Source organism: Phyllobates terribilis, unplaced genomic scaffold, assembly GCF_046119375.1.
Source record: "Phyllobates terribilis strain yellow unplaced genomic scaffold, ASM4611937v1 Scaffold_5__5_contigs__length_657084704, whole genome shotgun sequence".
Classification (NCBI taxonomy): Eukaryota; Metazoa; Chordata; class Amphibia; order Anura; family Dendrobatidae; genus Phyllobates; species Phyllobates terribilis.
In genome coordinates, this window is record NW_027362765.1 from 506,639,875 (window position 1) to 506,756,061 (window position 116,187).

Below are 116,187 nucleotides of genomic sequence, written 5' to 3' on the forward strand. Positions count from 1 at the left end.
TCAAACAGTCGTAAATCATGCACACGGAGAGACTTAAAGAGAATCTGTCACCACTTTGGAGTTATCAGACCTCTACTATGGGCATACAGGTTATAGAAAAGTAAATCTATACTTACCTGTATGACCCATGGTAGAGGTCTGATTGCAGAGAAAAGTAGTTTTATCTTTTTGGTTTTCAACAGGCTTGGCGTTCGGGGGACGCCAAGCAATACCCGCTTATATGGTTATTATTCCCCTAAATCGCCGCCTATCAGCCTAGTTACCGTTTTTCGTCCCTCCCCCGCACGTCACAGGGCGCTGTGACGTGTGCTTTCCTTCCTCACCTCCCAGCGCATGCGCAAAGCGCAGCTCTTATAGACCACGCTTTGTTTCCTCCCGGCCGGGTTTGTATGAGCACAGTGCCTCAGAAAACCTTCTTGTTATGTACCAGGAGTCACTGGAGCGGAAGTCACAGTGACTCCCCAGCTCCTGCACAATAGAGCACTGCGGTACTGTGCTCATACAAACCCTATCTTTTTATTTTGGGGGCAGATAAGCCATTGCTGGAGGTGTCTGGCATTTTCTTTCTCCTCTTTCGCTACACTCATGTGTATGGAGATAGGCATCTGCCGAATGAACGAGGACTTGCACTCATTCCCTACATATGGATCTAATAGCAGAGTGCTATATTTTTAAGATTTTTTTTCAGTTTCAAAAGTGCTATTCAGCAGAGATTACAGTTGACTGCAACAAAAGAACAAAAATTGAAGGATACTGTGGAATCTCCTGGACCCTGCAGACCATATAATTTATCACAAAAGCAAAAACAATAGATGAAATTAAAGTTTATGCTGGAGGGGAATCAGTAATGAGTACTTCTACATTTTGTCCACAATGATGGATTGTACACAAGTTACTTGCAGTGACTATGGCTAACCTATTCTGAACTGGTCAAAGATACGTGTATTTCATGGTGATCATTTATCCCATGACAGCTTCTTCTCTTTAGCAGAGTGGGACAGGCACCTATAAGAATATTGAACTACTCAGCCATCATAATACCTGTAGGCAGTAGATAAGGAGATAAGGCGAGAGTTAAACTGTTTCCCGGGATATAATACCATTGTCCTGGTTTTTAGATTAGTAGATCAGCAGTGTATATTTGGTGGGTCTCTCTGTGAATGGACCACAGTGATCCAGGGAGTACCATAGTCTTCTGCTGGTCAGTGGGATCAAGGACTTGGATCACACTAAGATCAATCAAATTAACTGTCGATGGTCGTAGCTAGAAGTCAGTGGTGCTCTGTAGTTGAGGATGTCCCTCCAAACAATATTGCAAAATACTACAGCACTTAAATATGTAATATACGTTTTATTAATAAGTCAGCCCATGTATCTGCTATGAACTATAGGACATAGGCCATAATCAAGTTCTAGGACAGACCGAAATGTTGGCCGTCCTTTCTATTTCCACATGCTGACTTATCAATAAAACTTAAATTGGATCACACTAATCACACATAAATGTTTCATCCTGGAAAGCTCCTTTTGGAAAGAGTCGCACAAGCAGTGGTAATTTTTTCCCTCTGATTGTTCCACTCCTGGTTGTGGCTTACAAATACTGAGGTAAAATACTGACCAAATACTGGACATGTACACATGGCCTGAACGTAATGTCAAGCTCAAAGAAAGGGAGGCCATACCCTTACCTGCACTAAGTGCAGAAACATGAAACTTAACCGAAAAAATGAACTGGAGTATAAGTTGGTATGCATGCAAAATAGGAGCATGTTCACACTGGCAATTAAACATACAACACCTAAGACAGAAACAAAATGAACATAGACCCTGCTGTACGTAAATAAGTAAAAGCAATAGTGCATATAAATAACATAAGGTACTTAGTAAGCACAGTTTTTGATAAAAAAAAAGCGTAAAAGCCATCCGACCAGTGTCAATGTGTACCCAAATCGGGATGGTCCTAACCTCTAGTATTAAAACCTTACCATGAGTCATAGTGACGTCAATGTGAGTAAGGGCCGAGCACCCTAAAACTGTCTGTCACACTTCCTAAATCACTTCAGAATATGTGATATGGGTGCCAATAACACTGAGTAAATTAAGGTGCCGCGCTGCCTTATTGGTTGAGAGGAATTATAAGATAAAGCTGTGACTTATTTTGGCACCAAGAGGTTTCTCAACTGAAAAGTCATGGAAGCATCTTCCTTGCAGTATGTTGCAATGATCCAAAAGAATGAGCCCTTTTAACAAGCAGAGTAGATTAATGTAACAGTAGAAAAATTACATATTATCTATTGCTTCTCAGCCCATTAGCAAACACAGATTGTTTATGGCAGACGTTTCCCCTTCTAATACGTATCATTTTTGGTCTAATACCTATCATGGAGGAGAAGTTGTTTTAAAAACTATTCTGCACAAGAACTTACAGGGCAGACATAAAGAATTTGATTTCTTTACTCTCATGCATAGAGGTACAGTAATGTGCAAAAGTTTTAGGCAAGTGTTGAAAAAATGCTACAATATAAATAAATGCTTTCACATATGGAAGTGTTAATAGTTTATTTTTATCGATTAACAAAACACAAAATGAACGAACAAAAGAGAAATCTAAATCACATCAATATTTGGTGTGATCCCCCTTTGCCTTCAAAACAGCATCAATTTTTCTAGGTACATTTGCACAGTTTTTAAATGAACTCAGCGGCTAGGTTGTTCCAAACATCTTAGAGAAGTAAGATATCGGCCTACGCAAATCCTTCTGTCTCTTCATGTAATCCCACACAGACTTGATGATGATCAGGGCTCTGTGAGGCCATATCATCACTTCCAGGACTCCTTGTTCATTTTACCTTCAAAATAATTCAGTAACGTCTGCCTGAGGCCACAGGCTCAAAAGGCTGCCTCGGACAGACTTGGCACAAACCACTCCATCTGGCAGACTCCAGAGAATTCCCAATACCCTTTAACCCCTGTACAGGGATCTGGTTTTACAATAGGACCCAGTGCAATGCTTCCATGGAAGGGCTGCTGTCCAGAGGGAGGTAGCAATGTTCGCCAAGCAGGGTCAGAGCCAAGAGGTCACATCAAGGGCAAAATCAAGATTTGTAAGAATAGTCAGAAACAAGTCGGGGTCAAAACAGGAATACACTAAACCAAACGGGCAGCAGACACACGCCTAGCCAGGGAAACACTAAGCTATATCTGGCAGCTTCCAGCAGCAAGCTGGAAACCTTAGTAGGGTGTGGTGCTCTCCAGTTGGCTGGAGCAGGGAGCGGATACCTTCAGTTGGAAGCATACACCCATAGTGGCAGACTGACGGCACTACAGGTCCCAGACACTCTAACCTTAGTGGCTGACTATAGCCCACCATCCAGAGCTTCTGGTTCTGACATCTCTATCACCTGAGTGAATACGACAATGCCTGGGGGCAAAAGTCGCAGGAGCAGGTTCTGATGGAGATGTGACAAGTACTTAATGACATTGGTTGTATGTTTAGGGCCATTGTCCTGTAAGAAGGAAAATGGGTAGGCACAGTTAAAGACAATTTTATAAAGGGGTGCTACAGTACACCCCACAGGAAGTTATAGCATGAATCAAAAGGGAGTTCAGACACAGGGTAGAAAAACTGTGCACACCCAGAATGAAAATGTATCAAATCTTTATTATAGCATTGTACAAACATCCACAGACACAAAGCATAAAAACATTTAAAATAGGCAAAACATTTGCACTAGAGCATCAAGATTACAGGTTCAGGTATGGTAACCAAGATAGAATAACCCCTTAAGAACCATTCAGGTAAGTCAGTCAATATATCTTCTATGTGCCAGACACACAGGAAAATCAAGCAGGCTATTATTCATGATGTAAAAACACCAAGGTTCAGAATACAGAGGAATAAAAGGTTCCCTTTTGCTATAAATGTATAGCCTGAGTAAACACTGGGATTGGGTTCCCAGCACCATCAGGTAAATATAATATTACAATCCCAGTGTTTACTCAGGCTATACATTTATAGCAAAAGGGAACCTTTTATTCCTCTGTATTCTGAACCTTGGTGTTTTTACATCATGAATAATAGCCTGCTTGATTTTCCTGTGTGTCTGGCACATAGAAGATATATTGACTGACTTACCTGAATGGTTCTTAAGGGGTTATTCTATCTTGGTTACCATACCTGAACCTGTAATCTTGATGCTCTAGTGCAAATGTTTTGCCTATTTTAAATGTTTTTATGCTTTGTGTCTGTGGATGTTTGTACAATGCTATAATAAAGATTTGATAAATTTTCATTCTGGGTGTGCACAGTTTTTCTACCCTGGGTCTGCTCTCCCTTTTGATTCATGCTTTAGGGCCACTGTCCTGCTGCAGAATACATTTGGAGCCAGTCAGATTCTTCCCTGATGGTATTGCATGATGGATATTGTATATCTCAGCATTGAGGACACCAAGAAATTGGCAACAATGTGGACCATAGACGCAGTAGTTGGCCAAGGAAACTCAGTTGTTATGCACCTACCTCGGCTCGGCAGGGCTTCACCACCTTCCCCTATTCCCGCTGCCCTTTGCTGTGCTCCACGTCAGGTTTTACAAGTGGTTCAGCGAGCATCCATGACATGATCTGCCTAGGCCTATTTAAGGCCCTCTAAGACACACACCTGTGTCCTGGTATTAAGACACCTAGTCCTATGTTTAGTTTGTTTTGTTTGCTCCACCTTCATTTCCTAGTCTGCATCTACTTTGGTGACCCAAAACCATTTGCCTTGTTGGTTTACCTTCTGCAATCGTCCTCCTGCATTGACCTCTCTGTTGTAATAAGCCATATTTAATTGTTGGAGTCTGTTCATATTGTACATTCCTTACTGCACTTCGCCTGTTGTTCCTCTGCTTCTCTGGGAGCTACTTAGAACTTGCTGTGTCTCCCTTCAACTGCTATCATCCTCCTGTAGTCTCCAGTGTGCCAAATCCTCTCTCCACACGTGCCTTCGTGCCTGCTACACCAATGCCAGGGGTCCATGTGCCCACCCAGACCTGTGGCTGAGTGGCTCCACCTCACTAGGTGAGCCTAATAACAGTACAGGAGATAGAAGATATATCATACTTAGTTCCCTTTGAAATTGAAGAATAAGTCCAGCAGTGCCATCAGTTCAGACCTGGCAGCAACCAGTGGAACCCAGCTCTACCAATCTACTGTTCAGAGAAGTCTGGCCAGAAATGGTGTTCTTGGAAGAATTGCTGCCATACCTTTGACATGGAAACAAGGCTAACAGTGAAGCATAATGGAGGTTCCTTGCAAGTTTGGGGCTACATTTCAGCAAATAGAGTTGGGAATTTGGTCAGGATTAATAGTGTCCTCCAAGCTGAGAAATACAGGTCGATACTTATCCAAAGTGTAATACCATCAGGGAGGCGTATGATTTGCTCTAAACTTATTTTGCAGCAGGACAACGACCCCAAACATCCAGCTATACAGTGTTTAATCCTCCAAGATGTTTGGAACAACCTCCCTGCTGAGTTTCTTTAAAAATAGTGTGCAAGTGTACCATGATGAACAATTGATGGTGTTTTGAAGGCAAAGTCCAGTCACACCAAATATGGATTTGATGTAGATTTCTATTTTGATCATTCACTTTGCTTTTTGATAAATTTATAAAAATAAACTAAAACACTTCTTACTCTGCAACATTTTTTTCTGCACCTGCCTAAAAATTTTACACAGCGCTGTATATTAGGAAATTTCCAAATATCCAACTATGTGCAGTGAAGATTCACCAAAGCATTACACGGCTGCCTACCTTCAGTCATGGCCAAAAGTATTGAGAATGAGACAAATAGTAATTTTTCCAAAGTTTACTGCTTAATTTTTTGTAATGGCAATTTGCATATACTCCTGAATGTCAAAGAGTGATAAGCTTAACAGCAATTACTGTACTTGCAAAGTCAATATTTGCCCAGAAAATGAACTTTAACCCCCAAAACACATTTCAACATCATTGCAGTCCTGCCTTAAAAGGAGCAGCTAACATCGTTTTAGTGATTGATCCATTGACACAGGTGTGGGTGTTGATAAGGACAGGGCTGGCGATCAATCAGTCATGATTAAGTAAGAATGACATCACTGGACACTTTAAAAGGAGGCTGGTTCTTGGTATCATTGTTTCTCTTCAGTTAACCATGGTTATCTCTAAAGAAACACGTGCAGCCATCATTGCACTGCACAAAAATGGCCTAACAGGGAAGAGTATCGCAGCTACAAAGATTGCACCTCAGTCAACAATCTATCGCATCATCAAGAACTTCAAGGAGAGAGCTTCCATTGTTGTCAAAAAGGCTCCAGGGCGCCCAAGAAAGACCAGCAAGCGCCAGGACCGTATCTTAAAACTGTTTCAGCTGCGATATCGGACTACCAGCAGTGCCGAGCTTGCTCAGGAATGGCAGCAGGCTGGTGTGAGTGCTTCTGCACGCACTGTGAGGCGGAGACTCTTTGAGCAAGGGCTGGTTTCAAGGAGGGCAGCAAAGAAGCCACTTCTCTCCAGAAAAAAACATCAGGGACCGACTGATATTCTGCAAAAGGTACAGGGAGTGGACTGCTGAGGACTGGGGCAAAGTCATTTTCTCTGATGAATCCCCTTTTCGATTGTTTGGGACATCTGGAAAACAGCTTATTCGGAGAAGAAGAGGTGAGCGCTACCACCAGTCTTGTCTCATGCCAACTGTAAAGCATCCTGAAACCATTCATGTGTGGGGTTGCTTCTCAGCCAAGGGAATCGGCTCACTCACAGTCTTGCCTAAAAACACAGCCATGAATAAAGAATGGTACCAGAATGTCCTCCAAGAGCAACTTCTCCCAACCGTCCAAGAGCAGTTTGGCACCCAACAATGCCTTTTCCAGCATGATGGAGCACCTTGCCATAAAGCAAAGGTGATAACTAAATGGCTCATGGAACAAAACATAGAGATTTTGGGTCCATGGCCTGGAAACTCCCCAGATCTTAATCCCATTGAGAACTTGTGGTCAATCATCAAGAGACGGGTGGACAAACAAAAACCAACAAATTCTGGCAAAATGCAAGCATTGATTATGCAAGAATGGACTGCTATCAGTCAGGATTTGGTCCAAAAGTTGATTGAGAGCATGCCAGGGAGAATTACAGAGGTTTTGAAGAAGGGGCAACACTGCAAATATTGACTTGCTGCATTAACTCATTCAATATAACCTATTGGTACTCATAATATGATTGCAATTATATTTCTGTATGTGATATAAACATCAGACAAACACTAATAAAAACCAGAGGCCAGCAGATCATGTGAAAATATAATTTTGGTGTCATTCTCAATACTTTTGGCCATGACTGTACATGTCTATTGTTTACAGTAGATATCACACATAATGCCGATCTCAGTTTCAGCCAATGGATGGGATCCTTAACATATAGTCCTCAGGTTGCTAAACAGGCATTTAAAAGTGATTGTCAAGAATAGGCAATAGCAAAAATTCCCTAAAAAATGACACTAACACTTTTTTCTACAATGCTGTTTTCCAGCAGCTACAGAACTTACTGTGACTCAGGAGAAGTGACAGTTTTGATGATACTGCACTAGTCTCAAACAAACATTAGATTACAGCAGAGCTGATAGTGGAAATCACGCTTAGTAAATACGTTTGACAAAATCAGACAGCTGAAAAGTGTAAACCCTTTCCCACGGGTAGTTCACACTAGTATTTTAATTTATTAATAGTAATTATTTAATAGTTGTTATAGAATTTATTAAGTCATCATATTCTATGGATCAGTAAGCATCTTTATTTATTCAGATCTACTCATAAATGTTTTTTTCCCATGTTTGCCTTTTCAGACTCATGGTTCCCTGCTTGTCAGGGGCCAGTTTGCTCCTGCTAGATTGGATTTCGGAGAGGCGGCAACATTGCACCACTGCCCTCATCTGTGTGATCTCTGATAGTACTCTTAAGAGCTTTTTCACATTGTGTTCTTCCCCACATTGGGGCTTACATGCAAATCCCCTGCAAAACGGGATTTGGGCATATGTGCCGACGGGACCCTTGACTATAATGATGCAGACGGAATCACCGTGTGCTCTGTTCTGTATCATTTTCATCCGTATACTCCTATTGGAGGCGGACAGCTAGACGTAGTCTAGTACATCTTGGTGTTTGCCTCCAATAAACGTATACTGCCGAAAATGATGCATGACAGAGGACATGGTGACTCCGTCTGCATCATTATAGTCAATGGTCCCGTCGGCACATGTGCCCGAATACGGTTTTGCGGGAGATTAGGATGTAAGCCTTACCCAAGCATTTCACTCGAGCATGCCGGCTCCTTTTTCTGAACTCGAGCACGCTCGAATAACTCCATATCCGAGCATGCTCGCTCATCCTTATTCCAGACCTTTTAGTGCACATCTGAAGCGCGGCCTGTCTGTGTAAATAGTCTATTAAATGACCACCGATCAGCAACCAAGTAGCTGATCAGTAGTCACTTAGTGCAGCCAGTGCGCTGTTGTAAATGGATCCCTACTCTCAGCTCCCAATTCAGAACACATACACACTTGGATGAGCGACACACTCATGTGTATTGATGGCAGGGCCGGCGTCAGCACCCGGCGCACCCGGGCAAATGCCGGGGCCCTGAGCAGGCAGAGGGGCCCACTGGCGGTCGCGCACCCCGCTGGGCTATGGGCGGAGGAGAGCGGTGTCAGCGCCCGCCCTTCTCCGCCGCTTGCTCAGGGCCCCGGCAGGCGGATACTTACCTCTCCCCGTGCCTCCGCAGATCCGCTGTCTTCCTGCTCTGCGCTCCCTGTGACGTCTCAGGTCAGAGGGCGCGGTCAGGGCCGGCTCCAGGTTTTTCTGGGCCCCGGGCGAAAGAGTCTCAGTGGGCCCCTTTAACACATACCACGATTCATGAAGCAGAGATACAGCGGAGAAATATATATATATATATATATATATATATATATATAGTACAATGCAAAGATTTCACTTCTTACATTACATGAGTGATATCTATTGTAAATTCCACAATAGCTCAGAAACCGGTGAATCGCTCCACACAGAATACTGGCCCCCATATAAGGCTCCATACGGAATACTGGCCCCCATATAACGCTTCATACAGGATACTGGCCCCCATATAACGCTCCACACAGAATACTGGCCCCCATATAACGCTCCATACAGGATACTGGCCCCCATATAACGCTCCACACAGAATACTGGCCCCCATATAAGGCTCCATACGGAATACTGGCCCCCATATAATGCTTCATACGGAATACTGGCCCCCATATAAGGCTCCATACGGAATACTGGCCTCCATATAAGGCTCCATATGGAATACTGGCCCCCATATAAGGCTCCATACAGAATACTGGCCCCCATATAACGCTCCATACAGGATACTGGTCCCCTTATAAAGCTCCATACAGGATACTGGCCCCCATATAACGCTCCATACAGGATACTGGTCACCTTATAAAACTCCATACAGGATACTGGCCCCCATATAACGCTCCATACTGGATACCGGTCACCTTATAACGCTCCATACAGGATACCGGTCCCCTTATAACGCTCCATACAGGATACTGGCCCCCATATAATGCTGCATGCAGGCTGTTACCCCCCACATAATGCCCCATACAGGCTGTCCCCCCTTATAATGCTCCATGCAGGCTGTTACCCCCCACATAATGCCCCATACAGCCCCCCCCCTTTTAATGCTCCATGCAGGCTGTTACCCCCCACATAATGCCCCATACAGGCCCCCCCCCTTTTAATGCTCCATGCAGGCTGTTACCCTCCACATAATGCCCCATACAGGCTGCCCCCCCTTATAATGCTCCATGCAGGCTGTTCCCCCCCACATAATGCACTATGCAGGCTGCCCCCCCCTTTATAATGCCCCATGCAGGATGTCCCCCCCCTTTATAATGCCCCATGCAGGATGCCCCCCCCTTCTCTTTATAATGCCCCATGCAGGATGCCCCCCCCCTTCTCTTTATAATGCCCCATGCAGGCTGTCCCCCCCCCCTCTATATAATGCTCCATGCAGGATGTCCCCCCCCTTTATAATGCCCCATGCAGGATGCCCCCCCCTCTCTTTATAATGCCCGATGCAGGATGTCCCCCCCCTTTATAATGCCCCATGCAGGATTCCCCCCTCCTCTCTTTATAATGCCCCATGCAGGATGTCCCGCCCCTTTGTAATGCCCCATGCAGGATGTCCCCCCCCCTTTATAATGCCCCATGCAGGATGCCCCCCCCCTTCTCTTTATAATGCCCCATGCAGGCTGTTCCCCCCCCCTCTATATAATGCCCCATGCAGGATGTCCCCCCCCTTCATAATGCCCCATGCAGGATGCCCCCCCCTCTCTTTATAATGCCCCATGCAGGATGTCCCCCCCCCCTTCATAATGCCCCATGCAGGATGCCCCCCCCTTCTCTTTATAATGCCCCATGCAGGCTGTCCCCCCCCCTCTATATAATGCCCCATGCAGGATGTCCCCCCCCTCTTTATAATGCCCCATGCAGGATGCCCCCCCCTTCTCTTTATAATGCCCCATGCAGGATGTCCCCCCCCCTCTTTATAATGCCCCATGCAGGATGCCCCCCCCTTCTCTTTATAATGCCCCATGCAGGATGTCCCCCCCCTCTTTATAATGCCCCATGCAGGATGCCCCACCCTTCTCTTTATAATGCCCCATGCAGGATGTCACCCCCCCTCTTTATAATGCTCCATGGAGGATGCCCCCCCCTTCTCTTTATACTGCCCCATGCCTCCATACATTAAAAAAAAAAAATCAAATACTCACCTCCCTTCTCCTCACCTGCTACCTGCTGCCCGATGCCCGCCGCTCGCTGCTCGGCTCCGAACTCCAGCGTTGTCGGTGTCTTCCCGCTCAGCGCTCCCTGTGACGGCTCAGGGGAGGGCGCGGTGAAAATACGTCACCGTGCCCTCTGACCTGAGACGTCACAGGGAGCGCAGAGCAGGAAGACAGCTGATCTGCGGAGGCACGGGGAGAGGTAAGTATCCGCTTGCCGGGGCCCTGAGCAAGCGGGGGAGAAGGGCGGGCGCTGACACCGCTCTCCTCCGCCCATAGCCCAGCGGGGTGCGCGACCGCCAGTGGGCCCCTCTGCCTGCTCAGGGCCCCGGCATTTGCCCGGGTGTGCCGGGTGCTGACGCCGGCCCTGGGCGCGGTGACGTATTTTCACCGCGCCCTCCCCTGAGCCGTCACAGGGAGCACTGAGCGGGAAGACACCGACAACGCTGGAGTTCGGAGCCGAGCAGCGAGCGGCGGGCAGCGGGCAGCAGGTAGCAGGTGAGGAGAAGGGAGGTGAGTATTTGATTTTTTTTTTTAATGTATGGAGGCATGGGGCAGTATAAAGAGGGAGGGGGCATCCTCCATGGAGCATTATAAAGAGGGGGGGTGACATCCTGCATGGGGCATTATAAAGAGAAGGGGGGGGGCATCCTGCATGGGGCATTATAAAGAGGGGGGGGGACATCCTGCATGGGGAATTATAAAGAGAAGGTGGGGCATCCTGCATGGGGCATTATAAAGAGGGGGGGGGACATCCTGCATGGGGCATTATAAAGAGGGGGGGGCATCCTGCATGGGGCATTATAAAGAGAAGGGGGGGCATCCTGCATGGGGCATTATAAAGAGGGGGGGGCATCCTGCATGGGGCATTATAAAGAGAAGGGGGGGCATCCTGCATGGGGCATTATATAGAGGGGGGGGGGACAGCCTGCATGGGGCATTATAAAGAGAAGGGGGGGGCATCCTGCATGGGGCATTATAAAGGGGGGGGGACATCCTGCATGGGGCATTATAAAGAGAGGGGGGGGGCATCCTGCATGGGGCATTATGAAGGGGGGACGACATCCTGCATGGGGCATTATATAGAGGGGGGGGGGAACAGCCTGCATGGGGCATTATAAAGAGAAGGGGGGGGGGCATCCTGCATGGGGCATTATAAAGGGGGGGGGGACATCCTGCATGGGGCATTATAAAGGGGGGGGACATCCTGCATGGGGCATTATAAAGAGAGGGGGGGGGCATCCTGCATGGGGCATTATAAAGGGGGGGGGACATCCTGCATGGGGCATTATAAAGGGGGGGGGCAGCCTGCATAGTGCATTATGTGGGGGGGAACAGCCTGCATGGAGCATTATAAGGGGGGGCAGCCTGTATGGGGCATTATGTGGGGGGTAACAGCCTGCATGGAGCATTAAAAGGGGGGGCCTGTATGGGGCATTATGTGGGGGATAACAGCCTGCATGGAGCATTAAAAGGGGGGGGGCTGTATGGGGCATTATGTGGGGGGTAACAGCCTGCATGGAGCATTATAAGGGGGGGACAGCCTGTATGGGGCATTATGTGGGGGGTAACAGCCTGCATGCAGCATTATATGGGGGCCAGTATCCTGTATGGAGAGTTATAAGGGGACCGGTATCCTGTATGGAGCGTTATAAGGGGACCGGTATCCTGTATGGAGCGTTATATGGGGGCCAGTATCCTGTATGGAGTTTTATAAGGTGACCAGTATCCTGTATGGAGCGTTATATGGGGGCCAGTATTCCGTATGGAGCCTTATATGGGGGCCAGTATTCTGTGTGGAGCGTTATATGGGGGCCAGTATCCTGTATGGAGCGTTATATGGGGGCCAGTATTCTGTGTGGAGCGTTATATGGGGGCCAGTATCCTGTATGAAGCGTTATATGGGGGCCAGTATTCCGTATGGAGCCTTATATGGGGGCCAGTATTCTGTGTGGAGCGATTCACCGGTTTCTGAGCTATTGTGGAATTTACAATAGATATCACTCATGTAATGTAAGAAGTGAAATCTTTGCATTGTACTATATATATATATATATATATATATATATATATATTTCTCCGCTGTATCTCTGCTTCATGAATCGTGGTATGTGTTAAAGGGGCCCACTGAGACTCTTTCGCCCGGGGCCCAGAAAAACCTGGAGCCGGCCCTGATTGATGGGTTGGGAAAAACAGCTGTTTCCTGAGAATTTGGCCAACAGCCATCTGAAATGTATGGCCAGCTTTGGCTCTTGAGGAAAAAAGATGTAAAAAGATGCACTAAAATGTATCTGTAGACATTTGCGGAGGTTGTCAGAGCCAAAGATATTCGAGATAGACTAGTGTGAACATGGAGCAGACATTTTGCCTTGGTTATCAGTAATCTAGCTAAAATCGGTGCAAGGCAATCTCTGATCTCTCTGAGATGACTGATAACAGACAGCAAACAGATTGCATTCAGATTACACAGAAAAAGTAGATTAATATCAGCCATGTCCAAGGGTTGGCAAGGTTTTTGGATTTGAGTCGCTCTCAGACTAAAATACTTACAAACACTGTAAAAACTTCTGCAAAGACTTCTTGGAACTCAGTTCAGTATTTTGCTCTGAACAGCTTCGTTCAATGTATAGCGGACGCTGCCAAGTGCTGCAGACCACCTTCTATTTTAAAGATTAGGAGCTGACCTGCAGTACCCGGCAGCGGCTTCTACACACTGAATAGGGCTGAGTATGTGCAGTTCCATTGATTGTTTACATCTAGCTGCTGCCGGAGCCGCTGATCGGTGGTGGTGCCAGGTGTCTTACCCCCACCAATCCAAGAATAGATCATCAGTATAATAAAATATTAGTATTAATATTCTAAATTCTGAAGTGAGCTCTGTAGCTTCTCCTATCAACCCTTATCAAAATGGTCAGCACTCGAATGACATAATTTCATCTGAATGCTATCCGTTTGCTTTTTTCACAGGCCCATTCACTTGAAATATGATAAAAACAATACATGTCTGGCTTCATTTTTGGGGGACCATTGGTTCACGAAAAAAACTACGGCAAAATGTGAATATACCTATTAGAATTAATGCCTGTGTTCTGTCCATTACAAATATGGAGAAGTGTGACAAAAATTGATGTGTGCCCTTGTAAAGCAAATCTTTACTAAGAAAAAATATTCAATATTGCCCAAGAAACCAATTATATTAGCTCTGGGAAGCTGGGATCTGATTAGTTGTTCTGAGAAATGCTAATCTTTTTCTTATAATGGATTTTTACATCTGAGGTCTGTTGTCACCTGCCTGATTTTGTGGTCACGCTTCAATCTTACGAACAGGTAGCCCACATGGTCCAGTAAAGTAACAAAATGTCATCTTTGCACACTATGGGACCGTTTGGATAAGTCAACCAAGGCTGTTAAATCACCTCCAATCAGCTGATCGGTGGTCATTTAATGGTCTGTTCAGACAGTCTGGCCGCACTACCATGTGCACAGAACAATCAATAATATGGTTAATGTTATTGATAAGCTTCAAAGTAATCCTACACAACGAATGAACAATTTGCTTTTTTGTCAACCTGTGTGGACACTCATGCCCATTTATCCTCCCATCTACATGGGACCTACCGTATGTCCATGCAAAGGTATGATAGCGATCAAATCTTGGTTCAAGCGAGGGTATGTGCATATATTGCATTTTTGTCTTGTTTTTTTCTGCGCAGTTTTGTCACGAAACCTGAAGGATTTCCTAATACCAGCAGAGTGAACGAGATTTCTGAAGTCTCATGCACACTTTGCATATTTTTTTTCCTTGCAGATTTGCAGCAGATTTAAATCTGCAGAATGTCAATTTTTTCAGCGTTTTGTTGCAGACTTCGAAATTTACAACAAAAACGCATGTAGAAAAAACGCAACAAAAACGCAGAAGAAATAATTTTCTGCTGCAAATTCTGAACCTGTGCACATACCCTATGGGAAATGCTGAAGGGTTTCCTATGTCTGGAGTGCGACTGTTATATAGTATCACTGATCCAGGAAAGTATAATCAGAAGCTGATCTTAGTAAGTCTATATTTTGAAGCCAAATTATTGCAACGAGGAGCTTTTCTCTTATCTTTGGCAGATAACGTTGTCTGTTAATTATCTAAAGCCAGGTATTCCTGCAGGTTTCTTTTTAATTATGCAGGGATTTACAAGTTTTTTCCTGTACATAGAAATCTCCACTAGCAGGACTGCCACCAGGAATTTCAGGGTCCCATACTGGCAAAATTTTCAGGTCCCCTTGAGACTCCACCCAGGCTCTACCCCAGCTCCACATCCACCCCTCAAATCTTCCACAGTGCCACCTCCCACTCTTGGAAAAACTCCACTTCTGCACCATATCCTCACCAAAATTGTCCCATATGTTGTGTATAGAAGATAAGTATTAGGTTACTAGAATATCCCTTTTAAGACAGGCAACTGTACCTTATTGCAGGCAGGCAGTAGTCAGTAGGGGTGAAATTAATAGTTTGCAGGCAGGCAGCAGACAGAGACGGTCTCCAACTTCGCACTGCACGAGCAGGGAGAGGGGCACAAGAAGAGTAGCGGGTGGGTGGAGAATGGGAGATCGGATGGGGGAATAGGAGGTCAGACGGCAAGTGGATAGGCAAGTGGGCAGGCACACGCACCTCATCACTTTCAGGCCCTCAACTCCTGCATATAATGTACCGCAATGGCCCGGAGTGTGTCGGCAGTTTAGGAACACAGGATCACTGATGTCAGATACGGCCGGCCCCCTCTGCTGCAGCCTTACAATGTAAGTAGCTGTGACTGTGAGTGACTGGGGCCCCGAGGCTTAATAAAGTAATTAGCCCGGCCCCAGCATGCCATGCAGTCTGCTACTCCGTTTATACAGCGGCTCGGCTGTGCCGCCTCAGCACAGGCTACGCAGCGTATCTCACTCAATCCGGCCCGCCCCTCTTTGCTTCCGCTCACTGGGCCCCATATACCAGTAATGGCAGTAAAGCCATGATGGCGGCCCTGTCCATTTGTATAGCCAAAACAACATAGTCACCCACAAACGGGCAACTGTGAGGTGACCGGATACATTTAGAGTACTTTGTTTGATTTGGATTTTTTTAAAAGCCACATAAAACTATGGTATCTGGAAAAAGATTTAGTAAGGGTTTTATATCGCATAAAGAATAGTGCAGACTCAAGAAGGATGTCCAATGAAATACAGTATATTGGTACATCCACACAATGGGTGGGAAATTCCTACAACAAATCTGAAACGGGTGAATGTGCCCAAAGGTGTTCACACATTGGGGATTTGATGAGGAAGTCCTCATCACATCATCTAACAGTCCACACCCAATGCATGTGAATGCACTGCTGGCCGACTATTGTGCTGTCTTTACTGTAGTCCTGTGATCTGATCCAGAAACATTACACTCCAGCTTGTGTTCATGGTTATTTACGTTGGCAGAGAGTATAAGCCAGCCATCATTACATTAAGGGGAACCTGACATCAGAAAGTTGCCTATGACATGATGATAACAATTGAGTGTGTAGGCAAGATATATATTTTGTGGTTTTGCCATAGTTTTAAAATAAAAACTTACCTTCGTGTGTGTGATACCGTTACCCCGAGTCATAGGAGCAGTACAGTATTCCATGTCATCTTTTAAAAACACGCCCATTCCCTTTGATTGATTGCGCCAGCCTGGTGACACCAGCACAGACAGTTTCAGGATCTGGGCTTAGAATGTCACTGTCATGGTGCAGTGAACCGAGGTGTGTACAGCTCATCCTTACCAAGCTCATTGTGGGGGATTTCAAAGACATCAGGCAATTTTCTGATCTTAGATTCCCTTTAACATACAATATATAACTACTTAGATAACAATTCCCAATTCATTAAAATGTTAATGAAGTAGTTTCTTCTTTTACTTTCCGGAATGATTTGGAAATGGACAGCAGTCTGAAATATTAACATTGTTGATCAAGTTGAGTAAAAAGCTGGCCACAGGCTGCAATAATTTTAAAATAGTGAAAGAATATATACTTATCATGCTTTCCAGCCCTGGATCCCTGCTGATATACTACTTATATTGGCTGCAGAAGTCACAGCCCGAATACACCATTTGATATCTACAACCCCTGGCAAAAATTATGGAATCACCGGGCTCGGAGGATGTTCATTTAGTTGTTTAATGTTGTTGAAAAAAAGCAGATCACAGACATGGCACAAAATTAAAGTCATTTCAAATGGCAACTTTAGGGCTTTAAGAAACACTAAAAGAAATCAAGATTAAAAATGTGGTACTCAGTAAGGGTAATTTTTTTCAGACCAAGCAGAGGGAAAAAATTATGGAATCACTCAATTCTGAGGAAAAAATTATGGAATCACGCTGTAAATTTTCATTTCCAAAACGAACACTTGCATCAAATTAAATCTAAAAAGGAGTGATCACACCTTGGAGAGCTGTTGCACCAAGTGGACTGACATGAATCATGGATCCAACACAAGAGATGTCAATTGAAACAAAGGAGAGGATTATCAAACTCTTAAAGGAAGGTAAATCATCACTCAATGTTGCAAAATATGTTGGTTAACCCCTTACTTACCGGGGACGTATTAGTGCGCATATTTGCGTACTGCCCGTTCAGTGAGGGCTGCTGCGCTGAGCCCTCACTGAACGGAGCACATGTCAGCTGATTCTTACAGCTGACATGTGCCCGCAAAAGCCGCTGGTGGAATCGCGATCCACCCGCGGCTGTTAACATGTTAAATGCCGCTGTCAATCTCCGACAGCAGCATTTAACGCGCGCTTCCGGGTAGCGCGTCATAAGCCCCGCCCACCGGCGACCTCGTCACGTGATCGCGGGTCGCCGATGGGCGTGCATGACAACCCAGGGTCTGCAGCAGACGCCTGTGGTTGTCATGATCTTGTCGCTATGAGCGCCACCTAGTGGTCGGCGCTCATAGCACAGGACCATTTCTGCTGCATGCAGGGGACCTGCTCGTCCCCTGTATGTAGCAGAGGCGATCGGATAGTTGCTGCTTCTAGTCTCCTATGGAGACTATAGAAGCATGCAAAAAGTAAAAAAAAAAAGTTTTTAAAAATATATATAAAAAAAAAATATATAAAAGTTTAAATCACCCCCCTTTCGCCCCATTCAAAATAAAATATATATATAAAAAAAAAAACACATACACATATTTGGTATCGCCGCGTTCAGAATCGCCTGATCTATCAATATAAAAAAGAATTAATCCGATCGGTAAACGGCGTAACGAGAAAAAAATTCTAAACGCCAGAATTACGTTTTTTGGTCGCCGCAAAATTGCAATAAAATGCAATAACGGGCGATCAAAACATCGGATCTACCCCAAATGTTATCAATAAAAACGTTTGCCCGGTGCGCAAAAAATAAGCCATCAACCAACCCCAGATCACGAAAAATGGAGACGCTACGGGTCTTAGAAAATGGCGCTATTTTTTTTTTTACCAAATTTTGGAATTTTTTTTCACCACTTAAATATAAAAGAACCTATACATGTTTGGTGTCTATGAACTCGTAATGACCTGTAGAATAAGAAGGGCAGGTCAGTTTTAGCATTCAGTGAACGTGGTAAAAAAAATAAATAAAAAACAACTGTGGTATTGCACTTTTTTTGCAATTTTACTGCACTTGGAATTTTTTTCCCGTTTTCCCGTACAGGATATGGTAAAACTAGTAATGGCGTTGAAAAGTACAACTCGTCCCGCAAAAAATAAGCCCTCACATGGCCATATTGACCAAAAAATAAAAACGCTATGGCTCTGGGAACAAGGGGAACAAAAACGAAAATGCAAAAACGGAAAATGCTCCGGGGCTTAAGGGGTTAAAAAGCCCTAAAGTTGCCATTTGAAATTACTTTAGTTTTGTGCCATGTCTGTGATCTGCTTTTTTCAACAACATTAAACAACTGAATGAACCTCCTCCGAGCCCGGTGATTCCATAATTTTTGCCAGGGGTTGTATAGCCAATCAATAGCTTTAGTAGTCTTAGGCCGTATACCACTGAGGCCACTGATTGGCTGCAGCTGTCACAGGCGACGTATGTGATCATATTAAACACACAGCACTGGGATGACGGGTGAGTGTATATTATTTATTTTGGTAGTATTAGGGATGCTATTTACCTAGCTTGGACAATCCCTTTAAGGTCTATGATATAATCTTTCACAGTGCAAGAATGGTGAGAATGACAGTGACAGCTTTATGTGTTCTTACAGCTAAGAGTGAATCAGAAGAAATTAGCACAACTGACAAAAGAATGTGTTCCTCCAGGCCTCCCTTCTCAGATGTGGCTAGACAGCAGTTGTGGTGCGCTCTTCTTCCTACATGACTCAGGACAGTTTACACAACTCTTTTCTTTCAAACTGATGAGAGTGCACAAAATTATATAGATTTCTTTTAGTTTTTCAGTCACTTTTCTGTTTTCATCCAGCGTTTTGTATGCTTTATTCTCATTTGCACATAGAAAGACTAGAAGCAATGGGATGAAACTGAATGGGAGAAGATACAGATTAGATATTAGAAAAACCTTTTTGACAGTGAGGGTGATCAATGAGTGGAACAGGCTGCCACAAAAGGTGGTGAGTTCTCCTTCAATGGAAGTCTTCACATAGAGGCTGGACAGACATCTGTCTGAGATGGTTTAGTGAATCCTGCTTTGAGCAGGGGGTTGGACACGATGACCCTGGAGGTCCCTTTCAACTCTAACATTCTATGATTCTTATACTGAACAAAGAAACAGAAGACCAGGCTATAAGGCGCTTCCACTCAGATACATTGAGGATCCAGAGGTATAGATGGATTGAGATTTTTAATTTAGAAAACCTAGCAAAAGGTTGCTAGATAAAATATGACAAATTTAAAAAACGTAATAAAACATACACCGCGTTTCGGCTGACTAGCCTTCATCAGGTGTTTTCACCAGGAATTTTTATTATGATTCTTATACTGTATAGAGGACTATGGGGGTGCATTATACTGTATGGAGAACTATGGGGGGTGCATTATACTACATGGAGGACTATGGGGAGTGCATTATACTACATGGAGGACTATGGGGAGTGCATAATACTATATGGATGACTATGGGGAGTGCATTATACTATATGGATGACTATGGGGAGTGCATTATACTATATGGAGGACTATGGGGAGTGCATTATACTATATGGAGGACTATGGGGAGTGCATTATACTATATGGAAGACTATGGGGTGCATTATACTATATAGAGGACTATGGGGAGTGCATTATACTATATAGAGGATTATGGGAGTGCATTATACTATATAGTGGATTATGGTCGGTGTATTATACTGTATGGAGGTCTATGAGGGGTGCATTATACTGTATAATACTGTGTGGAGGACTATAGGGCGTTCAGAATACTATATGGAGAACTATAGGGCCCATTATACTATATGGATGGCCAGGGTCGGGACAAGGGATAGGCGGGGTAGGCACTTGCCTAGGGCGCTAGCTCCTGCCTTCTGAATGGGGGCGCACTTTGGAAAAAAAAAACTGAAACTGCTGACAGCACAGTGACGGCCGGGGCTCAGGCACACAGGCGAGCAGTGTCAGTCACTGACACCGCTCAACCCTCTCTCTGCTTGCGCCCCGGCCGTCGCTTACTTCCAGCACTCAATAGTATTTGCGTCTGTCAGACGTCGGATGGCGCAATAGTGACGTCATTGCGCCACTGCTGTACTTCATGGAAGATGAGATGAGCAGTGGGGAGAGGACAGGGAGCCTGGATTAGGTAAGTATAAGCTTTTTTTAATTTTTCTTATAATACTTTGCCAGTAAATGGTGGCTATAACAATATGGGCTGACTGTGGGGACATTGAGGGATTGGGTGTGGGGACATTGAGGGGCTGGACATGGGGACATTAAGGGGCTGGATGTGGGGCAATATGGGGGAGCTGGCTGTGGGGACAATGAGGGGCTGGGTGTGGGGACAATATAAGGGGCTGGATTTGGGGATAGTATGGGGGAGCTGGCTGTGGGGACATTGAGGGGCTGCTGGATGTGGGGACAATGAGGGGCTGGCTATGTGGACATTAAGGGGCTGGATGTGGGGCAATATGGGGGAGCTGGCTGTGGGGACAATGAGGGGCTGGGTGTGGGGACAATATGAGGGGTTGGATTTGGGGATAGTATGGGGGAGCTGGCTGTGGGGACATTGAGGGGCTGCTGGATGTGGGGACAATGAGGGGCTGGCTATGTGGACATTAAGGGGCTGGATGTGGGGACAATATAGGGGAGATGGTTGTGGGGACAATGAGAGGCTGGGTGTGGGGACATTGAGGGGCTGGCTGTGGGGACAATATGAGGGGCTGGCTATGTGGACATTGAGGGGCTGGCTATGTGGACATTGAGGGGCTGGCTGTCTCTCAAGTGACTTCTCGGGAAAATGTATCACCCATCCCGGTCTAATGTGAATGGCGGGGGCCTTAATCCTTCTCTGGTCCTGACAGTGATAGACACCTCCCAGTCTTACAGGGAATTGGAGCCATAACCACAGCAGCCCCACTGTAATTAGCCATAGTGGTGCCCACACAAGCATTTTTAGATAACTACAGTAGACTATCAGGATGAGGATATTCTATAGTCGAGGGTGGGGGACATTGTTCTGCCTGTCCCTGCATTACTGCAGTTTTGCACTGATACAGTGAGTTACTATAGTGTAGTGTACAGATAATCCATAATGTTGGGGGCAAACACCCCAGACTCGGGCTACACCAGAGCCTGCAGCCAGCACACAGCAGAAGGGGACACACACCGTCTCCTCTCCCGCCACTGACTGCACCTCACCACATTACTAGACTCCCCCAGCCCAAGGTGCACAGCAGCGCCCCGCCCCCAGCCTGCGCAGCTCCTGATTGGTTATGGCGGGGGTGATCGGCACTCTGGCCCCGCCCCGCAGCACTGCTCGCAGTAACCAGGCAGCGGTGTGTAATTGATGAGTTGCATGCAGGGTCCGGTGTATGTGAGCGCAGCGCACGGAGCTCAGCATGTCCCGGGACAGAGTGGTCCAGCTGGCCCCGTCCTCCCTCTCCTTGGTTCTGTGTAGACTCGATGGCACGGGGTCGGACGAGAAGGGCAGCCAGGTCTTTCAGGACTTCCAGGCTGCAAATGCGAGGTGCTTCTGGAACAGGAGGCTGGTCCGGGCCGTGGCGGAGGTGTCCTTCCAGGGCTGGCTGGAGAGCTGGGTGCTGCTGCTCCAGGGCCAGAGTGCCAACCTGGAGGTGCTGCGAGATGCCTGGGTCAGGAGGGCACTGAGACCCCCCAAGGGCTTCATCATCACTGCGCTAGGTGAGTAGTGGTCCTGTGCAAGTGGTGGTCCTAGGGAAGGCTGATGGACCCGTGCCAGTGGTAGTCCTAGAGAAGGCTGGTGGACCCGTGCCAGTGGTGGTCCTAGGGAAGGCTGGTAGACCCGTGCCAGTGGTGGTCCTAGAGAAGGCTGATGGACCCGTGCCAGTGGTGGTCCTAGAGAAGGCTGGTGGACCCGTGCCAGTGGTGGTCCTAGAGAAGGCTGGTGGACCCGTGCCAGTGGTGGTCCTAGAGAAGGCTGGTGGACCCGTGCCAGTGGTGGTCCTAGGGAAGGCTGGTGGACCCGTGCCAGCGGTGGTCCTAGGGAAGGCTGGTAGACCCGTGCCAGTGGTGGTCCTAGAGAAGGCTGATGGACCCGTGCCAGTGGTGGTCCTAGGGAAGGCTGGTGGACCCGTGCCAGTGGTGGTCCTAGGGAAGGCTGGTGGACCCGTGCCAGTGGTGGTCCTAGGGAAGGCTGGTGGACCCGTGCCAGTGGTGGTCCTAGGGACGGCTGGTGGACCCGTGCCAGTGGTAGTCCTAGGGACGGCTGGTGGACCCGTGCCAGTGGTGGTCCTAGGGAAGGCTGGTGGACCCGTGCCAGTGGTGGTCCTAGGGAAGGCTGGTGGACCCGTGCCAGTGGTGGTCCTAGGGAAGGATGATGGTGCTGTGGGCAGTCCTGACCTCCCCAGTCTTTGTAGATGGAGCCATGGATGATCCAATAGCCCATGATAACAAGTAGTAATGCTGCACATTAACTTTACCTACCGTCTAGGTTGTTGTCATGGTTTTCATCACTGGGCTCGATCTTTCTTCTGGCAGATCCAATTGGTGATCAACACTGAAATGATGGGATTGATTAAGATTTCATCAGTTTCCATCGTTTTGCCATCAGCACTATCGCGGCACGCTACAGCACTACATGTACCAGAAATGCTGCAAATTTTCAATGCGGATTTGTCATCAATCAGAACATTTGAAGCTGATTATAGTACCAGCAATGGGGATGTGAACAAAACTCTTCCACATACTGATGCAAATTCCATATTTTGATTGTGGATTTCACCCCTTTTCACGCGTATGTGAAGCGGCTTTCCTGCAGCTTAGTAGTAGCATAATCCACACTTGTTACATGCACATTTTGATGCTTATTTGCCTCTGATTTCTCTTCAGACTTTTGTGCTATTTCACCCTCGTATATTCAAAGCCACTTTGAAAATCCACAACAGAATTTGATATGTTGTAAATGTAGAAAATTCCAAAGCAGGAGGAGTAAGAGATTTGTAGGGAAATCATCCACATGGCTGGTACTTTAATTTGTTACAGGTTTTCTGTGGAAGAATCTGTAGCCTAATTAACCAGCACATCTGGAGCTGTAGATTGGCTGCCGTACATCTCCGGCGGAGCAGAAGCGCCCTGTATGGAGAGCTGATGGCTCCGTAGACTGCAGTCTAATGTTTATGATGGAGTCAGTTTGTCAATATTCTCAGGAAACTTCAGTGAAGAACCAAATATTCATGAAGGCTCTTATACAATAATGTACACCAGTGCCAGCCAGGTCCTGGATGAGTTTGGGAAGTAACTGCACCCAAAGGTTCGCAGACCGGATGTCCTTGTGGCGCCACTTGTGGTTATCCTCTCTCCAGCAGAGATATCACTGCAGATTTCTTATTGGCAGAGAAGATCGCTGCCTGGCTCTTGTGATATACAGTAGAAGGGACAATTTACTTTTGGAAATGCTCAATATATATACATTTTTTTTTTATAAAAGACATAATGGGGTTGATTCTAAATGTAATTTATTTAGGGCCACCTGTCATAACTTTTATTTGGATCCGTAACTTCTATTAAAATTATGTACTTCTCCCCAGATTCAGATCTGATAGCATCTTCTTAATAATTGGCCATTGTTTTAGTTTAAGGCAATTTATGCTGTGGCCATGTGAGATGTCTTTAAATTATTGTCCACAGGATAGGTGATAACTTGTTGATTGGTGCGGGTCAGACCGCTGGGACCCACTCTGATTGGCAGAACAAGGCAACTCTTATCCCCATTAGAATGGGGTGCCCTCCGCTCCATTCATTCATGGAGCTGCCGAGCGCTGTGCTTGGCTTTTCCCAGCAGTTGCACGTGTAATCGGCCATGGCATTTTGTAACAGAGGTAAAAGTTCTCAGTTGGGGATAAAAGTTTTCTTTTCTGCCGGTCAGTATGGATCTCAGTGGACAGACCCCACTGATCAGAAAGTTGTCACCTGTTACGAGGTTTTGTTGAACAGACAACTCTGTTAAGGGGCCACCTGACATTTCTAAATTCCATAGGGGCTGTTTTAACCTGCCAGAGGTTTTCTTTCATTGAATCTAGCCGATAATGTCTTTTCACAGCCCTATTGTAATTGTTCCAGCACCTTTTTTCCCCTCTGTCCTTGTGAAAATCCGCACTTGTGAATTTGTATTTGATTTTCACGCCTTGGTTCTTGGCTATGTATTACAGATTGTATAGTAGTGTCCAATTTTTTTGCACAGTTGTCCATCATCCCTTCCAAGAAAATATCATGCTGCATTTAAAAACGTTATTTATTCCAGTATGATAGTAAAAACATGGTAGATGGGTACAAAATAATTCCCAGGAATTGGCCTACATGTTTCGAACTGAAAAGTTCCTAGTCGTAGCACTATCCCTCATTTAGAGACTTTATTTTATAAAACTAGATGGGAAGTGATATAAAGAACTTTGTTTTTTAAGTTTTTGGCGTGGAAACTTAGCTGAAACTCTCAATATTCTCCTGAAAACACAAAATTCCTCAAAAAGTTGAAGTTTCTGCTCAGATTCTTATCCAAAAACTTAGAAAAAAGCACTCCATGTGCACATAGCCACGCGCATAGAACTATAGTGTCCCTGCTTAGCTCAGGGCTACACATATGACTGATGCCTCTGTGCGTTAAATGCACATTTTGCCTGTTTGTTCTGTACTCTATTATTGTACTTTTATTATACGTCCGGTGAAACTCTGCCCACAGCCCAGTCACTCAATTAGACTGGGTTACGCCTTGGTGATGCCGGATCAGCTTCCAATTCTGGGAGTTGACGTGATATCACCGGATATCAGAGGCAGCTGCATCCGGGGGTCACGTGATGGGGATGAGCGGACAGCGATAGCGCCATGAGTGAGCTAACACAGTACGGAAGTGAACATTGTGATATTAAAAACACATTTGCACTTGTCCTCCCCCAGTGCTGTCAGCTCTGCTGTACTGCTCTTCCCCCACCCTGGCTGCCTGTGAGAGGATTGCAGCTGCAAATATGTTTGTAATGAGACAGAGCTCAGCTCTGCTATACCGTGTCAGTTCTAATCCCACACAGCTCTGCAGTGAGATCAGAGAACGACCATTACACATCACACTGGTAATTCCCCCTTTCGTTAATTAGCTCTGGAGGCATTTTCTCGGGAGATCGATGTCAGACCCATAGATTTTAACAATTCATTTACATATTAAGAAAAAAACATGGACTTCGCTGGAATAAGACATTTGATCACAGATATCAAGGTATCATTTTATTCAGCCCTACTGATGGATTCCCTTTAAATAGAGAATCTATGTTTATATAATTTTGATCACATTTGTAAAACAAAGCGTAATACAATAATACTAAACAATACTGAGAAATTTATTCATGTTCACATCCTGCTGAAGGTATGGCAAAAAGTCATTACATGAACCAATGGATGTCTTTCTTTTTATAATACTTTGCAGTGTAGTAGAGCACATCCAGTGTTCACACTTTCTGAGAAGCTAACCTGAGGACTGTGGCTGCCTGTGAAGGGAGGAGGAAGGGGATTGTTTGCACAGTCTCAAAGGCTTTTGTATTGGACAAGCTGTGGCCCAGAGATCAGCATTCGACACTGAATCGGATTATGGGAATTTTGCGGTGTTTTAATGCTGTGTTTTGCATGGTCTTTTGAAGGTACAGTCATGGCCAAAAGTTTTGAGAATGACACCAAAATTATATTTTCACATGATCTGCTGGCCTCTGGTTTTAATTAGTGTTTATCTGATGTTTATATCACATAGAGAAATATAATTGCAATCATATTATGAGTACCAATAGGTTATATTGACAGTTAGAATGAGTTAATGCAGCAAGTCAATATTTGCAGTGTTGCCCCTTCTTCTTCAAGACCTCTGTAATTCTCCCTGGCATGCTCTCAATCAACTTTTGAACCAAATCCTGACTGATAGCAGTCCATTCTTGCATAATCAATGCTTGCATTTTGCCAGAATTTGTTGGTTTTTGTTTGTCCACCCGTCTCTTGATGATTGACCACAAGTTCTCAATGGGATTAAGATCTGGGGAGTTTCCAGGCCATGGACCCAAAATCTCTGTTTTGTTCCATGAGCCATTTAGATATCACCTTTGCTTTATGGCAAGGTGCTCCATCATGCTGGAAAAGGCATTGTTGAGCGCCAAACTGCTCTTGGACGGTTGGGAGAAGTTGCTCTTGGAGGACATTCTGGTACCATTCTTTATTCATGGCTGTGTTTTTAGGCAAGACTGTGAGTGAGCCGATTCCCTTGGCTGAGAAGCAACCCCACACATGAATGGTTTCAGGATGCTTTACAGTTGGCATGAGACAAGACTGGTGGTAGCGCTCACCTCTTCTTCTCCGAATAAGCTGTTTTCCAGAAGTCCCAAACAATTGAAAAGGGGATTCATCAGAGAAAATGACTTTGCCCCAGTCCTCAGCAGTCCACTCCCTGTACCTTTTGCAGAATATCAGTCGGTCCCTGATGTTTTTTCTGGAGAGAAGTGGCTTCTTTGCTGCCCTCCTTGAAACCAGCCCTTGCTCAAAGAGTCTCCGCCTCACAGTGCGTGCAGAAGCGCTCACACCAGCCTGCTGCCATTCCTGAGCAAGCTCGGCACTGCTGGTAGTCCGATCCCGCAGCTGAAACAGTTTTAAGATACGGTCCTGGCGCTTGCTGGTCTTTCTTGGGCGCCCTGGAGCCTTTTTGACAACAATGGAAGATCTCTCCTTGAAGTTCTTGATGATGCGATAGATTGTTGACTGAGGTGCAATCTTTGTAGCTGCGATACTCTTCCCTGTTAGGCCATTTTTGTGCAGTGCAATCATGGCTGCACGTGTTTCTTTAGAGATAACCATGGTTAACTGAAGAGAAACAATGAAACCAAGAACCAGCCTCCTTTTAAAGTGTCCAGTGATGTCATTCTTACTTAATCATGACTGATCGCCAGCCCTGTCCTCATCAACACCCACACCTGTGTTAATGGATCAATCACTAAACCGATGTTAGCTGCTCCTTTTAAGGCAGGACTGCAATGATGTTGAAATGTGTTTTGGGGGTTAAAGTTCATTTTCTGGGCAAATATTGACTTTGCAAGTACAGTAATTGCTGTTAAGCTGATCACTCTTTGACATTCAGGAGTATATGCAAATTGCCATTACAAAAAATGAAGCAGTAACCTTTGGAAAAATTACTATTTGTCTCATTCTCAATACTTTTGGCCATGACTGTATACCTTGGGATGATTTCCTAACATTTGTATCAGGGGCATCTATTGCTTATAGGCTCCCACTGTGAAAGAAAAAGCCTCTATCCACCCTGCTATTCTGTAAAGCAGGGTTCCCCAGCTCCAGTCCTCAAGGCCCACCAACAGGCCATGTTTTCGGGATTTCCTTAGTATTGCATCGGTGATAATTCCATCACCTGCACAGGCAATAATTCCATCATCTGTTTAATAGTAAGGAAATCCTGAAAACATGACCTGTTGGTGGGCCTTGAGGACTGGAGCTGGGGAACCCTAGAGCAATAAAAGTTATGCAGTCTTTTGGCTGCTGTCATGTGAATAGAAGCTAATGGGTGTGATTGTCGTATGTGCTGGAAGATTTCCCAGAGCATGCAACAAGCAGACACTGCAAAATTAATTGTGAAAATGGCCTTATGGGGGTCCTTTTATTTTACCTTTATAAAATTAAGGCTTTCTATCATTGCCATTGCTTACTGTGCATCTTGGGTTCCGTGCAGACTGTGTCCAAGACTTTTACTGGCGTTATACAGGAAGGAACTAATTATTTGATCCCTTGCTGTTTTTGTAAGTTTGCCCACTGACAAAGACATGAACAGTCTATAATTTTAAAGGTAGGTTAATTTTAACATTGAGAGAATATCCAAAAAAAAAAAAATCACATTGTATAAATTAGATAAGTTTATTTGCATCTTGCAGTGAGAAATAAGTATTTGATCCCTTAATACTTGGTGGCTAAACCCTTGTTGGCAAGCACAGCAGTAAGACGTTTTTTGTAGTTGATGATGAGGGTTGTGCACATGTCAGGAGGAATTTTGGTCCACTCCTCTTTGCAGATCATCTCTAAATAATTCAGATTTTGAGGCGGTCGCTTGGCAACTCAGGGCTTCAACCTCCTTCATAAGTTTTCTATGGGATTAAGGTGTGGAGACTGGCTAGGCCACTCCATGACCTTACTGTGGTTCTTTTTTAGCCACTCCTTTCTTGCCTTGGCTGTATGTTTTGGGTCATTGTCTTGCTGGTAGACCCAGCCATGACCCATTTTTAATTTCCTGGAGGAGGGAAGGAGGTTGTCACTCAGGATTTTACGGTACATGGCTCCATCCATTCTCCCGTTGATGTGGTGAAGTAGTCCTATGCCCTTAGCAGAGAAACACCCCCAAAACATAATGTTTCCACCTCCATGCTTGACAGTGGGGACGGTGTTCTTTGCAGGACTGTGGAGTCGGTAAGTCAAACCTCCAACTCCTCAATTTCCATGACACAGACTCCCTCATACATTGCTCAGGTTTAAGTGATAAATTTACTGTAGCACAGATTCATCTCAACTAAAAGTCTAGACCCTTAGATCAGGATAAGAACAGACATTTATAGGACATTTCATAACTTTCCCAAATTCTTATGAAAAAATATTCCCCACAAACTGCATTGTACTACAGTACCCAATTTATTATATATTTTAGGTGTCGGAGTCGGTCCATTTTATACCGATTCCAACTCCACCAAAATGGACACCGACTCAGACTCCACAGCCCTGGTTCTTTAGGTAATAGGTAGTATTTCTCTTCCTCCAAACACGGCGAGTTGAGTTAATACCAAAGAGCTCAATTTTTGTCTCATCTGACCACAGCACCTTCTCCCAATAACTCACAGGATCATCCAGGTGTTCATTGGCAAACTTCAGACGGGCCTGCACATGTGCCTTCTTGAGCAGGGGGACGTTGCGCCCCCCCCCCATGCAAATTGGGATTTGGACGTATGTGCCAACGGGGCCTTCTGGAGGTGGACGCTCAGACGCAGTCTACTACGTTTGCTGGTAATTCACAATGGAGCTGGGGAGCAAATAGCGCAAAATAGGGTTTTATCTGTGATAAAAAGGTATGAAAACAGGGGGTGCTTGCTTTCCTTATAGATGTGGTTGTGTCCTAAAGAAGTAGTTGGATAACCTCGAAACGTGTCGATTTTAAACCGCAGAATAAAACCGCTTTTATTCAAATTCATCTCAATTCCATTCGTGGGACATCGCCAGCAGCGCAGGAAAAGCCCCCCATCTCCTTACTACTAGTTTGTTGGTAATTTTTAAAGTGTAAAGCTCCAGTACTTTATGACCTGTCACTAATTGTTACATATTGTGTACACTGGATCTGGCACTGTCATTAGTGAACAGTATATGGCCCTGAGTGGCGCTGGGACGGATTAATGGAGCACACAGCCAGTAAACAAGCTGCTCCTTCATTTGTTCGGAGCTGTGCGTGACGCTGGTCGTGTTTCTGTGGGAGGTTGCTGCTGACTCCAGGGTGGGATTTAAGACTGTTACTGATGAGTATTTGCCTTTTTAGGGCTATTAAAATGATCACATGCCTCTATTTCCATATATCTAGGTATTTGGGGCATTATGCACCTTCAGATGCTGGATACAGGGGGCTCTTTAGAGAGGGATGTTTTTCACTGTACTAGATGAAGAAGTTTGTGCAAAGCGGGATCCTACGCACTTTTTAATTCGATCACTTCTATTTTCATATTTGTACTGAATGCCATAACTTTTGACAAGTGTTATCTTCGAATGTGTATTTAAGTTATTATTACGTCTTGTCAAATTTAGGCTATGCATTTTTTTTGCTGTGTCTTTTTAAATGCAAATTTTAAGAAGCGTTTTACAGTACCACCAAAAGCTATGAGATTTTAGAAATCTCATGCACACACACTTTTTTCCTGACTATTTGGAAAACTGCAGCATGTCACTTCTTTCAGTTATTTTTTTTTTTTCAGCGTTTTTGCAGCATTTTTTTTCACCTATAGAAAGCAATGAGTAAGTTCAAAAACACAACAAAAATGCAGCAAGAAAAGCAGGTATCAGGTTTCGCTGCATTTTTGGTGCCAAAACCTTAAGGAAGCTGCATCATCTTTTTTGGGGGGCACTAAACTTTATCAGCATGCACAAGAGACAATAAAAACTCAGCAAAACCTGCTTTTTTTAAGCTGCCTTTTTAGGCTATGTTCACACATCATGTTTTTTTCTGCAGCAAAACCTGACCTCTTGCCAGGCTGTTGTTCAGGACTTTTGTTGCTGTTTTCTTGCTTTTTTTTATTTTTTGGTGTGTTTTTTCACTGGTCTTTTGTCTCTGTTATGCATGTACATAAAGTTCAGTGGAAAAAAAAAAAAAATCTCATTCTGGTTTATGCACAAAAATTGCTGAAAAAACGCTGAAAACTTGACACCTGCATTTTTGGTGTGTTTTTTCAACTTTTTTCCTCAACCATTACTTCCAATGGGAGAGAAAACGCTGAAAGAAGTGACATGCTCTATCTTTCAAAAAACCATGCAAAGCACAAAATCCTGAACAAAAAAAAACCATGATGTGTGCTTGAGATTTCTGGAGTCTCATAAACTTTGCTGGTACTGCAAAATGCAGCTGAAAATTTACATAAAAAAAAAAGCATCAAAAAACGCTGAAAAAACCATGATGTGTGAACATAGCCTTAATGCCAAGAGAGCAGGTTTTTCCTGCAGCAAAAATGCAACGTGTGATCATAGCCTTAGATGGCTTGGTGTCAGCAGAGGCTGATCTGTGGTTGTTTCCTGGTGTACGGTCATTCTACGCGGACAGAATCATCATTAATGTGCTCGCTCTGTGTGCCTAGAGCGTCATGTTATGGACAGCACATCACATATTAGCACAGGGCAATGTGCTGCCGATGATGATTTTTAGTACTGGTATAAAGATCATCGTACCCAACGTATAAGTATTTTGCGCCTTCGTTAGGTGATTGCCAGACTTTTTAAAGGGCCAATAGTTGGGAACGACCGTTTCTATGCTATGGACTCGTCTAAATGGGCCATTACTGATGCGGCTGAATAGAGATGTTGTCTCTGTTCTGACTTTGAAAAATCAGGTTAAATAAAATAGATCAATTTTCAGAACTTGCCACCTTCCTGCTTTTAAGTGATGCAACACTGGATCTATTCAATGTAACCACATCATATTGCCAACTGGAAGTGGATTCTGTCTGAAAAATGTGTTTTTTCACAGTCTGGGAATCAATGCCTGTTCATGAACTGAAGCTATTAATCGGAGAGACATATTACAGTCTTAAACCTAGTTTTGGATTGAAGGCAGGACTGGACAGCTTCCCTTAGAAACGTGCTGCTTGTGCCTCACTTGCCTTACTTTTTAGATCTTTAGGGATCGGTGCATAATGCTTTTGTGCCTTTCGCCAGAGGTATTAGTCAAAAAGCCTTCCTAATGTATACATCCAACAAAGGGCTGAGACAGTGTATAGGTATACAGGGGCATATATTGCTCTTTTTATATACCATTGGATGACGGACTGTATAGTAGCCCGAAGCATTTCCCAGTATGTGTACCTGATTCGCCATTACACATTCAGTAGTTGTCAGTCACAGCTCTTCCTCCTTTCCCCTCCATACACATGTATGCTCAATCCGGTCGAGCATGCTTGTGTTCTTGATGGGGGAGGGGAATATGTAGCTTCCAAACAGCTCGGTAGGGAATATACAACCCCTGAAAGCATAAGGATTGTGCGTTGAAAATCATCATGCCCAATCCTTCTTTCCCTGACTTTTTTTTCTGGGAAGAATGGGCTGCTAATCATCGACGTAACAAAGATGGACATAATCTGTAGTGTAGAAGCGAGTTTGTCTTTTGCAAAGATCAACAATAAGAATATACATCAGTAGAAAATAACCCAAAACAATAAATGTCAATAACCTATTGGCTCCCTAGTTCTTGGTTTGTGGCCAGTTTTATTGCTTTCCGATGCTGCGGCCGACAGCCATCTCAGCCGACGCTCCCTTACACGAGCGCTCTCGGCCAACCACTTCTGTGTTCTCTATAAGAAAGCTGCCGGCCAACACGTTACCTCCGGGAGAGCAGTCCGATTGACAGTCCAAAATCGGCTTGTTCGATCAACCTCTCTCCTGAAAATCCTGTGCCCCCATACACATTTGACAGTCGGCCAAACCCGTCAATACCGGCGGGCTAAGTCAACATTAGTCTAATGTGTTGGATACTTTTACTCTGATCTTTTATCCCTGATAAAGCCCAGATTTAGTCTTTGTTCACATCTGGATCCAGTAAGCAAAAAAAGGCATCCTTTACAAATGAAAGGAAAACGGATGGCTAATTAACTGATCCGTTTTTTATAGGCTTCAAAGCTATAAAAACAGATTCAGCAGAAATCGTTTTTTAAAAACGGACTAAAAAGTTGTGTCTGCACAACTTTTTTGCCAACAGATTGCTGCTGAATCCGTTCTAATGGATCGTTACTGGAGAGGAGGTTTATCTGGTTGTAATGTAATCTACTACAGAAGATTTGCATAACAAGTACCTTGTAATGAGATGGATCTAATTACTATGTGATTCTCCTCTGTACAATACTGTTTGAGTATATACTGTTAGCCTGCATTTACAGTGCAAGATGATCGCGAATGAGAGTTGATAAAAACGCCAGTTTCACGGTTATCATGCCTTGTAAACAGGCTGACAACCACCTGATGAATGAGCAAAACGCTTGTTCATCAGGTGAAATGATGTTTTGTACAATGCAATAAAATCCTTGTTCTCGACCGTGCATTGTCCTGTGTAAACTGGACTCACTCTGCCAATAACTATGGCATGCTGGATGCTGAGCAATCTAGTGTGGACCACTCGGTGCACATCTCTTACTTTTGTCTGCCTGTCTAAAGAGGCATTTAAATGACTGACGATCGCCAATTGTATTGTGCCGCCAGTCTGTCCATGGAAATGGACCTTTAGTAATGACTGTTCTTATATGACAGAATTGTGTTGCTTTTCACAATTGTTGCACATCCCATTTAAAGGGAGTCCATCAGCACAAAATGACTTTTCAAACCAAGCACAGGTGCTCGGTGCACCCTTGGTGTGGCCGAGTAGTTCGGTGCAACTTCTCGATGACATGTTTTCATTCTAACTGCAACCTCGTCTTCATTGGTTGACAGCTTTGCCTTTTACAGGAGCCAGAGAAGGACTGAGAAAAATGGTAAAGCGAGCAGGTGCAAAGGTGAACTGAACTGCTTGGCCACGACAAGGGTGCACCATTGCTTTATCTTAAAAGTCATTTTGCATTGAAAGACTCCTTTTTTAAGCACATGGCAACCCCCTGCTTCTACTTTTACAGCCTTGCACAGAGGAACAGTATACTCCCATAAGCCTTATACAAATAGTTGGTAAAGTGGCGCTAAACTACTCTACTAGTGTGTACAAACCCCTAAAGAGCAACCTACTGGTACAGAATGCTGGGAAATGCTGGACTGCCTCAGACAGAAGAGCACTGATCCGCAGCACCCGTGTCATTGGTTGGTGCATGCAAAATCTGCATTTCTGACTTCAATTTTTTTTTCCTTTCCAAGTGTAGGTTTCCTTAAACATGGCACCCCCAATGACCTTGTGTGATCACTTTGTAAATTAGTTTTGTTTTGTGCCCAAGCGGTAAAAAAATGGCTGCTTCATTAGCAATATCAATTTTATACTCTTGGATGAGAAAGGAAATGAAAATTCTCTCTGGGCCCTGGGCACTTGTATTATTATTATTTTTTTTTTATTTCTCCAGAACTATTTCTTATTGAAAATCTTAGCAGGATCCTGTGGTAATTAAACAAATTATCGAGTGGCCAGAGTCATTAATTGTGTGCTTGTGTTTATAATGTCCTGTGGATGGGTGCGGTGACCTGGATATTCATACAGGATCATTTTATATTGAATAAGCTACTGTTTGTTCCTGTGCACTCAGCCAAGGAAGGGATATAAAAGTCCGACTCCTATTGTAAGATGTGTGCTCATAAATAAGGAAATCGCCTCCTGTCTCTGTTGCATACAGCAGATCACTGCTTATCTTGTAAAAAATACTGCGACATGGTGGAAGCCAGAGATACTGCAATAGAAATGCTCTGCCAGAATCACCGGCGCTACGTGAATTGTTTATTAGGGAAAACAACACACTTGACATATGATGTATGTAAAGATCAATGTTATGTTTTTACACACATAATAGACACATACAGGCACAAACATATGCATACATAAATACATGCATACGTGCAAACAAAGCATATACATACTACATACACACAAAAATATATATATATATTACATGCATACAAAACACATACATATCGATACATGTGTACAAACAAAGCGTATACATGCTACATACATATATGCATACAAAATACATACATATAGATACATACTGTACGTGCAAATGCACATGAATACCAAAGACATTTTCGTACATGCATACAAAACACAAAGATATAGATATATATATGCATACAAAATACACACATACAGTTAGATACATGCAAACAAAATATATAGATATACATATACATGCAAACAAAACACACACTCCTGGATATCAGAATGTTGGGACCAAATTTCAGTAGGATTACAAAGCCGAATTATTACTTGATTTAATATCTACCGGTAACTGTTCTCTCATTTAGTTCATTGAGAGCTGAAATCACTTTTAGGTCCGTTGTCCACGGTCATCAAATACCTGTAGCCCAAAATATCAGAGTTCTCAGCTGCCCTATCCTGGCATAATACACCTGTTATTTGGGTTGTCTCCAGACCTCATGGGTGACTCACATAGGAGAAGAAACCTTGTTACGCAATGTAAATAATATAAGAGCAGCCTCACAATTACAGGAACACCGCAGGAGTTTGCATGCATCTGATATAAAAGTTGGCTGGGCGCATGATAAATTTCAACATACTGATCCATTATTCCTGGCGCAGACAAGCAGCCGCCATTATTATCTGGCAGCTGCTTATTTCCTTCTCGCTAGTGACACGTACAGTCAACTACACAGTGCTGGCACTTAGCTATACCCTCATCTATGTCCCCCCGTCAGGTCTCTTATATATAAGGTATTTGTCCCCAGGTCCTTATAATTTCACTTGCTGCTTTCGGCATTAGGCTATTCAGATCAGTGTGAGGCTTGTTTCACTCTTGTTTCAGAATTCTCACTGTCATTCCCTTCCATCGAAAGCCCATAAAAACAGGACTTGGCTGGGATCCCCACAGAACCATTGAGTATAATGAGGCAAACAGAGTCCAAACTGTGCAACTTTGACCTTTTTCAGGTGGTGTCCTTTTTTAATGCTGGACACAGTATTATAGTAGGAGACAGACACCAGCAGAAAATAGACCAGAGTTGCATACTAGATTTTGTTTTCCTCATTATATTCAATGGCTCTGTCACGGTTCTACCTGAATCCCAATCTTCTGGCCTTCAGATGGAAGCCCGTAATGTATGTGTAGTGTGAAACGAGCCTTACTAGGTAAGTTACAATTAAAGAGGACCTATAGTGGCTTGTGAAAGTATTCACTCCTTGACATTTTTCGTGTTTTGCTACCTCACAACTTGGCAGTTCACTGTTTGTTTGATTTTTTGAGGGTTTACATCAGTTCATGTAAAGAACATTTTTTTTTTTTTTATTTGTGAAGCAAACAACAAATAGGACAAAATAACTGAAAACTTCAGTGTGCAAAAGTTTTCACCCCCTAAAGTCATTACTTGCTATGATACTCCAAAACATTTACACGTTTCCCCTTAAACCACTCAAATGTTGCCTTAGCAGTATGCTTTGGGTCATTGTCTTATTGGAAGGTGAACTTCCATCCCAGTCTCAAATCACTGACAGACTGAAACAGGTTTTGCTCAAGAATATACCTGTATTTCGTACCATCCATCTTCCCCCTCAACCATTTTCCCTGTCCCTGCTTCCAAAAACATCCCCACAGCATGATGCTGCCATCACCATATTTCACTGTGGGGATGGTGTTCTTGGGGTGATGAGCTGTGTTGGTTTGGCGCCAGATATAGCATTTACCTTAATGGCAAAAAAGTTCAATTTTGGTCTCATCTGACCACAGCACCTTCCTCCATACATTTGGGAAGTCTCCCATATGTCTTTTGGCAAACTCAAAATGAGCCTTACCATTTTTGTGTGTAAGTAAAGGCTTTTTCTGCCCACTCTTCCATAAAGGCCACCTCTATGACATGTACGGCTTATTGTGGTCGTATGGACAGATACTCCAGTCTATGCTTCTTCAGGGTTACTTTTGGTCTCTGAGCTGCCTCTCTTATTAATTCCCTCTTTGCCCGGGCTGAGAGTTTTGGTGAGCGGCCCTCTCTTGGCAGGTTTGTTCTGGTACCATGTTCTTTCCATTTGGATTTGATGGTAATTCTCAATAACTTTGTCCCTGACTTGTTTGGACATCTCCTTGGTTTTTATGGTGTTGTTTGGTTAGTGGTGCTTTGCAGCCTCTGTGGCCTTTCAGAAAAGGTGTGTATATACTGACAGACATGTGACATTTAGATTGCACACAGGTGGACTTCCTTTCTATAAGCTTGTGACTTATGAAGGTAATTGCTTGCACCAGAAATTTTTAGGGATTCATAGCAAAAGGGGTGAATACATAATCACATGCTAATTTTTAGTTATTTGATCCCATGAATTTAATTTAAGCCTATGTTTTTCTCACTTCACCAACTTATTTAGTTCTGATGCATCACAAGTAAATCGGAATGCAAAAATATTTAAACACAGGTTGTAATGTAACAAAATAGGTAAAAAGCCAAGAAGGGTGAATACTTTTGCAAGTCACTGTATTTCTATTCCTGACAGGTCTTCTTCTTCTTTTTTTTAGGAAATACCTATTTTTTTCTATGAAATATTAACCCCTTTAGAGCCCATGCCGTATTAGTACGCACATTTGCGTACTGCCCGTTCAGTGAGGGCTGCTGCGCTGAGCCCGCACTGAACCGAGCACATGTCAGCTGATTCTTACAGCTGACATGTGCCCGCAACAGCTGCTGGTGGAATCGCGATCCACCCGCGGCTGTTAACCTGTTAAATGCCGCTGTCAATCTCCGACAGCGGCATTTAACGCGCGCTTCCTGGAAGCGCGTCCTAAGCTCCGCCCACCTCACCCAGCCCCAGATCACGAAAAATGGAGACGCTACAGGTCTCGGAAAATGGCGCTATGTTTTTTTTTTTTTTTTTTACCAAATTTTGGAAATTTTTTTCACCACTTAAATATAAAAGAACCTATACATGTTTGGTGTCTATGAACTCGTAATGACCTGGAGAATAAGAATGGCAGGTCAGTTTTAGCATTCAGTGAACGTGGTAAAAAAAATAAATAAAAAACAACTGTGGTATTGCACTTTTTTTTGCAATTTTACCGCACTTGGAATTTTTTTCCCGTTTTCCCGTACATGATATGGTAAAACTAGTAATGGCGTTGAAAAGTACAACTCGTCCCGCAAAAAATAAGCCCTCACATAGCCATATTGACCAAGCAATAAAAACGCTATGGCTCTGGGAACAAGGGGAGCAAAAAACGAAAAAGCAAAAATGACAAAACCCAAGGTTGTGAAAGGGTTAATTCTGTATCATTGTTTTTCATATCTTTACCTTGATGGAGTCCCAGTAAGACCTATAAGCAGACCATACAGCGTCAATTAGTGTGCGCCCGTATGCATAAAAATCCACCTTACAATTTCAGCAAAGTAGATAAGAATTTGCAATAAAGTTTTTTTGTGTGATTTGTGCCATGGATTATCTGTGGGTCCAATACACAAGTTCAGTTTAAAAACCTGCAAAGTTACAACTATAAGAAACCCATGATGCTCCCTCCCTCCTCTGCCGCTCTTGCTTTTAGTTACATATCGCTTATTACGGGAAAGTGCATTGTGGCGAATAAAATGGTGTATATCATGGTATTCTAAAAGTTTCTTATAATATTTCATATCCTTTTATTTATTATGCTTAGATAATCACAAAAAGAACAAAATAGTGAAAAGAAAAACTCCTAAAACGAGAGCGATTTCCTATATATTGCGGAATGTAATGAAGATAATTGGCATATTGTACATTCTGATGATGGCGATGAAGGGGGTGAAATAGCCGCTTCACTTGACTGATGTTTTTATGATCTACCTGATATAATATAGTAGTCTCTTCTTCCTTGCGCACTTGAGGCAGAAGCGGTGAAGATTTTTGGGCAACTCCCCTCATTTAGCCTCCTAGAGAGGTCTGTGGAATGCAGTCATTACAATTTAGGTCTGAAAATTGCGCTGGATAAAGGAGTCTCAGACCGTCCATGTATAATTGTAAAAATATGCTAACCATAGTGGTGACCTTCTTTTTAGAAGAGATTGACCTTGTACCAACATTCATCTCCGAGGGACGGGTGGAAGTGTAAATATAATTATCATCATGTTAACATTTTATTTCCAAAAGCATTCCACCGAAGACCTGCCTGCCCCGAGATTATTCCAGAATGTCACAGGCCCCCTGCTTATTAAACGTGAGCTGTTTTCCTTCTTCCATGTGGTTCAGCTTTTTCACGGGGTCTCTATAAACTGCTTATTATGAAGAGGATTTGCAATTGCACATCACATACTGTATGTATGTTTTGCCTGTCTGATTAAAGCTGAGCTTCCCACTTAGATCAAATAGCAAGTGAAAGCTTTGTGTCTTCACTCTTTCACTTTACACGGCTTCATCACTTTTGATTCCTGCTTTAAAGGTTCAAGCAAGCAAAATTATATGAAAAGACTATATAAAAAGATGCGAGCCTTACAAATGTGCTGTGAAAGGGACCCAGAGGTATAATTATAATAAAACATGCCACTATCAATTAGTTTTCTCCACGGTTTCCGGGCTTGAGCTAAATTTCTGCAGTCACATTATGTGACTGCAATTCCTGACTGTTCATTGTGCACACTGTCAGGATTCTCCTCAATTGCTGTACCAAGGGGTTTTGCAATTTGTATACTTTGTCATGCAGATTAGATTATCGATTATTTCTCTCAATGTTCTATTGGATCAAGAATCAGCCAACCATCTGATGTTACCCCAATATCTCCATTCGGGAACGCTCTGCTCCCCTGTCTTCTGATATTCTGATTGCCGGGTGGCGGACGCTCCTGATTTATTGATATTTCAGGCTAGCAGCATCCTCGCATTGCTGACCTGAACAGTGTGTGCTCTGATGCTGCTCATAGAGGTAGCCTTGCCTCTCCAGCATTAGCAGAGCAGTAAAGCTGGCCAGGAAGACATGCTAAGGCTGTGTGCACACAGTTTCTCTAAGTAAAGCCACGCTGAAATCCTCTTCCAAATATCACTATTCCTCAAAAATGTTGAGTTACCGCTTAGTTTCTTCACCAAAAAATCAGCAAAAAGACTTTGCACCCGATTCATCAAAGTAGTTGCATAAGAAGATTTGAAAAGTTTTTTTCAATTTTGTCTCAATGCAAAGTTGCACCCAAATTTTACAATTTATGACATTCTCATGCCATTTTCACCCAGCTCTGATAAAATGTGCAAAGCAGGGGTGAGACGGGGGAATGGCAACCCCCTCTTATCAAATTCATGATGAGCGTCAGCGTTCCTTGCACCACAAATCTTACTCCATTCCCCAGTTGGAGTAAGATTTGTGGCGAGGCGCACAGAGGTGCACGCCACTTGTCAGACACTCCTGATTCGTTAAGAGGTATGCGCCTCCATTAAGACAGCTGTGAAAACTGCACGTCTTGATGAAACCCTGGCTTTTGTGTGCACATAGCCTGCTTTAGGGCAGTGCTTACAAGCTCAGTAACAAACTTGTAAGCACTCCGCTTGTTCGGCCACCCCTCCCAGGCAGCAGCAGTGGCCAGTGCCCTTTGTAGCAAGAAAGAAGAGCAGGGATAGGAGAACGGAGGCATTTAGAAACAGCAAGTATATTGCAAACTTGCGTAATTTCTCATGATGTTCAAGGGTCCGGCAGTTAATGCTGATATTTTTATTCCCATGGGGAACAAGAATCTGACAAAAGATTACTCCCTGAGGGTGGAGTGAAGGGATTTAGGGGCGGGATCTTGCTGAAAATGTATGAGATCCATAATACGCAATCAATGTATGAGAATAACTGTCACATAACTAAAATGGAATGTCACAGACACACATTGATATTATTGATGGAAATGGGGGGGCTAAGACCACCAGCGGGAGCACAAGTATTGTTAGTTGGCTTTGTTCTTGGACTGCCATCACGCCTCTCTTGTGAGCTGTGAATAGGAGGTATATTGTTACCAAACACTTATGTATCATTTATTCTGGCAATGTCTCTGATCAGCTTAAATAAACTTAAGTTCTGCCCATTGCATAGCAGAATGGGTGCAGTTTTCACCCTAGAGATGTTTTGCCGTGTGACTTTATTTTTATTCTCATATATGTCAGTCTTGAATATTTTGCAGAACACCCTAATGTGATGATGGGGTGCTCATCTATGTCTGGTAGAAGCTTTTGCTATGCTTATATACACATATTGGTCCATGAAGCTCAGTAATTAATATCCTTTTTACTTCTTTTCCTGTTACTCTATAGTACAGCCCATATATATAATGTAATTGTGATCGTTGCATAAAGCGTGTTTTCTTTACCTCCGGCTTCCAGTCACATGAGTGAAGTTCTTGGTCAGCTTGGGACTCCGGTTTGTGATCTCTTAATTATGTGTTCCCTGAAGACTGGTTTAGTATGCGAGCTCGCTAGGAGCCAGTAACCAGATAGTGTATTTTTCTTTCCATTCTGTTTCACAGGCTTTTGGAACAAATAGTGTAGTATTGGGTGAATTACATTAGCATCCATACAAAGTCAGCCTAAACCTTCCGAGTGAGACAGGATTTCAGAACTTTGCTTTTATGTCGCTTCTTTGTTTTTAGATATTAGTTATTTAGCGAAATGTATACATTTTATGAGTGACCATAAGGTCGTGTTATAAAATCTTATTTTTTCATTTCTGATTTGGAGAAAGTTCATAAAAAAACTTTAAAGTTTCTGAATTGCAGAGTTGTGGTATTGTTCAATATTGTGGTTGATTTACCTAATAATGCCACAAATATTGTAACTGTTAAAAGTGCAAATATAGTGCTTTCTAAAGGCGCCCATATATCTTAGACAACAGTCAACTGAACAGCCATTTGGCTGATCGCTATTTCTCCTGACTCCCCCATACACATGAAAGCTCAGCCAAGCAATGGCAACCTTTCTCCTGGGAAAACCAAAGGATCTGGCTTTAAAAGTTGACATGTCTGATCTTTCTTTCCCCACAACATCATCTGTAGGAGGAGAGTGGAATGGGCCCCATTAGAACATCAGATGGTCAACCGGTCCTGCTGAAATCAGTGGGTTCATTTGACTTGTCTCATGTGTATGGAAGCCTTAATGGAATTTCTGAGATCTTGTTTATAGGCTTTCACAGGTTAAAAATGGCAAACAAAGGTTTATCCACCGCCCCTGCTATAGTGCTGGTTCCCCACTGCTGCCCGTCTCTATTTATAGGCTACGGCAGTGACATGACCACTGCTGCCAATGACTGGGCTCTGGCGATGCCAAGATGGTCAGCACAAGTGCCAAGATGGAAACTTATCAAGGGTCCTAAGCAACTTTTATGTAAAGAGAGGAGAGAACAAGGCGCAATGGGTGACTCAGTATTGCAATTGTTAGAGGGGTGTGGGGATGGCTACTAACCTTATGAAGTTGTGCACCTCTGCACAACCCCAGTGTAAAGCTCCACAAGCTCCGCTCTGTTGGTGGCTGTCATCTATTTCCAGCGGCGTTCACAGATCCTGATCTCTCGGTGGTGGATCACGTGGTCAGGTTAGTAGCATGTAACGCCGAGATAGACGCCCAGCTTCACCAACACCCCCGGCAGCCTTCCGGAGGGGTTAGGACAGCGCAGCTTGGAAAACCAAGGTAGTAATTCTAATTAAATTGCTCCCACAGGTGAAAGAACAATAGATTAAAGGCAGCTCTACCGCACCCCAACAGGGGGAAAGGGACAATCAGTGAATATGAATAGCGGTACCAGAGCGCCAATAACAGGGCAAAAATATTAAAAGGACTGATTTATTAATACACACAACGCGTTTCGGTGGCTGATGAAGGTGGCTGTGTCCACCGAAACGCGTTGTGTGTATTAATAAATCAGTCCTTTTAATATTTTTGCCCTGTTATTGGCGCTCTGGTACCGCTATTCATATTCACTAAGCAACTTTTATGGCATTTTGCTTTTTTTTATCTTAATATAATGTTGAGATGTTATTGGCTTTTCTGTTTGTTTTGCCACTTGACTAGAAAATTGATTGGGGGCAAGTGTGAAGGACCTCTCGTGGATCAACAGATTTACTATATTGCGCACAGGAAATTGGTAAAAATTCCAACAATGGAGGAGGTTGAGCAAAGTCTGTATGTGAGTGGACATCCAGTACTAATGGAGATTGCGTTAAACCTTTTAAGGGAAAAGGTATTTCTTGTGTAATATCATCTTTTCTAGTGTAATATTTCATACACGGAGGAGATCTGGCCACCATTTTATACATTGTAGTCAGACACTTTGATGAATGACCCTGGGGCCGGTGTTTCCAGGGGGAAATAAACTTTTCCTTCTCCATAAGCCAGTTATTTATTTTGTTACATGGGCAGATGTGTGTTGAAAGGTGGAGAACGTCTATTTCTCCCTTGTCTTAATGGACTCCACTGGCAGAAAGATAAATTTCTGGTTTAACTTCAAGCTGCAAGTCATTTGCATTTTCGTAAACTTCAAAGTGACGGCGAAGACTTCTACTTTGTACAAGTGCAATAGGGTGTGGATATCTGGCAGAAATGGCCATTTCCCCTGAGCAGGGTTAGTGTATTTGGTTTCCTAGGGCCAGATCCTTCAGCAATGTAAACCACGTTTACCCATGGGGCGCATTTCCTACAAGTTTAAAAGAGAAGTGTCAAACTGTGTTTGCTGTAAGTGGGGCTGGAACTTTTCTGAATTGCTGCCATAGGAATCTGCTAATTGTATGGACCTCTGCTGTGACTATGCTAATAACATGTTCCACCCCTTGTTAAGGATGTATAGCTTCCCCAAGGCTATGTTTCTACTATGTGTGTTCCTTATGGAAGCCATCTGATCAGATCACACAGTTCGGGGCAAACAACGGCCCAAGGGGTTCTGCGCTCATGAATGTTGTAGAAAAAAAGTATTACCATGTGAATTGCATTATTCCGAGACTGCTTTGCATCTGATGCTTAGAAAAACCACACTGGCTAAGCTATGTTTGTACTAAACATGATACTGTTCAGAAATTGTAGAATAATATTATGGCATGATAGAAGTGTAGACCATAACAAAGTAGCAAAAAGAAGATCCCTTTTATTTCAGCGTTCACACGTTGCAGAGATTCGGCCATGATGTGGTCGGACGTGCAGATTGGAAATGTCAATGTCAGCAGCTGAAAGCTGGAACGTAGTTAGTGGCCTCTCCGTAATCTGCCATATTCCACACTTCTCAAACACATTAGATTAATATCGACAGGTTCAGCTGATGGTCTAATGTGTTTGGGGTCGATGGCCAAATGGTGGTCTGGAGAGAAGTTGATGACACATGTCTGATGGTGGACTGCCAAGCGCATTGTTCTCCCTGAGATAAGCCACCAGAAAACGTGTCACTCGGTGGCTTTCTCATAAAGGAGACCGGAGCGCTCTTGTGTATGGGAGAGTCAGCTGAGATACCTGCCGGCCGAACGATCGGCCGACGCATTGTTCTGCCGGCATTAGAATAGGTGCATGCTTGGCCAAGCTGAGCGTGCATGTGTATGTGGGGGTTGGGAAGAATAGCCAATGGCCAACTTAAGACACATATACATCAGGCTTATTGTCCTTCTATGTAAAGGTATGTGCAAACGACATCTTGAAACGTTGTCTTCAAAAAAACTCGCCAGGTTCACACACGGTTAAAAGACGCTTTGTACACACCATGGGTGTCCCTATTAGGCCTTATTCAGACTTCACTTTTTCCACATACGTGCTCTATTATTATTATTTATTATTCTTTTAGTGCCATTTATTCTATGGCGCTTTTACATGTGAAAAGGGGTATATATAATAATAACAAAAAAAAAAAGTACAATGTTCTTGAACAATATCGAGTCACAGTACAGGAGGAGCGAGGACCCTGCCCGTGGGGCTCAGTCTACAAGGGATGGGTGAGGATACAGCAGGTGCTGTTTTTCCTGGATAGGGGGTATAAGGAGTAAAGTTTCTCTTTGTGGTTAGTGTCAAGTTGCCATAGGGAGACTTATAGGCCATTCATTGCTCCCCTGCGTGTTTTAAATATGCAAATAGCTTCTTCGGATAGATATATTTCCTGGATAGAACATGTACACATTATATTCTATGCGACTGTTCACATGTCTGTGTTTTCTTGTGGACTAAGTACTTCCCCATCCCTCCCCCCCCTCCAAATACGAACGATTGTTTTTGTTTTTTAGTGCTGTCTGTTTTTTACAACATAAAGCCACATTCACACGTTCAGTGTTTGGTCAGTATTTTTCATCAGTATTTGTAAACCAAAACCAGGAGTGGAACAATCGGAGGAAAAGTATAATAGAAACACGTCACCACTTCTGTATTTATCACCCACTCCTGGTTTTGTCTTAGAAATACTGACCAAATACTGAACGTGGCCTAATCAGTAGAAAAATAAGGATGCTATGTTTGACGTAAAAATGGACGTATGGACCAAAAGTGTATGAAAATCAAATCCTGCACATTGAGCAATGGTTTGTTCTTTTTCGCACACAGAAAACCCCACCAAATTGTCTACATGAGGACTTATGTTTGTTTGTTTGTTTTTAAACAGAAGAACCTTGAAAAATAAACTTGCAAACATAGATCCCCCGAATCTACAAATTTATACAGCGCTGTGCTATGTGCATTCTCACTACTATTTCTATTAATACGTTTCGGAGTGATCTTGGAATCCTTCCCTGGTTAAAGAATCTGAGTGACAACCAATGGTGGCAGCAATTACTGTGCCCATAGGGATGGTCCTCCAGGCTTGAAAACACTGGCCTAACGCTACGATTGCCGTATGCTATGTAAATTACAGTATAAAAATACCTGCTTTTGCCAATTAAAGAATTCCAAACTGGCCGCCATTATGACATGATGTATAAACATCCTTTTCATCCACCATTGCTGCCTTCTCTAACGACCGAGTAGTATAGCAACTGCAAAGATAGATGAAAGGACAACTGCGTGCAAATAGCCTGAGGGATACAGCGGGTCAAGCATGGCTTTAGACTGCTGTCTGCTCTTGTGTACGTTGGAGTAATGTGTAGGTGCTGAGTGTTTCTGACACTTTGCATTTACCCTCTTGTTCCTTTAGTTATGGATTTGGCTGAGCAGTTTGGACTTCCTCCTAATACCCTTGGATCAGGGGTGTGGGCCGTAAAGGGAAGGTGCCATAAAAAATAAATAACAATTGAAAAAACGTAATGTATTCATTAACAAAAACTATACTATTTGTTTTTAATACAATATGAAAAGTAATTTAAAAAGGTTTGATATTTTCCACTTTTAAACACTAGGGGGAGCAGCTGCTGAAATTTGCCCTGAAAACCTAGTGTACCGCTAGCTCACATTACGACTGCAGTAAATGTGGGCGGGGCCTGTTCACATGTGTGATGTCACCCCTCTCCTCCTCTTCTGGGTGTTTGCATAAGGATAAGCAATGATGAAGTTTAGGATATGGCCCCACTATCAGTATTTGGTTAGTACTTTTTCTGGGGAGTGGGAGCCAAAACCAGGTGAGGAACAATCCGAGAAAAAGTATAATAGAAACAAGTCACCAATTCTGCATTTATCACCCACTCCTGGTTTTGGCTCCCACTCCTGAGAAAACATACTGACCAAATACTGATAGTGGGGCAGTGGCCTTAGGATCACAGTGCGGAGCCATTTTGTGGGTGACTGAAAAGTAATACTGACAAGTGTGACGGAGCAGGGTCACACATTACACCACTGCTCTCAAAGAAGTGGATGGAGTGGGGTCAAGTATTACACCACTGCTCCCATAGAAGTGGACAGAACAGGGTCACACATTTCTATGGATGCAGTGGTGTAAGTCTGACCCCGTTCCATCCAGCACATCCACTTCCAATAGAAGTGGACAGTGCAGGGTCACACATTAATTGCCCAACCCTCTTCCCACACATAAACACACCCCAGAAAAAAAATAATATTCATCAGAGTCACGGAAGAGCATATCTCATGACTTTGCAGCCCTTACGAAGTAATTTTCATCCTATTCGACCCCTAGATTTCCCATATAGTCCTCTATATAGTACAATGGGCCCCACATTGCCTTCCATATAGTACAATGTGCCCATCATAGTCCTCCATACAGTATAATGGCCCCACACAGTGCACCATACAGTATAATGGCCCCACACAGTGCTCTGCTGTGTCAGTTTACCGTGATATAGCAGAACTGTGTCAGTGTGTTCAGAGCACCGCAGTGTGATGATTTCTCTGCTGTGCTCTGATCACGGGGGTGAGCGGTGATCTGCAACCTGTATTGTACTACTGATGTGAGGCTGCGATCACCACTCACCGCCACCGATACTCAGGCTGTGATCACCACTCACCGCCACCGATACTCACCTCTCCCCAATACCGCCTGTCACCGCACACACTAAGCAGTGTGGACTGTGACAGGGAAAAACTGAACTTGCAGCTACTCTGCGGGCTTAAAAAAAAATGGTGCCGATCTACTACCACAAGCTGTGACCTGGACAGCCCAGGGGGCGGGCCCAGGTCACAGCAGGAAGCAGTCACAATGCAGGAGATGCTGTCTGACAGTGACCATAGACTCCTATGTACAGGGGCTGCCATATTTGAGGTATGCAAGTGTCATTACACACCATCAAACGGCAGCCTCCAAAACAGTGAATTTAATTTTGTATTAAAAAGAATTGATTATATAACAAATAATTATTAGTACAAAAATAAAAATCGCCGCACCTTCCCTTTAAATAATACACTGACAATACTTTATGTTGGTTTTATGTAGGGTGAGGCAGATGTAAATTGACCAGATAGGACATGCTGGGACATTTAATTGGGAACCCCCTCTGATAGCCGGTACATTATTGACTTAGAGACGTATGAACCCTAAATTAGACAAATGGGGAGTGGGGGGCGCTCAAATGCTTGTTTTTGTCAGTATTGCACTTAATATTTATTCATAGCTGACTATATCGATTGTTTCAGAAAACTTTCCTCTCATGTCCATGGGCAGCTGAAGTCTGTGGTTGGAGTTTGTGAGTGCACGATTGTGCCGTTACCTCACTAGGTACCTTTTTAACATATGTTCCGTCATTATATTGGCCGCAATCCAGGAGGGGAAACCACAAGGGTTTACGGATACTAACTATAGTGTTACATCCAATCCGTGTTTAGTGAGTAGTATTTACACTTGTTTATAGCTTGGGTGTCCTAAAAATAGGGAATGCTCCATTTTAGTAGCGGCTCCTGTAAGGACATTAATATAAGAGTTCATCTAAAAAATAAATTGTGCCAGGCTGGAGCATATCACATGTTGGCATCAGTTTGGTCTGTGTGATATTACTGTGTATTGCATTGCATGGTTCATATTGCAGAGTGTTATTGAAAGCTGTGTAACACAAGAACCGACATTCTCTAGCTGCAATAACAAAACCGAGGCCATTGCTTTGTCCAGCTGTTCCAATGTGACAAGTCCACAAATAGAGACATTTTCTTGATAGTCATTACCTTGAAGTTATTAGATAACTGGATAGATTCCTTAAATAACATCATTTATTATACGCACGCACACACACACACTTTTTTTTTCCCATCTAGCCCAGACCGTCATGACAAATTTATCCAGATTTGCCCCCCAAAAAGTAATAATGCTGCACGTGTAGCCCTTTGTTGTTTTATAATACCTTGATGCCCGCTGGGTGTCCCTTTAACAATTAATAATTCCCCAAGTGTCCCCCAAAAATAATAATGCTTTTTACAATTAATGGCCTATCAAAAGAAATAGTACCCTGAGTGATCCTAAAAAGTAATAGTGCTATAGAAAATTAAATATATTTAATACTGTACAAAAGTTTTAAGCAGGTATGGGAAAACAAGCTATAAAGTAAGAATGCCGTCTAAAATAGAATTATTACTAGCTTATTTTTATCAATTAACAAATTGTAAAGTGAATGAAGAAAAATAAATTAAAATTAAATGAATATTTGGTGTGACCTTGACTTCAAAACAGCATCAATTCTTCTAGATTGCACACAGTTTTGGAAGGTACTCAGCAGGGAAGTTGTTCCAAACATCTTGGTGAACTAACCGCAGATCTACTGTGGAAGTAGGCTTGGGCAAATTCTTCTGTCACTTCATATAATCCCACAATGTTGCGATCAGGGCTGTGTGGACACCATATCATCACATCCAGGACTCCCAGTTCTTCTTTACACAGAAGATGGGGGAGGGTTGAGAGGACCTTGTACACATTACACAGCCAGCTGAACACCCCCATACTGGTAGAACAGAAGTCTGTGTTTGAGGGCATTAAGAGGATCACTCTTCTTACAATCTTGCCTATCGTAGATTGCTGCTATTTTTTTATAGATGTGCCAGATTGGGTAAATCCTTAGACACTTTTATCTGGACTGAATGATGACCTAGCCTTAGGTTAAGTAATTAATATCAGATTGTTGGGGGTCCCACTCTTGGCATCCCTGCCTGGCAGCTGGTGAGTGCTGCATCCACATCTCGGTTTACTAGCGACTGCATCTAGTATTTCCGTACACTGTGCCCTATTTATGTAAATGGGACAAAGCTGTAGTACGAGACACAGCCACCATTTAATATGTAGAGCCGTGCCTGGAAAACGATAGTGAGTGATCTGCAGAATATATCTGAAAGAACTATTCGACTTCTACATATATTGACGGCTGCACGATGTTTGATAGCTTCTCATTGGAGACAAACACCTCCCCCCGTCTCTATATGATCTATATACTAGGATCAAAGATCAGAAATTTCGAATATCGCACTGCATTGAATGATGAAATGGTTGAGATTCCACCTTATTTGGTCCCCTTGGGACACCTTTTGAGTACTTCTGAATATTTAAAAAAAAAACTTGTTCACAAGGTCATATATTTCCTATCTCTCTTCAACTCTTAGCTCCTTTACTCATCCCTTCCCACCTCTGTCTCTATGCCCATGTGTACCCCCTTCTTTTTAGTCTGTTACTTATATAAGAAATTTGAATGTCACCACATTCTGATACATCTTTACCTCAAAACTGGTTTATTTTATTTTCATTGTAATCTGTTATTCTATATTTATTTGTTTCGAGTCTGTTTCTTGTTAAATATATAAACTTGTCAACAAAAATTACAACTATGAAAAAAAAAAGTGAGCGCTGTGACCCCTTGATAGAGCTGATCAGCGGAGCGGTGCCATTATTTTAACCCCTACAATCTAATATCCAACTTGAAATTCGGGGTGGCTTGACATTTTCTGTATCACATATATCCCTCTGATGGTGAAACTCTGGCTTGATTCCCCTTATGTCTGAGATTGTGGAGCAATTCCCTACCATAACAGTATGAGCGCAGTGCAGGGGTACGGGCACCTGGGTCTCTTGACTGTTGGAGCCTATTTATTTTGGCCCTACTAATAAGAAATAATGTATGTAAAGCGCTGGGGAATATGTTGACGCTATATAAAAATAAAGATTATTATAATCAAATAACATTTATTAGGGACCTGCTCATATTAAAAGCCTCAATTACATTATGTCAAGTGATTCCAAACCAAATCTTCTCTTTAAATTCCGCCACCTACTTTTCCATGGTTGCTTTGGTTGGTTTTGTCTTCTATATCTTTTTTTTTTCTCTATCTTTTTTTTTCTCTTAGTATGCCTATTCTTTTTGCTATACTTGTATAATGTTTTCCATAAGCGCTCCCCACCCCCACATACTGTGCCCCAACCACAGTTCCTCCCAGCCATTTGGTGTGGTTTGCCTTGTGTTTGGGGATAGGGAGGAACCTATAAACCTCTCCCGGGTGGTAAATCCACAGGAGGCCTCTTCTCTGCTGTTTCCATTCTCCTTTGGCATCTTTCATGTGAGTGTGGCTCAGGGATAGCCCGGGAGCTGCTGCGGCTGGAATTCCTTAGGATACATTAGCTGTGAGCATGTGTTTCAAATGAAATTACTACACGTTGGAGACGTTCCACTTCCATGCGGTGTTTTCTTTTTTTTATAATAATCTTTCTGAATGGCTCCGGTTGAGAAGTTTAAACAAACTGCAGTAAAAAGTTGCTGTTCCCACATGTTGTAAAGCTGAAGCTGCTAGAATTGGTCCTTGCTGCTTTGTACCAGAATTTTATGGGTCTAAGTGGTAGTGCCACTTTTTCTTTGAAGTTTGTAAACTTTCTAGATTGTCATTTTAACCCTTTCCTTGAGTTGGTGTTCACCCACTAAAGACCCTCTATTGCAGCATCTGTTTTTTTTTCACAAAGTAATTTCCAGCTGGGATTCATCCTTAAACACACATGACAGGAGCTCCAACCACATGTATTTATAGTCGGTGTTTTCTCGGCTAAACCAAAATTATTGGGGTCATCCAGTATTATCTAAGCAAGATAAATCATTGTGTAAATACAAGTTATGCATCTTGGGGTTACTTGGGTTTTCCGTTTTACACCAGAGGCTGGAAATCTGCGAAGACCTAGCACCTTTTACAGCTGAAGGATTGAAACCACATATTTTGTAATCGTCATTGAAACTAAATAGCTGATGGTAGTTAAACATATTGATACTTTGATTTATCAATACTGTCTAATTCTAATACTTAGTTTCCATAATTTGTTATAAATGGGCGTGCGTGATGTTAACGGCTCACGAGTTATGATGGGAAACATTTCTTATAACAAGGACTTCATGCACAAATAGAGAATTGAGGTACCGTACTTCTAAACGAATCATACGTTATACCTTGCCTCATGTCTGCTGCCACCAGTTATTGGCCTCACCAGTCATGTGTATATTTTCCCCTACAAAAAGGGAATTTTTTGTTTCCCAACCAGCAGGATACAGTTTACTAGCCGCAAAATTCTAAGGGCCACCACCTATGTCAGGCCAGCTAGGACCTTATATGCTTGGCTAATGACACCTGTAGGGATTACCCAAACATCAGCCAGGCTAATAGCTATATATAATAGCTAACCCCAGCTAGGACAACAGCACCTACCAGCACCACGCTAACCCCAGCTAGGACAACAGCACCTACCAGCACCACGCTAACCCCAGCTTGGACAACAGCACCTACCAGCACCACGCTAACCCCAGCTTGGACAACAGCACCTACCAGCACCACGCTAACCCCAGCTAGGACAACAGCACCACGCTAACCCCAGCTAGGACAACAGCACCTACCAGCACCACGCTAACCCCAGCTAGGACAACAGCACCTACCAGCACCACGCTAACCCCAGCTAGGACAACAGCACCTACCAGCACCACGCTAACCCCAGCTAGGACAACAGCACCTACCAGCACCACGCTAACCCTAGCTAGGACAACAGCACCTACCAGCACCACACCAACCCCAGCTAGGACAACAGCACCTACCAGCACCACGCTAACCCCAGCTAGGACAACAGCACCTACCAGCACCACGCTAACCCCAGCTAGGACAACAGCACCTACTAGCACCACGCTAATCCTAGCTAGGACAACAGCACCTACCAGCACCACGCTAACCCCAGCTAGGACAACAGCACCTACCAGCACCACACCAACCCCAGCTAGGACAACAGCACCTACCAGCACCACGCTAACCCCAGCTAGGACAACAGCATCTTCTAGCACCACGCTGACTCCAGCCAGCTCAACAGGCACTCAACAGCACCACGCTAACACCATCTAACACAACGGCACCTGCCAGTATCACGTTATCTCTAGATTGGACAACAGCACCAAGCTAACCTCAGACAATACAGTAGCAATTACCAGGGGCACCTCAGTCAGGCCAATAACGCCTACCTATCAAGCCATCACTGCCATGACCACCAAACCAAGAAAATGGTCACAAGCAGTTAGTTTGACAACTGAATGTATATGTTCCATACACCTAGATGGCTGACTTCATACAATAAGCTAAAGTTCTGAATTGGCAGCTCCCACCACATAGGCCCAGTGCACTATACTTTATTTATGAGGATCTACACACTGTACTGTAAGCAGCACCAAGTCCCTGAGGAAGAAGCGTTATATGTAGTCAGAAGAGGAGCACTGTACCATCGGAGCAGAAAGTCTTCTGACACTCAAGAACTTTCTTTGGCTGTGACACTGGTGCTGCTAGCCATTTGTGTAGTCCTAAAAGTCTCATACATATGAGATTTTTTTTAATATATTATTTGTACAGATATAATTGCAGACACCTGAGCATTAGCTGTTTTTGCAACTTTAACAGTTTATGTATCCGATTCTAAAAATCATTTTTGCTGTTAGGTTTCATTAAAAATGTTGCATTTAGCTTTGACAAAGTTCTTCGTTTCCCTTCACATTCAACTTTGATGTGGTCATAAATCAGCTGAGAAGAACTCCGAAAAAGACAGATCAAAAGTTTGAAACTTTCTCATCAGCCCATCAGAACAAGCTCACTGACAGAATCTCAGTGCTGTCAGCAGTTGACAGTACGGAAGGCAAACATTTTAATGAAAACTCAATTGCAATAATTATTAGCCAAATGTGGATAACGCCTTCTAAGGCCATGTTCAGTATTTGGTCAGTTTTTTACCTTCATATTTGTAAACCAAATCCAGGAGTGGGTAAAAAAAAATCCGGAGGTGCACATGTTTCTATTATACTTTTCCTCTGATAGTCCCACTCGTGGTTTTGGCTTACAAATACGAAGGAAAAAAACTGACCAAATACTCAACGTGTGAATGTGGCCTTATGCTCACTGGGATCCAGGAAGATAGGCCTTCTACGCTCCACCAATGGCCCTCTTGTTAAGAACTGATTCGATCTGTAACAATTTGAGCTGGTTCTCCACTTTTACAGTTAGGCTGAGATAGGAAACCTATTGGAAGAAAATGGTTCATGTTTCGGTTTATTTTTATTCCCTAAATGCTGTAATAGAGGGATCTTTTAATATTTTGTATAGGTCTCAAAAATTAAAGAAACCATTCAGGTGTGTGGGAACGTGAGGCATCCATGTGATGTCATGATGAAAGGTCTGCAGTGTAATTGCCCTTTATGGTGGGTGAGTGTCTTTTTCACACTCAAGTATTGTTTGAGAAGAAGAGTAGAAGTCATTAGCAGTTTACACCTACTACAATTGCTGGGACAGCATGATAAGGGGCACTACAGAGGATACAACCTGGTTATTACTTTCATGTTCTTGGCTTGTACACATTTTGTTTGTCATCTACATTCTTTGCTCATCGGTAAATGGGACACCTGACTCACTTAAAAGCATGAAAACAGCCATGTACAGTGCCTACAAGTAGTATTCAACCCCCTGCAGATTTAGCTGGTTTGATAAGATGCAAATAAGTTAGAGCCTTCAAACTGCAAACGAGAGTAGGTTTTATGAACAGAAGCATAAATCTTACTAACCAAAAAGTTATGTTGCTCAGTTGAATTTTATTACATTTTAAACATAAAAGTGTGGGTCAATTATTATACAACCCCTATGTTTAATATTTTGTGGAATAACCCTTGTTTGCAATTAGAGCTAATAATCGTCTTTTATAAGACCTGATCAGGCCGGCACAGGTCTGTGGAGTTATCTTGGCCCACTCCTCCATGCAGATCTTCTCCAAGTTATCTAGGTTCTTTGGGTGTCTCATGTGGACTTTATTCTTGTGCTCCTTTCACAAGTTTTCAATTGGGTTAAGGTCAGGAGACTGACTAGGCCACTCCAACACCTTGACTTTTTCCCTATTGAACCAGGCCTTGGTTTTCTTGGCTGTGTGCTTTGGGTCGTTGTCTTGTTGGAAGATGAAATTACGACCCATCTTAAGATCCTTGATGGAGGAGCGGAGGTTCTTGGCCAAAATCTCCAGGTAGGCCATGCTATCCATCTTCCCATGGATGCGGACCAGATGGCCAGGCCCCTTGGCAGAGAAACAGCCCCACAACATGATGCTGCCACCACCATGCTTGACTGTAGGGATGGTATTCTTGGGGTCGTATGCAGTGCCATCCAGTCTCCAAACGTCACGTGTGTGGTTGGCACCAAAGATCTCGATCTTGGTCTCATCAGACCATAGAACCTTGAACCAGTCTGTCTCAGAGTCCTCCAAGTGATCATGAGCAAACTGTAGACGAGCCTTGACATGACACTTTGATAGTAAAGGTACCTTACGGGCTCGTCTGGAACGGAGACCATTGCGGTGGAGTACGTTACTTATGGTATTGTCTGAAACCAATGTCCCCACTGCCATGAGATCTTCCCGGAGCTCCTTCCTTGTTGTCCTTGGGTTAGCCTTGACTCTTCGGACAAGCCTGGCCTCGGCACGGGAGGACACTTTCAAAGGCTGTCCAGGCCGTGGAAGGCTAACAGTAGTTCCATAAGCCTTCCACTTATGGATGATGCTCCCAACAGTGGAGACAGGTAGGCCCAACTCCTTGGAAAGGGTTTTGTACCCCTTGCCAGCCTTGTGACCCTCCACGATCTTGTCTCTGATGGCCTTGGAATGCTCCTTTGTCTTTCCCATGTTGACCATGTCTGAGTGCTGTTCACAAGTTTGGGGAGGGTCTTAAATAGTCAGAAAAGGCTGGCAAAAGAGATCTTTAATCCACACATGTGAAGCTCATTATTCTTGGTGCCTGAACTACTTCTTAATACTTTAGGGGGACCAAACAGAATTCTTGTGGTTTGAGGGGTTGAATAATAAATGACACTCTGAATTAACTTTTTATGTTTTAAAAAAAACAAAAACAAAATTTGCTGCAGTGCATTTCCCACTTCCAGGCTGTACAAATGTCACAATGCCAAGTTAATTCCGCATGTGTCAACCAGCTAAATCTGCAGGGGGTTGAATACTACTTGTAGGCACTGTACGTGAGAACCAAAAACATACGTATCCATTCTATGAAGTAAGCAAACATAGATGCAGGGGGCATGCAATATGAGTCAGAGATAAGCTTAGGATAAAAGCCAGAATCTCAATTTGCAGACACTGTGTTTCAGGGTGTTGCCCCTCGTCAGTGCAAAGTGTGAGATCTGGTTTGGCTGGGTAAGAGGTGTCTCACCAAAATCCAAGGGGTAACGTTTCTCTTTGCTTTGAATGACATGTGAAGCCTGACATGCCAAGGTGAGGAGACTTTTAAGTGTAATGCTCCTCTAGGAAATATGCAAATTGTCTCTTCAGAGAGGAAGAGGACTAGAACTCTAGTGCCACCTACAGGAAGTGGCAATCCAAAAGTCAATATCGACTCTCTAACAAGCCTTGTCACATGACTGAGGATAAAAGCCAAAACCAGTATTTCAATTTGCAGACACTGTGTTTCAGGGTACTGCCCCTCATCAGTGCAAAATCTGTAAAAATTTTGTAGCGACCTTCTTAAATATCTGTGAAGGTCCAACCCCTGGACCCCTCCCCATGAATTGAAAGGCCTCAGCATGGCTTAAGGCTGTATCCTCGTCAACTGTTTTTCTCTACTTGGCAGCGCTCATGGCCACCTGACTTTGAAGGGAGCTGTAGAAATATAATTCAGGTAAATGGGGCTATGCTGCAGTCATAATTGTCGGAAGCGTCACTGTAAAGGGAAAAGCTTGAGCCCTGCATCTTTCATTCTCTTTGTGTCCCAGAAGTTGGTCTGCCACTAACCAGAAGTCGTGGGTATATCCTAACTATATTTCATAGCTTTATGAGATGGGACTATCCCACTAATCTGGGCCGTCTGTCAGTATGTCTCTCGAATTTAAAGTATTTACAGTACAGACCAAAAGTTTGGACACACCTTCTCATTTAAAGATTTTTTTGTATTTTCTTGACTATGAAAATTGTACATTCACACTGAAGGCATCAAAACTATGAATTAACACATGTGGAATTATATACTTAACAAAAAAGTGTGAAACAACTGAAAATATGTCTTATATTCTAGGTTCTTCAAAGTAGCCACCTTTTGCTTTGATAACTGCTTTGCACACTCTTGGCATTCTCTTGATGAGCTTCAAGAGGTAGTCACCGGAAATGGTCTTCCAACAATCTTCAAGGAGTTCCCAGAGATGCTTAGCACTTGTTGGCCCTTTTGCCTTCACTCTGCGGTCCAGCTCACCCCAAACCATCTCGATTGCGTTTCATGTCTGGTGACTGTGGAGGCCAGGTCATCTGGCGTAGCACCCCATCACTCTCCTTCTTGGTCAAATAGCCCTTACACAGCCTGGAGGTGTGTTTGGGTTCATTGTCCTGTTGAAAAATAAATGATGGTCCAACTAAATGCAAACGGATGGAATAGCATGCTGCTGCAAGATGCTGTGGTAGCCATTCTGGTTCAGTATGCCTTCAATTTTGAATAAATCCCCAACAGTGTCACCAGCAAAGCACCCTCACACCATCACACCTCCTCCTCCATGCTTCACAGTGGGAACCAGGCATGTAGAGTCCATCCGTTCACCTTTTCTGCATCGCACAAAGACACGGTGGTTGGAACCAAAGATCTCAAATTTGGACTCATCAGACCAAAGCACAGATTTCCACTGGTCTAATGTCCATTCCTTGTATTCTTTAGCCCAAACTTGTCTCTTCTGCTTGTTGCCTGTCCTTAGCAGTGGTTTCCTAGCAGCTATTTTACCATGAAGGCCTGCTGCACAAAGTCTCCTCTTAACAGTTGTTGTAGAGATGTGTCTGCTGCTAGAACTCTGTGTGGCATTGACCTGGTCTCTAATCTGAGCTGCTGTTAACCTGCGATTTCTGAGGCTGGTGACTCGGATAAACATCCTCAGAAGCAGAGGTGGCTTTTGGTCTTCCTTTCCTGGGGCGGTCCTCATGTGAGCCAGTTTCTTTGTAGCGCTTGATGGTTTTTGCAACTGCACTTGGGGAAACTTTCAAAGTTTTCCCAATTTTTCGCACTGACTGACGTTCATTTCTTAAAGTAATGATGGCCACTCGTTTTTGTTTATTTAGCTGCTTTTTTCTTGCCATAATACAAATTCTAACAGTCTATTCAGTAGGACTATCAGCTGTGTATCCACCTGACTTCTGCACAACACAACTGATGGTTCCAACCCCATTTATAAGGCAAGAAATCCCACTTATTAAACCTGACAGGGCACACCTGTGAAGTGAAAACCATTTCCGGTGACTACCTCTTGAAGCTCATCAAGAGAATGCCAAGAGTGTGCAAAGCAGTCATCAAAGCAAAAGGTGGCTGCTTTGAAGAACCTAGAATATAAGACATATTTTCAGTTGTTTCACACTTTTTTGTTAAGTATATAATTCCACATGTTAATTCATAGTTTTGATGCCTTCAGTGTGAATGTACAATTTTCATAGTCATGAAAATACAGAAATTTCTTTAAATGAGAAGGCGTGTCCAAACTTTTGGTCTGTACTATACCTCCTCAATCCTTTTGGGATTTATCTACTTAATAAATTAGATATAACAAGATGAATAAAAGGTAAAGGCAGGCGGCGAGGTCAGGATGTGGATGTGACACCGTAGTTTCGCGAATCGATCTGCCCATCTCTAGTTACTATACATGAGATATCTATAGTCATTTTTCAGTCTCAGGGTGGAGGGTTGATCTAATAGACTAATTTAATTAACCTGAAACATTTGTGGTAATGACCCTGATAAACAACATATAACAATCAAAAAACTCCTATTTGTCTATGCAAAAACTCCACTCTGTTCTTTCACATCAACCCCTCCCAACCTCGTCACATCCATGCCGTCTGGCCTTACCCCAAGTGCTTCATCCAGTTTTATAGTTAAATTACTGTAAAGTTGATCAAACTATTTCTTCGTTGCATTAAATTTAATAAGTGGTTGATTGTTTTAGCCGACCAACGACAAACCATGAATGTATAGAAAGCAGTCGGTAGTCAATATTCCACAACAGATCTTTCCATGAAAGACTTTTCAACATGACCATCGATATTCGGAGGGCGATGCATGAAGACTTGTAATGCGTTGATTAGTATGGATGTAAATGTGTATGGCTGATTCACCAGACACTCATTAGTTCAGAAGTTGTTTGAACGTTTGTGTGCGGCCAACTTTATTCTTGGGTTCAATGTCTAGAATACCAATCCGTGTAATCTGCATTGGTATCCTGATATCTGAGGATTGAGCTTTTGGTTCACCATTGGTACATCTGTATCCGATATGAAATAACAGCAGCAACGGGTTTCCAACTGTACTTTTGGGGGCTTTTTTATCAGCCAAAAATGCTTGTATTGTTTTAGGAATTGTGGTTGTCCAATGGCTTTTTAATTTTGTATGATCAGATTTCACGCTAACACAAATGCAACTGTTTTTGTTCGACTTTTACCTATAAGGAAGTATCCTGCTGCTGTAATGATGCAAAAAGGACTTTTGTGACAGGTAGAAGTCTGATCTATAGGTCATTAGGTTGCTAAATATACATATACTGGGGTAAAAGGTTACCAGATCTTAACCCTAAGTGACAGCATCTGGTAAACACATTAACACCACTGTCATGTTGATGTATTGTCCTGTTGTAATTTGTAAAAACATCAATAAAAAGTTGACACTGTCAAGTTGAACGAAACATGTCCTGGTAATCCCACCAACCAAGGAGGCCTTTGTTATTGGTTGATGGTGGACAGGTATGTCTTAATGAGCCCACATTCTCCCACGTAGAAAATAAAGCAGTCGTTGTTTGCGTGTATCCGTATCAATTGTGGACGACTTTCCTTCTAAAAGCAAAGAGAAAATGTCCAAAGTTCCTTATAGAAACAGAGGCACTAGATGCTGAAGTCAGTCCGGAAGGAAAAGGCATAATTTGGGCTACAGCTGTTTTCTCATTTTCAGAAATGTAAAGCATGTGGCAGCTTGGTCCAGGGACATGCAAGTAACCTTGTTATGATTACTGGTAGGAGGCATCAAGGAGGATGTGAATGAATGGTAGCATTGGTGGTTATTTTCTTTTGAAGGAGAGGAAGATCTCCAGATGACGAGCTTCTGCATGTTAGTTGGCCTCGGCTGGTAAACACAAGATACTTGAATACAACTGGTTCATGTGTTGGATTTTCGGCATCTCACAGACTGCAGTTTTGTTTTGCAATTAAGCCCATGTTTCCAGGGACATATTCACAACTTCAAAATGGGTCCTCTCACTTCACAAGCCACATAGAGAGCCCCCCTGACCACAACCTTACAGCTTGTTTGATAAACAGGATCCAAATGGCCACCCCCAGGTCAATAATACACATTCATGTGTAAGGCTCTATTCACATCTCGTTTTTAATACACGTTTGGTGTATGTATCAGAAAGCACCTCTGAACATGTCAATAAGTGCCCATGTACTCTGTATATGTTGAGTGCCCCTTTGGCATAAGCTGGGTTGGTATGGGTAGTTGAGTTGAATGTAAGTTCAAAGTGTAGGTTGTTCCATAGTGAGCAAAACACAGATATCACATGATTGCCGCTAATGTTTGTAATGGTGATGTCTGTGGTAGATCGGCTCACTTGGTTGCACATAGAGGTACACAGGAACACTGTCTCTTTAAATCTTCTGCTGAGTTTATTAAGAGCACTGCATAAACTACAGCAATGTCAGCAAAAACATACACAGCCTTCCTGGCCTAACATGAAAAATGTAAATATAACGTATGGCACAGTCCTTGTTGCTACGGGTAACCGCCCGCTTCAGGAACAAACAACCCCAGGTTTGTCTTTCCTTCATATGACCAAAACAGCTCAGAGCTTTCACGTCGAGGCCCTCCCCCACGCCAAATGCTCTGAAAGGCTGTGATTTTATCCTCTGTGTTCCTCCCTTTCTACAGGTGTTAAATCACCCTAGCACTAAGATGGCTGATTAACCCACTTGTGTGCTGGAACCTTTTTCCTATGTATATTACTGCAGCTATTAATCTCAGTGCTACATATCTCCCCTCCAGTACTTTGCTAGTGACTTTGTCACAAGTCACATTGGGAAAATGCATCAGGGCATGTGTCTGATGTATACCTAGTAGACGTCTGATGGAGCTAGACGACTATATCTGAACGGAGCTTGACCCGTACAATGGTAAACGGATGGTAAAATATTGCCTCCATGCAACTGTTGTTTGAAGCATTTGTCTAAAGATTACAATTAGAGGTAATCTCCAAGAAAAAGTAGATCACGGACGGATATTACGGATTCATATTAATTCCATTTTTTTGTTGGAAAAAAATGTTATATTACAAAGAATTGTTAACCCTTAGTTATTATGGTTTCACATTTACGCACTTTGGATGAAAGACAGACAACTCCACATTTAATAGGTAGCAAAAAAAATATGGAAGCACAAAAATGGAACAAAATGAAAAAAAAAAAGAAAAAAGATATCTATGTATATCTTTTCTCTATACTTTCTTACCGGAGTGAGCTCCAAATTTGGTAGGACCCTTTATTAATCTTGTAGCATCTCCATGCTGTCTCATTGCAATTGGTACACCAGGTAATGATGTAATGCAGGAAAAACTAACTGACTAGACTAGAGGAGACTAAAATCTTATGGGATTAAAAGGAAAAATAAAAGTTTGCGTTCTTTCAGAAACAGCAGTAGGCCGGTCTGTGGTTTGTGTCTGGTATTGCAGCTCATTCTTATTGAAGTGAATAGGACTCAACTGTAATACCAGACACAAGCTATGGTCAGGGGTGGTGCAGCTCCTGCAAGAAAACAGCCATGAATTTCTAATCCTGGGCAAGGGTTCTTATATTACAATACTGCCATTCATCTGAATAACTGCCTGGTAGAGGGACCCACGGGTGTTATTAAGCATCAGGCTTGCTAATATATTACAGATCTGTAGTATGGTGCCCATAGTCTACTGAGTGCCTGTAATGGGCCGCCCAATTTATCAGGGGAGAATCACTCCTATGAAAGGCACCGTATGGCAACATAAAGGTGGTATGAACACATTGGGACTCTGTGCTGCCCATCAAGTACAACATCAGACTTTGGGTGCCAATAGGGGACTCTGTGAATTAAGCCTTAAAGCATACCTCCACTTTAATAAGAAAACAATAATTGTGCAAGACTCTTGCACCGGGAGGTATGGGTATTGTGAGTACTACCCTTGTCAGAGCGGGAGTCTCCGCTGGGGCACGACATGGGTGATGATAGGAATTATCCTATAACTTGCTTCTATGGCGTACTACTACATTAGGATTGGATGAGATCTCTCCTTTTGAACACTAGTTACTTTTGAGCACATATTTGCTTATGATCTGTTTAATAATCGGCACATGACAAGCTAGTAGCACATGAGGTATCTCAGACTTTGAGGTCTATGTGTCAGTCTCTGTATTGGCAGCATCACCAGGTATGTTCTAAGCTATTTACACTATGCTATATAGGTATTTGGACACCAATATTTATTTTATTTTACTCACTTATATGGCGCCATAATTTCCACAGCACTTTACAGACCTCATCATTATCACTGTCCCCATTGGGGCTCACAATCTATATTCCCTATCAGTATGTCTGGCGTGTGGGAGGAAACTGGAGAACCCGGAGGAAACCCACGCAAACACGGGGAGAACATACAAACTCCTTGCAGATATTGTCCTTAGTGGGATTTGAACCCTCAACCCCAGCGCAGCAAGCTACAGTGCTAACCACTGAGCCACCGTGCTACCCACTGGATACTTTCCTGTGTTGGTTATTTCAGTGAGGAATACATATATAAGCCATTCCAACCTAATTCATACTATTTATCTCTTCTTATAGACAAGCAGGAGTGTCACGCCAGGTATGCAACACAGAAGGGAAAGGGAGCCCAGACACTAGGTAAAGGGGGAAGTGGAGACCTCCTAGTCTGGTCTATCGTCACCCGGTCTCCCCTAACGTCCCTATATTGCCTCCTCAGCAGTCGCCGCACGTGTGCCTCGCCCTACTCTTCCTGGCTTATGGCTACGGCTAGGGATGGAAGGAGATGAGCAGTAGTCAACCTCCCCTAAACTCTATAGACAAGAAGGGTGGACAAAGCAGGGGAAACGGCTTAGCTTTAGATGAACTCCAAATAAGCACAGGGCCTCAAGCTCCAGAGAGGACAAAGTACTGCTCCTGCTAAACTTCACAAGTAGAAATGGATATAGCTGGCGACTCCCTCTCAGACACACCAGGTATATATACACCCAGGCAGAGAGCTAATTAGCAAGAGAGAGGTAGCCGCTTGGTCCTAAAGACAGCCTCTTATCTTAGAGGTTGTCTGCAATGCCAAACGTAGAGATCTCCTGCACCCCACTGCAGGGCAACTGTCTGTCACCTCTGACACACCCGTGACAGTACGCTCCCCTCTACGAGTGGCCTCCGGAAGCTCAGGACCGGGTTTCTCAGGAAAACAGGTGTGGAATGAGCGAACCAATCTTCTGGGAGCGTTCACCTCTGACGCTGAAACCCACATCCTCTCCTCTGGACCATAGCGTTTCCAGTGCATCAAGTATTGTAGAGAACGACGTTGGAGACGAGCATCTACAATCTTCGAAATCTGGAACTCCAGATTACCATCAACCATTACTGGGGCGGTGGTAGAGGTGAGGGTTTAAGAGGTTCCACATACCTTTTGATTAAGGACCTGTGGAACACATTGTGGACCTTAAGGGCCTGAGGAAGTTCAAGACGAAACGCTGCTGGGTTAATGACGGCGGTTATCTTATAGGGACCAATAAACCTAGGTCCCAGCTTCCAAGAAGAAACTTTCAGTCTTATATTCCTGGTAGACCACCACACAGTCATTCACATTCAGGTCCGGACCTGGCAAGCGTTTTCTGTCAGCCATACGTTTATACCTGTCTCCCATGGTCTTTAAATTACACAGAACACCCTGCCATACCGAGGAGAGTGACGAAGCAAACCGTTCCTCCTCAGGAACTCCTGAAGCTCCTCCCCCACTGAAGGTACCAAAATTTGAATGATAACCGTATGTACCGAAGAACGGTGACCTGTCAGTGGATTCTTGACGATGATTATTGATGGCAAATTCTGCCAGCCGTAAGTAGGATGCCCAATCCTCCTGATTTTTGGAGACGAAAGACCTGAGGTATGTCTCCAAGTTCTGATTGATACGCTCGGTCTAACCATTCGACTGAGGGTGGAAGGCAGAGGAAAAGGACCGCTGCACCCCCAGTTGAGAACAGAATGCCTTCCAGAACTTGGAAACAAACTGGGTCCTCGATCAGACCCCACATCGGAGGGAACCCTGTGAAGCTTCACCTTCTCATTTATGAACACCTGAGCAAGTGTCTTGGCATTGGGAAGCGCAAGTAATGCGACGAAGTGAACCATTTTACTGAACCTATCTACTACGAACAAAACCACCGTTTTGCCTGCAGAAACTGGTAGGTTAGTAATAAAATCCATGGACAACAAGTGTGGACAAAACAGGGGAAATGGCTTAGCTTTAGATGAACTCCAAATAAGCACACGGCCTCAAGCTCCAGAGAGGAAGAAGTACTGCTCCTGCTAAGCTTCACAAGTAGAAATGAATATAGCCGGTGACTCCCTCTCAAGACACACCAGGTATATATACACCCAGCTATTTCTCATTCCTCATTCTACATTGATAATTTAAATAAAGAGATCAAAATACTCAATATATCTGCTATTTCAAATTTTTATTAGTGTTATCACAAGACATACATACACCCCATAAAATCATGTCAATAGCCCCTAAGACATAGAAAACCCCAATAAAATTGAGGCAGTGTGGTCAAAAGGTATCACTATAAGCACATAGAATTAATTGTAGTTCAGAAAATAGAAGTGTAGGATTATATCAGTAGAGTTCCGAACCTCTTAATTCCGTGGGATATGCCCTATATCCCTAGTAGATTATCACAAAACATGCATAAATAGAATACATATCCATATATATAGGTCATAAACAAATCATATGACATTACAAAAAATTGCAGATTTTTACATAGAAAAATATATTCTCATATGGGATTATCCTATAGCATCCATAGACTGAATACAAGTCCTCATAGTTTAGGGAGCATGTCCCACTATATAAATCATTAAATTGCATATAAGTAAAGTATACATCCTCATAATTTGAGGGACATTTCACATATATAAGCTGGTAGGATAATCTCAATGGTCACAATAATTACAACCTATATATAAGCCACATAGGCTAGTACATAGAACCGGGTGCATATCACCAATCATAAGGATCAGAACAAAATCATATACAGCAGACAAGTGATACCAACATTATAATACCCCCAGGGCAGGCATAATACAAACCAAATGCCAAAGTGTTATAAGACCACACTGCCTCGTACCCCAACGCGCGTTTCGCGTGCTGCTTCGTCGGGGGGTACAGAGGCAGTGCCACACCTGATATATATATATAGAAAAAGCTGTAACGCACACCTGTTGTTCCCTCTGTGTATTAGGGCGCACGCATGACGTCCAGGGCACGTCGCCATCACTCGGCCGGCGTCCAGGAAGTCGAAGTGCGCATGCGCACATATCGGTTCCTGATAGGACGCCAGTCGAGGGAGGCGAGGCCGCCATGACACGCCACGCGCGCGCACCACACTGGGTCCGTGCACGCTCCATATTAAGTCTGGGCAAAGTTGCCCTCAAACCCTATCCATATATAGACAGTACAAATGGTAATACACAGTAGATATATCTTTAAGTCCATCACGATGACATTATCTCTCCACTTTATAATTCACATATTGATCCATCCTGCATTGTTGAAGAAAATAAACAGATAGTAATATACATTCCAAGCAAACAAAAGGAGGGAGACAATAAGTACAACATTCTATATCAAAGTGATGTCTACAGTGAAATAATTATAGGATACTCCTAATATTATTGTATATAGTGTACATATCGTCACAGATAATTATAAAAATATAATTATAAAATTACTATATAGAACCATCGTAATAAAGTATAAAATATCAGTGTACATATCAAGATGAATAAATAATTATGTTTCATGAATGGTCAGCATCCCTATAATAACCATATTGTATATATTAAAGATAAATGATCACAAAGATCAAAGTAATGTATCGAGATAGGGAATATAAATAACCAGGAATGGCAATATAAAAGGTACAGTGTAGTGGGATAGGGCATAACCACAACAGTGCCATCATATTCAATCCCATTATAAAAAGTCACACCAGAAATGGCGCAAAGCTCACTGAGTCATTAAGGCCCTTCGGTTTAATTGTATCAAGGATGGTGATCCATTTTACTTCAGTTTTATGTAGCAGGTTTTTGGCATCTCCGCCCCTTGCTCCCAGTCTGATCTGGTCAATTGCTCGAAAACGTAAAAGGCGCCAGTTGCAATTATGCAGTTCTCGAAAATGCTTAGGGATATTTTTGAGTTTGGCTATTTGCTCCGGATCTGTAATTTTCGCCGCATTTTTTATGTCTCTCAAATGTTCCAAGACTCTCACACGGAACTCTCTTGATGTTAACCCAACGTAAATTAACTTACATGGGCAGGTCGCCCAGTAGATAACGTCAGTAGAGCGGCAAGTTAGCCACTTATAGATTTTGAAATTACGAGTATTTTGGGAGTCATGGAAGGAGAATGCTCTGTCTACCTGAGAGCAGGCACTGCATGCGCCACATGGGAAACAACCCCATTTAGATTTTACATGACCAAAATTAAGGCCCCCAGATGTCGGTGGTATATAGTGACTTCTCACTAATATATCATTTAGATTTTTAGATCTTCTAGGGGTCACTAGGGGTCTTAAGGGGATTATGTTTTTTAGGGTGGGATCAGATAAGAGGACAGGCCAGTATCTTGTGAAAATTGCCGACATTTCTCTCCAATGCGTATGGTAGGGTGTAATTAGTCTCACCTGTTCATTTTTTTCTTTTGTTTTCTTCTTCAGAAGTTGATCTCTTGAAGTTGCCATTGCTCTAACATAGCCCTGTTGGATGACATCAGGGTTATAATTACGGACCTTAAATCGTTTTTTTAATTCCCTAGCTTGACCCTCAAAAAGAGCATCCGAGGAACATATTCTCCGAGCCCGGAGGAATTGTCCCGTAGGGATTGATTTAATTACCTGAGGGGGATGAGAAGATTTAGCACTTAGTAACGAATTCACTGCTGTTTTCTTCCGGTGGATGTCAGTGGAAATCTGACCATCCTTCCCCCTTGTAATATGTAGATCTAAAAAATCTATCTCATCAGGGCTCGAGGAATATGTCAGTCTTATGTTCTGCTTGTTCTGGTTCAATTTATTAAGAAAACATTCTAGCCGACACTTTTTACCCTGCCACAGCAGGAAAACATCATCGATGAAGCGGACCCAAAGTTGGACCGCTCCCTCCTCATGGTCCGGGAAATTGAGATAATGTTCCCAATACCCCAGGAAGAGGCACGCATATGAGGGCGCACAAGACGCCCCCATAGCCGTGCCCCTCTCCTGTAGGTATATACGATCCTTAAATAGAAAAAAGTTATGTGTAAGGACGTATCGTAATAAGTGGAGTAATAATTCAATTAATCGTTGTTCAATGTTAGTTGAATCTAGAAAGAATTTTACTGCTGTTAGGCCGTCATTGTGATTAATAGATGTATAAAGGGACTCCACATCCGCAGTTACCATGATGATGTCCTCCTCTAATGTCATGTCCTGCAGTCTCACCAACAAGTCTGTTGAATCTCTGATATATGATGGTAGATTCTGTACCATTGGTTTAAGGTAGTAGTCAAGGAATCTACAGACAGGCTCACATAGGCTATTTTTACCAGACACTATGGGACGCCCGGGTGGTTCAAGAGCATCTTTATGGACCTTTGGGAGAAGGTATAATGTCGGTATAGTAGGGTTTTTAGTGATTAGGCCTTCGTATATGGATTTGGGAATAATATTATGGGCCACAGCAGTTTCCAAAATATTGAGCAACTCATTACAAAATTTCAATGTAGGGTTTTGCTCAAGTCTTCGATAACATGAAGTATCGGAGAGTTGTCGTAGGGCCTCTTTTTCATATTTTACAGTTGGCCAGATAACAACATTGCCCCCTTTATCTGCCCTCTTAATGACAATGTCATTCATAGTTCTTAGTTCCTTAAGGGCAATCCTTTGTTTGTAGTTGAGGTTGTCATGAGATCTTTGGCTTGGAAGCGTTCTAAGATCTTGTATTACCAATTTAGTGAAAAGCTCAATTGGGGCACAGGCAGATAGAGGGGGAAAGGCTGTTGATTTTTTCTTACAAAAAGGTGGAAAGTTGGGTATATCTTCCTGTTCTTTGAGTAAGGAGTCCAAGACTGAAATAGCCTCTTTCTCCTCGGCAGTCGCATTGCGACGAAACTCGTCTTGATATTTAGAGAAATGTCTCTTAAGCATTAATTTACGTCCAAAAAGTTGAACATCTTTTATGGCCGTAAAACAGTCAAAGTTAGCCACAGGTGAAAAGGTCAACCCTTTTTCAAGTACTTCCAGTTGCTCAATACTGAAAGTTTTATCAGATAAATTGATTACCTTAAGTTTATCCTGCATTATCGTTTTTTCCATTGGGGTCCCTGCTTCCTTTTGTAATTCCTGGAGGCTGTATAGCGAGTTTCCATTCGTCCTCCTTGTTCTCTTGGATCTGGATCGTCCTCTGGGGTCTGGCGCATATCCAAAAAATGGACCGCAGAAGAACTATCACTGGAAGACATTGAATCGTGTCTAGATTGGAAATGAGATTTTTGGGCAGCTTGTTGACCATGATGCCATTTATAGACGCGTCCATTTTTGTAATCAGTTGTATCACGATGGAATTTTTTCATCTTAAATTGTCTAATTTCTTGCTCCCATTTATCCAGATCCTTAATAAGTTCTTTATCTAGAGCATCCCATGTTTCTTTAGATAATGTCTTTTTCAGTTCTTTTTGAATAGTATCAATTTCTATCTCCTGACTGTCCAATTGTTTTTTATCCTGGCCGATTAGAAGTTCAAGCATAGTGCGTGAACAATTCTTACTCGCCTCCTCCCATCGTGCTTTAAAATTTGCATCGTCTATTGCAAAAGATGGAAATACCTGTATCCGAAGTCCTCTAGGAATAATGTCTTTGCTGAGGTACTGTTCTAGTGAGGCCTTGTTCCACCAAGTTCTGGTGCGCTTATATAGGAGTTTTTTAAGGTTATTCTGTAATTCATGACACTGTTGCGATGATGACTCACCCACGACTGCATCCCCGTTACCAAAAATGTCTGTAAGCCTTGTAGACCAATTGGCATCTCGACTACGAAAGTCCATTATAGAACCTATATCCACCAAAAAGACAATTATTTGTAAGCAAAAAAGGATATAGACGTTCATTTCAATATAATATAAATATCCTTCTAACCTAATGAGGAACCCAAATACACTAAACTATTTCTCATTCCTCATTCTACATTGATAATTTAAATAAAGAGATCAAAATACTCAATATATCTGCTATTTCAAATTTTTATTAGTGTTATCACAAGACATACATACACCCCATAAAATCATGTCAATAGCCCCTAAGACATAGAAAACCCCAATAAAATTGAGGCAGTGTGGTCAAAAGGTATCACTATAAGCACATAGAATTAATTGTAGTTCAGAAAATAGAAGTGTAGGATTATATCAGTAGAGTTCCGAACCTCTTAATTCCGTGGGATATGCCCTATATCCCTAGTAGATTATCACAAAACATGCATAAATAGAATACATATCCATATATATAGGTCATAAACAAATCATATGACATTACAAAAAATTGCAGATTTTTACATAGAAAAATATATTCTCATATGGGATTATCCTATAGCATCCATAGACTGAATACAAGTCCTCATAGTTTAGGGAGCATGTCCCACTATATAAATCATTAAATTGCATATAAGTAAAGTATACATCCTCATAATTTGAGGGACATTTCACATATATAAGCTGGTAGGATAATCTCAATGGTCACAATAATTACAACCTATATATAAGCCACATAGGCTAGTACATAGAACCGGGTGCATATCACCAATCATAAGGATCAGAACAAAATCATATACAGCAGACAAGTGATACCAACATTATAATACCCCCAGGGCAGGCATAATACAAACCAAATGCCAAAGTGTTATAAGACCACACTGCCTCGTACCCCAACGCGCGTTTCGCGTGCTGCTTCGTCGGGGGGTACAGAGGCAGTGCCACACCTGATATATATATATAGAAAAAGCTGTAACGCACACCTGTTGTTCCCTCTGTGTATTAGGGCGCACGCATGACGTCCAGGGCACGTCGCCATCACTCGGCCGGCGTCCAGGAAGTCGAAGTGCGCATGCGCACATATCGGTTCCTGATAGGACGCCAGTCGAGGGAGGCGAGGCCGCCATGACACGCCACGCGCGCGCACCACACTGGGTCCGTGCACGCTCCATATTAAGTCTGGGCAAAGTTGCCCTCAAACCCTATCCATATATAGACAGTACAAATGGTAATACACAGTAGATATATCTTTAAGTCCATCACGATGACATTATCTCTCCACTTTATAATTCACATATTGATCCATCCTGCATTGTTGAAGAAAATAAACAGATAGTAATATACATTCCAAGCAAACAAAAGGAGGGAGACAATAAGTACAACATTCTATATCAAAGTGATGTCTACAGTGAAATAATTATAGGATACTCCTAATATTATTGTATATAGTGTACATATCGTCACAGATAATTATAAAAATATAATTATAAAATTACTATATAGAACCATCGTAATAAAGTATAAAATATCAGTGTACATATCAAGATGAATAAATAATTATGTTTCATGAATGGTCAGCATCCCTATAATAACCATATTGTATATATTAAAGATAAATGATCACAAAGATCAAAGTAATGTATCGAGATAGGGAATATAAATAACCAGGAATGGCAATATAAAAGGTACAGTGTAGTGGGATAGGGCATAACCACAACAGTGCCATCATATTCAATCCCATTATAAAAAGTCACACCAGAAATGGCGCAAAGCTCACTGAGTCATTAAGGCCCTTCGGTTTAATTGTATCAAGGATGGTGATCCATTTTACTACAGTTTTATGTAGCAGGTTTTTGGCATCTCCGCCCCTTGCTCCCAGTCTGATCTGGTCAATTGCTCGAAAACGTAAAAGGCGCCAGTTGCAATTATGCAGTTCTCGAAAATGCTTAGGGATATTTTTGAGTTTGGCTATTTGCTCCGGATCTGTAATTTTCGCCGCATTTTTTATGTCTCTCAAATGTTCCAAGACTCTCACACGGAACTCTCTTGATGTTAACCCAACGTAAATTAACTTACATGGGCAGGTCGCCCAGTAGATAACGTCAGTAGAGCGGCAAGTTAGCCACTTATAGATTTTGAAATTACGAGTATTTTGGGAGTCATGGAAGGAGAATGCTCTGTCTACCTGAGAGCAGGCACTGCATGCGCCACATGGGAAACAACCCCATTTAGATTTTACATGACCAAAATTAAGGCCCCCAGATGTCGGTGGTATATAGTGACTTCTCACTAATATATCATTTAGATTTTTAGATCTTCTAGGGGTCACTAGGGGTCTTAAGGGGATTATGTTTTTTAGGGTGGGATCAGATAAGAGGACAGGCCAGTATCTTGTGAAAATTGCCGACATTTCTCTCCAATGCGTATGGTAGGGTGTAATTAGTCTCACCTGTTCATTTTTTTCTTTTGTTTTCTTCTTCAGAAGTTGATCTCTTGAAGTTGCCATTGCTCTAACATAGCCCTGTTGGATGACATCAGGGTTATAATTACGGACCTTAAATCGTTTTTTTAATTCCCTAGCTTGACCCTCAAAAAGAGCATCCGAGGAACATATTCTCCGAGCCCGGAGGAATTGTCCCGTAGGGATTGATTTAATTACCTGAGGGGGATGAGAAGATTTAGCACTTAGTAACGAATTCACTGCTGTTTTCTTCCGGTGGATGTCAGTGGAAATCTGACCATCCTTCCCCCTTGTAATATGTAGATCTAAAAAATCTATCTCATCAGGGCTCGAGGAATATGTCAGTCTTATGTTCTGCTTGTTCTGGTTCAATTTATTAAGAAAACATTCTAGCCGACACTTTTTACCCTGCCACAGCAGGAAAACATCATCGATGAAGCGGACCCAAAGTTGGACCGCTCCCTCCTCATGGTCCGGGAATATTCCTCGAGCCCTGATGAGATAGATTTTTTAGATCTACATATTACAAGGGGGAAGGATGGTCAGATTTCCACTGACATCCACCGGAAGAAAACAGCAGTGAATTCGTTACTAAGTGCTAAATCTTCTCATCCCCCTCAGGTAATTAAATCAATCCCTACGGGACAATTCCTCCGGGCTCGGAGAATATGTTCCTCGGATGCTCTTTTTGAGGGTCAAGCTAGGGAATTAAAAAAACGATTTAAGGTCCGTAATTATAACCCTGATGTCATCCAACAGGGCTATGTTAGAGCAATGGCAACTTCAAGAGATCAACTTCTGAAGAAGAAAACAAAAAAAAAAAAAAAAAAAAAAATGAACAGGTGAGACTAATTACACCCTACCATACGCATTGGAGAGAAATGTCGGCAATTTTCACAAGATACTGGCCTGTCCTCTTATCTGATCCCACCCTAAAAAACATAATCCCCTTAAGACCCCTAGTGACCCCTAGAAGATCTAAAAATCTAAATGATATATTAGTGAGAAGTCACTATATACCACCGACATCTGGGGGCCTTAATTTTGGTCATGTAAAATCTAAATGGGGTTGTTTCCCATGTGGCGCATGCAGTGCCTGCTCTCAGGTAGACAGAGCATTCTCCTTCCATGACTCCCAAAATACTCGTAATTTCAAAATCTATAAGTGGCTAACTTGCCGCTCTACTGACGTTATCTACTGGGCGACCTGCCCATGTAAGTTAATTTACGTTGGGTTAACATCAAGAGAGTTCCGTGTGAGAGTCTTGGAACATTTGAGAGACATAAAAAATGCGGCGAAAATTACAGATCCGGAGCAAATAGCCAAACTCAAAAATATCCCTAAGCATTTTCGAGAACTGCATAATTGCAACTGGCGCCTTTTACGTTTTCGAGCAATTGACCAGATCAGACTGGGAGCAAGGGGCGGAGATGCCAAAAACCTGCTACATAAAACTGAAGTAAAATGGATCACCATCCTTGATACAATTAAACCGAAGGGCCTTAATGACTCAGTGAGCTTTGCGCCATTTCTGGTGTGACTTTTTATAATGGGATTGAATATGATGGCACTGTTGTGGTTATGCCCTATCCCACTACACTGTACCTTTTATATTGCCATTCCTGGTTATTTATATTCCCTATCTCGATACATTACTTTGATCTTTGTGATCATTTATCTTTAATATATACAATATGGTTATTATAGGGATGCTGACCATTCATGAAACATAATTATTTATTCATCTTGATATGTACACTGATATTTTATACTTTATTACGATGGTTCTATATAGTAATTTTATAATTATATTTTTATAATTATCTGTGACGATATGTACACTATATACAATAATATTAGGAGTATCCTATAATTATTTCACTGTAGACATCACTTTGATATAGAATGTTGTACTTATTGTCTCCCTCCTTTTGTTTGCTTGGAATGTATATTACTATCTGTTTATTTTCTTCAACAATGCAGGATGGATCAATATGTGAATTATAAAGTGGAGAGATAATGTCATCGTGATGGACTTAAAGATATATCTACTGTGTATTACCATTTGTACTGTCTATATATGGATAGGGTTTGAGGGCAACTTTGCCCAGACTTAATATGGAGCGTGCACGGACCCAGTGTGGTGCGCGCGCGTGGCGTGTCATGGCGGCCTCGCCTCCCTCGACTGGCGTCCTATCAGGAACCGATATGTGCGCATGCGCACTTCGACTTCCTGGACGCCGGCCGAGTGATGGCGACGTGCCCTGGACGTCATGCGTGCGCCCTAATACACAGAGGGAACAACAGGTGTGCGTTACAGCTTTTTCTATATATATATATCAGGTGTGGCACTGCCTCTGTACCCCCCGACGAAGCAGCACGCGAAACGCGCGTTGGGGTACGAGGCAGTGTGGTCTTATAACACTTTGGCATTTGGTTTGTATTATGCCTGCCCTGGGGGTATTATAATGTTGGTATCACTTGTCTGCTGTATATGATTTTGTTCTGATCCTTATGATTGGTGATATGCACCCGGTTCTATGTACTAGCCTATGTGGCTTATATATAGGTTGTAATTATTGTGACCATTGAGATTATCCTACCAGCTTATATATGTGAAATGTCCCTCAAATTATGAGGATGTATACTTTACTTATATGCAATTTAATGATTTATATAGTGGGACATGCTCCCTAAACTATGAGGACTTGTATTCAGTCTATGGATGCTATAGGATAATCCCATATGAGAATATATTTTTCTATGTAAAAATCTGCAATTTTTTGTAATGTCATATGATTTGTTTATGACCTATATATATGGATATGTATTCTATTTATGCATGTTTTGTGATAATCTACTAGGGATATAGGGCATATCCCACGGAATTAAGAGGTTCGGAACTCTACTGATATAATCCTACACTTCTATTTTCTGAACTACAATTAATTCTATGTGCTTATAGTGATACCTTTTGACCACACTGCCTCAATTTTATTGGGGTTTTCTATGTCTTAGGGGCTATTGACATGATTTTATGGGGTGTATGTATGTCTTGTGATAACACTAATAAAAATTTGAAATAGCAGATATATTGAGTATTTTGATCTCTTTATTTAAATTATCAATGTAGAATGAGGAATGAGAAATAGTTTAGTGTATTTGGGTTCCTCATTAGGTTAGAAGGATATTTATATTATATTGAAATGAACGTCTATATCCTTTTTTGCTTACAAATATATACACCCAGGCCAGAGAGCTAATTTAGCGAGAGAGGTAGCCGCTCGGTCCTAAAGACAGCCTCTTATCTAAGAAACTGTCTGCAATGCCAAACGTAGAGATCTCCTGCAGCCCACTGCAGGGCGACTGTCCTTCACCTCCGACACACCCATGACAAGGAGTTAGAATATGTCCCTGCACCTTATGCTATAATTTCTGGTATGTGAATGTTTGTAGAGAAATTCCATTATTTTAATACATTAATTAAAGGTTACTTTTTATAGGCGTTGTCTGCTCCAAATTGATAAGTCTGCAGTCACACAGACTGCACTCTGCTGTGGGGATTCGCCGGTGTCTGAGCTAGGACGGGAGGATATATATGCTTTATAAATACTCCTGGCCAGAGTCTGTCTAGTGGGCGCAGCCTCGCCGCATACACTTATATTGAGCGAGGCCACACCCCGTCTAGTGACGCAGCCGTCCAGTGTGCATGAGCGACTGGAGGGCGCAATCTCACTCCATACAAGTGTATGGAAGTGAGGCCACGCCCACTCACCGGGAGAAAGTAACCCATACATACCCGTACGGTACGTGCTTGGGGGGATTCATAAGTCTGCAGCCACACAGTGACTGCAGACATCAATTTGGACCAGACAAACCTTTTAATAGTACCTATCCTGTATCCGTACCTGTCCTCTGCTGCATTAATCAAGGACTCTGCAGAATAATAATTTTTGATTACTTGTCATTCTTTCCTATTGTCTTCAGTGTGGGAGCAGCACAGTAAAATCGTTTTACGCTCGCTCCCGCACTGAAGACGCAACAGGAGAAGGACGCTGCTTAGTCTAACGTAGACCACAGACTTCAGTCATTTGTTGCGAGTTATTAAAAATCACCAATAGAGATTTAGAAAAACCATATACTGCAGAGTCCTTCACTACAATCGTTTTCTTGTGAAATGCTCATGTCCCAACAATCAGGCTGTGTAAACAGGCTACCTATCAGCTGACGAACTAGCAAAATACTTGTTTGTCAGGTGAAATGATTTTTAATCAGGCTAAAAAAATGATCATTCATGGTAGCACATGTTTTGTGTAAACAGGGCATTGCTACTGAGAAGAATACACAGAGCATAGGAAATGTAGCCTGCTGTATGTAAACTGACTATTAAATGACCACTGATCGGTGGTCATTTAACACTGCGTCGTAAACCTACCCTTATTCTGTCACAAATGTTGCTTTAGGGCTCATTCAGATCTCCAATTTTTACATACGATTGCTATCCATGTTTTTTGCGGATCACACTCGTACCTGTGATGGCCTATGGGGCCATTCACATGTCTGTGATTTTTCGCAGACCAAGCGGTACGCAAAAAAATAGTCCGATTTTGAGGGTCAGATCAATATCTGCAATGAAAGTTAATGGGTCCATGAAAAACAACGGACCTCACTCGGATAATATCAGATTGCAATCCAATTTTCACAGACTGACAGGAAAAGGTAGAGAATTTTTTTTTTATTTTTTATTTTTTCCCTCGTATGAGAAAATCGGATGACACTTGGACCTCACTCTGATCAAACTCTGATCAGAATAATCGGTCCATTTTTTCAATCTGTAACAAAAATAAAAATTTGGCAATTTTCACTGGGCTACTCCAGCCTTTTCAGACTTTTATCTTCCTATAGTTTCAGGAAACAACACATGTACATTAGCTACGATAAACTGACAAACACTATAATTTGTATTGAAGCACCTAATGAGCGTGTGCTAAAGTCATTGTTAAGGGAGGAGCTGTGTGATTGGTGGATTCTGTATTATTAGCTGTGTATAGAGGCATTACCTATCATTATAATCTTGCATCTAATAAGGAAACTGCTGCAAACTTTTCCTGATGGACAGGAAGTAGGAGTCTAAATTTTAGACAATCCACCCCAGAGGTATCTGGCAGAAGCTCAATCTCCTTGGTTGGGCTACTCTGCTATTGAAACCATGTGTAACAACTTAGAATAAGTATCTGGGACAAATGTTTGAGAATTTCCCTTGAAGATACAATCCTAAATGATTAATAATAAAAGCAAATGAAATCACATAATGGATGGAACTGTGTCAGGTTTCTACAACTATCTTCCTACATTTAAGCAAATGTCAATTCACACAGAGCGTGATGTATGATTATACATTCCTATCAATTAGATTAGAAAAGACAACACTACCTTATGTCTGCGCTGTCACTTTAAATAAGTGATCATCTTACAAATTCCTGAGATCACTTATGGAGAAGACGAGAGGGTTAGGTCAGGTTAAACTCTGTTGTGTTCTCATCAGGGAGAGACTTGACACAATGCTCCTTCTTCCACCTGACAGAAAATTCTCCATTTCACTATGAAAACATATTGAATTACATTATTATGATATATTTATTTCTGAGACTCATACAGATGCCGCATTGCCTCCTCCTGTATTCATCATTATCAGATTTAATCTCTGATACGTCTGCTGAAAACAAATCCAAATATGAACTCAGCCTAAAGACGAGCCACGTAGCATTATGGCGGATCACAAAAATGGATTACTGTGATTTCCTCTATAAAGACAAGGGTCCTAGAAATGTACCGATTGCAAAAGCTTCTGCTCTGGCTTGACTGTTCCACTAATATCAAACCATGCATTTTAGTAAAGCCCCCCCATACACCTAAGATGGCTGTTGGCCGATCATTTGGCTGGCAGCTATTCTCTGCCGAGTGCCCCTGTGTTCTCAGTGTGAGATCCGCTGCCAGAACTTTCTTGGTGGCGTCTCTCAGAGAACAAAAATATCGGCAGTCCGAAATCAGACATGCTTGACTCCCCTACAATTTTCTGGACGGGACCCCCATCAACTGGACTGTCAGCCTTATCTGTCAATATTTGCAGATTGGCCAGCGTTGGCCTAACGTGTGTGAGGGACTTAAGGGTGCATCTAAAATAGTTTATTATCGGGAATAAGGGCTCCAAGGAATAGTCATTTCCTGATAATTGGGCTGACTAAAGAGACTGCCAATGATAGTTCTTTGTGAATGGGAAGTGGCTGCCAATTGGCTTTTATTTAGTGTATTGGCAGTCCTTTAACTGCCATTATTGGGCTGTGAACATACAGCCTTAAAGAGGTTGTCCTGTGTCAAACTAGAAGTGTCCAGTCAGTCTGTGCGTGTGCTGTGAGCATTCTCTGGTGCCGGCGGTGGGTGGTCATGTGACCACAAGTATGTGATTTGCATACTTCTGGCCACATTCCGACTAGACTTGTCTGGCCTCGCTCAGTACACTTCCATTGAGTGAAGCAGGATACAGTCTAGTTAGCACGTGACTGCATGGATGCAAATCGCATACTTGCGGTCACGCCCCCTCCGCTCCCGGTAACGGAAAATCCTCACATCGCACAGGGCGTCCAATTTGAGGATTCACATAGTGACTGCAGACTTGTAGTTTGAGACCGAACAGCCCTGTTAATGTTCCAAACACCTTTTTAGATAGCAGTTTATTGATTTACCCGGACAAGTGTTCATGTGTTCTGTAGGCAGGTAAGCGGAAGCATTGAAGGAGAGTCTAACTCGCATTAGGATTGTAGCCAATCCACTAAAATGCAATTTGTATGGGAGCTTTTAGTTAATTGTGTTGAATCACAGCTATTGGAAGTAAAAAAGAATGGCCCTCAACCCTCTGCCGCGTAGGATGAAACTAGTATCAACTACACATGGTAAGTGGGGGCCCTATTTGCGCTCACAACAAGCGCAATTGAAATGATCTCTCTGGGAATTCTTGGTAGTTTACCGTGCCTGATACTGCTCAGTCCTATTCTAGTGAATGGGTCTGATGAACTGGGTGGATCAGGGAAATGCTGTAGATATAGTATATCTTGACTTCAGCAAAGCATTTGACAAAGTATCTCACACCATCCTTATTGAAAAAATGACCAAGTATGCAATGGACCAGGCAACTGTTAGGTGGATTCATAACTGGCTTAGTGATCGGACTCAAAGGGTGGTTGTAAATGGCTTCACATCCAGCTGGATGAATGTCTCAAGTGGGGTACCACAGGGCTCCGTCCTGGGACCTGTATTGTTCAACATCTTTATCAATGATTTAGATGAAGGAATTGAGGGTAAACTGATTAAATTTGCTGATGACACAAAGCTAGGAGGGATAGCTAATACTAGAGAAGAGAGAGAGAGGATTCAAAAAGACCTAAATAAACTGGAGCAGTGGGCAGCAACCAACAGAATGGTTTTTAACAGGGAAAAATGCAAAGTACTACATCTGGGCAATAAAAATGAAAAAAGCATATACAGAATGGGAGGAATAGAGCTAAGCAACAGTACATGTGAAAAAGACTTGGGTATACTAATAGATCATAGACTAAACATGAGTCAACAGTGTGATGCAGCAGCAAAAAAGGCAAATACAATTCTGGGATGTATTAACAGAAGCATACAGTCTAGATCACGTGAAGTCATTATCGGTCTTTACTCCTCTTTGGTCAGACCTCATCTGGAATACTGTGTACAGTTTTGGGCACCACATTTTAAAAAAGACATAGACAAACTGGAGCAAGTTCAGAGAAGAGCGACCAGAATGGTGACTGGTCTGCAAACCATGTCCTATGAGGAACGGTTGCAGGATTTGGGAATGTTTAGCTTGCAAAAAAGAAGACTGAGAGGAGACTTAATAGCTGTCTACAAATATGTCAAGGGCTGTCACATTGTAGAAGGATCATCTTTATTCTCATTTGCACAAGGAAAGACTAGAAGCAATGGGATGAAACTAAATGGGAGGAGACACAGATTAGATATTAGAAAAAACTTTTTGACAGTTAGGGTGATTAATGAGTGGAACAGGCTGCCACGAGAGGTGGTGAGTTCCCCTTCAATGGACGTCTTCAAACAGAGGCTGGACAGACATCTGTCTGAGATGATCTAGTGAATCCTGCTTTGAGCAGGGGGTTGGACCAGATGACCCAGGAGGTCCCTTCCAACTCAACCATTCTATGATTCTATGTTCTGCCTCAGGCACAGCCACAATAAAAGGTATGGAGTTATACCTGGTACACAAAAAAGTTGCTGCAACCCCTTTAATTAGTTGAGGTTACTTTAATCACACCCCCCAAAATGCAATTTGTCTCTCTTCTCCATAGCGCACAGTCCACTTTCCATTCATTGACCATCTTTGCCATTCAGAAAATGCAAAATTCATCTTTAGTGTTATTTATACAGCAATCGTTTTAGGATTTCCTGCTCATTAACTTTTACTTAGATGCCTTAGGGCAATTGATTGTTTTTTTTCTGGTTTACATAAATAAAAGCATATGGCAGGTTAGGTCCTAGTTCTACACCATCACCTTCCTGTCAGTACCGAAGGAGATCACAAGCTTTCTGATGGGAAGTGATGGATTGTATATACTGAGGTACGCTGCAGCCGAATAGGCTTGTTATGACTAACGGGTTAGCCTTTCACCTGCCTTAAGTGGCTTTTTCAGGACATTCCTGTCTCGGAGGTAAGTATTAGGTTTCCGAGCCGACATAAGTTAACACAGGAGGGAAGGGATCTGAAGTTTGTCTTTCTTTACTCCATACAAAGACATTTCCCTGATTTATACACCTGAAAGTGGTAACTTAGCAACTACCTGGGATAAAAGGCTCGTGGAAAGCTCTCTATAAACAGGCTTTGTTGAAATTGACAATGGCAAGCTGTAAAACAAAGGTCAGGGGTAATTTACCAGTCTCCACAAAGATGTGGCTCTGTCACCACCATTGCATTAGACATTGCAGACCTGTTCTACATTAACTCATGAGGAACATGATTTTCCTCCATTTTTAGGCTGCAATTATATTTTTCTATTTAAAGTGGACATTTCACAATTTTTTTTTCATTTAAACTAAGTACCTACTCCAGTTGGTGCTGCTCCCCTGATTCTGGAATGGGTTTTCTTTTTCTTTTATGCCCCTCCTTTCCAAAGTTATGAACCCGGAAAGAAAAATGCAAATTTTTCCTGAACCTACACCACAGAGCTTCCTGTGGGTATTTGCTTTTTAAACAGTGAAGCTGGCCAATCAAAACACGGCCACACCCACAGAGATGTTCTGGGGTATACGCCCAGTTGCTGAAAGGAAAATTTGGTCTATTATCTCCTGGGAGGGGGGAGGTAAAACTTTTTAATGGGAAGGGCACAGAAGAAAACAAAAACTGTTCCAAAATTACTGGAGCAGCGTCAGTCGGTGGAGGTACTCTGTTTAAATAAAAGACCCAGTAAAAGGTCATTCTTAAAAGAAGGTTTCTCCCTTCTTAGCGCTAGATTCACAGCTACAATGCTCAGTACTGCAGTATATCCTCCCCCATCTGCTGCTTCTGAACATGTGCTACATAGAGACAAGAAAGAAAACAATATAGGGGACACAAAGTGTCACTAGGTGAATGAGTCAAGTCACTGGAGATATGCCTTATATATATTTATTATTGAATTAAAGGGGTTTTCCCACAAAGTACATTTTACTCAATAGATCTTGGAATAAAACTAAGTTCCACAATTGGATCCTGTGCTGTAATGTCTGTATACTCTTTTGCTTCCTCCCCTGCCCAGGAGCTGTGGTATGATCAGACCATGTTCCTGCACGGTCAGACACAGCCATTACACAGTACACAGCAGGGGCACATTTATAAGATTATCTCAGCACAGGGAAATTTTTTTAACACATTCTGTTGTGGAACTTCTTTTATTCCAAGATCTATTAATTCAAATGTACTTAGTTCGTAGGAAAGCACATTTAAATGCATGGCTTTTGTATATACTTATATTTAATTAAATATGATTTATTTTTTAGGATATTTAAATATTCTCTACTCTATTTTAACATTTATTTCATTTATTAAAATGTATTTTTTTTTAAGATAGTTTGCTTTTTCTTCTTTGTTGGTTCATAGAGGCAAGAGAGCAGGAGTTTCTTTTGTCTGTGTGCAGTGTATGGGAGACATCTTAGCAGCTAGTCGCCACCCACTAGCTTAGAGAGAACTGGAAACTAAAGATAGAGCCTGAAAAAGGGAAAACTGATGGGAAATGCAGGAAATCAGTGAGTCATATAATGGGCAGAGTGTTATTCCTCATTTGCACTCACAGGATAGCTTATTCTAAAAAGTCACCTAATTGACAAGTAGGCATTAACTGAAGGTGAAGGTAAATGATTTACATTGCGGTCCCACTGTTAGGTGGTGCTGCATGTTGTTACTATACTAGCTGATCGGAAAGTATTTTATGCTGTAGTAAAAGCACTCGTAGAGTAAGCGTAATTTGTTCCCCCTGGCCTGTAGGATCATATTAGGAATGTATGATGACTGTACAATACTAGTTCCTAGAGGTGTGGGTTTTTTTACATTATTATTTCACACTCCCTTATTCTGTTCTCTTCTTGCAGGTGACGTGTCTCCCATGCAGATGAATCCCGTGGCTCAGTCTCAGTTCATTCCCTTGGCAGAAGTATTGTGCTGTGCTATATCTGATATGAATGCAGCCCAGATTCTCGTGACACAGGAATCCCTAATGGAGCAGCTGATAAAACATTATCCAGGTGCCGACCATTTGTCGCCTGTATTTAGAATATGTGTAATCTATATCCGTGGCAATGTACTTGGGGCAGAGAAGTGGTGTCTGTGATGCATACATTTGTGGTGTAAAGTCTCCTGCATACACACAATAATTATTGGGAAGATTCGTTATTGTAATGGCTATAGGCCAGTGTTAATTAGTAAAAACTACATTTTATTTTTAAAACCGCATACTGCTCATCAGTGCTTTAAAAAAAAAAAGCATGTAATGGGCTCCTAAGACAGTTATGCAGATTTCAGTCTCCTAGTTAAGTTAAATTATTAATGCAATGTATTATTAATGTGTACAGATCCTGCGTTACTACTTATATCACACAGCAACATTTCTTTTGTGATTTTCTGGTATCAGAAATATCTGACCGCCTCTTGACTCCTCCCTGAGGCTAGCTTACACAGTATTTTCTCAGCCCTCCAAAAAAAAATTTACGTGTTTTTTTTAATTTTTTTTATTTCAGCGCTGGAGTGGTGCAATCAATCTCAAGTTCCCCACACCTAGTAAATATAGTTACCAACCACTGTCTTCTGCTCTTCCCGGCGTCGCTCTTGTCGCGCACCACTATCTTGTGACCGCAGCTTCTGACTGGCCGGATGTCAGAGGTAACGGTCACAAGCTCTCAGTGTAAGTCTATGGAGATCCTCATTATGGCCCTCAGACTTACATTGTGAAGTGACTACCTAATAGTCCAGCAAACACTGGGGTGATCCGGCAGGTCACAATTTGCAGAAGACGAACGGAGCGGCACCGATAAGATGAAGATGGCGGCTGATGAGCATGATATCAGATGAAGGGAACTTAGATTAGTAGCACCGCTTCAGCTCTGCAATAAAACAACAAAACACTGAAAAGGTGCTTTAATGTTTCTCTATTGACTCCTAGCTAAAACTTGGCGGCCTTAGTTTTTTTTTTTCTTTTTTGTGACAAGTAAACTATAAAAAAAAATAAAAAAAAATTGCTTTATAATAAAAAAATAACAGTTTGAATGTCCTTTAAAGGGGCTTTCCAATAGTATTCCAAATTTGCTGTAATGTAGGTAATTTATAAAATTAAAAAAACGAAAAAAAAACATATCTCCTGAATCTCGTGTCACGCTTCTCTGGTCCTTACTAGTATTGGAAGTGATGATGTGCCTTGTGTCACTTTTCTGGGCACAGCAGCCAATTACTGGCCTCATTGGTGATATATGTATGTACAGTACGTACACTAAGCCAGTGGTTAGCTGTAGCAGTCAGGGGACTGATGGACGAGACATCATTCATTACTTCTGGAGTGGCCGAGTATTCACAGTTATTATATAACATTTCCTGCATTAGGGCAAATTTTGTATAATTTTGTGAAACCCCTTTAAACAGCGTACATAATTCATTTTGACGGTGCATTGCTTGTGTTGGCAATACCTTTCAAAAACTGGAAATCAGCAGAGTAAGTGCTTTAGAGACACAGGAACAAGTAGGATTGTTTTTCTCATGATCTTTGTTCAGGAGCGCACTGCTCCCTTGCCTCCTTGCTTCCTGATTGCCATGGGATGGTACACTCCTGAAGTTTGACAGTTCAGGTCGGTGGCATAGTTGTGTGCTCTCATATGCTACAATAAAGGCAGCTTTGCCTCTGCAGCATCTGAGGAACGGAGGAATACTGAAGCTAGTGGATCCAGCGATCTGGCCAGCATCAGAACGATTGCAGGCTCTAAAGCAAAGGTAACTTAAGCAATGAGCAATAAACTTTAGAATTAAAAACACCTGTGTTCTTGAGAACGGAGAGGATTTTTAGAAGTTGCAAAATTGATTATTTTTACTAGGGCAATTTCACCCATTTAACAAGAAGAGAATAACTGTTTAAAGTCATCAGTACATGCTTTATCTTGGAAAATGGGCAATGATGGTTTACTTTTGAGATAGATTTATAGTTGGGTTTAAGCTTCTAAATTGTGGTCAAGTGCTATTTTTTTTAATTTTATTAGACATTAATATAACTAATATTTTCTTTTATAGGTATAGCAACTCCATCCCAGGAGATCCTGTATGCTACCCTTGGTACACTCATCAAAGAAAGGAAAATATACCACACAGGAGAAGGCTACTTCATAGTGACTCCTCAGACTTACTTTATCACTAGAAAAACCATGCCTCACAGTAAGTGTGGGGCAGCTGAGGATATTTCCGTCTCTCCACCAGCCATCACTTATCTCGTCAGCATGGAGAGTTGTGCTGATTTAACCAAAGCTAATGTACCCTCAGTATCTCACTGCAGGTCCTGCAGCTGCTTCTCCGAGAGTTCCACCCATAATATACTGGGGCAACAGTCAATTAATGAGAGTAATGGAAAGGAACACAAATCAATTAAAGATTCAAAACCTTCTGTTCAAAATCAGGCAACATCTACATCACGGGACCATCACACGTGTATTAAAGCTAAGCCACAACAGTCGCTAAAGGAAAAAGAAAAATGCAGTAAGAAATTTGGAATCGGTCTCTTCTGGCGCAATGTTGCCAAGAAAGAAAAATCCAAAAAAGAATTAGTGAGCTTTGCAGCACAATTTCCACCCGAAGAATGGCCCGTCCGGGATGAAGATAATATGGATAACATCCCTCGTGACATCGAACATGAGATCATTAAACGCATTAACCCTGTTCTAACTGTGGACAACTTGATGAAACATACAATGATGATGCAAAAAGCTGAGGAACAGAAAAAGTATTATAGTAAAGGAACCTCAACAGAAATAATAAAAAACAAAAATGCCCATAATCTTAAAGGAAGTAGCAAAAAGAAAAACAATAGAATATCAAAGTACCACAAAAAAGTGCAGGCCAGCAAAGAAAAAAATAGGAAAGACATGGGTGGCTCAAAGTTGACCACACAAGTAGAAGTAGATGCGGTAAGGGTAAGGAAGTCACAGCATCAGTCCACCGTGATGGATGATATAAGGGTTCCAGATGTATTCACTGCCAGTAACGAAGATAGTAATCATCCTGACGTTATGTACAAAAAGCAAATCTGTAATCCATTTGAGGGTAAGTCCTACAGAGATAACATTAATGTTGGTGCAAGCAAATCTATTAAAGAGGTTAAGAAATGCAGATCCGGGAAGGACAGAAAAAATATACTACGGCCAAAGTCACTAGACTGTTCAGGCTTAAATATTGAAGCTGGAACAAGACATCTAAAAGCTGAAAGGCCTGAAGATGAATATTGTGAGGATTTGTTCCCTGATCAGATAGTGCCAATCAATGAAAAAGATGATCTGAGAGAATATCCCCCAAGTTATCCTCAATGTAGTACCCTGAGGATCGATGATAAGTTTAAGCACGTTAAAGAACACAGCTCCGCACTAGGTTTGCCCGGTGAAGACGGATGTCCTCTGTTCAGTGACAACCAAACAAAGTTATTGGTAAAATCCGAAAGGACTTGGGAACATGAAGCCGGGAATCTTTATACTACAGTGTCATATTGTAACAAGATGACCTCTATCAATGAATCTTTACAACACGCACAAGCAAGTGTAAGCTCTTCAAAAAGTTTTAGTAGGTCCAACATCGGCGCATTAGAGAAAAGCGAGTCAGAATCTCATACTTATTCCGCAAGTGAAATGAACAGTAAAGATTCACAGAAATACACAGCATTTTCCAGTTCTCATAACGAAGAGCTTGTTGAGGAAGATCAGATGTTTTACAAGAAGGAGGATGATGATGCCTCGAGTTCCTTCTACTTTGAAGGTGACACCGATGAACATATTGCACTGTGTCAGAATCTTGAGACAAGCAGGCAAAAAAACAATTTGGATACACACAATTTGTATGATCCACACGAGGAAAGCCATGCAGCACTAGAAGCATCTCCAAGTCACTGGGACCCAACCAGACCTACAATACATCAATTTTCCTCAGCGAACCATCAGCAAGAAGAGTATACATCATCTGTTTTCTCTTTTGACAGTTCTCAAAGTTATACTAGGCCTTCTCATGTAAAGGGAAGCTCTTGTCAGCCTTTGCCTCAGTATGTTCTCCATCATCAGGAGGTAGATGTCAATACTGCAGAATGTGTCCAACCTGAGCTTTGTGAAGGAAGTATATTTGATTACTGCAATTCAAGTGAGTGTAACTCTATGGCAGAGACTGTCCAGACATCCATTAAAGGAAGTGATGAGAAACATATGAAGAACTCAGGACAACAATCAGGAGAAGGAAGGACGTGTTATGAGCACACCTTAAAGTTATTCAATGCAAAGACTAATCCATTGGAAGCTAACCAAAATGAGAACCATAGTACCACTGGAGACAGTGGAATTGAATCTCCACGGTAAGAAAAGAACATGTTTCACTTCCATAAAATATGAGGTTATTGTATCGTATTGTACTTAGTATTTTTAGGCTGAGTCCCACAGTGCGGCTGCCACATGCACTACCTCTGGCCACCCTTGCGTGAACGAGTTTGCTGTAAGTAGGAAGTGCACACTTGTGCTCATTCGCCCCCGCAGTTGGGTCTGGCTGTGCTACCGCAGGCATGTATTGTTTGTGTTAGACACTTTACAGCTACATTCACACAAGTACTTACCAGCAGTGTGGCATCAGATGTACAGGTGGGCAAATGCAGAACATCTTTTTCATACGGTTTTATCCATATTCTAACCCAACAAACAATCAGCTGATTAATTAAAAAGCCACATTTTGGGTTTTAACCCCTTACCGACCTCTGATGTACATTTTTATTACGGGTCAATAAGGGTTGTATGAGCTACATAGCCGGCACCTGCCTGTACCTGCAGTGGCTAGAAGTCGCTCTGATCTCTGCAGTTTGACAATTTATATGCCTCTGTCAATTTCTAACGTCAGCATTTAAATGTTGTCATAACCGGGGGGCTCCCACTGGCCCTCCCACAACGCAATCGCATGGATCCGTTGGGTTACCATTGCAGCTGGGGGGCTTGCTGAAGGCCACCGTAACTGCCATGCTAATCTTACTGTGACGTTCAGCCAGAGTCTGAGCTCCATCGGAGAACGGAGTATAAACGACTGAATGATCGCAGAATTCAAGATCACCTTTAGTCAATGGAACTAAAAAAATAAAGCAAAAAAACTTGTGTTAAACATAAAAAAAAAATGTAACTCCCATTAAAAATACATACATTTAAAAAAATAAAAATATTAGATATCGCCGTGTCTATAAAAGTCCAATCTATCAAAAATATTAAATGATTGAAGCTGTACATAAAATACTGAAAGAAAAAATCCAGAACTTCCACTTTCAGTCGCTGTATTCCCCAAGAAATACAATAAAAGTATGTACCCCAAAATGGTATCAATAAAAAAAATTCCCGTCTCAAGCTCCATGGGTGGAAAAATCATCACAAACAAAATTTTAGTTCAGAATTGTTTTTCACCAGTAAAATAACAAAAAAAACCTATACGTTTTATATCATCATAATTTTGTTGGTCTGGAGAATCATATCGCCAGGTCATTTTTAAGAATGAACACTGTAAAACCAAACCCAAAAAACGCTGGTGGAATTGCTGTGGAGTTTTTTCTTTTGCAATTTTGTCACACACTGAATTTTTTTCCCATTTTTCAGTACATTTTATGTTAAAATGAATGGCAGTTAACCTATTAATTATCAGTAATGTTGCTAATATATAGAAATAATTTTTCTTTTTGTGTTTTTTTTTTTTTTTTTAATAGCTATGTATGACTAAACAACAAATGGAAAATACATATTACCTCACCCAAATTTAGTTAAGGTAAAAACTAAAATGTTACTCTAAAGCAGCCAGTTCTTTTGAGTGAGCACATTCATACACTGTTGCTTATTAGGCTGGGATTGTATGGGTTTGTTTTTTATAAAGCAGTTTTATTTTTTATTTGTTTCTGGCTAGGTTGGGATTCAAAATGTAAATTTTAATGGTTTATTCACACAAAATTTCTCCAGCTGTTTATAAATGCTTGTAAAAGTGACACAAGTTTCAGGCATTTTTCATGGCATCTTTTGTAAAATGCATTTTTCTTTCTAGTGTTAGTAAAATCCATGATTAAAAAAAAAAAACCTCCATTATCTAATACATGTTGCATTAAAATTTTGATGCACAAAACCACTGTGTAAATGTTTCAGTAATTTCCTAGATTTTAACAACAAAGTGGGTAAAAAGGCTAACACAAACACTGCAAAAAAATATTGGCCCGATTCAACAAGACAAGAGGTTCCTGCCGGTCTGAGGAGGCATGTTGGAGTCAGACGCTCCTGATTCAATAAGCTTAGCATGCCTCTTAATGAATCAGGGGCGTCTGACCAGTGTCTTGCGCCTCGCCAAAAATCTTACTCCATTCACAGACTGGAGTAAGAATTCTGGCATCATTAATTTGATGAGCTGCAGGGTCACACCCCGTTGCGCTCCTGTCACGCTTCAGATCCACCCATTTTGGTGGAGCAGGAGGAAATTGGTGTGGTGTAAAAACGCAACAGGTCGCAGAATGTTTGTGCAACTCAAACATTTTGCGACTTTTCAAAGTGATTTATGCCAAAACACTTTGGTAAATTGGGGCCATAGTGTGTACGTGCAACCTAAAGGAAATATATTTTTCTTGCTTTTTGAATCCATTTGTGTTGGCTAAAAAAAAAACTGCCTTGAAATGTGCATGTGTGATTCCACCCTCCTGCGGGCCTGGACTGTACCTCCATGTGCATCCACTTTTTAAAGCCTGTAGGAGCATTTAATGGACATTTGTAGGACACCACATGCCGTCATAAAGGGTTTCTCTCTTTCACGTGAGCATTCATGAATTATTACATCCCAAAGATTAGTGTTCTCATCCCAATGTAATCTAATCAGTTAGGAGGTGACGCTTGTGGGTGGAAGGCAGGGGCGGACATACCGTTAGTGTAACCTGTACAGCCGCACAGGGACCCAAGACATAAGGGGGCCACTACCAACTCTAAAGTAGGTGGAATTGTGCATAATCATGAGCTGTTGGATGGCAAAAGGTCCATATATTGTTTTTGCACAGGGGCCCTGTTCTGTCTGCGTCCACCTCTGGTGGAAGGAGTGTGAAGTCTATTCTTGAAGAAATATCTTCTTACTTTGTGTCGTTTTTCTTTTCTCGCAGAACTCGGATAAGTCTGGCATCTAGTAATTCTGTGATTTTTGAGAAACTAAAGAAAAGGACATTTCTGCAGAACCTAGAAGTCAATGTTGGCAACAAGAACGAAGGACTGCTTACGTCAAGCTCCCTAATGCAATTGACCCCTGCTATGAATGTGTAGATTGTACACCAAGGAAGAGACTTTAGTGTGGCAAAATACCAAACTATTCAGGATTCTACTTGTCACCTTCCTCATAGCAATTCAATTGTGTAAAAAAATGATTATATCCAAAGATAAGCATGACTGTCATTTTCATAAAAAAACACTCAAGTGCCTCAGATACAAAGTAGCATTTCAGTTCATGAAACCCATAGAAACTATTTGTTATACTGAAATGTATTGTAAAGAAATGACTCAAGTTCCACCAAGTGTTTACAGTTTTCCAAAAAATGAAGCCTCTGATGTAGATGTGTGGAAAACCTGATGCCTAAGAGACCCAGCCGGTAACCTTTGCTTTAAGGAAGTATATTGCAAAGTATTTCCAGAATGAAAAATCATGGGCTGCTGGAAGAATCTGCCACATCACATCTTGCTGCTGCTTGTACACAAAGAAGACCTAAATCTTTCATCCTGTGACTGCATCAATACGAGCATACTGCAGCTACACTTTGGGGTCCATATTGCGACCACAAGACAGCTTTCATTCACTATTCGGCTGTGCTCCCACAATGAGTTTTTGTGAGTTTTTCGTGCTGTGTATTTTTACTGCATCAATAACTCAGTGTCTTACGTTTTCAGCAAAGTGGATGAGATTTATATAAATGTCATGGCCATTGTGTACGCCGAGTTTTATGTGCTGATTTTCCCCCATAGAATTGCATTAGCTGCGGAAAATCTGCAGATGGGGGGGGGGAAATGCTTATGCGTTTTGAGTGCGTCTCCGCTGTGAAAATGCACTAAAAACATAACTAATTGTTTTGTCAAAGTGAAATACCAGAAAGTATCAAAAACAAGGCAGCTTTAATTAAAGCATGACATACCAAACAGAGACAAAACCAAATGTACAAAAACCCAGTTTACCTAATAGGTTAAAAAAACATTAAAAGCGCACTAAAGACTAATCATGGGAATGTACCCTTAGGGCTTGTTCACTGTTTTTGCTGCGCGTTTTCCTTAAGGTTAAAAGAATCTGCACCTTACAGTACCAACAAAGTGATTTGAGATTTCTGAAGTCTCCAGCTCACTCTGGTTATTTTTTTACTAGCAGATTTGAACCATCAAAGTGTTCAAATTTGCAGCATTCAAATGAATGGGGGACAAAAAGCACAAGTAAAAATATCACTAAAAAAAAGCCTATTGTATGAAGCATTTTTCTGCCAGCACTCTGTATTTTTGGTGCAGAAAAATCCATGTTTTTTGCAGCATTTTTACTTGCAAATTTTTTCCCATTGATTTGAATATGTGAAAGATGCTGCAAAAACGCTAAAATAATTAACATGTGGCAGATTCCAAAAAGGCCAAGCAGCTGAAAAAAATGCAAGGAAAAAAAACAAACGTGTGAATAAGATTTTTCAAAATTTCATTTATTTTGCTGTTGCTGCAAAAACGCCGTGTGTGAATATACCATTAGGCTGCGTTTTTTATGCAAATTAAAAGCTGCTTTTTAGGTTTAGGCTGACATCACACTAGCTTATAGCATCCGATGCGACTACATCGAATGCGGTATGCTGATGACACTCGGCTCCTGCTCTGCTGCGAGCGTGAGCCGAGTGTCAGCTACTGTGCTCCAATTCTCTCATATGAGAGAATCACAGCACAGCTGCGAAGGAGAAGGGAATTTCTCCATCTCCTCCATGGCGTGACTGTGTATATCGGACTGCACTGGGACGACATCTGAGTGCAGTCCGATGTTTCACACGCATCCATAGACTTGTATAGGTGTGTGTGATCCGAGTCTCTCTGCCAATCGCAGCATGCAATTGTTCTCTCATACTGAATCGGCATGAGAAAATAATCGCAGACCTGCACTGCCCCATAGAATAACACTGGGCCGAGTGCTATCTGATAAAACATTGCACAGCACTCGGCCGTGTTATATGCTCTTATGACTAAGGTTTTACAGTAACAGCAAAAGTGAGGAGATTTCAGAAATCTCATGCTTGTTTTTTTTTCCCTGACTGAATTAGAAAACTGCTGCTTTTTTTTTTTTAAACTGCAGCATGTCAATTCCTTCAGCATTTTTGCAGCGTTTTTTTCACCCAGAGAAAGCAACGAGTAAGTGCAAGAACACTGCTGTTCATTTTTCCAGTGTTTTTGGTGAAGACGACACAGGATGTGAAACCCATTTATTTTTGTGATTTTTTTTTTTTTTTGTCCTGACTTGAAGTAGAAGTTAACTTCATTAAATTAGTGTTATGTGCTAAGTAAACAATGCCCTACCAATTCAATGCACTACCAATGTGGTAAAGGGGTTGTGCCACAAAGAATTTTTAATCAACAGGTCTTGGAATAAAAATAAACTCCACACATACTGTGTAATGGCTGTGTCTGACCGTGCAGGAACATGGACTGATCATACCACAGCTCCTGAGCAGGGGAGGACGCAAAAGAGTATACAGATATTACAGCAGGGGAATCACAGAGGATTCTTTCTTTTGAGGTAAAATATTGTTTAAAAACAGGCAGGGAAATGTTTTACTCACAAAAAGAATCATTTGCTGTAAGGTCTGTATACTCTTTTGCGTCCTCCCCTGCCCAGGAGATGTGGTATGATCAGACCATGTTCCTGCACGGTCAGACACAGACATTGCACAGTACACAGCAGGGGCACATTTATAAGATTATCTCAGCACAGGAACATTTTATTTAAACACGTCCAGTTTTATTTTTATTCCAAGATCTGTTAATTAAAATATACTTTTGTTTGTGGCACAATCCCTTTAAGTAAACAATGCGCAACCAATTCAACTTCCCCCTGCTGTTTATACCTATGCAGTTGTGTATTTTTCCATGAACTCGTATAACCTTAGTTCAGGGCTGCACATCATACATGAATCCAGATTTGTTGTTCAGAATGGTCACTATTTTTTGAGACAAACTTTTCCCCTAAATAAATTGATCAAATTGCCCTTTTTCCAAAAAATGTTTTATGGTTTCACATCAGTCTTGCATTGGTGGCCTAACACCTTTTATTGTTCAAGATTGCAAGGTGGAAGCAAAGCTGAACTTTGGGATCCTGAAAATGCAACAAAAAAGCAGCAAAACCTGCATTTTGGCTGCAGCTTTTTTTTTTTACTGCCAAGACATCAGATTTTGGCTACAGAAGAAAAGCTCCGCAAATAAAGCAATGTGTGAACATAGCCTAACTGTTGGAAAAAATAACCATTAATTGCTAACACAAATACCACACTCCTCTTTGATTGCTACCCAAGTGCCTTCACCATGGTTTTTTGGCAGTAGTTACATTTAGTCAGCTAAAATGTACAATGACTAGCATCCAAAACCTACATGCCACTGCCACTTTCTAATTATTTAAAAATATATTTTTTAATTAGAAAAACAAAAGATTTTCACTTTCATATAGAGAAACTTAACTGAAATATTAGCCATATACGGTATTTTCATGATGCATGACTCCAAAGATAAATTTTAGTTTAAAATGAAAATTCTATTTATATTTTTAAAAATGTAATGTAAATTCAGGTTAGTTTCTTTAGATTGGGGTTTGAATTTCATGTAAATTGTATGTAAATATTCTATAAAATATAATTTTTGTAATACTGTTTTTATCGGTACTTTAGTGACTGAAAGATTAAAGTATACAGGAAATGCTGTCAAGATGCAAAATGATTTGTGGTTGCCTCGGTGTTGCATTTGATTCTTTGTAAATTTGTTGTATTTTTTTGTCCCTTACTTTCCAGAAAATGGGAATACCTCCTATTATTTTTGTTAACTTAACCTGTTCATTGATGATCTAATGAGACCCAAAGTGCTTGTTTGCCACAAAGTGACAAGCAACTCTCCACCTTTTTTGTTATATAATGCTTTTGGATCCAAAGTTCTGTGCAGATTTATTAAAGGGAACCTGTCACTTTGAAAATGCAGATCAGGCTACAGGCTGGGTGTTACAGAGCAGGCGGATCTGAGCAGAAAGTTCTGAAAAAAGATTTAGTATAACTTGTGTTTTGTTCTTTTTAGGCTATGTGCCCACATTGCGGAAATGAAGCAGAAAATTTCTGCTTCATTTCCGCATGTCCTCTCCTGGAAAAACACATGCGGAATTCCGCACGCGTTTATCGCGCGTTTTTCACGCGTTTTCGACATGCGGAATTGCCTTGCGTTTTTTCATGCATTGAATAAGGCAATTCCGCATGCAGAAACGCAAAATTAATGAACATGCTGCGGATTTTTGAACGCAGCATAAACGCTGCGGAAAAATCCGCAGCATGGGCATAGAACTTGCGGATTCTCATTGGGGACCATGGGGTGCGGATTAACAAGCGTTTTACAAGCATTTACGCTGCGAAAAATCCGCATCAAAAACGCTTGTAATCCGCAACGTGGGCACGCAGCCTAAACCTCTGCTCCATTTTGTACTTTTGAATCCATGATTGACAGCCTTATTTGTATAACTAGGCATACAGAGATAGCTGTCAGTCACTAATTAGGTCTGACCATTTGACTCAAAATCCCAAAATGAGCAAGAGGTTTATACGGGAGTTATACTGAACTTTTTTTCATGAATTATATATCAATCTGCTCAACGTCTCCTCCTCTATAACATGCTGTCTGCAGGTTGGACTGCATTACCAATGTGACCAATTCCCTATAAAGGGGTTGTCCAGCTTGGCTTTTACCCCTTTTAATATTTTTACTAGCAATGTATTTTTACATGATGCATACTTCAAATATGGGGGTGTGGCCAGACTGCCGATATGATCGGACGCATCCTAGGAGAGATTTCACCCCCACGGCCCGTTGTGTTATAAAGGGCAATCCTTGCGTCCCAGGTTTCAAATTGCCTACCCGAGGCTATATCCATATTCCAGGGATTGGTGGGGCTGAAAATGCTCCAATTATCTGAACAGCTCTCTATTGCAGTCTAGTCCACTCTAAAGACACACTGTCCAAATTTGTATCTGACACCATGGGCAGCACGGTGGCTCAGTGGTTAGCACTGCATCCTTGCAGCGCGGGGGTCCTGGGTTCATATTCCACCACGGACAACATCTGCAAGGAGTTTGTTTGTTCTCCCCGTGTTTGTGTAGCTTTCCTCCCACACTCCAAAGACATACTGATAGGGAATGTAGATTGTGAGCCCTAATGGGGACAGTGCCGATAATGTCTGTAAAGCGCTGTGGAATTTATAGTGCTATATAAGTGAGTAAAATCAAGAAATAAATATAGCCACTGGCCATAAGAGTAACCTCACATCCTTTTGACCTTATATAGCCTCTTATTTTTTCTGATTTAAATGGGCTGCAATCTGAAATAACTATCAAAGATTGACCGCCACTTCCACACAGAAACAAAGTGTGAGCAAGTGGAAGCTAAGAGTAGCCATCTCCATATATAACTCATAAATACAGCTGCACTCTGTAAAGCTATAGCATGCAAGCGTGAAATTGCATGTATTTATACGTAGGATCTCTGACCGAGCACTCCACCTATCAGCATATGGTGGCTTTAATTATTTGTTAGCCATCTGAAATAACAGCTTTAGTATAGTCCATCTTAAGTAGCCCACTGCTCCAGCCCCCAATACTACTGTGTCCTCTCATCATCCTCTTCTTCCAAAGATCTCTCTTCATCATGCAAAAGTGTCTCCAGAGTAAAGTATAAGACAGTCAGCTAAAACCTTACCTCATTGACCTAGCCTTTTCCCAGGAAGAGATAGAGGCATATCATAGCTTATTATTAAATTATGCTTACTATCAGGACTAAGCTTCATTTTTTTATTTCTCGTAGTAAGGCCATGTTCACATGTACAGTATTTGATCAATATTTGTAAGCTAAAACCAGGAGTGGGTGATAAATACAGAAGTGGTGACGTATTTCTCTTATACTTTTCCTCTGATTGTTCCTCTCCTGATTTTGGCTTACAAATACTAATGTAAAATACTGACCAAATACTGAATGTGTGTACGTGGCCTAAGTTTGAAGATATATAGGTCTGCTTACATCAGCTGAATTGGTCCAGTATAAGTAACTGAATAATCTGTTCACCAATTAAACAGTGGGCTCGGCGTTAATGGCAATGAGCTGCTGTGCTATGTGAATGCTCCTTAGTGAGTGGGATTCTACACATAAGCATTGATATAACTGCTATAGCTCTGTCAATTCTCATAGTAAAATGAATTTAAAAACAGCTGCTTTATCCAGACCTTTTACACCACCGTCTGCTAATGGTCGACACCGCTATTTATCTGCGGTTAGGACAAGTCCTGTTGTGTCTGCAGTGTCCTTGTCCATGTGTATTACAAGGTCTACAATACTCAACCACAAAGAAGCCACATAGCAAAATCTATTACCCCATTAATGCATGCTATTGTAGGGTTTGTACCTGATTGGTCTCCAACTATGGACTATGAGAACTCCGAGTACACCCACAGAACCGTCAACACTGAATCTGGGAGGTGATATAAGGGAACTGAAACAACAAATTGCATTCATGCCCAATAAACAAGATATGGGACATTATACTGTCATGTTTGAACTTGTTGGCACCCTTGAAATTGTTCCCAAAAATGAAGTGTTTCTCCCAGAAAATTATTGCAGTTACACATGTCTTGTTATACACATGTTTATTTCCTGTGTGCGTATTGGAACAACACAAAAAAAACTGAGGGAAAAAAAGGCAAATTGGACATAATTTCACAAACAACCCCAAAAATGAGCCGGACAAAATTGTTGACACCCTCAACTTAATATTTGGTTGCACACCGTTTGGAATAAATAACTGTAATCAATCGCTTCCTATAACCATCAACAAGCTGCTTACACCACTCAACTGGAATTTTGGACCCCTCTTCTTTTGCAAACTGCTCCAGGTCTCTCATATTTCAAGGGTGCCTTCTCCCATCCACAATCTTAAGATCTCTCCACAGGTGTTCAATGGGATTTAGATATGGACTCATTGCTGGCCACTTCAGAGCTATCTAGTGCTTTGTTTCCATCCATTTCTGGGTGCTTCTTGAAGTATGTTTGGGGTTATTGTCCTGCTGGAAGACCCATGACCTGGGACGCAAACCCAGCTTTCTGCCACTGGGTACTACATTGTGACCTAAAATCCTACGGTAATCTTCAGATTTCATGATGCCAGTCAAGGTACCCCAGAGGCAGCAAAACAGCCCAAAACATCTTTGATACTACACCATATTTGACTGTATGTAATGTGTTCTTTTTTGTAGGCCTTATTCCATTTTTGGTAAACAGAATGATGTGCTTTACCAAAGAGTTCTAACTTGGTCTCATCTGTCCACAAGACACTTTCACAGAAGGATTTTGGCTTATTCGCATACGCTTTGGCCAACTGCAGTCAAGCTTTTTTATGTCTGTGTTAGGAGTGGGATCTTCCTGGGTCTTCTGCCATAGCATTTAATTTCATTCAAATGTCGAATCGTTAGAGCTGACACTGATGCACCCTGAACCTGCACGACAGCTTAAATTTCTTTGGAACTAGATTGGGGCTGCTTATCCATCATCTGGACTATCCTGCGTTGCAACCTTTCAACAATTTTTCTGTGCCTTCCATGTCCAGGGAGATTAGCAACATTGCCATGGGTTGTAAACTTCTTGATTTATGTTGCGCATTGTGGATAAAGGAACATCAAGATCTCTGAAGATGGACTTGTAACCTTGAGATTGTTGATATTGTTCAACAATTTTGGTCCTCCAGTCCTTATAGTTTTCTTCTCCTCTTTCTGTTCTCCATGCTTAGTGTGGCATATGCAGACACGCAATGTGAAGATTGAGTCAACTTCTCCCCTTTTTATCTGGTTTCAGGTGTGATTTTCATATTGCCCACACCTGTTACTTGGCACACGGGGGTTTGAACGAGCATCACATGCTTGGAACTAAGTCGTTTACCCACAATTTTGGAAAGGTGCCAACAATTTTGTCTGGCCCATTTTTGGTGTTTTGTGTGAAATTATGTCCAATTTTCCTTTTAACTCTTTATTTTTTTGAGGTTGTTCCAATACACACAAATGAAATAAACTTGTGTATAACAAAACATGTAATTGCAACTTTTCTGTGAGAAATACTTAATTTTCTGGAACAATTTTGAGAGTGTCAACACGTTCGGCCATGACTGTATAAAATGTCTTGATGCGTTATATAAAAAAAATCCATTCTTTCTCTAATATGTCTCAAATCATTGGCCAAGTTCAAAGGATTGAAAACGATGTGATGTCTAATTAGAATGCACATCAATGGCTGGTAGAAAAATACACCAAATAAATCCATACCATGTGATTTTCACGGTCATTTTGCATATTAAACAATTGGAATGGAATCACAATATGAGTTTTACATGAATCTATTTTATCAGAAGCACTAAGGTTGGGGCTAAATGGTGATTTGGCAGTAACATTTGTCACTCGGCCAAAGTTCGCTAGGTCTCGCTGCTACATTGCAGCGCAAAATAAGTGAATACGGTGGCATTGAGACCCTGAGGTACTGCGACAAGTAAAGAATTGACTTCTTGCAACCTCCATGTGGTTGCAGTATATTTGGGAGTTGCAATGCGACCCCATTCACTTATATTGTGCTACAATGTTGCAGTGACACCTGCTAAACTTTAGTCGTGCGACAGGTGTCATGGCCGAAGTCTACCTAAACTTCAAGAATTGTTTAACAACATAATGAATAGCCCTTCTAATAGGTATCTTGAGATCACTAGGGCTCATGGCATGCTTGGCCCCCATAATCCTCCTACTACTTGTAAACTGTGGGGTGTCCTATGCAGAATACATTTTTTTCCTCAAGAAAGGAGGACATTATGAGCAAAGCCCTTAATAAGAGCGAGCAACAATTTGAATGCAGGCACATACAACTTCTCACTGACCTTTCGAGAATGGCTTTTAGGCCGAATTCACACACCCGTGCGTCGCAGTCCAAGTACAGACCATGATTAACAGATTGGCCGCAGCTCTCCCGACTTGAACTTGAAAGTCTTATATACATCGGGTGAAATAAGTATTGAACAAGTCACTTTCTAAGTAAATATCTTTCTAAAGGTGATATTGGCATGAAATTCTCACCAAATGTCGGTAACAACCCATCCAATCCACACAGGTGAAGAAATCAAACCATAGATTTCCATAAATTATGTTAAATAATGAGAAATGACACCGGGAAAAGGTATTGAACATGCTTACTGAAATTTATATAATACTTCATATAAAAGTCTTTGTTGGTGATGACCGCTTCAGGATGCCTCCTGTATGGAGAAACTAGTCACATGCATTTCTCAGGTGTGATTTTGGTCCATTCTTCCACACAAACACTTCAAATACTTAAGGTTCTGTGGGATACTTCTATGAACTCTGAGCTTTAGTTCCATAAATTTTCTATAGGATTCAAATCAGGTGATTGGCTGAGTCATTCTAGCAGCTTTATTTTCTTTCTCTGAAACCAATTGACAGTTTCTTTGACTGTGTTTGGGATCATTGTCTTGCTGAAATGTATACCATTGTTTCATCTTCATCATCCTGGCAGATTTTTTTATCAAGAATGTCTTGGTACATTTGTCCAGTCATCCTTCCTACAAATATGAAGTTTGCCAGTGCCGTATGCTGAAAAACACCCTACACCATGATGTTCCCACCTGCAAACATCACTGTTGGTATGGTGTTTTTGGGGCAATATGTAGTGCCTTTTGGCCTCCGAACATGGTGTGTATTATGGAAACCAAAGAGTTCAATTTTGGTCTCATCTGAGCAGTCTATATTCTCCCAGTATTTCATAGGCTTGTCTAAATGATGTTGAGCAAATGTTAAAAGCGCTTCTCCATGCTTTTTGATCAGCAATGGAGTCTTGCGTGGTGAGCGTGCATACAGGCCATGGAGGTTGACTTCATTTCTTATTGTTTTCTTGGTTTTTATGTAGCTCTCCACATGTGGTTCTTGTCTCTTGGACAACTGTTCTGAAAATTGTTTTCACTGCCCTGTCTGAAATCTAATGTTGAGCACCTGGTCGTGTTTGGTTTATGGTGAAATGATGTTCATTCCCGATTATGGCATCAACAGTGTTCACTGGAACATTTAGTAGTTTAGAAATTATTCTGTAACCAATACCATCAGTATGTTTTGCAACAATAAGGTTGTGAAGTTCTTGAGACAATTCACTGGTTTTACCCATCACGAAATGTTTCTTATGTGGCATGTTGGTAATGAGACATCTTTTTATAGGCCATCAGTTGAACAAACTGTTATTTTTTTTACACTAAGTGGCAGGATTGCTTTCTAATTACCGATAGATTTCAGCTGGTGTCATGACATTCCATGTTTTTTTGCACCTATTTTTCTTCATGTGTTCAATACTTTTTCCCTGTGTCATTTCTCATTATTGCTCTCAGTGGGAAAAACAAGATAATCTTGCAGTTATGATACCTTTTAATGGCTAACAAAAATAAAATAAATAATGTTACAAGGCAAGCTTTCAGGACAACTTAGGTCCCTCTAACTACAACTAACTACAAGATTATCTTGTTTTTCTCACTGAGAGAAATCTTTTTTCAACTGGCTAACATGGTACCAAACCCCTTTTTTTCTTTTAACATTTCTAATTATTACACATAATTTATGGACATCTATGGTTTGATTTATTTGCCTATGTTGATTGGATGGGTTGTTACTGACATCTGATGAGAATTTCCTGTCAATAGCACTTTTAGAAATATATTTACTTAGAAAATTGATGATGTCTTCAATACTTATTTCAGCTGCTGTGAGGCTGTTGAGTTTGCGTTAGGAGACCTGCAATTGGTCCTTAAATCATGTTCCGTGGCACATGATTAAAACTTTTCATGGAAGTGTTTCAGAATAGAGGAGTCCAGTATGCCTGCAACCATCCTTTTCAACCGCCAGTGCAGAGAGACAGCACATTATACCTTGAACTGTTAAATATCCAGGTTATATCAAAACAGCTCGCAGCGCTTTGAGCATTCAAAGAACCAGCAGTGAGATGAAGATGTCCTTCACCAGCGCATTTCAAGACCCTGATGCCTTTTGTTGTTGTTGAACTTTTCTGTGGCTTATGAGCATTGGAGGTAGAAGGTTCCCTGTTCCCTTTGCTTTCCCCAAAGTTGATGTTTGATCGCTGACACTACCGTGATACTTTATAAGCTTATGGCGTCTAAATCCACCAAGATCTGTTATACACCCTGATGTATAGTAATGTAGCCCAGTGAGTTAAGCATTAACAGCAGAAGTCAATATGATCATTGGCTAAGGCTAAAAGTTGGTTATTTAACCATTTGCTCATTACAATTTCGGAATTTTTATGGGGTGTTCACAAGTAAATCCTCGTGTATTTATAGGATAACCCCCCCACCACCACTGAGAATAGATGTCAGTGCTTTAGTTGAAACTCTACCTTTAATGTAGCTTCTGATGAGTTGACATTACTCTATCTTATTCTTCTTTTTTTTCACGACTTTTCACACTTTGTTCTTTTTTTTCTTTTACTCTTATTTTTCTTCCAGTTGCTGAATATGGCATAATTGAAAGTGTGTTCATTGAATATTTAATCAATATTTATTGATTTTAGGAAATTTATAAAGAATAAAAAAAGAATAATAAAAAAATATATACCGGTATACACAGTTAAGTCCAGAAATATTTGGACAGTGACACAATCTTCGTGATTTGGGCTCTACATGCCACTATTTTTTATTTAAAATAAAACAAATGAGATGCAGTTGAAGTGTAAACTTTCAGGTTTAATTAAAGAGGTTGAACAAATAAATCCTATGAAACGTTTAAGATTTGCAACCATTTTCCTACAAAGTCTCCTCATTTCAGGGGCTCAAAAGTAATTGGACAAATTAACGTTACCATAAATAAAATGCTAATTTTTTAATACTTTGTAGAGAATCCTTTGCAGGCACTGACTGCCTGAAGTCTAGAAGTCATGGACATCACCAAACGCTGGGTTTCCACCTTTGTGATGCTTTGCTAGGCCTTCACTGTAGCTGACTTCAGTTGCTTCTTGCTTGTGGGTCTTTCTGTCGTAAGTTTTGTCTTAAGCATGTGAAATTCTGCTCAATAGGGTTGAGATCTGGTGACTGAGTCGGCCATTTCAGAATATTCCATTGCTTTGCCTTAAAGTCCTGGGTTGCTTTTGCAGTATGTTTAGGGTCATTGTTCATCTGTACTGTGAAGCGCCATCCAATCAACTTTGCTGCATTTTGTTGAATCTGAGCAGAAAGTATAGCCCAGTACACTTCAGAATTCATCCGGCTGCTTCTGTCTTCAATCACATCATCAATAAATACTAGTGACCCAGTGCCATTGGAAGCCATGCGCTTGATCTTAGCTTCATTTGTCCAAATTATGCTTTTCCAGAACTGGGCTGGCTTATTTAGATGTTTATTTTTTTTTTTCGCAACGTCTAATCTGGCCTTTCTATTTTTGGGCTGATTAGTGGTTTGCACCTTGTGGTGAATTCTCTGTATTTGCTCTCATGAAGTCTTCTCTTTATGGTAGACTTAGATACTGCAACACCTACTTCCAGGAGAGTGTTCTTCACTTGGATGGTTGTTGTGAAGGGCGTTTTTCTTCAACATGGGAAGGATTCTGCGATCATCCACCACTGTTGGTTGTCTTCCGTGGAGGTTCAGGCCTTTTTGACTTCCCAAGCTCACCAGTACGCTTCTTTTTTTTGCATGATGTACCAATCTCCTCCTACCCCACCACCTCTCTCATGGGCCTCAGATCAAGTATCCCTGCTCTGCCGCAAAGTTTAACTGTATGGGTGCGCTATGCACGCCAATACAGTTAACAGCGTATCTCCGGGTGGGACCCTTAGCACGTTTGGCCTGTGCCGACTGCCCCTCTCTGCCTCCCCGGTAGCTGAGCTACTGTGCCAGACCTTAATTTCTTCTTACACTCCGAGCACGTGCATGCAGTGTTCACCACTGAATGATGTGGCACATGCAATTAAAGATTACGTACTCACGCTGGCCACATGACTTTGTGGACGGAGGTAGCACGCGATGCATTCCCGCCCTACAGAAGAGGACCGCAGCGGCAGCTTGCCCCAGCATCATGTCTCTTGTGATGTCCATGCCCTAGCCCATGTCTCCTGTGATGTATATGACATGCCCCCTGGGACGTGGGGTACTCGGTAGCCGGGCCGGTTGATGCTGGGGGATGTCACGGTGGCAGTGACCCAGTCCGTGACCCAGGGCGGTCAATTAAAGGGACAGAGTAAAAGGGGAATAAAGTTTTTATATTTAGTGTTCATGACGCCACCTGTGGTATGCGGCTATATGGGCCGCCGCTGTGGTGCAGATTCTCTTGAGCTGATGGTGACGCAGCAGAGTTGGTTCAGCTCTCCACAGGTACAGCTAAGCTCCAGGGCAGTATAGATGGTGATTTGGTAGATGTTGCTGTGCAGTGTGGTGCAGGTGATGGCGCAGATAATAATTCTAGGACACAGTGGGGGTGCAGTCTTCTGATTTACTCACCTGTTGTCAGACTCCAGGTTACCAGCGCAAGGGTAACCTCCCACACCATCCTGTGTTCGCCCAGGGAGGGGTTCAGCAATCTCCCAGGTATCTCAGGAATACTTAACGGGACCCCGTGCTGTGTGCCTTCCTCGGTCGTCTTCCTGCGCTAACTCTCACCCTCCTGCCCCGCGCCTCGCAACCAGTGCCCCAAGCCGGTAGCCTCGGATCTTGTCGGGCAACCTGCAGTCCCCTGAATCCTACGCGGCCACCTTTTTGGCAATATAGTTGCGGTAATGAGCAGCTGCCACCCTAAATGTACAGTAGCCTCTGGTTTCTAGCTGAGCCTTGTAGTTCTCCACTAGTTAGGGGCCGGTCTCCTCTGCGGCCTGATCCCTCCACGTCCTGGTAGATTCGGGCGCACGGGTGGCTTCCGCACTCGCCGTGCCCCTGGGATCCCCTTATTCCTGGAGCCTTCCCTCTGCTCCCATCCTCTTCCAGCCTGTCCTCCTGGGCCTCTCCATCTAGGCCCGCTTCTCTCTCCTCTCTGAGCAGAGCTCCTCCAGAGCTCCTGCTCCCACTCTCTCTCCTCTGTCTGCCTGAACTGACCAGACTGAACTCACTGCTTCTAGGTGGTTCCCTGCTTTCTTATACTCCTACTGAATTTGCTCCCCTGAACTACTTCCTCCACCCACACCCACTACATGGTTCCCCCTCTCTCGGTTCCCCCCACTTCCAACCAGGGACAGGGCTCAGCATAAGCCAGTGCATCTTGCCCCACCTGCTGGTCTAGAATGGTGTAGTGTTGGATGCAGGTGGGTGGGTCCCGGGCAGTACTCTTTCCTTACCTGAGAGTGGGGTACCACACCTCTGGATGAGATGCAGTACCTCTGTGGAGACTGAACCCGCAGGGGCGCCACATATATACAGCAGTCTCGGTATCTCCTATGTAATGTAGACATAAGATCTCCCATTGCTTGAGTTCTATACATGTAGCGTGAACAGTGATGCATTTCCCACTCTGAGGAGACCTACAGTGTAAGATACATCTGTGTTTGGTATGACTTACTGCTGCGAGTTCCTTACAAAACTTATTACTGCAAAGAGTCTCCTGCTCTCCAGACCAACGCAAATCTGGAAAAGCTGTTACAAGTAGTAACATCATCAATACCACCTAATATCACAGCCACACCAAAGAGAAGCAGCTCCAGCCATCACATTAGGGGGAAGTTAATTAACTATTTGACCAAATATAGCAGGATAATTTTCAAGGGCAGCACGGTCGCTCAGTGGTTAGCACTGCAGCCTTGCAGCGCTGGGGTCCTGGGTTCTAATCCCACCAAGGACAACATCTGCAAGGAGTTTGTATGTTCTCCCCTTGTTTGTGTGGGTTTCCTCCTGGTTCTCCAGTTTTCTTCCACACGCCAAAGACATACTGATAGGGAATGTAGATTGTGAGCCCCAATGGGAACAGTGATGATAATGTATGTAAAGTGATGCGGAATATGTTGGTGCTATGTAAAAAATAAAGATTATTATTAGTTGATAATTTTACCGGCCCCTGAAGGATGGTATAAATATCCAAATGGCCCTCAGCAGAAAAAAGGTCCCCCACCCCTGCCATAGAGTATCTAAACAATTAGTATGTAGCCTAAACTGTATCAAACATTAACAGAAACAAAAGGTGGGGAAACAAGATGAGGGAGATAATACAGGCTGGAAGTTAAGGAAGAAGAAAAGAGAACAGGGAGCAAAAAATAAAAACTGCTGGAGAGGGATGATGTGGAAATCACTAAGATAAAGAATAGTTAGCCAAAGCAAATTGCTCCTTTCTATTCAATTATTCTCATAAATTTTAGGAGTATCTTTGAAGTAGGATCATGGAAGATAAACCCCACACTCTTCTACTTGGGTTCCCTCTAGTCTTACACCATTCCACTGTCGTAGGAGGATGTGTAATTCGCCAGTGCCTGGGAATGACTGATCGTGCAGCAGCCAACATGTGACATAGCAGTACCTTTTTAATTGAAGAGATGGATATATGATATCGGAATAATGGAGAGTAAGGTTACCTGGGGTTTCCGAGGGAATTGGCAGAAGGTAACTTTCTTGTGAGTCTCAAAAGACACTTGGCAATCCCACTAGATGTGTAACATGGACTACCTGTCTTAGCTACCTCTCTATCAGACACCGATTGGTATATTGTATGTAATGTGACAGTCACTGGCAAAGTACTGGAGGGAAGATGTGTAGCACTGAGATTGTTAACTCCAGTAATTAAACATAGGAAAAACGTTCCAGCACATGAAGGAATAAGGGGTTAATCAGCCATCTTTAGTGCTAGGGTGATTAAACACCTGAAGAGAGGGAGGAGGTCATAGGATAAAATCCCAGCCTTTTAGAGCATTTGTGTGAGGGGAGGGCATGGAGATGAAAGTTCTGAGCTGTTTTTGTCATGTGAAGGAAAGACAAACCTCTGGTAGTTTTTTTCCTGAAGCGGGCGGTTACCCGTAGCAACAAGGACTTTGCCACATGTTATGTTTTGTTTTTCCTGTTAGGCCAGGAAGGCCATGTGTGTTTTTGCTAACATTGCTGTGGTTTATGCAGCACTCTTAATAAACCCAGCAGAAGATTTAAGGAGACAATGTTCCTCTGTACCTCTCTGTGCAACTCTGAGCCGATCTACCACAGTTGGTGTTAGAAGTGCTTACAAGATCCCCAGGAAGCAAGCGTGATGGCTGTGGACAGACTGCGTGTCCTGGGTGAAGGCGGCTGTGAGCATTGAACGGCGGTCAGACAAAATGGAGGAGCTGATCAAGCACCTAGTCCAAAGCCAGCACCAGCAGCACCTGCAGCTCACAGAGGCGGTTCGTGGCATGGCAGCAGCTCCGACTCCAATGTCAGCTGATGATTTCTCTGTCCGGAAGAATGGTGAGGAGAGCCTTGCAGAAAATGACCCCAGGTGATGACATAGAGACTTTTTTAACCATTTTTGAAAGGGTCGCCGATAGGGAGAAACTCCCGCCAGAGAAGTGGGCGGAAATCCTGACGCCATACTTAACGGGGGAGCCACAAAAAGCCTACTCTAAAGGAAGTCTCCTGCCATTATAGATAGAAAATACAGATGCATCTCACTAAATTAGAATATCACCAAAAAGTTAATTTATTTCAGTTCTTCAATACAAAAAGTGAAACTCCTATATTATATAGAGTCATTACAGAGTGATCTATTTCAAGTGTTTATATCTGTTAATGTTGATGATTATGGCTTACAGCCAATGAAAATACAAAAGTCATTATCCCAGTAAATTTAAATAATTAACAAAAAACACCTGCAAAGGCTTCCTAAGCATTTAAAAAGGCCCCTTAGTCTGTTTCAGTAGGCTCCACAATCATGGGGAAGACTGCTGACTTAACAGTTGTCCAGAAGGCAGTCATTGACACACTCCACAAGGTCCCAGAGTTCCAATTTTCATTTGGAAATCAAGGTCCCAGAGTCTTGAGGAAGAGTGGAGAGGCCACAATCCAAGATGCTTGAGGTCTAGTGTGAAGTTTCCACAATCAGTGATGGTTTGGGGAGCCATGTCACCCGCTGGTGTAAGTCCACTGTGCTTTATCAAGACCAAAGTCAGCGCAGCCGTCTACCAGGAAATTTTAGAGCACTTCATGCTTCCCTCTGCCGACAAGCTTTTTGGAGATGGAAATTTCATTCTCCAGCAGGACTTGGCACCTGTCCACACTGCCAAAAGTACCAATACCTGGTTTATAAACAACAGTATCACTGTGCTTGATTCATCAACATTCACTTTTTGTATTGAAGAACTGAAATAAATTAACCTTTTGATGATATTCTAATTTAGTGAGATGCACCTGTATATTAGACATGAGCCCATTTGTGCTAACTTGTGCTGTTGAGTCTATGAATAGGTCCATGATCTTCCCTCTAAAGCAAGCACCGAGACAGATTTGTTCGAGAGAAGTTCTAAGAGAACTCCAGTGCACACGATCAAATGTCTTTTCAGCTTCCACAGCGAGGAGGCAGAGGGGGGCTTTTATTTGCTCTAGCACTGGCCATTAGGAGCAAAGTTTTATTAGTGTTATCTGTAGCCTCCTCTCGCACAAACCCCACCTAATCTGTGTGCATGAGGGAAGAGAAGAATGGGTTAATGAGGTTGGCAAGTGTATTTGAAAAGAGGTTGATATCAAATTGATCAGGAAAATGGGTCTGTAATTGGCATTTGAGAAGGGATCTATCAAGCTTAGGGATCACTGTTGCAGGTTCTGTGAACGACAACATGTAAAAGGAGATATAGGCGATACCTGATTTAAAGATTTTTTTAAAGAAATGGGGTAAGGGCTTCCCCAATGACTTATCAAAACTAGAGGTAAACCCATCTGAGCTCGGAGACTTTCAAGCTGGGGTACATTTAATAGCAAGACCACTTTCCTGATCTGTGAAATCTTCCTCATGGGAATTTTTTTCTTCAGAAATCATGTACTCCAGGTCATAATCACCGATTTTAGCCTTACCTGCCCTTTGATGTTATAAAGATCTTGATAGTAGAGCGAAAGCGATCTTTTTATAGGGTCATACATATTAACTCTTCTGATCTCTGCCATGACGAATGAACGTTTTAATGGTGCGAGAGTGGAGCGGGCATCCACATTTGTTAGAATGTTCATAAGAAAATCATCTGGTTTAGTCGTGAAATCATTTTTTTTCAGGCCAGCAAAATACTCAATTCCTCTCCAATATTGAGGCGTTCGTTTTACGTAACTTTGGAATGATTGAGTTTGTGATCAGTTTCCAAAATATGGATCAGCTTCTCTTCCTAATTCTCTCAAATGTTCAGTGAAATACTACAGCCCCTGCTTCATTCAGAGAAGCTGGAAGAGGAGCCAGTCAACAACTGACTAAGTATAAAAATCACATGAATGTCACGTGAAGACCGCTTGAACTGGCAAGCAGAGCCGAATTCTGACAATAAGTATGTTATACACTGTTAGGTTTGTGCAATGGTATAGGGCTTAATTTTATAATTAATACTCATAACATAAATACAGATGTAGTGATCCTTAACTTGTCAGATGACACATACAGGAATACAGCATCAGGAACACCATCAGTAGAGGAAAACAGCACCAGAGCCACCAACAGTACAAAAATACACCTCCGGAACCGCCATCAATACAGGAATACATCACCAGAACCACCATCAGTACAGATTTACAGCACCAAAACCATCAGTAGTACAGAAATACAGCACCAGAACCACAATCAGTACATACATTGCTAGAACTCCAATCAGTATAGAAATACATGTCAAGAACTACCAACAGTTTTAAAATACAATACCAGAACCACCATCTAAATACATGAATACAGCACTAGAACCACCACAAGTACATGAATACATCACCAGAGCCACGATCATTACTGAAATATATCATCAGAACCACTATCAGTACATGAGTACATCACCAGAACCACCATCAGCACATGAACACAGCACCAAGATTAGTAGAGTGATCAATTGTAACGTCAGGTCAGTTCCATATACAATTGTATTGTATGAATTTGCAACTCCCAGTATGTCCTCAACAATGGTAAAGAGATACTGGGAATTGTTAACAGCCATCATTAGATTGCAGACAATACAGGAACCACTGTACTGATGAGATGTAGTCAGTATCACAAACATTTACATCCAGGTAACTTATAGGTAACTTGTTCTCTGGTTAGTAGCTCTCTTTCGTTTCTTCTGCATCTTATCCAGACGCCATGATGACTTTTCACATCCACAGATAGTCTCGTCTCTGCAGACTTATATGTTATCCAGTCTTCTGTAGAGCATGCTGACACAGTGCCCTTAAAAATAAGTGTCATTTTAATGCTCCTGCATAAATAAAACTGCGTAATGCTGTGCCCCTGAATGACTGCCCTTCATTGAGCTCCCTACACAAAATATGTCCTCCTCACTGTCCTTCTTATGGTACATATGAAAAAAGAAAAGGCATTGTCTATTTCTCATAGCTGTAGAGAAAGACATGGATCTCACAGCCAAAGCTTATACATTGTTCTAATGTGGCTAAGCAAAAATTTACAAAAATGAATCCGGTCAGACGCCTCTCACCCAGCCAAACCAGATCTCACACTTTGCACAGACGAGAGGCAGTACCCCGAAACACAGTGTCTGCAAATTGAGATTCCTGGTTTGGGTTTTATCCTAAGTCATGTGACAAAGCTCGTTAAGAGAGTCGATATTGACTTGTAGAATTGCTACTTCCAATAGATGGCACTAGAGTTCTAGTCCTCTTCCTCTCTGAAGAGACAATTTGCAAAACTAAACATAAAATTCTTAGTGTAACATTCTGATCAGAATGTACAAAGCCCACTGTCTCATCATGGGGAACCGATCAGTGAGTCTCCGACCTTAAAGATTTGGCACCATGCGCTAATCACTGCTGCAGTGACCTGGTGCCTCATAGCACCCATGCTGCAAGATTGAACCCCCATGACTCCAGACCGCACCATCACACAGAAACTGCACCCCAACAGCAATGACAGTCACACAGTGCCAACATCAAAGGAGCTAAAAAATGTACAAAACTGAAATGCGGTTCTTAGATTAACGTTCTGATTAGACTGTAGGAAGCCCACTGTCATATCAGGGCAAACCTCTCAGTGGGTCCCTGATCTTATTTTGTTTTACTTGAATCAGCACTCCTTCAATTTGGCACAGGCATTTTTAATTTGCAGGCAATGGCAAGAGGGGTTCCACCTATTTTAGCTCACAGTCTGAGAACATGTGGAAGGTGAGGTGTTATTTATTAATTTTTTTAGCTCCTTTCACTTGGTGTTGGTGATAGCCAATGTTGCTGTGCTTGTGGGGTGCTGGGAGACACCAGGTCGCTTGCCCTGCTGGTGCACTATTGCAGCAGGAGTGATTAGCGCATGGCACAGCACCTTTAAGGTCATGGGACCACTGAGAGGTTCATCCTGATGAGGCAGTGGGCTTCATACAGTCTGATCAGAATGTAAAACTAAGAACCTCACGTTCAGTTTTGTAAATTTTAGCTTAGCCGTAATATATCAACGTATACGTTCTGGATATGCGGTCCATGTCTTTCTCTACAGCCATGATAGACTCCATATTTCATGTCTTTTAAAACAAATTGAGGCTGTGTGCCCACGTAGCGTTTTTCAAGCGTATATGCTGCGGAATTTCCGCAGCGTAAACGCTTGAAAAACGCATGTATATCCGCACCCCATGGTCCCCAATGGCATTCCGCAATGTCAATGCCCATGCTGCGGATTTTTCCGCAGCGTATATGCTGCAGTCAAAAATCCGCAGCATGTTCATTAATTTTGCGGAAGCGCAGCGGAATCAATGTGCGGATGGTACCCAAGTCTGGATGAGAGGAGACTCTCATCCAGACCTGGGTACCAAAGAACCTGTAAAAAAAAGAATAAAATAAAGTTTATACTTATCTTCTGATGTTTTCCCTCCGTCGCGCTGTTGTCTGAAGGACCTGCCACGTCATTGAGTCATGTGACCCACCACATGACACAATGACGTCACCGCAGGTCCTGCACACAACAGCGTGAGCCGCTCAAGCCTCCGGACGGGGCAGAGAATGCATCAGAAGGTGAGTATAAAGTTTATTTTTTTATTTTTTACCATTCTGAACAAGTTGTCAAGCACTTTTCCAAATGATGCTTGGAGAAGTGCTTGATAACCCGCATGCGGAAATGCATGCAAAGACGCCTCACAAACGCTTCTACCTGGCGGGAAAACCGCATGTAATATCCGCATGCGATTTTCCCGCCAGGGAGAAGCGTAAAAAATATGCTTCAGGTCCGCAACGTGGGCACATAGCCTCAAAACCCTAGTGGCCGAGAATAAATCAACTTCTTCCACTTTTTAGGCTAAAGACAAATTAAGCACTCTTGTTGATAAATTTTATGATAAAGTTAAGGATCATTTGCTTTGTTATGAGCTGGTTGACAAGGGTGGTTGTCCTTTGGAGAAACTGTTGAATCCATGATCGCAAAGAAGATACGTTTGTAAGTTATAGTCACATACTAGAGGAGTAATACATGGACCTGATGAGACAGCCACCACTATTCACCATTACTTTGCATCCGTCTACAAGATTCCTGATTACCATAAAGACACCTTCTACCAGGAACGGTGGAAGGCAAATGTAGACAACTATGTAATCCATATTGCTCCTTCCTTTCTTAGAGCGATCATATAGTGAAGATCTCATTAAGCCAGTGGTTGCTTTTTGTGTACAGCATACTAATGAGTCTCGCTCACTGAACCAGCTCCATTCGTTGGGTCGCGGGATAGGAAATGGGAGTACAGCTATCCACAGATAATTGGGATACAGCATATGTCCTTGTACAATCTGTCTCTAGCATGTCATGCACAGGAGAAAAATTATACAATGATGACTATGTGGTGGCGTTGTCCCACTTTATTGCACAAAGTATTTCTTTCTCTGACAGGCATCTTTCTGGCAATGTGACAGTGCCCCTAGGTCCATGTTACATGTTTGGTGAGACTATCCTAACATCCGTTCATAGATTTTTTTTAAATTTTTTTAATATAATAGTCTCAATTTACAATAGTCTTGTTGATTTTGCGGTTGTCAATTATACCTGGTTCTCTTCTCTTTTATAAAGAAAGGAATACTCCACTGGAAGTTTACTGTTACTTCTTTGAGTTGAGTGGGTTACTGAAATGAATTATAAGTTGTACTGATATCAAACAGTGCTGCTTGTGAAGAATTTTCCTTTTTTTAAAAATGCCTTAGCTTCTAAACTTGAATGAAAATAATATTAAAAGAAAACCAGTCAGCAGGATTTTGTAATGTAAAGACATGGATGTAATACTGATTACATTGATACCTTTGGTGAAGAAATCTGTATTGTGGTTCTTCTGTAATCACATTTTGAAGTTTTTTGCTAATTAGATTTCGGTGCACAGGGGCCGGACTGTACATGGGATCTTCTCCTCACTGTCTCCGCCTGCCTCTGATCTGCCTCTTTTGTTTGAAATCTCAGCAGTCACCCTTCATTCAAAGACCGGTGGATCATAGACAGGGAAGAGAAGACCTAATTAGTAGAAAACTTCAAATGCTTATTACAGAACAAAGAGGATTTCTTTTCCAAAAGTATCAATTTAACCACTATAAGGCCAGAGCCACACTAGTGTATCACATTCGATATGCTAATGACACTGGGCTCTGGCTCTGCTGTGAGTGAGAGTGGAGTGTCAGTGCTCCGATCCTGTCCCATCACAGCGGCAGGGGAAGACGGAGAAAGTAATTTCTCCATCTCCTCCGATGCTGGCGATATCCGAGTGCAGTGCGATCTTTCACACACACCCATGGACTTATATATGTGCGTGCGGTCTGATTTGCGGATGCAATAGCAGCATGCTGCGATTGTTTTCGCATGCCGAATCGACATGAAAAAATAATCGCAGATTTGAGCTGCCCCATAGGGTAACATTGGGGCGAGTGCAATTCGATTTTTCTTTATCGGATTGCATCGCAAGTGGGAGCGAACCCTTACTGCGACATTACAGACATATCTTAATGCTACATTACAAAACTGTGTGGACAGGTTCTCAAAAATAAATATATACTTCAAATATTCTGGATAAATAGATTTTAAAAGTTACCATATATCTGCACACACAGTGCCCCCAATTCATCAAGTGTTTACGCCAGTTTTGTAAAATACTTTTTAAAAGTTTTAAAACTTTTTGCGCATCGCAAAGTTGGACAAACTTTTTGCAACGTTTGCCAGCTCTGCCAAAATGGACATAGCTGAGGAGGAGCTGGGTATGGATACGTCTGCCCATCAAAGTTATGAAAAGTGTTTGCGTCAGAAAAATTACTCCAGTCCCCAATATTTCTGGTGCCGCATATGCCACTGATAAGATTTGTTTCATTCATTAATTGGTGTACGCCTCTTGATGAATTAGACATGTCTGACTCTCGGCGGCCCTGTTCATTAAAGCTGGCGTGCGCAACACCAGTCCTAATGTATTGGTGCTTTAGCGCTTTTTAGAAGAAATAAACAAAATTATAGACGTGTGTATTCTGAGCTGCAGACTAGGTATATGTACAGGGTGGATATCGCAGTAGGATTGTTGATGAGATTCTAGAAAATCTTTTCTGCAGTATAAATTGGCTACAGCTGTGGATTTTCAACTTAGACTTTTTACAACAGATTGCACCAATTGCAATACAGTGCTGATTTCAGAAAATGCATGGTGGACTGTGTGTGGGGGGGGGGGAGAATCTGTATGAAACTTTCATTTTAAAATTTAGGGTTTATTTGTACAGTTCAGAAATTAGAAAGTTGTCCTTGTTTCTAGTGGTGCATTTTCAAAACTCTGGCAGCTAAAGCGTTAACATTTTGGGATCAGTTTAATGGTGATTTATTTGAAGGAAGTCTGTACAGAGTACACACAGATAAGTAACAGCCAGGTAACAAAGAAACCTGTGCAGTGAGGGGGAGAAATCTTTAATTGAAACCAGACGTACATACTCGCTGGCTTTAAGTTTAAAGCATACACTAGAAAATTGCTTGCTGGACACAAATAAATGTCTGAATAATTAATTAGTACCAGTAATTTTGCTGTATTACACCTAATTTTTATGTAGTGTTATTGCTTAGTAAGTCTTCTACCTTCAGTAGGGCATATCTACTTTTTACGCTTTGGCGATTTCTCCCCGCATACAAGCGGAGCGGGCGAGATCGCCGCCGGGTGTCAGCTGATACCCGGTGCTATGTGCAGGGAGCGGTCCCGTACCGCTCCCTGCACATTAACCCCCGAAATGCTGCGATTTAAATCGATCGGAGCATTCCGATGTCAAGAGGAGGTAAGTGCTATACTTACCTTCTCTGCCGGCGTCTGAGTCCGGTCCCGGATGTTGTCATGGTGACCCGATGTCATCATGACAACATCCGGGTCACCAGGAGGCAAGAAATTACTTTGGTCATGCGCAGTGCGCGGGCAAAGTAACTTCTCCCTGTGCAGCGCTGACAGGCTGCATAGCCCAGGGATGGTGCTGCATTCCTGTGCTATACAGCCGATAAGGCTGCAAAAACTGAAAGTCCCATAGTGGGAGAATGTGTAAAAGTAATAATGTCAGAAAGTGAAAAACAAATTGTAAAAATATAAAAAAAATAAAAAATAAAAATATATTGTACCCATAAGTAAATAAAAGTACACATATTTGGTATCGCCGCGTCCGGAACGACCTGACCTATAAAACTGTCCCGCTAGTTAACCCCTTTAGTGAACACTGTAAAAAAACCAAAAAACGAAACATAAAACGATGCTTTATCATCATACCGACAAACAAAAAATGGAATAACGCGCGATCAAAAAGACGAATAAAAATGGTACCGCTGAAAACATCATCTTGTCCCACAAAAAACAAGCTGCCATACAGCTCCAACGGCCGAAAAATAAAAAAGTTATAGCTCTCAGAATAAAGCGATGCAAAAACAATTATTTTCTCTATAAAATAGTTTTTATTGTGTAAGAGCGCCAAGACATAAAAAACAATATAAATGTGGTACCGCCGTAAACGTACTGACCCGAAGAATAACGCTGCCTTATCAATTTCACCACACGAAGAACGGCATAACCCCCCCCCCCAAAAAAAAACAATTCCTGAATTGTCGGTTTTTGTTTATTCTGCCTCCCAAAAATCGGAATAGAAAGCGATCAAAAAATGTCACGTGCCCGAAAATGGTACCAATAAAGACGTCAACTTGTCCCGTAAAAAACAAGCCGTCACAAGACTGTCGGCTGAAATATGGAAAAATTATAGCTCTCAAAATATGGCGATGCAAAAACTAGTCTTTGCAATCATAAAAACCCGATATGAATCCGGTATCGCTGTAATCGCACCGACCCGAAGAATAAAGTTGTCTAATCACTTATACGAGGAACGGCATAAAAAATAAACTCTAGGGTTAGGGTTATGCTAGGGTTAGGGTTGAGCTAGGGTTAGGTTAGGGGTGGGCTAGGGTTAGGGTTGTATTAGGGCTGTATTAGGGTTGGGATTTTTTCAGAAGTAAACAAAATAAAAATGACGACGATATGGCAACTAATGTTGAGCGCAAGTGTTCGCTACTTGAGTTTGCATCGGGTGCTCGGGTATGCACAGAGTATAGCGGGTGCTCGAGTGACATGCTCGAGTTTCCGACCCAAATGTTTTGCAGCTGTTAAACCAAAAAATCCTTGCGGGGATTGCTTGCCATGCACGAGCGATCCCCGCATGTTTTTTTTGGGGTGTCTCGAGCATGTCACTTGAGCACCCGCGATACTTGGTGCATACCGGAGTACCCAATGCAAACTCAAGTAGCGAGCACTTGTGCTCAAGACTAATGACAACTTATTCAATATGATGACCTAATGTTATCAAATTCTGTGTCGTACCTCTGGGTTCAAAATGTTCACTATACCCCTTGATAAAATCCTTGAGCGGTGTAGTTTCCAAAATAGAGTCACTTAGGGAGGGGTGGGGGGAATTCCATTGTTTAGGCACATCAGGGGCTCTCCAAACGCAACATGGCGTCCGCTAATTATTCAAGCAAATTTTACATTCAAAAAGTCAAATGGCGCTCCTTCCCTTCCGAACCCTACCGTGCACCCAAACAGTGGTTTTCCCCCACATATGGGGTATTGGCTTACTTAGGAGAAATTGCACAACAAATTGCATAGTGCAATTTCTCCTGTTACCCTTATGAAAATGCAAAATTGGGGGTTGAAAAACATTTTTGTTGGAAAAATTTGAAAATTTTATTTTTACAGCTCAATGTTATAAACTTCTGTGAAGCACCTGGGAGTTTAGGGTGCTCACCACACATCTAGATAAGTTGTCTAATAACCGTGAAACATGCGGGCGGGGACTCGAGCATTTCACTTGAGCACCCGTGATACATGGTGCATACCTGAGTACCCGATGCAAACTCAAGTAGCGAGCACTTGCGCTCAAGACTAATGACAACTTATTCAATATGATGACCTAA

At 42.2% G+C, this 116,187-nt stretch overlaps 1 protein-coding gene across 1 annotated transcript; it reads left to right on the top strand.

Annotated features, from left to right (window-relative positions):
* The first annotated feature begins 21,816 nt into the window (after nt 1-21,816).
* Nucleotides 21,817-94,857, top strand: STOX1 (storkhead box 1). The gene is made up of 4 exons (XM_073685622.1): nt 21,817-22,198; nt 82,187-82,339; nt 84,366-86,673; nt 89,470-94,857. Exons 1-4 carry the CDS (start codon nt 21,898-21,900, stop codon nt 89,624-89,626), a joined length of 2,919 nt encoding a protein of 972 aa, XP_073541723.1. The 5' UTR covers nt 21,817-21,897; the 3' UTR covers nt 89,627-94,857.
* The last annotated feature ends 21,330 nt before the right edge of the window (nt 94,858-116,187 follow it).

What these genes read in the sequence shown, in the direction of transcription:
- STOX1 (XM_073685622.1), top strand. Translation starts at nt 21,898, where the DNA reads ATGTCCCGGGACAGAGTGGTCCAGCTGGCCCCGTCCTCCCTCTCCTTG. An exon ending in CTTCATCATCACTGCGCTAG is followed by an intron (nt 22,199 to 82,186) that starts GTGAGTAGTGGT and finishes CTCTTCTTGCAG; the next exon opens with GTGACGTGTCTCCCATGCAG. An exon ending in AGTGGAATTGAATCTCCACG is followed by an intron (nt 86,674 to 89,469) that starts GTAAGAAAAGAA and finishes CTTTTCTCGCAG; the next exon opens with AACTCGGATAAGTCTGGCAT.